At 36.0% G+C, this 133106-nt stretch overlaps 1 protein-coding gene across 1 annotated transcript; it reads left to right on the top strand.

The window, feature by feature from the left end:
- The first annotated feature begins 2962 nt into the window (after positions 1-2962).
- Positions 2963-74718, top strand: LOC105311209 (ankyrin repeat domain-containing protein 26-like). Its single transcript, XM_023526983.1, is given in 28 exon segments — positions 2963-3213; positions 6243-6357; positions 6517-6690; positions 8209-8315; positions 11463-11533; positions 12872-12922; positions 22078-22136; positions 28560-28620; positions 28710-28863; positions 29002-29066; positions 32740-32822; positions 34525-34618; positions 35908-36165; positions 36620-36683; positions 38243-38312; positions 39869-40003; positions 41395-42351; positions 51514-51666; positions 54559-54629; positions 55030-55123; positions 57880-57974; positions 59228-59357; positions 66491-66740; positions 66743-66759; positions 67206-67391; positions 68621-68896; positions 73392-73437; positions 74579-74718. Coding segments are annotated over 28 exon segments (4227 nt in total).
- Positions 74719-133106: the final 58388 nt, after the last annotated feature.

The following is a 133106-nucleotide window of genomic DNA, read 5'->3' on the forward strand; positions in this document are numbered from 1 at the left end:
TATACATACACCATTAAGAAATGCACAAAAAAGCCCCATATTGGGAGACTAAGTAAGCTGACATTTTACAAAATAATGCATATAGAAAGTACAGTGAGAATAATATTCATTTATAGTGTAATATATGAAATACTTGAATTCCATACAATAATGTGTAATGATGAAATAAAAAGGAAAAAAGAACTGAACAATTATACTTTATGCTTGATCATGTACCATAATAAAGATGACAAAACTTCCTAATTTAGTAAAGATATTTTAATGTAAGAATAATGAATTTTTCTCAGGATATTTTATATAACATTTTAAAATGAGATTTCCAAGGCATGGAAACATGACTTTGTGTTTAGTTTATTGATGCTTTTTAATCATGCATTTTTATGAGATTGAATTGGGGCCATCAGAAATTTTATAACTGGTCTTTGATTTGCTAGTGGATAGTCAGGCAAACCTTCAAAAAAAAAGGTAAAGAATACTGGAATACAAATTAGGCCATGAGCAGCCCTGCAAAACATCACGAGACACATAATCTTTAAAAGCATCCTGAAGAGGCATGCTTTTGCTGCAGAGAAAACGTACACCTTTATTTATTGTTGAAGTTGCACTTTGTAACCCTGGGTAGCCTAGATACCATGCCTCAGCTGTTATTTGGTTGACTGGGGGCTTAGAACTGAAAACAAATGCATAAGAAATGTGTGCAGAAAAATAGAAAGAAAATTCTCTACAAATGACAAGATGAATCAGGGATATGGAAACAAAATGGACTTTTTCGAATGCCATGAAAACCATTACTCTTACAGTCACAGGCGCAATAGCAAAAGTTACCCACGAAGAACAAAGTGGAAGAAAATTTAACAGTAAGAAAATGATGAACATATCTGTTAATGCAACAATGATATTTTTGAATAGTGTTTTCTAATAATGCAGTGTAGTGATCAAAATATAGGGATACCTGTTCATATCATCAGGATAATGTCACACTTTGTGGCCAAGTCTTGTAAACGTAAGCACATCATCTTCTTCTGGGTTAAAAATAAGATCCATAGTCTGAATGAAAGGCCAGGAAGAAATGATTTCCTCCTGTGTGATGAAATACTGATGCCATGCATAAAAAGGGGGAAATGTGTAGCGCATGGAAATACTGTTTATAAAAGCATTCTTGTCATGTCCATCTGGTCTCTTACCTGCCACGTATTGCACGTATTCTTAGAACCAAAACTCTGTAAGATGTGTATCTCCATAGTCTGACACGTTTTTCCAGTGTTTGACTAGCATTTTTATCCCAATAGTGAAGAGTTTCAGTAACAATAACCATAGCCCTGGGGACCATAATCTGAAAAATAGTCTTTATCAATGTTAAAATATGGTGTCATGGAGGGATCGTCACTTGCCACATTTCAAAGGTCTAAACCTTCCTACCCTTGGAAACACCCCGATACACTGCTGAGGCCATACGAGATGCTTAGAAGCAGCTGCAAACACTTGGACTCGGTGCTTGTGAGCAAAGGGCCAAAATGGTCTCCTAGGGCATCAGAAACACTCTTTCTTTGCTGTCATACATGTCTGAAAACTCAGAAAACAGGAGCAACAATTGGATTTTTTCCTTCTCAAATGAGAGATTGGAAAGGAAGTGGGTGCTCTTTCCACTAGACGGCAAGCTTCCACTCTTATTAAGGGGACATGATTCCTAGTTAATGACAGTTTGGGTTCAAATGTACATGAATCTTAAACACATAAAATCCTAATGATAATCTTAACATTAAACTTTAACTTCTAATATTTTATATATATCCTTTAATTTGTTTCACTCGACATAAGGATTTTCTTCAGAATGTCTAATGATGTCTATGTTGAATAATTGTATTATGCTTATACGATCTATGCTTCTTGGTCCTGGTAGGTTCATTTTTATATTTTCCACCCTGCTTTATAAGGGCAAAAATGATTCAAGACTCAAATATGCTCAAAATCAGTGTCCAGACAAATGCCGTGACACTGCCCCAAAATGAACTGTTAATAGTGCTGTGATTCATGGACTGATGATCCACTTAATCTGAATTCACACTGGGAAAGATAATTGAAGGATTAAGCGACAAGTTTGAGGTGGGTTGCAATAATAAAATTGTGTGAAATTGAAGGATTCATTGTAATAATACTTTCCAGTTCTCACAAATTGACCAAATTACCGCGTAAAGTAATGGGAGGATAGATCTTGCCTAGCTGGTCTAGATTGAATTAATTGGTGAAATCAAGGGGCAAAAGGAGCAAACTTTGCGTCTTTTTTAACATAGATAATAAGTAGAAAAATAGTTTTCTATGTTCATAGGCCTTATTTAAAAATCAGATAAGTACCAAGTGCATTGTAACATTCTCAAGTTGCTTTGAGTCTATGGAAGTCTTTGTTGTATACGATTGATTTTGAAGTTAAAACTAGAACATTTGAAAGTATGAAGTTATCTTTGTGAACCATGCTTTTAAATGTTTTTATAGTTTATAAATAGAAATGAATAGATTTCACATTTTTAAGATACAGCAATAGTTTTTCCTTTCTCATTTAGGTTTTTGCTTCAGTGTTCTGCCTCTTTCATATCTGCTCATCTATTTCAGGGCTCATGTGAATGAGCCAAACACTGGCCAGTTCCCACGAACATCTGAAGGGAACCAGTGCTGCCTCTGGGACTGGAGACACCTGTGCCTCTCAGGTGCTCTGGGTCCCTTGTCCGTTGGGCCTCCGTTCACACAGGCAGTGACATCACCTACTGCCAGGCGCACTTGTGTAGCTTGGTAGCCGTTATTGTGGCTGAAAGATTCTAAAGTGCCTAACTGCCTAGTTGCCCTGCTGGGCTGTCGTGGTGAGAGGCGGTCGGCTTATCTGGAGGCTAGAAGCCCACCTAGGAGGAGGCGGAAAGCAGAGAGGGTGCTGAGGGGTCTCTGAAGCCCAGGGCTCTGCATAGTATCGGCCATGAGAAAGTTTTTTGGCTTTGGGAGTCAGAAGGGCAAGTCGTCCTTGGGCTCCTCAACCATCCAGCAGGGTAATGGTTTTGACATGGTGTCTGAAAGTGGTAATAGAGTCACCTCAGGGCCTAGGTATCACATCCGAGACAAAGATCTTGGAAAAATCCACAAAGCTGCCAGCACGGGCAATGTCCAGAAAGTGCAGAAGATTCTATTGCTCCAAGAAAATGGCCTGAATGACAAAGACAGGAAGAGCAGGTAATAGGGACTGTGAGACCAGTGGCCATGGGCGGGCCCAGGGTCGGGGGGACCTGGGAGAAGGGCTCACCTGCCAGGGCACAGCCTGGTAGAGCCCAGCCCTCCCGTCACAGTGGGCACTGGGCTGTCTCCTCTCCCGAGGCCCGGCTCTGCAGCACCTCTGTGGTGGGACCTTACCTGGGCACCTTACCTGCCCCTATAGAATACTTTACAATTTAACTAAATATCAGAAAGAGAAACAATTAATTTTGATGTTCACATTTTTACCATAATGTTATATACTATAGAAAAATGAATAATGAGAAAAATAATTCCTACAATAGATCAACTTGCATGCTAAACATTCTTCAGATAACATCTAATATCCATTTTATACCAGTGTACACCTATGGATGTAGGGTCTTTACTGAGAGACCTTAGATGTGCACTTGGAAATGGCAGATGGCTGTGGTCTGGAATAGGAAGACTCATTTTCTCAATATGTGCACTCTTCTTATATATATCAATTTTACATGAACCAACTAAAACTATCATGGTTTAATATTTTTGAGTACAAATGCTGTCTTTTATTGTTGCGATGAAATGAAGGATAGTTTTGTATAGTAGAAAAAGACTGGCCCACATAGAGGTCAACATGGGCTATAAAATTACACAACTTATTTGTTTACTATGTGGAGGAAACACAGATAAGTGATTGGAACAAAACAGAATATGTCCAAATACCCGAATATATGTACGACTTTAGAACTTGTTACTGATGACATTTCCTGTTAATAGAAAAGATGAAATTATTCATAAATGGTAAAGTAATAGCTGTGAAGGATTCGGAGAAAGCAAGCTATATATGTATTTTTTATCACAAGTATAGGTTCCAGATAAAGTATAGGTTAAAAATTTGAAATATGCGAAGTGAGAAAAGTACCAGAATAAAACTCAAGTGCCTATTTTTACATTTTTTTTTTTGTGTGTGAGAAAGACTTCTAAAAAAGAATTCTGGAGGTTGGTTGAGCAATATAAAAAGTCAAAACCCTCTGTGTATCTGAAAATAATATTAATGAAATAAAAGAAAATGGTCTTGCAAAATATTAAAAATGTATGAATATCAGAGAAAAAGTGCATCTTCAATTTTACAGAGGGTCTTTGAAATCAACGAGGGAAAAAACCTCTTATTTGAAATTAGACAAAGTATAAGTAAATTGACAAGCAAAGGTGTGCTCTGGTAGATCAGAAAAGGAGAAACAATCGCTTTTATTACACATACACACAAACAGTTAGCCCAAAATATGTGGAAAATGTAATAAAATTTATTTCTGAGCATTTGTATTATAAGTGAAATTCTCTTTTCCTTTTCTAAAAATTTAATTTCTACAATGAACATGAAAGCCATCCTAGGAAAATTTGACTATTAAAGAAATAATCCTGAGTAAGAGCTGGAACATGAATCTTGCACACACAAAAATAATTTCTGTCTATTTTTTGGAATGTTTTGGAAAATTAGTATCTTCTGACTACTTTTAGAATCTTCAGAAGGGAAACTTTTTATCTGTGCCTGTGGAGTTTATGTATATATTTCATTATTGACTTATGTTTTAATTACACGTACAGCTTTATTACATACGACATGTAAACAATTATGGATTAATCACGTCAGTTGTGTCCTTATGAAATAAAAAAAAGCAAATGTAAATGATTACTACTATTGCAGAAGTGTTGTTTTACTTTATAAAAGTTTCATTTATTGAACTCTGCAACTGTAGTTATCCGTGTTTTCAATTCATTTGTTCGTCAAATCTAACCTGAATACCTATTTCGTAGCAGTCATAGTCTTCTCAGAAGACTTTCAGTGTGTCTCTCAGGCCCTTTTCATCCTTCAAAACTTCATGTTGTCCAGTATGAGCCAAATGAGAAATTCAAAATTGAAGTTTTAGGCCCTAATCTCAATTAGAGCCTTTTCCACCTCCTTTGAAAAGTATTTCTGAAGGTAGGACCTTGTGAAAGAGAACCTATACTAGCCCCTTTGCAAGTGTATCATATTTTAAATTCTAATATTGGTTATTGAAAATATCTGATTTCTATATAATTTGAAAGTCTAAGTATAGAATCAAATGAGCCATTTGTATTCATTTGAATCCTGAGTTCCCTTTCATTTAAAATTTCTGGAAAAGCAAAGTGAGAGTTACTTGAAAACAGTTCTTTTCCTGTTTTGTTTTGTTATTTTAGTCTTCTTTTCTCATAATGCTTTTAAAAACTAAAATTTACTTCAATGCCAACCAGATGTCCAAAACTGCAATAGTTTGTTATATTATCCATTATTTCACTTAATGTAAGGCAGCGTGGGTGATGGTATGATGCCCACTGTTTTATGCACCTACAAGAAACTTAAAAACGCAGACAATTATAGGTGAAAGGCATCCTGAATTATAAACTACATTTTAGTGTCAGAGGTGTTAAAGTGTGAGAACATTGAAATAATATGTTCTTTCTAATCCTTAAGACATATCTGCAAAAAAAGGTGTAATATCATGTTACTATTAGAATGTTGTCTTTGTAAAGTAGTCATAATGGTAATAATTATAATAATTTTAGCTAACAATATTGAGCTGTTTTTTGTGCTAGTCACTGTAGCAAACACTCTGCATAGATTCTCATTTAAGCAAACAACAGTGTCCTGTGAGAAAAAATCACTGTTTTAACCTCCATTTTGTTGATGAGGAGATTGAGGCACAGAAAGGCTGAGTGATGGCGCATAAGTGACAGAGTAAAAATAGAATCACAGCCAAGTTGAGCTGAATCCCCAGGTCATGCTGTCTCTATTCACAGGGGCGGCACTTTCATTAATGAGGTGAGTAACAGGAGCTAATAAATATTGTACTTCCTCCAGATAAAAACTAAATATTTGTTTTGAAGGCAAAGGAATAGCATTTAATGTTTACAATTACATGAATAATAATAATAGCATTTAATGTTTACAATTACATGTTTGGAGATAGCGCCCTCCAATTTCCTAAAACGTCTGCTCACTTTCATAGGACTGCTCTACATTTGGCCTGTGCCAATGGCCATCCGGAAGTGGTAACCCTCCTGGCAGACCGAAAATGCCAGCTTAACCTCTGTGACAATGAAAACAGGACAGCTCTGATTAAGGTACAGAGACCCAACTTTGTCAACATGCAATGGGTTTGATTTAATTATAGAGAACGAATATGAGTTTATCTCATTAACTATAATTAATAGGAGAAACTCATGCAATGTTTCCTTGAATTTCTAACATTTACAGTCTGCTTTTTGTCATAATGTCAATAGGCCGTACAATGCCAGGAAGAGGAATGTGCAACTATTCTGCTCGAACGTGGTGCCGATCCAAATATAATGGACATCGATGGCAACTCGGCTCTGCACTACGCTGTCGCTGCTCAGAATATGGACATGGCAGCGAAGCTGCTTTCATACAAGGCCAATATTGAAGCAAGGAACAAGGCATGGATCAAGTAACTGTATTTACAAAAGATTGGAAATACATTTTTTTGTTTTGTTTTTTGTTTATACTTTTTTACTTACTTGCATTGTATTTCTAATACATATACTCCATATTATACATCAGACCCTTTCACCATGGAAAGAACTCCAAAGCCAAGTAAGGGAGGGCATGAGAAAGGTGATGTCCACGGAAAGGGCCAAGCTCTGTTTCCCAGCTCCTGCCCTTCTTGCCCAGAAGGAAAGACTTACTGTTAGTGCCTAGGAGTGTGTGATAGCCTCAGAGCCAGCAAAGGACTGAGGGCCTCGGGGGAGTGAAGGGATGGCAGAGGCAGGAAGGGGCTTAGGAAGTGGGTTCCTCTGGCGATGGGGAGAGAAGGAATGGAGACCTAGTCCCCAGCAGGGGGAGCTGGATGAGTGCCTATGGGAAAGAGAAGCTATAGAACACTGCAGAACACTAAGGTTCTGAGGATTGGAGCAAGTTGGTCAGGTCATGTCTGGACCGTCAGCAAAAGCATTCATAGTGCTCATAGCCACCTTGCCAGCCATTTAGTGATTTTCAAAAAGGCAGATACGCATTTGGGTCCCAGGATTATCATTATAATTGAGAATAAAATTTCATAGTGTGCTTTCTAACAGCCAAGATAAAAATCTATCATCCTCTAAACGGAGAAAACCCATGAGCCGTTTAATTGAAGCGATCACTAAAAATGTCTTTTTACTTTAGAGTCCATTTCCTTAGTGACCCTTTCAGAGCAGGGGTGCCTGAAGCTGACACCTGATGTCCTGATAGCATTGATAGAAGAGAATCCAGCAAGTTTGTATAAGCTGGAGAAACCTTCACGTCTGTTGGAAAGCTCTCAAAACTATCTCTGAGACTCTATAATTTCTGAAGTGTTAATATATGCAATAAAAATAATATTATCAGATTGGGATTAAGCCATGTTAAACATTTCTTTAGTACTAAGCATACAAAGCATATTCTGTCATCCTTCGCAAACCCAGGCGATCTCTCTGGAGTCTTCCTCCTGGGGCACAGTACTTAACTTCGAGTCAAGTAGATATTCTTTGGAATATGATTTAAGAAACACTGCTCCAGTGATAATCATTTAGCTTATTAATTCAATAAAAATACTTCAAGTGTTTACTGTTACGTTTTAGAGTTTGGAGATACAGAGGTAAACAACCGGCCCCTGCCCTCAAAAATCTCTTTGTTTAAATGGGGAGCCATACGATAACTACCGAATACTGTGATAGATAAAGTGTGAGAGGAGCCAGGATTTTGGAAGCAGTGCTGTCAGTGTTTGAAGAGAGTGTTGGAGAAGGATGTTGCAGTAAATGTGTTGAAGGGTCGAGGAGGGTATTTTAAAGAGAAGGAGCAGCAGGAGACAGCCCAGAGGGCTACTTGTTCTCTACTTGCCAGATTACATGTTTACGTTCTGAGGATCTTTTACAAGCTTTAAAATTCAGTTTCACGATACGTAATCTCATAAGTTATAAATGGTTTTTGCTGTTTTACAGGATGAACTCACACCACTTTTACTTGCTGTGACTGAAAAGAAACAGCAAATGGTGGAATTTTTAGTAAAGAGAAATGCGAATGTACATGCAGTCGATAAGATGAAAAGGTACAGTTGTGCATTCTTTTTTTTTAACCTTAACATTGTTCTAGAGTGGTAACAATCACTCAGGTCAGGAAGATAAAATTAATAAGAAGAGGATTAACTTATTCTTATGTAGTGAAAGATATTAGGACGTCATTCATTAGGTGGCAAAGTCATTCTGACCGCCAACAGGAAGAACAGGATACTGCAGTATTCATATTCATATTTATTTATAATGTTGGCTGATGTCATTTGTAACCTAATATTTTTGGTCTTTTGATTGTATATTAGCTCAAAGGATTTCAAAAGAGTTTTATAAGTTTTATATTGTATGGACTCTTAACTTTTACTGTATACTACAATATGGAACTTAGTCTCTCTTACAGTTTTTTTAACCTCTACTTCAAGCACAGTTTTACTTAAAAGATGCATATGAAACAAATAGGACTTGATTCTGTCTTTTGAAAAATTTTTTGCTTTAAGTTAATAACCAGTGTTATTAAGTTATTCCTAAGTGACTATGAATTACTACTCCCAAATACAATGGGTTCATTAGTTTTTATCCTTATCATTTCTAGTATACTTTGATGTTTTTATTTTTAATTGGCATGGGTAGTCTGAAGAAAGATAATTTTACTGGAATCAACGTTCTCTTTAATAAAGACAAGTCCTAGGTGAGTGCTAAAAAAGATGGGCTTCCAGTTCACAGAAGACTGGGATCGATGCCTAGCCTTCCCACACGCCAGGAGTGGGACCTTGGGAACACTACTCATCATCACCAAATATGTCTCTTGAAATGAAAAGGAGGATAAGAACATATCCACAAGAATGGTCTGTGTTAGATTATTCAGCATTTACTTTAGTGCCTAGCACACGCTTATCAGTATTGTTAACTCTAGGACAATTATAATTATTATTAATATTATTGTCTAGAATCTACAAAACACCTTTCAGTCACCTGACTTCTAGCTGACTTTGAGGTACCATATATGAGACTAAGGACGAACAGAAAATTGCTCATTTAAATTGTTCACCTAATTCAGATAAGATCCCACCATAGTTTCTTTCTGTGTATACCCCAAGTGTAGAACAGGCTTCTTTTTTGTTCCTTCCGTATACTTGGAGGTTATTTACAGAGATGAACACTTTAACATGTAAATGGTCACTTCTACACAGACAAGTGAGATATAAATTTGATAAAGTATATCAAATTAGCTGTTTAAATAAATTATTATTCCAAAAGGTGAATTATCTCTTTGTTATTTTAGAACTTCCCTCATGCTTGCTGTAAATGATTCAACCTCAGACATAGTCAGGCTTCTTCTTCAGCAAGGTGTCGACATCTTTTCTCAAGATAACTGTGGATGGATTGCAGAAGAACATGCTTTTAAGAGAGGCCTTAACTTGTAAGTGTTTACATTAAGTTGTTATTTATCACAAAACAGGTTTAAAATAATTTACAGTTACTTCTTACATAACAGGTGAGATGTCACAGTTTCGTTCAGGCAGTTTGGGAATGGCAGCGGGTTAGGGTCCCTCCTCAGACAGAGACCAGTTAAAGGCTGGACAAGTTAGAAGCAGCAGTGGGTACAGATTCCTTATCTCAGGACTTTGAATCCTTTATCCTTCGGGATCCTAACATGATCTATTCGTTCTAAGTATAAGCCCTGTGCGTGGGATACAGTAATGTCTCTTCTCTCACTTGTTATTTGGGGTCTTGAAATGTGAGTTTAGCAGAAAATTCTGTGTTTTCTGGGGGCGATCTCCTATATTCTCCCCTTTGAATTTTTTAAGCATTTAGGATTCCCTAAATCCAAGGGAGACAATCCTCTGTCACTTGTCAGATGGAGATGTAAAGAAAGACACTTTAATCAGTGTGTTGTGTCTATTGATTGTATTGCTTCACAGTGGCCCTTATAACTGGTTCTGGGGTCATGAGTGACCTTTGCTCCTAGGTTGCCCTTGCTGATCCAGATGCCTTAGTCTGCATGGTGATTCACACACACTTGGAGTTCAATATTACAATATTTTTCAGTTTACACATGTATGCTTTTTGGCTCAGCCACTGTTCCAAAGCACCAGCACCCTGTTCTGGCAGCTGGTCCCCAGCTTGGGCACACAACCCTTCGCCCTACACTCGAAACCTGCGTGGAGCCACATCTGAACGCAGACCTTCAGGATGCGTTACCCTTTGAGTAGACTCTGTGAGTTTTCTGCTAGCAGATGCTAGTTGGCAGCATTCTAAGATGTCTAAGAGGTTCAAATAATGCTGCAGGAAAAGGTCAGCTTTTTCTCTCTTTTGTTACCAGATATGCACAAAAGGCCACTTGAAGTCCTGTAGAGCACCTCTTAGGTTGTAGAAGGTCCCACGTCACCCTCCCAGAGTAGTAGGCACCAACTTGTCCAAGATTCCATAATTAAGTTTGACACCTCAAGTGATCAGTTTTCCAGAATAATGAAAATCTCCCAAGTGACTCGAATCTACCTCAGGGTTCAAAATATTTATACGTATGCCTCCCATGGAAGCCAGTCAACAGAAAGCTCTGAATCTTAAGGAGGTCATTTGGCATGAAGATATCTCAGTCCCATCCATAACTCATCAGTACTCATGTGTATAATTAAGGTCATATCTTCCAGGTCAGTTGGGGACAGACTGGGAGATTAAGCATAGTTCTAATAAAGATCAGCTAGTTCAGCACTGGAGTCGTCAGAGAAGAGACAATAGTAGTTTAAGCCTGGTCTTGACCTTTATTAGGTTTCTGCCCTTGGTGTGAAGATCTACAATAATAAGGGACACTTATATTATATGATTTAATGAGGTAATATATTTATAAATACATTTAGTTACAGATTATATAATAGTGGAGATACTTTGAATTACAACCCCCCAAAAAAGAACAGCCGATGACCAAAATTAATCCCATTTTCTGAAAACTAACCTCTGGGTTCAAGACACTTGCCTTTATGTCAAGCTATGTTGAATTAATTGACTGAACTCTACTGCCCTCAATTCATGACTGGTCGACCTTACTTTTTTTTCCTTCCTTAATCACATGCTTAATAAAAAGTTTGTAGAACTTACAAATGCTCTAATAATTTCATATATTTGGCAAATGATTTTCATTTCAATAGAAAGATAGTAATGTTATTTATCAACTTTTTTGTACACAGCAATTACAAACTAATTCATGATTATAAAGTAGGAGAGATTTGTAAACAGTTGTCTCAGAATAGAAATCAAGGTAAGGCTTCTGATAGTGAATTACTCTTGTTGGCCCTACTATACATAAAATTAAAGAAAGAAAATTTTGCTAATAAAAAAGCAGTGAAAACAATGATGTGTAAATTGTATACATATTTTCTTTGAATTTCTTTCTTAATAGTCTAGTATTGAGAATATTGTATAAATTAATCATAGGTAATTAAAAATGTGAGACAATATTGTCTGAAAAGAACTTCATTTAATTAGACATGACACCTAAAATCCCATACATTTTCGTGCAAAAAGAAAAAACTTTAAATGTGTGTGTTACATGTTTCCTCTGTAATCACCTTGTAACAAATTGAAGTTGTTGTAAAATATCGATTTTTGTTGAGTTTTACAGCAACTGGATTCCATTTAGAAGTGAATAGTTGTATTTACAGACTGATTTGTCTCACTAAAAATGTCACTAAAACTAGAAACTCAACAACAACTTCCTGGTACCACAATCAAATGGCAAACAGTGAGAACTTTGAAACATTGTCAGTAACATGAGCAGCAATCCCGATGAGACTGTTTTTTGAAGACATCCACTGATAGTAGGGAATTCAGAAAAGCAACGCCTTGTTGAAAAGCGTGTTATTGTATTTATTGTTATAACAACGAGGACTCACTATTATCACCTTCATTCCACATAAGTCAGAAGAGAATGAGATGCTGACATCATTCGTAGAACAAGTTGTTTCCTTGTGTCATTTGGATAATAGTTGTGACACTGTAATTTCTTTAGAACAAGAGGCTCTGTCACCATTAGGCAGAAGATAATCATAATAAATATTCACATCGCCTCAGTCGAGTTACAACTTATAATAAAAGTACAAAAAATTTCTAAAATCACAAAAATGCTACCGTACTACCCGGATGTGGCACCAGTGCATTGTGCAATCTGAACCATATGAGGACACTTTAAATTAGAGGATCTGATGAAAGAACTTCTGTAGGTTGGTTTATAAGTTATAGGAATACAAAGTTGAAGTAGAGATTTGGTCTTGAAGGTGCTCAAAATATCGTGTTTGCTGTCTCTGGTTTATTTCTGTGGTTTTTTAAAACAGAATTTCAAAGCCTTTTTATACATTTACATTTTCTGATTAAAGGTTTGCTATTAAGTATCAAGTGTCTGTTACGTACTAAGTGTTATTCTGACACTGCAGAATATAAACATTTTAAAATCTCAGTCTCCACCTTCCAAGAGCTTATTATCATTGTCATTTTTATTATTTACTATAATTTATTCAAGTGCCAAAGTCCACTGGGAGCTTATAATTCTCGTTATTTATTATTTTTTTTATGGACTGTAATGTGTGCCACTCACTTTAAGTCCATGATGAGAACTTAGAGTTTGAAAATGTGGCAAGAGTTTCAGGTAAGCATGCAGCGGGAGCAGAAGTTTGCCAGGTAAAGAGGCAGAAGGACGACATGTGGCAGCAGGAACATCTATCAGGATCACATGTTTGGCAGAAGCAACGACAGTGCCGAGGCTAAGATGCGCAAGTGAACTTTACAGGATTTATGAGCCATTCAGTTTTGATGGTACAGAACATGTGCTGTGGGAGTGGTCGGGAATGAGGTGACGGCCCAGCTAAGGGATGCTTATGGGACTTTTTAGTACCAAAGAAAGGAAGAGGTCTTATTCTGTAGGCTTTGGGGAATGCATCACATAGAATGCTTTTAGCTGCACAAAATAGGTGACCGAGCAAACAGTAGCTAAAACAAGAGGAAGCAGCACTGTTCTGGTGGTTCAGTGATGCCATCAGGATCCCCGTTGTCCCCATTTCACATGTGAGGTTATCAGTGTTTTGTTTATGTCTCCTGTCCTGGTCTGCTCATTAGCAACGACTCCAAGCATCATATTCTTATGTGACAATATCCAAAGGCAGGAAGGACCGCTTTTCTTTAGGTGTTTCATTTTTCTTTCTAAAGTTTTGGAAAGTATATTTGTCATACAGTATTATATTAATTTCAGGTATACAATGTAGAGATTGGACATTTATATGTCTTACGATGTGGTCAACATGAGAAGTCTAGTAACCATCTATCACCGTGCAAAGTTATTACTGTATTATTGACATATTCCCTTTGCTGTACACTACATCCCTGGGGCCTACATATTTTAGTGACATTGGTGTGGCCCCAGTGGCATGGGGGGGTGGATGGTGCTGTGGTGTGTGGTCCCTCAGTTCTTGCCTGCCAATCAGCAAAGAATTATAGGTCGGCGAGGTTTAGAAAAAATAAGATTTATTGAAAACACATTTTAGAAGGGAACAGACCGCGCTAAGGTAGGCTGCAGCCCTGTGTAATTTGGGAGGTGAAGAAATAAGACAGAGTACGCCCCAAGGGAGGAGCAGGTTTTCAGCATAGAGAGCTGTAAAAACACAGAAGTGGAATGGTCTGTCTATATTTGGGCCATAATAGGAGGTCTTAGATGATCCATATGTGACGTCACCTTGACTGACCATGGGCTGCTATGTAACAGTTTGCCTGTCGTGCATGTGTTTACCCAGAATTTAGTCTAGAATTTACAATTTGATTCATAAACTTACAGGCATAAACATAGTATTATAATGAGACTTAAATTGTGGGCAAATTAGGGTAGTACTTTCTGTGCATGCGTTTGTTGCTGGTTTAGCCAGCATCTTTTGTGGCTTTTGTGCTCTAGGATTTGGGGTAATTTATAACCCTAAAAGGAAGGTGTTTCTGGGAGGTCCTTAAGGAAAGTCTTCAAGGGAAGTTTTTATGGTCACAGAGTTGGGCCTTTGCTCCTGTCGCTCATGCCTGACTACCTACCTAACATATCCACGTTGTCACAGGTGGCACAATTTTATCCTTTTTTTATGGCTGAGTAATATTCCATTGTGTAGGTATATCAACTGCATCCTCTTTATCCATTCATCTATCAAAGGACAGCTACTTTGCTTCCATATACTGGCTGTTGTAAATACTGCTGCAGTGATCATAGGGGTGCAGATATCCTTTTGAATTAGTGTTTTTGTTTTCTTGGGATAAATACTCAGTAAATTGCTGGTCTTTGTGGTAGTTCTATTTTTAATTTTTTGAGGAATCTCCCTACTGTTTTCCATTTGACTGTACCAATTTACAACCCCACAAACAGTGCAGGAGAGTGCCCTTTTCTCCACATCGTCACCAATCTTGTTTTTTGTTTTGACATTTTAATGAGAGCCATGCTGAGGCTTGAGGACGTATTTCATTGTGGTTCTGATTTGTGTTTCTCTAATGATTAGTGATATGTTTCGAGCAATGTGTTTCTTTGAATAGGAAGACAACTGAGAGGCGTGCAGTAGCCTTCCTCTAACATTTCATAAGGTAGGTTATAGCACATGTTCACTCCCACACCAGTTAGAGGAAAACCAGTTAATGTAATTAGCTCATATAATCATTTCTGATTGTCAAGCTGGGGGGAAGCCACCTTCTTTGTGGATTGGGACAATAAATATCCAAACACAGTTGTAGTTCTGCAGTGAGAATGAGGACTAAGAGATGTCTAGTGGGTAGGGAGCCAAGCATATTTACTGCAGGAGAGTTTTGAGCTGAAGCGTAGGATGATTAGATTTGATAGGACACTCTGGTAGAGTGTAAAGCAGGGATCAGCAAGCTTTATGTGTAAAGGGCCGGATTTTAGGCCCTCAGGTGTCTGTCATATCTATTCAGACTTCCCATTATAGTGTGAAAGCAGCCGTAGACAATATGTAAGTGAATAGGCAAGCCTGTGCTTTAGTAAGACTGTATTTACAAAACAAGATGGCAGGTTGGATTTGGCCTGTGGGCCGTAGTTTGCTGACCTCTCACAGAGAAGCTAGATTGAGGGAAAAACACATATAGAGGCAGGAAGACTAAGGGGAATTTTGCTTTCATGGACTAGTATCAGTGCATTATCAAGTTGTCACCCACCAATGCTGATATGAAAAAATCGAGAATCTCAGTTTATTTAATTTAAAATGCTGGTCATTTTCTAGACTTAGGTCTTTCTCATTTGTGTTGCTGAATTAATCTTATTCATGTAAGAAATAATAATAGTGGTGCTTTTTTGTTTGTTTTTACCCCCCTGTGAAAGTTGTCTGTTAAGAGCTCATGTTTGACTAGGGCAGTGGCTATGGCCAAATAAAGCAGAGACAGAAAAGAAGGACAGTTAATATGACTTACGGATGATGATGAATATGAAAGGTTAGGGAGGAGAGGAGATGTAAGATAAATCATAGGCGTTCAGGTTGTGCACGAGCCTTTGACCTGGACACGAAGAATGAATGAGACTGTGTCAGATGCACAGAGAAGAGCTGCAGGGCCACAGGGGAGCCCAGTTTTTCCTCCACATGGCGACTTTGAGTGACTACCCGTGGATAACTCATTCTAGATTTTCGATATAATTTTTCGACTGTTTGACTTGTCTGTGAAGCACTATCTTTCAATAGGTGAGGCATGTTTTTAGTTTTATAAGATATTAAAAAATGATAAAGAAAAATCTTAATAATCTGCAGTGAATTATTAAAGTATATGGCAGTTATGTTTTCCTGTGGTGATCAGTGGCTTGATTGATTCATAACTATTTTAAAAAAGTGAAATCCTGTTTAGTTGGAGAAAATTAACAGTGGGATCTCGTCATTTTAATAGGAACTTACAAAACATATTGTCATTAGGATTTTCTACTTGATTCTGATTAACAATATTGTTGCTTATTTCATGTTATTTACTGACATCATTGTTTTATTTATCCCTTCAAAACTTTATTCAAACAGATACAGGTTTGCAAGAATCTCCAAAAGAAGTATCGAGAAAAACAAATTCAACAACAGGTATTCTCTGAAAGAACCTTTTGACTGTCATCTTGTATAACACGTCAGCCCGGATAATAAAACTTTGATGTAATACAGTTTCGTTAGAGGTTCCTAAAACCACACCTAGGTTCTGTTATTTACTAGCAAGTTGACAGCACTCAGCAACATTGTGCTCATGCCTGTGGTTTAGTACAGTGAAAGGATCAAAGCAAAGTCCAGAAAGAGAGAAGGGGCCTGGGATACAGTGTGGAGGAAACCAGGTGCAAGTTTCTAAGAGTGGTCTCCCTCTGGAGTTCCCAGGATGCGCTTGGTTCCTCCTGTGTCCAGTTCTGACACCACATGTGAGACTTTGTCTACCGGGACCAGTCTCACTGGGCTCAGTGCCTGAGGTTTTTCTGGCACGCTAGTCACATAGGTATCCTCCCCCTGACATGGACCAAAGCTCCAGACTCCTAGAAGTGCTCAGCATGAACCACCTTGTTTCTACAGACAGTCGAGGCCCAGTGAGCCCCTCTTGTCAGTTAGGGAATGGTGGGACCCTCCCCCAACCAGGTTCCCAGACACCAACCAAGGGCGAGCCATTTAAGCTGGACTTGCTGAGGATAGTAGGCCTGCTGTGCGAAATCTTTTCTGCACAGTAATTACAGCCCTAACTTAATTTTGGGGGTTGTTTTAACATTTTATTTTAATAGCTGTAGTATGACGATTTCACATGGTACTGGTTTCAGTTGCATCATCCATAATAAATTGCTGTGCTTTTTCCTTTTTTGACTTTTGGTGAATATTGAACAGATATTCTTACAAAAATCACTATGGCAATTACTATGGTAATTAAAATCTCTCCATTTTATCTGATGAATTTTCCCATAAAATTTAAAAATAAAATGGGCGTAATGATTTCTGATTTAAAATTAGAATAAAAATTGTCTTTTAATTTATAGAGATGATTCAGTTTTGATTCATGTTGTACTAAATCCCTGTTGCGATGGTAACGGAAGATGCTCAATCATATTTATCAATTATTTTCTCTCCCATGTATGCAATTAAAGTTGTTTTATTAATCTATTTTCATATGCCTCCTTCAGTTGTGGAGATCATACCCACATTCTGATACTTAGATCTTTTTCTTAAATTTCAAGGTGACTATGTCTTGAAAACAGCACTAATATGTTAAAATATGGTCCAGTGGATTCCTTGAACTTAAAAATAATGATAAGCCTTATTTTTTAGAGTAGTTAGGTCCACAGCTAAACTGAGCAGAAAGGACAGAGAGTGCCCATAAACCATCTCACCACAACCCAGTCTCCCTCATTGTGGACAGCCCGCACCGGTGAGGTACATGCATCACAGTCGATGAACCTGCACTGACTCGTCATCATCACCCAGAGCCCGTAGCTTGCGTTAGAGTTCACTCCTGGTGTCGTAGAGTCTATGGGTTTTGACAAATGTATAATGTCCTGTATCCGCCAATACAGTATCATCTAGAATAGTTTCACTGCCCTAGAAATCTTCTATGCTCTGCTTATTCAGCCCTCCCTTCCCCCCCAACACCTGGAAACCACTGATCTTTTTATTGTCTTCATAGTTTTGCCTTTCCCTTAATGTCATATAGTGGGAACCCTACAGTGCGTATCTTTTGGATTGTTGGAAAATTAAAATCCCAAGATGATTGAATGTAGTTATTCCAGTTGTTCTTTGTCTTTTGTGGGTTTTTGTTCGTTTGCTTGTTGTTCATCAGTCTAAGATCTGATGACATATGCCTTACTAACTGAAAAATCATTATTTTTATAAACATTTGCCACATATTGGGGTAGCTGAGAAAAATGACATCACGCACTACTGCGCAGCACTAGCCGTTTGGACCCTCCTGCTCCGTGAGGTGGGTCCAGACAGACTCTCTAGCAACGTAAAGACAGAGTCCCAAGAGTTTTTACTTTATAGAATTGGAATCACAAATAAGATTTTACTTATTTTACATTGGAAATAGAGCCAGAAAGCGTCTGTTTCCCCACGTTTTGCCATGCTACAAAGGATAATGCCTAGAGACCAAGCTTCCTTAGGATAGGGTGTTTCGTCCTTGACCGAAGAGCTAGAGAAGTTGCATGTGTTACAGTGTACTCTCTAACTGCTCTTAATGGTGGATGTCCTGAAAAGTTATGCTATTTATGTTTGACATAGTTAGCTTATGATACTGATTCTATTAATGATACATTTTCTGTCAGCTTGATAGGGTTTGGTTAGAATTATAAAATCTCTGTAATTAGCAATTCACCTGCAGGTATGAAATTTCGATAAATTCTATTCTTTTTTTCTTGCATTATACACACACATAGGTGGGTAAGTGAAAGTTATTAACGTATTAATTGCCTACCTCTAGTATCCTTAATATTCACTCTAGTATAGTCCTCAGGTCTAGTCCCAAAGGAATACTTTTGAACATAGTGTCAGTCTAATATGTTTAAAGTTCTGTATTTTTCTATTCTTGACTTCAAAATATTTTACTTTTTTCTTTAATAGCGAGTGAGCATTCTGAAGGAGATTCTGTACGCAGGTAGGATTTTATGGATTTTTAAAAATTATGTGTTAACTAAAGGAATACAAAGTAAAGGAACTAACACTTGTTGAGGGTTCTGCTCTGGGCAAGACACTGCATTATGTGCCTAACATTTGTTCTCTCCTAGTGTCATCATAATAGCTTTGTGCCGCGTCCTCTTTCTACCCTACTGCGTGACAAGGTCCGGAGATGGGGACAGAGGCTTCAAGGAATGCATCGTCAAGAACGAGGACGTGGCATGTGTTTAGGGATAATTGGTTTCTTAGAAATGATCCTATTAAGAGGGGGAATTTGGGTAGCACAAATTCTAGTAAGTGTAAACGCTATACAAATGGATTTCCTCAAAATTGGCTCTGAGGAAAACATAGTAAATTCCCCGCGTATGGAATCAGCTCTAGTCACCCTGACGTGTCCAGAATGCGTAAACCCTTTATTTGAACAATTATTAAGGGAAATTCCTTTTGACGCGCCTCTTAAAGATATTATGAATAAATTATAACAAGCTGAATACTAGAACCAGTTTATACTCCTGTTCCCATGCAGTTAGTAGAAAAATTAGTAAGGATAAGAAATTTACTCATAAGCCTGTGCCTACTATAGAAGGGCCTCCTTTTGTGGCCTAGTGGATAAATAGAAAACTCTGGTATCCACCTAGGGGGGCTAATAGTATGAAAAGATTACCTGATCTTCCTTTGCCTTATTCAGAAGCTTATAATAAAGATAGTATACATGTAGTGAATAAAGATAGAATTCATGTGCCTTATAGTAGTTTAAGTTTCATAGAAAGGCTGGCTAGGTCGGGATCTCCTTGGTGCTTAAAAACAAAGGAACAGAAACTTAGCTTATGAAAGCAGCTTTGTAAAACTGATTTTTATAAATATTTTCCTCATTACTGCACCAAGGAAACTTTTGAACAGCTATGAGAAAGGTTCAGCTTGAACTTTAGATATAGCATAAATCAAATAGCATTTAAAAGATTTCTTCAGGCAGAAAGAAGAACAATGTCTGCCCACAAGCCAATACTTGCTGTTATGAATATATCTATCTATCACCTTTACTTAAATCAAACTGTATCTTACGTAATAGATATAATAATTAAAAGTTTAGATTGTTCCATCAGGTAGTTCTGTTCTAATGATTGAGAGAAAAATGTACTAGTTAATCATGAACATTAATAATAATATACTCTATAAGATTTTCTGCTCCGCCTAACCACAGAAATTTAACTCCCTGCTACCTTAACAACAAAGTATAATCAAATGCCAAATAAAAAGTATAAAAGTTGTACTCAAATCACAATAAAACGGAACTGTGTCACACCGCCTCTGAGCTGTGTAGTCGACTGTCTCCCGCGCCGACGCCTTGCCCACCTTCGGGGCCCCCTGGATCCTGTCGTGGCTGGACCGCGGCAGCTTTGCAAAGCAGCTTTGCTATTATAGCCTACTTTTTATTAATTAGGCAACTGTGGTTCAGGGAGGTCAATGAATTGACACACGATTGTATACTTCACAAGTGTCTGACCTATGATTTGACCTTCAGTCAGCTTGACTCCCAAATCCATTGTCTTTTTTCTCAGCCTATACTGATAAGTTCCTGCATATCACTTGCATCATAATATGGTTGCAATCAGATCAACTCAGAGTCCCATTTAGTTATTTGTTACTCCTGATTTAAAGTTTTTCTAAAAAGCCCAGTTATTCCAAGAATTTGTCTTAGTATCCTTGACAATTGCAGCAGTAACTTGCACCTTGTTTTACCACAGAGCCCTGGTCTTCCATGGGCAAGGCCTAATCAGGCCACTGTTTTTAGGTGTAATGATATCTACTCTTCTTGAGATGAATTACTTTTCTGTAAATGAAGAATATCTCAATGTAGACAATGTTATGTTAACTAAATTCAGCATCTATTTAGAGGTTATTTCTAATTGATTTTCTCTACTTACTGACTTCCCAGTCCGGTTTTCCTTCAGGCTAGTAGTACCTTTCCTACTTCTTTGCAAAAGTATGGAGATTTTTTATTTTTTTCCTGGAGAATGTTTTTATTCTTCCATGCATTTTCTTAATTTTTTACTTTCTTCTCTACTTTTCTTGGTGTTTCGATAGACCGAATCAAAAGCACATAGAATTTCAGGGGTTTAAGGAATTTTAGCAATTAATTAGTCAAAGAACCCTCTCGTACTTCAACATGAGTTTAACATACTGTCCAGTGGTTATTCACATGGAGAGTTTGAAACCCAAACACATTAGAATTAGTTTTGCTTATAGAATAAATGATGAAAGTGGGATTTAAATTCAGGTTTCTAAGCCCAGGATTCTTTTTCTTTATTATCCTGCAGGTGAACGTTTTAATTTTAGGAAGGTGGGGACAGTCGGTCTGGTGAACGCAGTGGACCAGGGTAGGAATGGAATTAGCAGGAGAATCCAAGTTTCAAGAAGGAAAGCACGGAGCGACTCATTTAACTTGTTTTCCAGGAGCAAGGAAATGGAGAGCTCCTACTCTTGGTCACTCGAACCCATCCTAGTTTCAGGCGTCTGTGCCTTCAGAGGCGGAAGATTTAAGGGTTGGGACTGCCGTGGAGCTCTGCGGAGAGGGACCTGGGAGTGAGAAGGATCACAGCAGCATGTACATTTGTTCTTTGACCTTTGTACATTCAACTTTCAGACATTTCAGCTATTACATCGAACTCCATGTACTGTTTGAGGGTAAAAAGAAGGAAAGGGGTCACCTTAAGCAGTGGTTTCCATGGGAAAGAACCAAGACTGCCATTTTTGACTAACACAGAATAGTTTGAACCAGGGAGAGGCCATGGAGAAGGGACAGTGTATCTTCCTACCTTGATTTAGGTCGTCAGATTAGTTCAGGTTACAAAAGTTACATCAACCATAATTTAAAATTTCAATTCTGTCTGCAGGACTTTTGGTGAAAACAATGTACTCTCAGGCTCGGATGTCATTTTTTGTTATGGGAATTTTGTGTCTTCATCAAGTATTTTGTAGGTTAGGAGAAGGGAGGCAGAAACTGATAAGTAAAAGCTTTACTTAAAACAGGTTCAATTTAATTATATCAAGAAACTTTATTATACAGCTAGCTGACTATTCACTCCTCCTTTTTTGTTGTTCTTTTAAAGACATGAATTTTCTTATTTTTGTCATATATTTTTACTCTCAAGTTGTTTAATAAAACCTGACGTGGATGATTCATGGCCTGAATCAGACGATGATGACTTCTGTTTTGAGACGAAGGTAAAATGCTCTTGCATAAAATGAATTTTGCTGTTCTGAATTTAGTTTTGTGTAGGACTTACTTGAAAATATAGCCATGGTCTGCTTATCATTGTTTGTGTTTGTAATGGAAAATTGGTCAGAACAAACAGTTTTATAGAAATATGAATATTTGAGTTTTTTTCTTTTTTTTCTTTAGTAATTACTGAAGGTGGAGGCTGAGAAAAAGAATGGGATAGGAAAATTATATTGGAAGAACATTTCTCTCAATGGAGGAGAAATAAAATTTTGTGAAGGATAATGATTCTTAACGTGGCTTAAATTATACCAACATGACTTTTATTCATGCCTAAATGAAATCTTTAATGGATCTAATTACTTACTGTAATAATCATGAAGTTCATTGTGCCTTTCAGTTCCAATATTATACAGCATGTAATATAAAGGTTTTTTTTACGGTTTTTATTTTGGTATGATATAGTTGTTAAGAGGGAGTTTTTTTGTTTGTTTCTATCTTGGGTTTTTGTACTCTAAAATAAAATAAGAAATTGTGGAGATTTAGAAATGTATGTTCTCTTTCTCAAAACCCATATCACAAAGGGATTCCACTATGTTCTAAGTCATTGCATTAAGAATATATTTATAAGTCTTCATGTAATCGAAAAATACATGTTTTGCTTAAAATGATAACCATTTCTGGAAGCAGAGATAATAACCATATGTTAATATTTTACATTTCATTTTTGTTGTTTAAAAAAATATTCAATTTCAATTACATTTGACTTTCAAGATTGTGTTAGTTTAAGTTGTGTAGCCTAGTGTTTAGGCATTTATAGCAGGGATCCCTAACCCCTGGACCGTGAACTGGTACCGGTCCGTGGCCTGTGAGGAACTGGGCTGTCTAGCAGGACGTGAGCGACGGACCAGCAAGTGAAGCTTCATCCGTATTTGTAGCCACTCCTCAGCGCTAGCATCACCGCCTCAGCTCCACCTCAGATCATCGGGCATTAGATTCTCATAGGAGCACTGGTCCGTGGTGCCAAAAAGATTGGGGACCGCTGAACTATAGAACTTACACAGTGATCTCCCTGATAAGCCTAGTTACGCCTGACTCCATACACTGTTAAGGCAATATTACCGACTATATTGCCTATGCTATATTTTACATCTTCATGACTGGTTTGTAACTGCCAATTTGTACTTTCGAACCACTTTAAATTTTTCATACAGTTCCCGACCTCCTCCTACCTGGCACTATCAGTTTGTTCTCTGTACCTATGAGCTTAGTTATCTTTTGTTTGTTGGTTTATGTTGTTTTGTAGATTCTACAAATAAGTGAAATCATATGGTATTTGTCTTTCTCTCTTGGACTTATTTCACTTAGCCTAATAGTCTCTAGGTTCATCCATGCTGTTGCAAAGAATAAGATTTCATTTTTTATGGGCAGGTCATATTTTATTTTATTTGTACCACCTCTTCTTTATCCAGTTATCTATCAATGGACTCTTAGGCTGCTTCTCTATCTTGGCTATTGTAAATAATACTGCAGTGGACATAGGAATGCATATATCTTTTTGAATTAGTGTTTTGGATTAATTGGATAAATACCGAGGAGTGATATTGCAGGGTCATGTAATAGTTCTATTTTTAATTTTTTGAGAAAACTTCATGCTGTTTTCCATCACGGCTGCACCAATTTGCAGTCCTACCAAAAGTGCACAAAGGTTCCCTATTTTTCACAGCCTCACTAACACTTGTGATTTGTTGATTTATTGGTAGCCATTCTGGCATTTGTAAGGTGATGCCTCATTGCGGCTTGAATTTGCATTTCTCTGATGATTAGTGATGATGAGCCTCTTTTCATATGTCTCTTGTCCATCTGTATGACCTCTTTGGAGAAGTGTCTTCTCAGGTTCTCTGCTCTTCGTTTAATTGGATCATTTTTGATGTTAAGTTGTATGGGTTCCTTATATAGTTTGGGTGTTAAGCCCTTATCAGATGTGTCATTGGTGAATATCTTCTCCCATTCCTTAGGGTGTTTTTTTGTTTTGTTGATGGTTTCCTTTGCTGTGCAAAAACACTTTGGTTTGGTGTCACATGTATGGGTTTTGTTCTCTTATCTCTTCAGCCACCCTATGTCTTGGGATTGGAGCATATCATTCGTTTGCATTTAAAGTAATTATTATTAGCTTTGTAGTTATTTCAATTTTATTATTTGTATATTTGATCTTTTTTCCCTCTTCTTCAAGATGTCCCTTTGACAGTTCTTGTAATACTTGTTTGCTAGTGATAAACTCCTTTAGCTTTTTCTTTTCTGGGTACTTCTTTATCTCTCCTTCCATACTAAGTGATAACCTTGCCGGATACAGTACTCTTGGTTGTAGGGTCTTGCCTTTCATCACTTTGACTACTTACTGCCAGTTGCTTCTGGTCTGCAAAGTTTCTGTTGAGAGATCAGCTGACAGTCAAATGGGCACTCCCTTGCACATAACTAAATGCTTTTCTTTTGCTGCTTTTAAGAATCTCTCTCGTCTTTGCCCATTGGCATTTTAGTTTTCATGTGCCTTGGTGTGGACCTCTTTGGTTTGGGACTCTCTTGTGATCCCTGGGCTTGTTTGTCTATTTCCTTCTTCAGGTTAGGGAAGTTTTTTTGTCATTATTTCTTCAAATATATTTTCAATTCCTTGCTCTCTCTCTTCTCCTGGTACCGATTTGATACAATTATTGGTATGCTTGATTTATCCCAGAAATCCCTTAAACTAATCTCTCTCTTTTTTTTCATTTTGCTGTTCTTATTGGGTATTTTCCACTACCTTGTCTTCTAAATTGCTGATGTGATCCTCTGCTTCATCTAATCTGATATTGATTTCCTTGAACAAATTCTTCATTTCGGTTATTGTCTTCTTCATTTCTGACTGGTTCTTTTTTGTGGTATCTATGTCCTTTTTATGTTTCTATCCCTTTGCTGAAGTTCTTACCTAGTTCATCTCTTCTACCCCAAAGTTGATTGAGCATCCTTACAAATAGTATTTTGAACTCTGGTAGATTGTTGACCTCTATTATGTTTAGTTATTTTTCAGAGTTTTTTTTTCCTGTGCTTTCATTAGAAACATGTTTCTTTATCTCCTCATTTTTGCTGTCTCCCTGTGTTTGTTTCTACATATTAGGTAGGTCTGTTAAGTCATCCAGTTTTGGCAGAGTGGCCTTATATAGTTGGTGTCCCATGGGGCTCAGTGGCAACATCTCTTTGTCACCTAAGCCCAGTGCTCTGGAAATGCCTCTTGTGTGGGTTGTCTGTGCCCTTCTGTTGTAGTTGAGCCTTGATTGCTTTTGGTATGTCAGTGTGTGGAATTGACTTTCTGCTACTAAATGTGAGGAATGGCCGTGATTATAGTGGATGAGTTGTTTTGTATGGGATTGGCTAGGACAGGTCTCTGGTGTCTGCTGAGTCCATTCTTTGGGTGTGTCATGTGTGGAGCTAGCTGTATGTTGCTCTGGTGTGGTCTAATGCTGGTGACTAGATGTGTTGGTTCTTGAGCCTCTTGGGATAGGTCCCTGTGCAGGCCCAGGTCAGCTGCTGCTGGTGCCCAACCTAGGGTTACCTTGTAGAAGCTACAAAGTGATCCGTGGTTAGTAGCTGCCTGTGCTGGGCTTGGAAGCTCTCGAGCTGTGCTGCAAACGGAGGCCACTTCCAACACTACTGGGCTGGTGGCTGCTAAGCAAGAGGTACAGAGCACACAGAGGTGTAGACCTTTGAGAGAGGCCAGCTGCCTGTGAGTAACAGCCATTGGCCCCGTTTAAGACCTGCGTGTAAGTTGAGTGGAGCCAGTTCTGAGAGAATCACCAGAGTGGGGCGAGTTTGATGGACACTCAGATTTGGAGCCTGGCCACACCTGCAGGCTGGGTTGGTGAGGGCTCAGCAAAGCAGCAGTGGTGCCAGCCTGCTGGCGGTGTGGGAAGGGGTTTACACAACGAAACAATGTCGCCCACCTATTGGTCTGAGGAGTTAGGACTCAATGAAGGAACAAATAGAGGGAGAGAGCCGCCTTTTCAGCCCTTGCCCTGAAGCTGGGCAATTCAGTTCCCTTCCAAATATACCTGATGTCTTTTGAGCTGCTGCCCAGCATCGGAGCTCAGAGCTTGTGCCTCTGTTAGAGAGTAAGTCTGTGCATGGGCCTTTCATGATAAACTCCTGGCACTCTAGCAGCCACCCTTCTCACCTGGACTGAATCCCTGCTGGGTTTTACAGGCAGATTTTGTGGATACTTCTCTTCCCAGTAATGATGCTCCCACCTGGGAGTCTGGTGTGGGGCTAGGACTCTTCGCTCCTCAGTGTGGACCTCCACAGCTGAGCTATCCCTCTTTGTTTTTAACCACCACACGTGCGTGTGGGTCCAGCCCATTCCAAAGTCTTCAGCCTTTTACCAGTCTTGACCTGGTTTTTCTGTATATCCTTAGATATGGGTTCTGTTCAGCTAGTAATCAGGTGGTTCTCAAGGCTGGTTGTTCCATAATTTCATTGTAATTTTGATGTGGTTGTGGAAAGAATCAATCATAGCATTTACTTATTCCACAAGCATGACAGAAACCAGATATTTTTGTACTGTAGGTGTTAAAAATGATCTACCCAGAGTCCGTATATCACATTCTGAAATTTCAGATGTTTTTTTATAGTTATTTAAATACTCATTTAAAAATCCTTGCATCACTATAAGCTACTAGAGGTTAGGAAACATAATGTGCATATCCTGGAGGACCTAGGATAAGGTCTTGTATGGAAGAAGCATTTGAATAGTTTAAATGTAAAAAAATGAACAAAGGAAATAGTGTTTTGCATAATAAAATGTTACAAGTCATATATAAGGTATAAAATATCAAAATAAAATCTATTTGAATACCTAGAAATAAGGCTTAAACTTATATTCCCTTTTAATGTGTAAGACTTATAAATTCAATTGAGCTATATTTAGGAAATATGGCATAAATAAGAGGAAAATAAATAATAAGTGATAAGGTAAGAAAGTAGGATATATTTTAGTGTCCTTCAAACGTGAATTTAAGATTCTAGATTAAAATTGTCAGCCTTTACTTAACCCCATCTCAAATTGCTTTAAATACATATTTTCAAGCCATACATTTCTTCTTAGAATTTTGATTACCAAGTACTTCCTCAAGTGGAAAGTAGATGCGATAGGAACATTTCTTTTTCTAGTTTTTTATCTCTTTAGTGGTAATTTATAGCTTTCAGATCATCATAGATGACCATGTTCTAATAGTTAAATGATTTATTTTATACTGACACAATAAACTTTTTATTACTGTAGTATTTATAAACAAATAATCATAGAGCAATATAAGTATTATTACAGAATCTCCTATGAACAGAAGCCTTGTTTTACATATTTATATATGTTTATAAATTTTATATATATTTTTACATGTAATATATGTACATATTTTATCAAATTTTCTGTTTATATATAACATATATAGTTTATATATAATTTATATATTTTTATAAAATAGTATATATTTAATATGTAATATAGTAAAAATATATAAAGCAGAGGCTTTTGTTCTTAGTATATTCCCATATATATTGATGTTAATAATATGTATACATATATATACTGAAATTATATATATGTATATATTTCTCCACATACCTTATTGTACTTATGCTTCTGTTTTTTTCCCATGCTTAGTTTTATACTTGATTGACTGGCCATATCTCACTTTTCTCCTTCTTCTTCATTCTCTACCTTTTTTTTCTGATTTATCTCTAGAATAATTTTTTATTTGCAGAAGAAATTTCTTCAGTGTCTGTTTTTCTTTGGTACGTCTCTCTCTGCCTCAATTTTCAACCTATGTGGCCCTGGTTTCCTGTTTAGTATTATTGGCTTACATTCATTAATTATTGCCTCACAGGTTTATTCTTTTTTTTCTCTTTATTAGAAGGAGCTGAATTTGAACAATCTATGGTTTTGACAAACAGAATGTTTGCTAATCCAACCCATCTACATAGGATACTACTAACACCTAAACTCTCGTATTTTCCCCCACAAGAATTAGTTCATGTCAATAAAAATCATGCAAACACATTTCAAAAGATAACAAATAATTAATTTCAATTTCTTAATGTTAGTTTTTGTTTTGTAGTACTCTAAACTGCCTCGGGGTAAGTTTCATAGTTTAATGGATATCATGGTACTTGGATAATAATCATTTAGTGGTCAGGAAAGTAATATATTTGGGTTACTATGTCCTCTGTCATAATCCTCAACCCATGAGAAGATGTAGGTTTCTGTGGGGCAGAACTGGGATACGAATCTACATGAGAACGATTCCAAAGCCTGTGTTCTTTCTGTGAGATCACACAGTAATGGTGACTATTATCATTCTTGTTAGCAAATGTGATACTTAAAGCTATGAATTTTCTTCTAGAATGTCGTGAATCCAAGCGTAGGAAAGATAATGTCTGTTGTTCAGCAAGCACTGAAAAACAGTAAGTTATTTGATGACTGTTTCTTACGTCATTCACTGACTCGAAGTCACAGATATTTTCACATACTCTTTACTTTGTTTTTACTGTAGTAGAAGAAAAATATGGCACTTTGAGGAACGTGAAGGAGACCTCATCTGAGGACGATCAAGCTCATCGCGAAAATGAAGATGGGAGTGCAACCCTTCCCAAACCATCAACTGCAGTACAGGTTTGTTCGCCTCATGATTTTCCATATAATGAAAAGTATCCCAGCAAGAAATGAAAGTGCTCCAAATGATAATAGAAAATAAGCGTAATAACAAGAGAGAGAGAGATATATATACAAGATTGGGACTTATAAAAGTTCTTGAAAGTAAACAATTCTTATTTATGCCGTTACAGAAGGAAAGAATTAGAAAGCACTAGACAGTACATGGGGAGATTGGGACTTATAAAAGTTCTTGAAAGTAAACAATTCTTATTTATGCCATTACAGAAGGAAAGATTTAGAAAGCACTAGAAAGTAGATGAGGAGGGGGGTGAAGGAGAAAAATTCATTTGAGAAAGGCAGAATGAAAATCAAGATTTAATTAGAAAGTCAAGATGAGGAGATTATTATAAAGATGCAACAGAAATAGGGGGTTAAGGGAGAGCCAGAACCTGCCAGATTATAAAATTTGATAACAATTATTTTAAAAGCAAATTAAAAAAATAAAGCTAGGTAATGAAAAAAAAATGCTCAGACTTTTCTCAATGACTTATAGCTGATTTTTATGAGGAACTGAAGGAATATTTCATTCTCATATTTTTTGGTGGCTGAAGTTTTAATTAAAAAAAATTTTTTTTTAATCCTCACTTATAAGCTCAAGTTCATTCCTATTCTTTCTCTTTGACCTTCTTCAAGCCAATTTGAGAGTTCCGTGGTCTGTTAGGTACACACTGAATCTGCTTGTCTGCTCATCCAACATTCAAATGTAACCTTCTTTCCCTTTAACCTAATACCACCGCAGCTTTTCCATCTCTTGAAAAACACTTTTTAAAATTAAATTTATTAGGGTGACCTGGTTAAAACAATTATACAAATTTCCAGGATACAAGTCAATAATACATCATATGTATTCTGCATTGTGTGTTCACTACCCAAAGTTAAATTTACTTCCATCACCTTATATTTGACCCCCTTTACCCTTATCTGCCTCCCCTCTTCCCTCTTCCCCTGTGGTAACTACTGAACTGTTGTCTGTCTATGGGTCCCTGTTCATCTTGTTCATTTGTTGCTGTCAGTTTTATATCCCACATATGAGTGAAATCATATGGTTCTCAAAGTTTTCTGTCTGAGTTATTTTACTTATCAAGATAATCTCAAGATCCATCCGTCTTGTCAAAAATGACATTATTTCATCTCATGGTCTAGTAACATTCCATTGTATATGTGTACCGTACCTTCTTTATCCAATTACGTATCAAGGTGCATTTCGTTTGTTTCCACATTTGGCCATCATGAATAAGGCTGCTGTGAACATCGGGGTGCATCTATCTTTATGGATGTTTGCAAATTTGGGGGGTAGATACTCGGAAGAGGGATTGCTCGGTCATATTCTAGTTCTATTCGTAATTTTTTGAGAAATCTCCATCCTGTTTCCCATAGTGGCTTTACCAACTTACATGCCAGGAGCTGTGTCTTAAGGGTTCCTTTTTCCCCACAACCTCTCCAACATCTGCTATTACTAGTTCTGTGGTTGTTATTCATTGTGGTTTTGATTTCAATCTCTCTAATAGCTAGCGATGTTCAGCATCTTTTCATATGTTTTTTGGCCATTTGTTGGTCTTCTTGGGAGAAGTGTCTGTTCAGGTCCTCTGCCCATTTTTCACTGGATTTTTTTTTATTATTATTGAGTTTTATGAGTTCTCTATACATTTTGAATAGCCTCTTATCAGAGGAGTTTGTTGCAAATAGCTTCATTCATTCAATTGGTTGCCTGTTGTTTTGGTGCTTCTTTTGCTGTGCAAATGCCTTCTAGTTTGATATTTTCCCATTCATTTGTTTTTGCTTTTACTTTTCTTGCCTTTGATATCAAATTCATAAAATCCTCTCTAAATCCAAGGTCCATGAGTTCAGTATGTATGTTTTGTTCTATGCAATTTATTGTTTCAGGTCTTATATTTAGATCTTCGATCTATTTTGGGTTCGTTCTGGTATATTGTTACAGATAGCAGTCTATTTTTGCTTTTTGCATGTGACTTTCCAATTTTCCAAGCACCATTTATTGAAAAGGCTTTTCAAAAGGTGAGAATTTGACTTCTTCATGCCCAATTTGGATGCCTTTTGTTCCTTTCTCTTGCCTGACTTCTCTAGCTAGGGCTCTCAACACCATATTGAATAAAAGTGGTGAAAATGGGAAACCATGTCTTGTTCCTTATCTGGACCGTTAAGTATGTTAGCTGAGGGTTTGTCATATATGGCCTTTATGATGTTGAGGTACTTTCTTTCTACACCCATTTTATTAAATGTTTTATTCAGAAATGGATGCCGTATTATCAAATGCTTTTTCTGCATCTATGGATATGATCATATAATTCTTTTTCTTATTTTGTTTTCTTATATTCATGTTTACATTGCTGCCAGAAGGATTCTTCTAAAATATATTCGAGACAATGTAACTCCTGTGTTATTTAATGGCTTCCCATTACACGAATGTAAAATTCATGAGCCAGCATGACTCTTGCCTTGTTTGGTCTGACTCTGCTTCTTCAGTTTTACCTCTCCATTTCATTCTCAATGTTCCAATTTTACCATATTACTTGGGTACACTGACTTACCTCATGTTTTGCTCATGCTGCCCTTTCTAGAATGCCCTTCCTGACCGCCCTCGTACTTAGGTTATCTTTCAAGGTACAGCCGCTATCTTTGTGCATTTCTTGAGTATGTCAGTTATAGCTAACTGCTGTCTCCCTTACTGTACTTTCCTTACTTCAGTTGTAGACGTAGCAAAGGATATTTTCTGTTCTTACCGTTTTCATGTATCTCTACCCTACTAGAAGATAGGACACAAATTTTATTTCTATTTCTTGTTTTTCCCAGGCTAGTTCCTATAATTTGATAGAGAAAAAGTTTATTGTCTTCCTGAGTGAGTGAGTGAGCGAGCTAGTGAATGAATACGATGTGTTCTGATGTTGGGTTTTGGTTTTGTTTTCTTTTATTTTCATAGGAAGAAGAAACAAAGCCAGCAACTGGAAATGAAGAAAATGGTATTAATATTATCGAAAGTGCTCCACAAAAGCAAACAAATAATGACATTTTGATTTGTGCTGATGGAACACATGAAAATGATACAAATGGTAATTTGGTGATGATCTATCAATTTGTTCTATGCTTAAATGCTGATATAAACAAATCTAAAGTGTGTAAATCCAAATATTGTATCTATTTCTTTAAGCATTTCTTTTTGCTGTTTTTCTTCAAAAGTATCCCAACTACTACAACTTTTTCTTCTTGTAAATGCTTCACCCCTCTGAAATTCTTTTCTGCTCTTTTTTACTTTAATTTTATTGAAATATTTATGATTGGAGATAGTCTTGTATATATATTTAAAATTTATATAGTAATAAATGCTCACATGAATGTATCTATAACTACATTTTATTATTAAATGTCAGCATTAGGTTTGGGAAAAAAGGAAGATGAAGAATCACCTTGGGATTCTGAGATATTGTCTTTTATTATTTTAAATATCAGCATTGAGTGATGTTCGAACACAAAAGTATGCTTTGACTTTACTTTCTCACCTCTGCATTTCCCATACGAATTATTTTCTCATGTTTTTTGACCTATAATTAATAAAATTACCATTGCTAAATAGAATAATACTGCATAGTGCAATTTTGCTAACTTGTAAGATTTGCTTAATGAAATTAGTACAGTGTAGTATAAAATACTGAGGCTTCAAAGTTATAAGAAATTAGTTTGGGTTCTGAAGTTTATCTAAAAAAAGGAGAATTATTCCAGCTCAACCTATGGCCAAATGTATGATTCTATGGTGTACATGGATGTGTGAATCTTCCAACGAGTTTCTGAAAAAGAAAAAACAAAACAAAACAGTTTGGATTGTAGTTTTTTTTAATATCTTGGAATTTGAAAAGGTAATGCTAGGGACTTTGAAGTTTTATTATATTCGGATGGTCATGTTGTTCGCAAAGACCATTTGCAGAGAAGGGAAAGCGTGGTGAATGGTGATAATATGTAGGATTATACTAACAACAATTTGGTTAGTTGAATTTCGATAAGTGACGAGTTTGGGACAGCATGCATTGAGTACCTTTATGGCAATCATACTTGTTCTAAGGTAGGCATAAAGTAATGATGAGCTAATCTAAGGCGACAGTTATAGAAAGAGAAGAAGAACACAAACTCTTAGCTACAGGCATCGGCCGCCTCAAGGGTCAAACACTGTATTTGAAGTCCAAGACATGGTAGTATCCTTGATCACTCACTCACTAGCTGCTAGATTTGGGAAAACTTATTTTTAACCTGTTGGAATGTCAGTGACCTCATTCATAATAAGGATACTAATCTTACCTTTTAGGTGTGTGTAATGAACCAATGTGGTAACCGATGTGAAAACATGTAAACGGTAAAGTGTGCTATGGAAATGTAAGACAATGATCACAGTGTATTTAGTGGCTTACTAACTATTGAGGACTTTTTTGTAAACCTAAAGGACAATAAAATGTCAGTAATGTCAATAAAAGAATGGGAATGTTAGAACAGGCATGTGGATTTTGAATCTGGAGGATGTTAAGTTTCAGTAGACATTTATGGGATATATCCTGTGGGTACATAGTACTTTAGTATTTGAGGCTTTCTTGGTAAGATCATAAATGTGTGATCCGAACTAATTGTCTGTTCTGGAAGACCCACTATGTGCTGGGCAGTGAGACCTTGAATCTCGAAATTGAGGGGTTAGGCAGTAGAAGTAGGAGCAAAATCACAAATAATCCATTTTATGTCACTCTACGTGTTTCATATAAAAAAATGTAGAGAATGTTAGGTTACAGAATATTGGGGAAGTTTATAGTTGGAGTAGGGCTGGGAGTGGAATTGAGGTGGTCAAAAAAGATGTTTCTGAGGGTGACAAAAGCTGCCAAGAGAAGCATGAGAAGGCTCCAGTCACGTGAAGGTCTCAGAGAAGGACATGCTGCAGAGGGAACAATGGATCACATCTGCTCTGCATTTTACTCTGTTATCTTAGAAGGACCAGGAAACGAGAAGTGGGTAACCATTATCATAACATTTTTATTCGTGTTTTTGCATGTAGAAAAGAAATAAAATATGCATAATAAGTGCCTGGCACATTTTGAATTGTTAATAAATAAATGCTGCTATTCTTCCCCTATAAAGCTTACTGTACTTTTTTGAAGAGTTCCGTAATTGTATGTAAACTTTTTGCTGCTATTTAAACATAATTTCAAGAAAAGTTTTACTTACCGCTTTGCCATTTCATTCAATCATTTTTTTCTATCAAAATTTTGTCAAATAATTGTTAGCTTTTTGCAAGCCCTCATTTACCTACGTGAAACAGATTCTACAATGTTCTGTTTATATTCAACATGACATACTCCAAGGTTTCTTATCATGTCAAGTGTCTTAGTTCTTGGTTAAAATGTGCATATAAATCAGTCATTTGTCTAGGAAAGTATTTACTCTAGCCTTCCATGCTCAAATTTTTAGTCAGTAGCCAAATGAAGACTAAGATAGTCTTGATCTAGATAGCATGCTATGAGTTTTTCTATTTAAATGTTTCTGTTTACAGTACAAACTTAACTTATTTTTAAGTCTTATGGCTTTTAAAGTAGGAAATTCAGATATTTTCTTAGAAAGATATACGAAATATTAATGCATCTCATTATTAATATAAATTTTAACAGAGTTTCGCTGCAAGTGTTCCAGGAAATTACATTGTTTATTTACCTGAAGCTGCAGAAGAAAGTGGAAAAAATATACCAAATGGACAAGTAGAAGGTAAGAACTTCATTTTTTTAAAAAAGTCATGTGACAGAATGTTGACTTAAAACACTGATACTCATATAGTCTTATAAGAAGCTCGCCTACTCAATGCTGTTACACTGATAATCTTAAGCCAACTATATGTTCTGATTATCAGACTGTGTGTGTGTATGTGTGTGTGTGTGTGTGTGTGTGTGTGTGTTTACAGTATCTTTGTTTATTAAAAATGAGAGAAGTAGTTAAGCATAATGCATATTTGGTAGACATAATCTTTTAAAACAATAATTTTAAAACTTTTTGGCTTAGGATTCTTTCATACTATTAAATGTTATTGAGAATTCCTATTGATATGTAAAATATTAGGAACTAAAACCAAAGAATGTAATTACAAGCACACACAGTCACACAGTTCATTATTAGAGTTATAATGTTACCACATATCATGTCTGTACAAAACTCCACTGTACAATTATAAGAGAATGAAAGTGAAAATGGCCAATGACATTTAGTATTCCTGTCAAAATAGTTTTGACCTCTTGGGTCCCCTGAGCTAAGGGACTTTGGGACTCCAGTGATTCTCAGATGACACTTGAGAATCACAGGTCATACGTGTGAAATGATAAAGGGAAACATGCTTTAAAGGTTCACTTCTACATTTGTTGCTTTTTTCATTCACTTGTTTTAAAAAGCATAAATCTGAGAATTTTGTTTTAAAAACAGGAAAGTATTTTTGTTGTACATTTATCGCCTGTCTCATGGTACACTGTACTCTTTGGAGCTAGTGTGGACTTAGCCTGATCCTATTTTTACACAGAAATAATGAGGTCACCCAAGGCTGTCATTTCTCATATAAATTTGTTATCTAAGGCATAAAAAAATAAATTCTGAAGATTTTGGTGCATTCAGAAAAGACCATCTTACTGTAATTAAGTAGTCTCTTATTTGAACTAATACCTTTCATTAAAAGTCTTTAAACTGTGAATGTTTGTCATGTATACTTAAACTTAGAATAAATATTTAGACATAAATTTTGATAATAACAAAAAATTCATGCCCCAAAGAATCTTTATTATTAAGCAAAGCTTTTACAGAAAAAACTATGTAATAGAAATTGCTGAGAGACGATAATTAAACCTATGTGAACGGTTAAGTATAGGACACATCAAATAAAACGGACTGTGAAGGAGTGGTGAGTTTGGGGAGACAGAATGACATGGGACCACATCTCAGAAGACAGAATTTTTACCAGTTAGTCAAATTTGTGTTATTATTTACATTGTAATAAATGAAAACTTTATTTTCAGATTCTTCAGACTGGGATTCTACCGGTTTGCCCAGCAATCATGAGACTCGTCAAAGAACTGGGGATTTGAAAGTTGATGATAAATGTCCGTTTGTATCACAGTCGATGACACCAAATCAATCAGCTTCTACAGACTTTGGACACATGACCTTAGAAGATAAAGAAACGACGAATATTGGAGCTGTGTTTCTAATAGGGTCTCCTAGGCTCCACAACCTGCGTGAATCACGGCTACCAGAAAAAGGAGAGAGCAAAGAAGGTAATAAAGACACAAAAAGAGTTTAACCCTAGACCACCTCCGGGTGGCTTCACCACACTTCTGAGTTTTCAAAAATCCTTTTGTGGCAAAATCTACTTTATGTTTCCTCTGTTTATATAATGTACAACCAAACAGAATACCTTTTAAGAAGACATTTGCTTTCGTAATCTAAACAAAGTAACATATATATGAATAAGAAAGAATTAGAAGAAAGATGATTTTCATTTAGATTAGTACTTAGCATTCACTTGGGAGTGGGTAGCAGGATTTTCTTTTAGAACTTTGGAACTCGATGGGAAAACTGGATAGGGATCTAAAGATTGCCTACTGAAACAAAATGTGTTTTTTTTGGCTTTATTTTTATAGCACTAAATCCACAAGCATTAGTTGGAACTATGCTCAGTGTAACCGAAAAAGCACCTTTTTGTATTTTTGATGCCTTTATATATTTTAGAAGTTGCTTTTTCAGCAGGAATGGGAATCATCGAGCATTTGCTACATAGTCCTTCCTCTCAACTGTATCCACATACTTTGTAACCTTTTTTCAAATTTATTTTTCACTATATTTATTGGGGTGACTTTGGTTAATAAAATTGTATAGGCTTAAAGTATACAATTCCATAATACGTCATCTGTATACTGCATCGTGTGTTCATCCAAAGTCAGATCTCCTTCTGTCACTATATGCTTGACCCCCTTTACCTTTTCTACCTCCCTTCATCCCCACTTTTCCTCTGGTAACCAATAAACCCTTTTCTGTGTCTATGAGTTTTTCTTTGTTTGTTTGTGTCTTGTGCATTTATTGCTTTCATTTTTATATCCCACATAGGAATGAAATTATATGTGAAACTTTATTTTTAATGAATAAATAGTTCACAAGGAATACTGGTTTTATGGCGTGCTGTATCATTTAAAAGATATATGACAATCAATTTTAATTCTACTAGGATACTCATTCTATTGACTGACAACATCTAATATGTGTTTCATTTTCTGTGTCATTCATTTAGTGCCCTTTATCAGTTGTATGATAAGGTCTTAAGTAAATAAAACATATAGTACTTGTTTCACCCCTATAGTTTTATTTTCCTTCCATTCCTTACCTGTACAATTAACATTGTGTTTATAAGAGATTTCCAGTTATCTCCTAGAGTAGTGACTTCAAGCTATGAATTCAAAGTTATTTACATATCTATACAACCCTCTTCTTCATGAGCCCAGGAGATGCAAGAAGCAGGACTTTTAAAACACCAACACAGGAATATGTGAAACAGAAAAAACTACAAAAGAAGTTCAAGCAAATGAAAAGAGTTCACGCAGTTCATTCCACTTTGTATTTGATACCTTTTACAAAGCAATGAGTAGTGTCTAGTTCTCCAAGAATCCAGGATTTGTGCAGTTTTCATTGACTAAAGATTTATTCTATACTGGCCCAGTATAAAATAAATATAATGTATAAATATATATATTATGTAAACAGAGGAAACATAAAGTATCTTAAATATTTCTGGAAAAATTTCCTCAGTTCGGTTCTGGACTATCTTTATTTTGCATATTGCCTTTTAATTCCTCTCCCTCCATTCATATACCCTCACATTCATCACTACCACATCATTTAGAGTGATGGATCAAATGAAAATAGGACGAGGAAACACTCATTAAACCATATCGCTCTCCTGCTATCTTAAAGTATACATAAAGCTTTTATAATCTGACTTCTTCCAAACCTTCACCTTGAACTCTTTCTACTATCCACTCTTTCTTCTGGCATTACTGAACTGCAAGTGATGCCCTCCTCACCGTTCCTATGTGTTAGACAAAATGTACCCTATTGTGTGCTTCTCTCCCTGTCTTGATGCAGCCTTGCATGCTCTCCCTCTTTCCCACCCTTTATCCCTTTGATTCTGGCTAACTTCCCTGCGAGTCTCAGCTCAGGCCTTCTCTCCAGAAAAGCCATTCCTGACCCTTCATCTGTGTTATTTAAACCCCAGTGATGAGTCCTGAAAGATTAAAAGAAATTTGTCAGAATAGTAGGGGAAAACATTTCAGATATAAGGATGGGTGTAAACTGATAAAGGCATAAAAAGAAACTAATTTCGGAAACTGTGACTAGTGATGCAATTGAAGCTTACGGTGCTGTTAAAAAGGTATATATGGAGTACAGTATGGTTTTATATGTTGTACTGTATTTCTAAATTTTGTTTTGTTTCTCATAGTTTTTTCATTGATATTGGTGAATGAATTTCTGAATGAATTTTTGAGATGTTTTTATGCCTTAAACTTTGTAACTAACATCTATTATTTGACAAATGGTTTGTTGAAGTTTTAGATAATTAGAAGTATTTCTTAAGGATCTAAATAGTCAGCTAAAGATTAAGCTTAATTTAAACTCTCAATTGATAAAATGTTATTTCCTGTTTTTCATAAAAATAGCTTATATCTAATCGTTCTAAGGAGTTCATTTTACCTAATATACAGATTTCTCAGCAGAACTAGTCTTAGGATTGACATCAGAGGAAAAGCAAGAAAGTCTTCGTGGAAGTGAAAAGAACCACCCATGAGTATGTAAAAATTTAAATTTAAATCTCTGGTATACTATTACTTTTTATGCTTTAGTAAGGAAACATAGTCCATTTGTAATTACCTTTCAAGCTAGCCTTTTAGAGTCTATTGATCATAATTGAATATTATTCTTAAGAAGTTAAAAACTAAAATATTGTTAGAATCTATAGTCACTTATAGCTAAATTTATTCTTGGCCTTGAGGCAAAAAGAAAAAGCCTTTCTGAGTATTGTTTGCTTCTTTCAGTTTTATAACTTCCTTACATGATAAAGTAACATCAAATATTGTATTATATGATTAAACAGTTGAAATTATGAACAATATAAAAGTGATGGTCACTGAGTTGGATTCATGTGAAAGGAGTATTCATTCTCAGTGGTTCAAAATTTGCAGTTTGATATTGCTAGTCAATAATATAAAGGTTACAGATTTATTCTTCCTTGTCATCTCTCTGCAATTGACTTCAGAGTCTACATTCAGGGAGGGAATGGGGTCATAAAATCAACTCCACTGCCTCTTAAGAGAATCACAGCTTCCAGGATGAAATCTTTCATTGTTAGGATCCAAACAATAACTGTCTAATTTATTTCATTTCAGAGTAGGAAATTAGTAAATATTATTAAAATCTGTATCCACTCTGATTAATGGATATTAGAATAAATTAGAATTGGATGTGACAGATAACTATATCTATGCAGGACACTGTCAATGTGTGTAATTTGAATCAAAATTTAGGATTTTGCTTTTCTTTCTGACTGATGTTAATGATTTTGGCTCCTAAAAATTTAAAGCCTACCTCTTGTCCAGTTATCAATTTTTTAAAATTCTTAAATACAGTGTAGGTAGCAGCTCAATACGTAAGATAAGGTGAGGTGAACTATTTTAAGTGAGGAAGCCTTTGTAACATAAAAAATCATCTACCAATTCATTTTTGGTAGATTAACATACAACAAATTATTTAGTTCAAACGGTGAAAAGAGTAGGTTTGCAGGTTCATGTTTTTCTTTTAATTTTAGACTAAGATGTTATAATTAGTTATAATTCAGTGATTTGGGAGTAGATAAACTCCCCAAATCCCTAGATTAAGAAGTTACATTTTAATTATATTCTCATTTTTCTTTGTTTACACTTGATTCTCTAGGTTATAGAAGAGCGAAATGACAGTCAGAGGCAACTTTCTCAAGAACTGAATGCTAGAATGTCACAAGATACAATCCCAACCAATCACCTTTGCAAACAAAAGATAGAAATAAATCTTAAGGAAATGAATTCTGAGGTATTTTGTTTAGTCATTTTCAAATGCATGTTTGCATTTATTTGTGTGTATATATCTTAAAAAATCAACACTACATATGAGAAATATAGAAGATTTTAAAGATATGTGTATGTGTATGTATCTTAGGGGTTGACGTTTGTGGTCCACTAGATAAAATAATATTCTTGATTCAAATCAATTTATCTCCAACAGTCTAGTAGTGACGTTCACAATGGCCTCATCCTAAGGGGAGACTCTTACTATCTTTCATAGGAATTGATGAGATGTCTATAAACTCAAGGTTATTACTATTAACAACAGACACTCCAGGCTTTGGCAGTGCTTACATCCCCGTGCTATTTTAACACAGAGGTTAGTTTTTACTTTTAATGATGGTAAGGAGGATAACTACAGCCAGTTCAGACAGCACATTTTAGATGTCAATCTCCTTTTGATAAAAACAATTTGCTCAAAGTAGCATCCTATTTCAGTACAAGAAGCTTTTAAGATGACGGTATGCCACAACATTACTTAGTAATAATTCATTGATAAGTATTTTATTTCTAGTATAATAGGTCAGTCATTTTCTCCTATTTCATAATTTTTACTACTTTAATCATTTTGAAGAGGAAATAAATTATTACAGTAGCAAATAATCTCATGGTTTTCTAAGAAGAGTGCTCTAAAATTTCTCTTTATTTACCATGTTTTCTTTTTTTAAAATATAAGGCTTCTTTTACATTTAAATCTTTGTATGACAGAAGTAGCTGTGGTTTAGTACACAAACAAAAACTGTAGAGTCAGAAGACCTGGCTAAAATCCTGAATTCTTTATCTTTTTAACCTTTCCGTTCCAGATTGTGGTCACTAAATGACTTCATTCATATGTATAGAGTGCTTATGCAATGCTTAGATTTCTCTATTTAGTTCTTACTAGATGTAATTTTTATAACTGAGTATGTAAATATTAGAAAAGTAGAATGTCTATGGAATATTTTGGGGAACTAAAAATTTTAGGAAATGTAATCTGGCCAGATATATGCAGTTAATACTCTTATGAGGGTAGCTGTATATTCGAACTGTAAACTTCATTTTTAAGTATAATCACATTTATTAATCTTTTATATTATGCCTCCCTGGTTTGTTGCCTTCCTAATTCTGAGACTCTTAAATTCTCTTATGCTTCATCTTTTACTTTCATGAATTGAGCATATTATGTTGCATTTTGAATTCGAGAGAATGTTATGCTTATATAAAGTTGGTGGTTTAGAACCAACTCCATATATTTTCCATTTCAATATGAACTCATTGCAAACACTTCATAATATAAACAAAGAAGTCCTTCATTACTTCAGAATATGTCATGATATCATTTTATTGAATGTTAGCTATAAGTCTCTTTTATTTATTTAGATTTCTGAGAGTCATAAAAAAGAAAAAAGGCTGCTACATAAAAACCACATGTTGCAGGATGAAATTGCCATGCTAAGACTGGAAACAGACACAGTAAAAAATCAGAAGCAGGAAATGGAAAAAAAATATTTGTAGGACATTGCAACTGTACAAGACAAAAATGACTGTCATCAAAAGACAATAAAATTGAACGAGGAAACATTAACAAAAAAAATATTTCAATGTACTGCACAGCTTAACATTCTGACAGCTGAGAATACAATGCTCAAATATCAACTGGAGGATGAAAAAGAAAACAAAGAAAGACTGGAAACAGAAGTTGAATCATACTGTTCTAGACTGGCTACTGCTACACATGATCATGAGCAAGGTCAGACGTCAAAAAAAGACCTAGAACTTTCTTTCCAGAGAGCAAGAGATGAATGGTTTCATTTACGGGACAAAATGAATTTTGATCTGTATAACCTGAAAGGGAACAATGAGATTCTTTCTCAACAACTGTGTAAAGCTGAAAGTAAATTGAACAGCCTAGAAACTGAGCTTCATCAGATAAGAGATGCTCTCAGAGAAAGGACTTTAGTTTTAGAACATGTCCAAACAGACCTAAGCCAGACCCAGTGTCAAAAGAAGGAAATTGAATATAAGTATCAACATGAACAAGATAAAGTGAATAAATGCACTGGAAAGCAAAAATCCTTGGAGGAGAGGTTATCTCAGCTACAAAGTGAAAATGCGTTGCTTCGACAGCAACCGGATCATGCTGACCACAAAGGTGACAGTCAAGAAAGAGCAGTCATTAATATGCAAGAACAATTTCAGGATGTGATAAAAAGACTTAAGGCCGAAAGTGAAAAACAAGGCCATATACTGCAAGAAAAAAATCAGAAGTTAATCAATGAATGTAATCGTTTAAAAGAGAGAGTGTGTCGGTAGGAATTGGATAAAGAAGAAAGAGAAGTAAGTATCCAGAAAGATAAATATTTTTCAAATTTCTGAAAGAAAACTCAAAGTAATATTTGATTATGGCTAAATAGTGAATCTAGTTGCATATTTCAAGTATACAGACTATAAATGCATTTGCTCTATCAGTTTAAAAGGATACAAACAGCAAATAAAAATTAACCTGAGATTGCTTTTCTTTGAGGAAAACGTTGTGTTGTTTATGAAATTTTAGGTTCGAATTGGTAGTAGATATAGATTGATATCAATACTTTAGTCTTATAATGCTAAAATCATAATTGAAATCTTCCTGTCACCATATTGCAATGCCATTATGAAGCAGATAAATAGAAATGCTCATACTGGGAATGGGTATAATGAAACTCAGGTTAACTTTTGAAAGTCAATTCCAGATTTCCCAGAAGAACTGAGCTGTAGATGCTGTATCTCAAAGTACCTTCCTTTCAGTAGCTTCTAATACATTACCGTTGGTATAATTTTATTTTTATTCATGGCAATTTGAATGAAATTTAGAAACATTTCAGTCTTAAATAGTGTATTCTTAGGACCTCTGAACACTCTAAAGGCAGCTACTTCTCATTAATCGTATTTTGGGAAAGATGTGATGTGTTTTAGCAGTACTACACTAGATTTAATCTTCCCACTGCCATTTATCATTTTCATTGACTATTTTTACAAATAATTCACCCATAATTCTCATTTTAGGTGCCATAGCCTGTGATTTGGACATAAGTTTGTCCAATACAACAAGAATTGCAGCCCGTTGTGATTTGCTAATTTTGCATTGGATCTGGACTTTTAGCCTCGGGAGGGGTGGCAGGATTCATGTGCAGCATGGAGGAGGAGGGCAAGGCCCAATGGCCTCGGGTCGCGAATGCCTTTGGAATGGCTTCACTATTATTGTGAGATGTGGGAATCTATTGGATGAGTTTCAGTAGAGGACTGAGTATGTGAGGAACTCTGAAGTTAATTTGAGCCTCTGATAAAAAAAAAAAAAATAGGAATAACAGTCCACAGTGTAGTCTGACTGAAGTGCATTTTTCTCCTTGAGACTTCAGTAGATTGTAAATGTTTGCAGATTCAATTGGGAAAATGAATAATGGGGCAGAATTCATTGTCCAGTAACCTCATACTGGTTAGAAAAGAGGATATCACCTTCCGTGTCTTTAACCAAATTAATAGCAATGTGTCTATCTGAGGAAAAGAAGGTGGATTGATAAATGTGGTGATCTTTTTCAAGTTATATATTGCAGAACTAATAGATAACTCTAACCAAGTGCATATGTTATAGTTATGTATTATTTAATAATAATAATGCGATTTGTAAAGTCAATAACAAGAATATCGTACCAGGTAGTAGTGAGACATCTTCAACAAGAACTGGCTCATTGCTTATGACTTGTAATACGATGTCGGCCAGACATGGGTAGAATAAACATGCCGATCTTATTGCTGATCTTAAGGAAAACGCTTTTAGCTTTTCACCATTTGAGTAAGATGTTAGCTGTGCGTTAGTCGCAACTGGCCTTTATAATATTGAGGTGTTATTTCTCTAGTCCCCCTTTGCTGAGTTTTTATCATAAATGGATCCTGGATTTTGTTAAATGCTTTTTCTGCATCCATTTATATGATCACATGATTTTTATCTTTCAGTTTGTTAATGTGGCTTACCACATTAATTGATTTGTGGATAATGAAGCAACTTTGGATCACAGGAATCACTCCAGTTTGATTATGGGGAATGATTTTTTTAATGTACTGCTGAATTCAGTTCGCTAATATTTTGTTGAGGATTTTTGCATCAATGTTCATCAGAGATATTGGCCTAAGTTTTCTTTTTTTGTGATGTCTTTGTCTGGTTTTGCAATCAGGGTAATGGTGGTCTTATACAAATAATTAGGAAGCCTTCTCTCCTCTTGAATTTCTTGGACTGTTTTGAGAAGAATAGGTGTTAATTCTTTGAATGTTTGGTAAAATTTGCCTTTAAGTCATTTGGTCCAGGGCTTTTGATTTCTGGGAGTTTTTTGATTATTCATTTGATTTGATTGGTGGTAATCGGATGATTCAGAATTTCTGTTTCTTCTTGACTTCGTTTTGGGAGCTTGTCAGTTTCTAGGAATGTACCCATTTTTTCCAGATTGTCTAATTTGTTGACATGGAATTGTTTGTAGTGTTTTCTTAAAATCCTTTGTATTTCTGTGGAGTCCATAGTTACTTCTCTTTCCTATTTTTTTATTTGTGTTCTCTCTTTTTTTCTTGATGAATCTGGTTAAAGGTTTGTCAGTTTTGTTTATCCTTTCAAAGAACCAACTCTTGGTTTCATTGATCTTTGTTAAAATTGCTTTTCTAGACTCTCTTTTGTTTATTTCCCTTCTGATCTTTATTATTTCTTTTTTTCCTACTCACTTGGGGTTCTGCTGGCTATTCTTTTTCTAGTTCTTTTAAGTGTAAGGTTAGATGTTTTATTTGAGATTTTTTTCTTGTTTTTTGAAGTAGTCCTATATTGCTATGAATTTCCCTCTTAGGATTGCTTTTGCTGTGTCCCATAGATTTTGTGTCATTGTATTTTTATTTTCATTTCTCTCCAGGTATCTTTTGATTTTTAACTTGATCTCATCGTTAACCCATTATTTGTCTAGTAGGATATTATTTAGCCTCCATTTGATGTGTATTTTCCAGTTTTTTTCCTTGTAGTTGATTTCTAGTTTTATACCATTGTGGTCAGAAAAGATGCCTGATATGATTTCAGTTTTCTTAAATTTATTGATACTTGTTTTGTGGCCTAACACATAGTCTATCCTGGAAAATGTTCCAAGAGCAATAGAGAAGAATGTATATTCTGCTGCTTTGGGATGAAATGCTCTGAAAATATCAATTCAATCTGTTTGATCTAGTGTGTTTTTTAAGGCAGCAGTTTCCTTGTTGATTTTTTTTCTGAAGATTTGTCCATTGGTGTCTGTGGGGTGTTAAAGTCTCCAACTATGAGTGTATCATTGTCAATCTCTCCCTTTATGTCGGTCAATAATTGTTTTATATATGTAGATGCTCCTATGTTGGGAGCATATATGTTTACTAGGGTTATGTCCTCTTGATGTATTGCTCCCTTTATTATTATGTAATGCCCTTCTTTGTGTCTTATTATAGACTTTGTTTTAAAGTCTCTTTTGTCTGATATAAATTTTGCTCCCCCAGCTTTTATTCTTTTCCATTTGCCTGAAATATATATTTTTCACTTTTACTTTCATAGTGTGTATATCATTTGATCTGAAGTGGGCCTCTTGTAGACAGCATGAGCATTGATCTTGTTTTCTTATCCATTCAGCTACCCTATGTCTTTTGACTGGAGCATTTAATCCATTTACATTTAAAGTGATTATTGATACGTACATAGTTATTGATACGTACATAGCTATTTTATCATTCACATATATGGGTTTCCCCCTTCTTCTTTTTACATATATCCCTTTAACATTACTTGTAATATTGGCTTATCTGTGTTGAATTCTTAAAGCTTTTCCTCTCTGGAAACTCTTTATCTCACCTTCCACTTTACTTAATTGCCTTGCTGAGTAGATTGTTTAAGGTTACAGGTTCTTGTTTTTTATGCCTTTGAATATTTTTTGTCAGTTCCTTCTGGCCTGCAAAGGTTTTGTTGAAAAATCAGGTGACATTGTTATGGAAGTACCCTCATAAGTAACTAGCTGCCTTTCTCTCATTGCTTTTCAGATTCTCTTTGTCTTAAACCTTTGGCATTTGAATCATACACAATGAATTGTGGTGTGGGTCTTTTTGAGCTCCTCTTGTTTGGGACTCTTTGCACTTCCTGGACTTGTATGTCTAATTCCTTTGCCTGGTTAGGGAAATTTTCTGTCATTATTTCTTCACATAGGTTCTCAATCCATTGCTCTCCTACTTATCCTTCTGCTACCCCATGACATGGATATTGGTATACTTAATGTTGTCTCAGAGGTCTCTTAACCTATACTTGTCTTTTTATTATTATTATTTTTTTGCTGTTTTGTTTGGGTGTTTCTGCCATTTTGTCTTCCAACTCACTAATTTGATCTTCTGTTTCTTCCAGTCTACTCCTGTGTATTCTTCTTTTCAGTTATTGTGTTCTTCATTTCTGACTGGTTCTTTTATGTGGTTTCTATGTCCCTTTTTATGTTTACTCTTTGTTTGTTAAACTTCTCGCTGAGATCATCTATTCTCCCCTGAAGTTCACCGAGCATTCTTATAACCATTGTTTTAAACTCTGTCTCTGGTAGGCTGCTTGCTTCTATTTCATTTAGAATTTTTTCTGAAGTTTTCTCCTGTTGTTTCATTCGAGGCATGTTTCTTTGTTTTTCTCATTTTGTTGCTCTCTGTTTTTTTCTAATCTTGGGGAAGATTTGTTATGTCTCCCAGCCTTGTCCAGATGGCCTTATGTATTAGGTGTCCTGTGTGGCCCAGTGGAGCAGTCTCTTTAATCCCCTGCACCAGAGACTCTGGGCGTGTTCTTTGTGTGGGTTGTGTGTATTCTCCTATTGTAGCTAAGCCTTTATTACTGGTTGCACATCATTGAATAGGATTGACTGTTGAGATGACTGACCGTGGGAATTTTCTAGGCCCACAGGGTATGAATTGCTGTGTGGGTTTGACTACTTGGAGGAAAGTTTGCCCCAGCATGCTTCCATTCATGTCGAGACCACTGTATTGTGTAACACTTACAGTGCTAGTTAGGTATTGCTCTATTGTGGTCCAGCACCAGCCTCTGAATATATTGGTTCTGTGGCACCTTGGTCAGGGGTCCCGAGTAGGCCAAGGTCAGCTGCTGCATTTGACTACACGGGCTACCTGGTGGGAGCTACAAAGTGATCCACGAATGGTTGCTTGCTATGCCGGATTTAAAGGCATGTGGGAGACACAACACTGTGAGCCGAGGTTCGGTTACCCCCAATACTGAGCCTGGTGTGGCTTAGCAAAAGGACCAGTGTGGCTCAAGGCCTGAGGCTGCCTGCCAGTTTCTTGTAAGGCTCCACAGAAGGGCCTTTGGGTGGTATGCGATTTGGGTGGTGTGAGGACGCAGGAGTCACCGGCATATACTGAGTAGATTTCCCCTGGTCAATACACTGTCAGTTTTTGTGCGAGTGCTCTCCCTTGTTGTTTCCTGTAAAAGTCCCAGATTGCAGCAAGGCAAGCTGCTGCCTGCCTCAGGCCTGCAGACACCTGAGATTTGTTCAAGAAATATTGTAGCTCAGGGCAGGGTTTTGGGCCCACCACTGAAAGACTTTCTTGGGGTCCATGGGCTGTGTGTGAGTCGAATGAGCTGAGTGCTGTCATTTGCTCTGTTTTGCAGCCCAAGGAAAGTACAGAGTGGGCCTGGCTGCCCAATCGTGCTTACCACAGTTAATTTGTGGGTTGAGTAGAGCGTGGTCTCAGGGACACCCCAGGTGGTGTGGGCTGATCTCACCGGGCCGATGCAGATTCTGAATTGGTTGTGTGGGGGTAGCATTCAACATAGGCGACATGATGCTTGCCTGTAGACTCCCCCGGAGGAGGGTGGCAAGATCAAGGAGCAATGGAGGTTGTCCCTCCGGCCCTATTTCCAGCTCCAGGCAACTCACTCTTTTCCCGCATCTCTTATGCCTCTTGAGCTGCCCGCCCTCCTATGGCACCATGGTGCCTATTGTGAAAAAATGAGTCTGTGAGCAAGCCCATTAAGGGGGGCATTTCATTTCCAGGTTCCCTTTGTCTCACCTAGACAGCCAGAATTTCCACTGATTTTTATAGTCATATTTTGTGGGAACTCCTTTGCGGGGGTCTGGAACTCTGTGCTAGGGAGTCCCTGTCTCTTTCAGGGGGGCTTCCGTAGCCTCACTCTCCCTCCTGGTACTCAAATACTCCCCATGGATGTGGGACCAGCCTCTTTCATATCTCCACCTTTTCTACCAGTCTCAATGTGGCTTTTTCTTTATAGCCTCAGATGTATATGTTACGATCACCTAGAATTCAAGTGGTTGTCCATGTTGCTTATTTTATAATTTGGTTGGAATTTTAATGCAGTCTTGAGAAGAAGCAAACCCCACTTTTAAGTATCCCACCAAGTTGACCTTCCTCTCTCTCTGGTTAAAGCTTTATCAATTTTGTTTATCTTTTCAAAGAAGTGGCTCTTGGTTTCATTGATCTTTTGTGGTTTGTTTTAGACTCTAATGTGTATATTTCCATTCTAATCTTTATTATCTCATTGCTTATACACACTTGGCTTTGGTGGTTGTTTTTTCTAGTTCTTCGAAGTATAAAGTTAGATGGTTTATTTAAGATTTTTTTTTTTTTTTGAGGTAGGCCAATATTGCTATAACATTCCCGGTTAGTTCTGCTTATGCTGTGTCCCATAAATTTTGAGTTGCTGTGATTTCACTTCCCTTTGTCTCCGGGTATCTTTAAATTTCTTTTTTGGTCTCAATGTTAACTCATTCATTATTTAGTAACATATTATTTAGCCTTCGTATCTTTGTGTATTTTTCAGTTTTTTTTCTTGTAATGATTTCTAGTTTCATACCATTGTTGTCAAAAAGGATGCTTGATATAAATTTTATCTTCTTAAGTTTATAGAGACTTGTTTGAGGCCTAACATGTGATATATCTTGGAAAATGTTCCAGGAGCACTTAAAAAGAAGGTATTATCGGCTGCTTTTGGGTGAAATACTCTTAAAAAATCAAGTAACTCCGTCTGGTCTGCTGTATTATTTAAAGCCAGTGTTTCCTTGTAGATTTTCTCATATAGGTCCCATTTTAATTTCAGAGGATATGACAATATGTCATTTCATTGAATTTCACTTAGGTTTCTGAGAGTCATGAAAAAGAAAAAGGTCTGTTGCATGAAAACCACATGTTGCAGGATGAAATTGCCATGCTAAGACTGGAAATAGACACAGTAAAAAATCAGAAGCAGGAAATGGAAAAAAAATATTTGGAGGACATTGCAACTGTAAAAGACAAAAATGATTGTCTTCAAAACACAATAAAAGCAAATGAAGAAATATTAACAAGAAAAATATTTCAATATACTGCACAGCTTAACATTCTGACAGCTGAGAATACAATGCTGCAATCTCAACTGGAGGATGAAAAAGAAAACAAAGAAAGACTGGAAACAGAAATCGAATCCTACCGTTCTAAACTGGCTACTGCTATGCATGATCATGAGCAAGGTCAGACATCAGAAAAAAACCTAAAACTTTCTTTCCAGAGAGCAAGAGATGAAAGGTTTCATTTACGGGACAAAATGAATTTTGATCTGTATAACCCGAAAGGGAACAATGAGATTCTTTCTCAACAACTGTGTAAAGCTGAAAGTAAATTGAACAGCCTAGAAACTGAGCTTCATCAGACGAGAGATGCTCTCAGAGAAAGGACTTTGGTTTTAGAACATGTCCAAACAGACTTAAGCCAGACCCAGTGTCAAAAGAAGGAATTGAATATAAGTATCAACATGAACAAGATAAAGTGAATAAATGCACTGGAAAGCAAAAATCCTTGGAGGAGAGGTTATCTCAGCTACAAAGTGAAAATGCGTTGCTTCGACAGCAACCGGATCATGCTGACCACAAAGGTGACAGTCAAGAAAGAGCAGTCATTAATATGCAAGAACAATTTCAGGATGTGATAAAAAGACTTAAGGCTGAAAGTGAAAAACAAGGCCATATACTGCAAGAAAAAAATCAGAAGTTAATCAATGAATGTAATCGTTTAAAAGAGAGAGTGTGTCGGTAGGAATTGGATAAAGAAGAAAGAGAAGTAAGTATCCAGAAAGATAAATATTTTTCAAATTTCTGAAAGAAAACTCAAAGTAATATTTGATTATGGCTAAATAGTGAATCTAGTTGCATATTTCAAGTATACAGACTATAAATGCATTTGTTCTATCAGTTTAAAAGGATACATACAGCAAATAAAAATTAACCTGAGATTGCTTTTCTTTGAGGAAAACGTTGTGTTGTTTATGAAATTTTAGGTTCGAATTGGTAGTAGATATAGATTGATATCAATACTTTAGTCTTATAATGCTAAAATCATAATTGAAATCTTCCTGTCACCATATTGCAATGCCATTATGAAGCAGATAAATAGAAATGCTCATACTGGGAATGGGTATTATGAAATTCAGGTTCAGGTGAGTAGGCTCCTTTGACAGTTAATTCCAGATTTCCCAGATGAACTGAACTGTAGATGCTGTATCTCAAAGTACCTTCCTTTCAGTAGCTTCTAATACATTACCGTTGGTATAATTTTATTTTTATTCATGGCAATTTGAATGAAATTTAGAAACATTTCAGTCTTAAATAGTGTATTCTTAGGACCTCTGAACACTCTAAAGGCAGCTACTTCTCATTAATCATATTTTGGGAAAGATGTGATGTGTTTTAGCAGTACTACACTAGATTTAATCTTCTCACTGCCATTTATCATTTTCACTGACTATTTTTACAAATAATTCACCCATAATTCTCATTTTAGGTGCCATAGCCTGTGATTTGGACATAAGTTTGTCCAATACAACAAGAATTGCAGCCCGTTGTGATTTGCTAATTTTGCATTGGATCTGGATTTTTAGCCTCGGGAGGGGTGGCAGGATTCATGTGCAGCACGGAGTAGGAGGGCAAGGCCCGATGACCTCGGGCCATGAAGGCCTTTGGAATGGCTTCAGTATTATTCTGCAACGTGGGAATCTATTGGATGAGTTTGAGTAGAGGACTGAATATGTGAGGAACTCTGAAGTTAATTTGAGCCTCTGATAAAAAAAAAAAAAGTGTAATAACAACAGTCCACGGTGTAGTCTCACCCAAGTGCCTATATCTCTTTGAGACTTTAGTAGACTGTAAATGTTTGCAGATTCATCAGGGAAAAATGGATAGTGGGGCTGTATTCTCTGTCCAAGTAACCTCATACTGATTAGAAAAGAGAATACCACCTTTTCTGTCTTTAACTAAATTAAGTAAATAGCACTGTGTCTATCTGAAGAAAAGAAGGTGAATTAACGTATGTGGTGATCTTCTTCAAGTTATAGTTTATGATAAGAATAGATAACTCTTCCAAATACATATATTAGAGTTATCTTCCTTAACATAATTTAAGAATAATGTGTTTTGTAAAATTATAACTGAAATATCCTACCAGGTTGTCGTGAGACAACTCCAACAAGAACTAGCTGACACCCTCAGAAAGCAATCTATGTCAGAGGTGTCGCTGGAGGTTACAGCACATTATCATACGAATTTAGGAGATGAGACACACGATGTGAAGATGAAATTAGATCAAATCAGAAGTTAAGTATGTATGAAATTTAACATGCCAACAGTTAATCCATACTTGGTTACATAATTTAAAGTGTTTAGGATACTAATTTTTATGAGCAGCTTTATTTTGAATGTCCCTTGTAATTAATTTTTATAATTTTATTATCTTTATAATGTGTTGATTTTCAAACTTTTTAATGCTGTCATTTTTCTGACATGTTTGTTATCAATATTTATCCTTGAACAAATTGAGAATTATGGAACATTTTTCATTAGAACTGAGAGACCTTTTTCTATTAAACCATATATTTTTAGTAATATCTCCCTTATTGTGAAGAGAGCATACTTTAAAATCAAAACATATGGTTAATGGAACATTATAGAAAGTTATCTTATTTTTTATCTTGGCAGTGTACATGGATATATAATCTGTATATATAATTTATAGATTTCAGGTAACTTGTACTGAAAGTCATTATACAAATCAGTTGAAGTAGGGATTTCTCTCATTTTCTTTCCATTTTAGATATATTTAAAAGCATGGAAATATTCAGATCATTATGGTATGTACTCCTACAAGAGAGAATTAAGAAATTGTATAGATCCACTATTGGATTTAAAAAACAACTTTATTGATATATAATTCACATATCAGAATTCACCCATTTAGAATGTAGAATTCAGTATAGCTTAATATCTTCATAGAATTGGGAAACTATTACCACCATCAGTCATAGTATGTTTTCATCACCCCAAAAAGCAGCCCCACATCTTTTAGCTGTCACTCTCAGCTTCCCACCTCCCCAGCCCCAATCAACCTCCTCACCGTCTCTATAGATTTGCCTATTCTGGATATTTCATATTAATGGAATCAAACAACACATGGTCCCTTTTTGAGTAGTTTCTCTCATTTAACATCACGTCCGCAAGGTTCAACAGTGTTATAGCACATATTAATATTTTCTTTCTTTTTATTGCTGAACAACACTTCATCGTGTGGCTAAACCACTTACCTGTTCATCAGTTGATGGAATTTCCTGCTGTTTCCACTTTTTTGCTGTTAACAATTCTACTACAAACATTAGTTTACAAATTATTCTGTGAACATATGTTTTCATTTCTCTGCCATTGGTTTTGTCCTCTGAGTGACTTAGGCTAGTTTCAACATCTCTTAGCCTTTACTCATGCCATCCTTTCTGTCTTTCAGTTTCTATTTCTCTTGCCTAATCCTACATCTTCTCAGACCTGGCTCCCAATCTCTCCTTCTCCACGAAGCTTTCTCTGACTGTTCTAACTCTGATTGAGACCATTCTCTTCATCTAGCCTGTGCAGAACAATTTAACTTTTACATTGTTATAATTTTTTTTCATGTAAAGTAATCATGTCTTTCTAAGTTTAAATTTATCTAAGGGGAAACACCATTTGATAAATTTATCTAAGGGGAAACACCATTTGATATGTTGTTACCTGTCCTTGTATCAATTGAAAATATTTTATACCACACAAATACTTTCTACTTGGAGACACTCATATAACGAAGCTTTTATTCTAAATGTATTTTAATTTGAAGTAGAAAATTATTTAATTGAATGCTTGTTTTTTTCCCCTTCGGTGTAAAAAAAAAAAAAAAAAGTCAAAATCAGTCTTCCTTCACTATGCAGCTAGAATTGGGATTTATAGATTTATAGCACTTTCCACACGTAAAACTCTGGTGATGGCTTTTCTGATATGTCATGCCACATTGCCAGAATATGCTCATCAAAAAACTTGCTAACGCACCCCAACGTGAATAGTTTCTGGGAAGGAATTGATTTTGTAATGTTTATTTAGCCATAGAGTCCATTATTTTCACATCAGTGGCTTTATGCCGCCTCTCCTGGTCCTGTAAGTTACATACTCAGTGCAGGAGATGCTCTTTGCCTTGTAGTCCACAATCATTGCTCACTGAGTAGCACAGAGAGGAAGTACGTTATAAATCATTACAAGCAGCAAAAAGTACTGTTGGCTAGTGGAATTGGTGAAAGGTTTTTGAAGGACCGCGGTACATTCTCGGCTTCACGCTCCCCATTTGCTTCTATTTTCAGTGGTATGAAGAATGATTAGAGAGCAACTTGCATAAGAAACCACTTCCATTGGCATGCCATCTGCATAAAACATGTAACTTTATTAGAACATAACTTTATTAGCAACAATAATGATACTAATTGAAGACACTAAGAGCTTGCTATGCTGCACATACTCTTCTGAGCACTTTACGTATATTCCCTAATTTAAACTTCCCAACATCCCAGTGAGGTAGACCCCATTATTATTTCCATTTTACTGATGAAAAGAGACAGAAGAAAGTGCTTTGAAAGTACTTTGCTCAAGGTCACACTGCTAATAACTGGTGGACCTGGGATTCAAACCCAGGCATTCTGGCTCCTATGTAGGTACTGCCTCTCAAACTATTCCATGAAGCATCTGGTTGTCACTGAAAGCCTGCTATTAACTTTCATAATCACTGGAATGACCATGGATATCCACATGTATGACTATTTAAAAATGATAGTTGATATAGTGCTTGGCATACAAAAATGTAAACGTTTATCATAAGGTAACTTGTTATTTTTCTCCAGTTGACCAATATATAAATTTGCATATTTATCTGATAAAATAAAATTTGACAACATGAATAACGTTTTTGTTTTGGTACTAGGGAAAAGGTTAGTAAACTTCTCTGTAAAGGGCCAAGAGAGTAAATATTTTAGGCTCTGTGGGCCATACGGTCTCTGTTGTCACACCTCATCTCTGCTGTTATGACACAAAGTAGCCATAAACGAAATGCAGATGAAAGAGTGTGGCTTTGTTCCAGTAAAATTTTAGTTACAAATACAGGTATATTGTATGAGATTATCAGTAGTTAAAGTTCTTTTTTTAATTTTAGGTGCAAGAAGCAAGGGATGAACATGTAAAGGCCATAAAATGTGCAGAGAAGATGCAAGATCAAATGCGAAAGTATTATTTGTTTGTTTATTTATTTTCTCCTTAGGGATTTAAAAAAAGCTGATTGGGGTGACATTGGTTAAAAATTGAAAGCAGCACAGAAAATAAAGAGTATTTATAAAGCAGATGAGCAGTAAGAGAGTTAGATCAGCTATGATAATAAATATGCCAGTGTGAAGGTAGATAAAAATTTCAGGTTTGAGATATTTTGAAATGCATAATTTATGTACATTATCTCTACAATCTTGCACATTACCTAGAAAACACAACTGTAAAAATTACACAATTGCCAAATCATCTACTTTTGAAATCTTGAGATTTTTGGCAATGGCATCTTCAGATGTCTGTGCAGAAATTATGCGATATGTTTTAAAATTATGTGTGAGAATAATTATTTTAATACACGTTTTAGGCTTGAAACTGAATGTGCTGAGTTAAAAGACACAATCAAAAAGCAAGCCAGCAGAAGTGAACAGCTTCAGAGAAACCTGTTAGGGACAAGTTTGGTAAGTCAATGTCTCAATTTCTGTCATACTGCAAAAGAATTTTTATTTCTCTTGTAGTAGTATAAAGAATATTTGGACAATATGAAAAGTCGTTGACAAAAGTATGTATTGTACTCATTGACAGTACTTGCTAGTAGTCATGTAACTTCTTTTTATAGAGGGAGCTGTGAATTCAAAAGATTAATAATTTTTGTAGTAATATTTTAATAAAAAAGATTATCATAGTCTGAAAGCAATATTTGATATATCCCACATTTTGTATAGCATTTATTTTGGTTTTTCGAGCTTTTGACTGTTTTTCATAATGCCATTATAAATGTGGCCCTACAAATATCTCTGAGTCCAGACGTTTGATCATTGATTTGATCTGGAATTCTGAATTTCTCTTGTAATCTAAACCCTTCAGTGAGATTTTAAGAATTAATTCTTTTTAATGTTCTAATTTGTTCTTTGTTCTTTTCATCATGAATGCATACTAGGTCATTATGCAAGCCTTTCCCTAAAGGAATGCATTTTCTTCTTTGTTAGAGTTTTGAAAAAGAGAGAGATGCCAATGAAAATGTAGAAATGGCTGCTCAATTATGGCCTTACATAGTAACATCGTGCTCCTAGCATTGCAAGTTTGGAAATTATTATTTTTTCCTTAACTTGAGTTCATCAGCCTTTCAAAAGTTTCACAATCCAATCTCAGAAAAGATTGATGGGAGCTCCAGGACTCCAATTTATTGACATAAAGAGAAAGCCACATTAACTACTAAGCAGGACAGAATTCTTCTGTCACTCTTGCCCTCCTCTGTGGGAGAGGTGACCTATGATTTAAGACCAGAAGGGTGCATTTTGCACCCTATATTGGATCAGTGAGGTAGACACACCTATCAACTAGCTTCTTTCTGTCACTGTAGCTGGGTCAATGCAATTTCATTACACAGATATACCTATCAGGGGAAATGCAAGATTGTGTTGCTCGCCCTTCCTGTGGCCAAAGAAATATTGAAAATTATAGTTTTTCTCAACTTCGTATAAATTGGACACATTGTGTTAGCATACTTTTCATACAAGTGACATGACAATATATTGATAAAGAGTCTTCCTTGAATAAGAGTGCCTGGAGTTGTCACTTTAAAGTTTTAGACAGAAATCTATTAAGGTATCAAAACTTGAAAAAATTTGTAAGCAAACCCAGTACTGATTGAGCTTATACAAAAATATCGAGTGATTTTTTTTTTTTTTTGTAGACTTCTGTAGAAATGAGTTATGATATGGAATTATTGATCACTGTATGGTCTACTTACTCTGTGAATAAAAAGTTTAATAACAGACAGATTTCAACAAACTCAGTCAATAGTCTATCATCTCTAGTAGGGTCTAATCTCATGAATCTGCAGGCCAGATCCTACCTGGGTTAAGGTATTTGATCCACAATGTTGAGGCGGGGAATCTGGATTGGGAAGAAGAGAGAGCTCTAGCTGACTCCGCCTTCAAACAACGTAATTGAGTGTGCACCTGAATGGAACTTGGGAGGAAGACTTTGATAGGTCAGGTCAGGTGTTTATGGAATAGAATGTGATTTAATAAAAAAGCCAGTAATGGATAGTCTGATGCTTGTGAAAAGTTTTTGCATTCTAAGAGAAAAACAGGGCGAAGTATGCTGGTCAACGTCCTGAGAGGGAAGGGACCTCCAAGATCAGAAAATAACACTACTCCCAAAGCAACACCGATAAAATGTACAACAAAATATACAATATTCGCTAATCCACACCAAGTAATGGTCTATGAGTGTGTGGTCTATGAGTGTGAGGATATTATCTGTGAGGAATTAGAAGAAAGAAAAGAACAGATGACCTCATTGAGGGGGTCAAGGCTGACATGTAGTTTAAGGAATCTGGTTTGATGCCTTGAGATGTAAAGAATTCTGAGAGAATGTAAAGGAAGAATAGAAAGGGTCCAGGACTGAATATCAGGGCTGCTGTTGCTTAGAAATGACTTGGGTTTAGAGGAGCAGGGCGGGTGGGGGAAGGGCTGTCAGTTGCTCCTCAGAAGTAAAGCAGGATAAGGACTAAAGAAAAAAAGAATCCTCAAAAATATTTTAGTGCAGTTACAGGATTGAGAGTCAGACTCTTATGTAAAAGAGGAGAATAAGTGGTGAAATCTGAATATGTGGATGAGACCATGCATGGCAGAATGTTAGAGTCCAATGGAAGGGGAGAAACAGGATGATAGAAAAAGCTACAAGAGTCAAGGAAAAGTTATGTATTTACACAACATAGAGAAGACGTTAATAGAAAAGGAGAAATTGGAATCTATGGAAGAATGCTTACAGAGGAGGAGAATCTATCTTATCCTAAAGTCAGATTATTCTCATAATGTAATGAGAATTGCATGGGAACTTTTTAAAGATTATCTCAGTAAGATGTGATTTAATCAAACCTGGAATATCTTGAATTATTAATGAAAATATTTGTAGGGCATCATTAGAAACTAAAAGGTAAATATAGGCACTCTTTATAAAAGATTTTAACAGCATTTTCCATGGAAAAACATCGGTTTTTTAACAAATTTTGGCAATTCAAATTCTAGAAAAAAATCGATGATAATGTAAAATCAATGTGAACTGTTTTAAGAAAAGTCATTGTTTTTAAAATCTGTCCTTATTGGCATCACATATTTCATGAAATAATGAGGAATAATATTTTAAAGAGAGAAGGGTAAGTCTCTAGATGTTTAAAATTCATTTTATTTAAAAATGTTTTTCACAGTCTGAGAATGAAAAGGAGCTACTAAAACAATCTCTGGAATATCGTTTGGATGAAGAAAAGAGGAAAAATGATGAATTAGAAAAAGAGATTACCAGGTAAGATTTTATTATTTCAGATCATTTTAACCATTAATTAAGGTTTAGCTATAATTTTAGTTTATGAAAACCTAAATACAATGTTATTTCATATCTCTAATTTGTATAAGTAAACAAAGTATCTTGTTTAAAAAATTTCTTTAGAAACTCACAGCACAAACCTTTTTGAATGCCGAATAGTATACCTACTCTTTAATGATTCCTAAAACAATAAAGACAGTTCCTTTTGCATATACTGTAACTGCATTCTTCTTTGTCTACCTTGAATTTTTATTTCTGTGAGACGTCTTTGCCCTCTCTGGTATCTTTCCTTCTTTTAGTAGCGTTCTTCCTTTCAGCATTCCAACAGTTGAACATCTAAAAACAGATCTGTGTCATGGTTTAACAAGATCAACAATTATCTTGATTTGGCCAGGTTTTCTTTCTACTTTTTTCAGTTGTAAAATATATTCCACATGCCAAAATGTGTGTATGACTAAAAGAAAAATAAGATGAGCGATTCTGTTTTTATGACTTAGAACAAAAAATAATGAAATCATTCCCGATGTCTGAGAACCACCCACATGGCTTCCTGTCTGTTTATCTGCTGAAAAAATAAGTTTGTTCTCTGATTCTCATCAATCTTTTTTTTCTCTCATTTAACTGTCTTTCTCTACGTTGTTTTGTATCCCTTTAATTTCGCTAACATCGTGCTATCGACATCTCTTGTTCTACAGGCTTGAAGAGACTATTACACATTATCTCTCTGATTATTTCTTTCTTCCGAAGAGTTCTTTTTCTATTTCTCTTTCTATTTTGAATAATCTCTTACTGATACTTTCTTTTCTTCTTGTAGACTGTCATGAAGTGGGTACCAAGAGGTATTTTTGTGTTTTTTTCAAAACATTCATGTATAATTATGGTTTTCTTTTTCACCTTGGATATTGATGTCTGGTGTATAGCTGATATTTACAAAGACGTTAAGGTTTTCTATTAACATTGGAAAACATATTAATAATAACTGATTTATAAGAACTCTATATAGTTATAATATTATCTATTTCATATATGTCATAAAATTATTTTTCATATTATTTATCTAAGACTATACTTTAGTTAATATGCTTTCACACAATATTTGACTGGAACGAATGAAAGAGGATCCTAATTTACAGATTTGCATATTTTATATACAAGAACATAATATCAGTTTAAATAAGAATCAAATATTTATTCTTAATGAATTGATTTCCTCATTTTGTACTTTACTGCAGACTTAAGGAGCTCTTAAAAATTACTAGAAGGAAATTAAATGAATATGAAAAGGGAGAGCTTCATTTGCCTGGAGATTTAAAACCCAATCTCACTGAAATGGATGTTCCGATTACTAAGTTAAAACAGAAGGTAATTTTTTATTGAATTTATTGGGGAGACATTGTTTCATAAAATGATATAGGTTTCAAGGATACAGTTCAGTAATACGTCATATGGAAACTGCATTGTGTGTTCACCACCCAAAGTTAAGTTTCCTTCCGTCACCATATATTTGACCCCCTTTAACAAATTTCTACTTCCCCTTCCCCGACTTCCTTCTGGTAACCATTCAGCTGTTGCTCGTGTCCATGAGTCTCTGTTTGTTTTTCCTGTACATTTGTTGCTTTCAGTTTTATATGCCACATATGAGTGAAATCATATGGTTCTCAATGTTTTCTGTCGGACTTATTTCACTTAGCATGATAATCTCAAGATCCATCCATTTGTCACAAATGGCAGTATTTTATCTTTTCTTATGGCTGAGTAATATTCCACTGTGTATATGCACCACATCTTCTTTATCCAGTCATCTATCAAAGGACACTTCAGTTGTTTCCACAGTTTCATGTGAATAATGCTGCTATGAACATCAGGGTCTATATATCTTTATGAATAATGTTTTTCAGATACTGGGGGTAAATACCCAGAGGAAGGATATGGTAATTCTATTCTTAATTTTTTGAGGAACTGCCATATTGTTTTTCCTCCCTATTGATATCGCTGCAGCAGTGTATGAGGGTTCCTTTCTTCCTCCATCCACTCCAACTCTTGTTATTATTGTCCCACTGATGATAGTCATTTTAACAGGTGTGAAGTGATTTTGATTTGCATTTTGGGACCCCAAAATCACTTAATTTGAGGAACTACAAACCACTCAATGATTTGAGCCGTGTAATATAGATTATTCTCCAATTTTATAGACTTGATAACCGTGAGAAAGACAGCCTTTTTTATACCATTTTTGTATAAAGTGGGCATACCTCTATCTTAAACCCTGGCTGATCATCTAAAGCCAAGAAGCACACCATTATATGACCCAAGGAGTAGCACCAAATTGATGTTTTTGCAATAGATTTACTGAGGTATAATGAATAAGCCATGTATTTTGCTCATTTAAATTACACAAATCAGTGGATTTTACTCTATTCAGGGAGTTATATAGTCATCACAATCAATCTTAGAATATTTTCATCACCCTAAAAAGTAACCCCATATCGTTTTGCCTTCCCCATGTATCAGTTTCCCTTCTCCTCTCTTATGAGCCATAGGGAACCACTGCTGTACTCTCAGTGTCTTTAGAGTTGCCTATTCTGATATTTCATATCAATAGAACTGCACAACATGTGACAGCCTTTTGTGATTGTCTTCTTTTATTTAGCATAAAGTTTTTATGGTAAATCTATTTTATAGCATGTACTATCAGTTCTTCATTTCTCTTTATCACTGAATGACATTCCACTGTATGGCCAGACTATAGTTTTAAAAAATTTTTTCATCATTTGATGAACCTCTGGGTTGTTTCCACTTTTTGGCTGTTATTAATAATGCTGCTATGAACATTTGTGTCCATGTTTTTGCGTGGCCATGTGTGTTTTTTCTTATGAATGGAATATACTTATGAATAGAATTGCTGGATTACATCTTTAACCTTTTGAAAAACTACCAGACTGTTTTCAGAAGTGGCTGCACCATTTTTACATTTCTGTCCATAATATATGAGTGTTAACAATTTTCCAATGGCCGTTACTACCACTTGCTATTACCTGACTTTTGATTATAACCTTCCTAGTGATATGTAGTGGCATCTTATTGTGGTTTTGATTTGCATTTTTCTAATGACTAATGATGTTGTACACCTTTTCACATTTGTATGTGTTACCCATTTGTATATCTTCTTTGAAGAACTGTCTATTCAGTTCCTTTGCCCATTCAAAATTGGATCATCCTTTTATATTTGAATTGTCAGTGTTCTTTATATATCATAGATACTACTCCATTATCAGGTAGAGGATTTTCAAATATTTCTCCCATTTATTAGCTTGCCTAGTCTATGTCTTGATGATGTCTTTTAAAGCACAGAACTTTTTAATATCAATCAAGTCCAGTTCATCAATTTTTATCTTTTGATGCCATATCTAAGAAACAATTGCTGAATCCTGTCATAAAGATATACATCTATGTTGTCTTCTAAAAGATTTATAGTTTTAGCTTATGCATTTTGAGTCAATTTTTATATATGGTATGAGGTAGAAGGCTAATTTTATTTTTTTGCATATGGCTATTCAGTTGTCCCATTATCATTGGTTAAAAAAGACTATTCATGTCCTATTGAACCATTTGGCATCCTTGTTGAAAATCACTTGGCCATAAATTTGAGGGTTAATTTTTGGATTTTCAATTCTAATTTATTGCCCTATGTCTGTCCTTATGCTCATACCAAATCAAATTTTATGAGAACACTTTCTCTGTCATCTTGCATATTACCAGTTGTTTTGTGTAATCAAAAAAATTTGGTATAGTGGAATGTCTTTAACTCCACTTCTGTAGAATTGATTTGCTTCTTGAAGGAGTCTGTGACCAGTTGATGCCTTGCTGACTCTGTGACATGATAGAATAAGTAGGCTTACAAAGAAGCTTCCTCCTTCTATTTTCCTTCAGTCAGACCTTTCATTCAGACATTTAGTCTCCTAACTTGCGCCTCCCACTTCACTCTCATTTCCATCCTGTGTTGGCAACAGGATCTGCTGACTTAGTTGGCCATATCTTCATTACTTTTCACTCATAATCCGCAGAGTCCTCCATAGACTTCACTTTCTGGGAAGGAGAAGATTAAATCTGGACTGTCCGCTTTCCTGTTTAGAAATCTCTATAATCCATCATCTTGCAATTCGCAAGTAGATCTGCTTTTGACCTGGGTCTTTAGTGTAACACTGGTGCCAGTCTTGCCCTTGGCATTGATCCTACATTCTCAGAAACCACAGTTCCCTGTATCGACTTAGTTTACTTTAATAGAGATATGCAGCTGTACTTTGTAGCTTAATACATAGTTACAGAATCAATGTTTCATCCCATTTAAAGAAAAAAAAAGTCAAAATTATAGCTGTTAAAAACCAGGTAGTATTCACTCAATTTATCAGACACAAATAATAGATTAGTAATTTGAATTTCAAAATTTCAAAGCCAATTGATGTGATGTGAAGCATTGTGGTATGACATAAAGATGAGATGGTCTTACCTTCTCATATAAGCAAGCTGGAAGTATGGAAAAGGAGAAATTGGATTTAAATAGTGTCTAAAAACCTTACATGACTTTTACTGCTGAGAATGAAAATGATTCTATAATGCTATTTCCTCTCTGAGGAAAAGAAAATGCAGATTGAGTACTACATTGATAAATAAATATTCACAGCTTCCTAACTCTTTAGGCATTTCAGTGACTTGAAATGAGGTAAAAAGTCTCATTTGTGTTGTTAAACTGACTATTTCTAGCTTTTCAACCACTATACTTTAAATCAGGGATCCCCAGCCCCAGCTCACAGACTGGTACCAAACCATGGCCTGTTAGGAATCAGGCTGCACAGCGGGAGGTGAGCGGTGGGCCAGGGAGCAAAGTTTCATCTGTATTTGCAGCCGCTCCCCAGCGCTAGCATCACCATCTCAGCTCTACCTCAGCTCATCAGGCATTCGATTCTCATAGGAGCACTGGTCTCTAGTGCCAAAAAGGTTGGAGATTGCTTCTTTAAATCATATGTCTCCTTGCCACTCTTCCTTATTCCTTAAGTTGAGGAAAAATTCTAAAAATACATACCTGCCTGGATGTAACAGAAGGGGACCCTAGAAAAGCTTTTTATGTCTTTCTTCCAGTTATCTGATTCTTTCTACTAGAATTGTTTGTTATCAATAAATTAACCTCAACATTTATTAGATCCCACTTTAAAGGAGACTTACAAGCAAAGCATACCTCGAAGATATTGCGGGTGTGGATCCAGACTGTCGACATAAAACAAGTTTCACAAGAAAGCGTGTCGCAAGAATTTTTTGTTGCCCAGTGCCTGTATACAAGTTATGTGTATACTATACTGTAGTCTGTTAAGTGTGCAATAGCATTATGTCTAAAAAACACAATGCACATACCTTAATTAAACACACTTTATGGATCAAAAATGCTAACCATCATCTGAGCCTGTTGGAAAAATTGTTCCCCAATAGATTTGCTGAATGCAAAGTTTTCATAAGCTTTCAGTTTGTAAAAACACACAATATGTGTGAAGCACAATAAAGCACAGTGCAATACAACAAGGTATGTCAATAATTTCTGCAGTATGAGTTATGTTTCTTATTATCTCTTTTTTAATCCAGAGGTTTACCTGTTGTTCCCTAAAGAACTCCCCGAAGTTTAGTGGTTTATGTAAATGACATTTGTTCACAAATTGAAAGTTAGGAAAATTTAGGAAAATTTAGGCCAGCTTGTCTCTGTTCTCCTGTTTCACTTGGGGCAGTGTTGCTTTTCCTGAACTAGCCTCGGAATTCACACAGCATCACTTCCATCATCTTCTCTTCATTAGGAGCAAGTCACTAAGGTTAACCCATATTCTCCCTTGTATATGGAAGGAATATTTCAAAACATACAGACACGTTTAACAACCAGCTTCATCTACCCTCTGGCCGTAATTGTTTATATTCCTCCCACATAAAAAAATACACCGATCCCTACCTAATACCCCCAGAAGTCTCAATTACTATGAAGTCAAGATTGAGTCCAAGATTTTACCATTTTAATCAGGTGTAGATGCACATGAGGTGCCTGGAGTGTGATTGCTGGAGTCGAGCCCCTTGAGGACAATTCCTTTCAATACAAAGACTTGAGAAGCAAAGAGACAAGTTTATTGATCACTTACACTTCCAACATTGTGCTAAATGGCTAACGACTTGCATTCAGAAATGGGGACCGGGACGCACACGCGTCCATAGCAGTCCTGAAATGCAGCCTGATGCGCTGCCAGTGCTTTGGTGAGGACCAAGTCCTAACTTTGGGAACGCTTCCCCATGGCCCTTTGCTGTACCCTCTGAGCACTTTGGTCTGCTCTTTTGATAAAAAAATACCCTGCACTTGCAGCTCTATTTTCAGTCAGCTTCTTTTGTGTGGAATGTGTAAGACGTACAGGCCACTTTTTGTACTGTCTTAGTCTCCTTTAGTCCAAGCTCGGAAGCAGGTTTTTTGCTACTGCAATTCTCTTCAAAACATTGTGTTGCCTGTGAATTTTATTGGGGTTCGTGCCAGTAGTAGAGCCACCACCACATTTCATCGTGAGATATTCTTTTCACCTTGGGTTTCCTTGGAGCTATTGTAGGACAATGCCTTAAAAATTCGTATAGTCTTCGGATCCTGAAAGGAATTTGAGGCACCATCTTGTCTCTTTCCAAGGTCTTAACAGAGGGTTTCACAGTCTTGTCTCCATCCTTAGACCATATCTTCCTAGTGGCATTGTGGATTTGCTCTTAGCCCAGAAGCCATTTCTTTACTTTAGCATGATTTGACAATTGGACATATGGAGATGCTATAAACAGGAAACAGATATCAGAACCCAATAAGTCCTGGTTCCTTAATAGTTCATGGTCTTTCTTAAACTTACCTTTCTCCTAAATTTGACTTTTAGTTGCTTCATAGCAAGAGTTCCCTCTCATCCAGGTTCCGGTGTCATTTTCTTCAGTTGCCCAGAAGCCCTTGCGGTCAGCCTCTTCAGGGTCCATTGGGCCTCCTATACCTGTCTTAGATGCCCTTTAGGTTTGCATTCTCACACTTTTCTATGTTTTTCCAGGTTCCACTTACCTCCCAATTCAAAGTCACTCCTACAAATTTAGTTCTCTTTTCTAAGTGGCAAAATTCCATATTTAAAATTAGTATCTATGTCATTTTTTGCTGCTCAGAGGAGAAAAACACACCTCATAACCTAGCGGCTCAAAACAGCATTTATTTTTTTCGCAAACCTGCAGTTAGGCGAGGCTCAGTAAGGCCGGCTCATTTGTTTCTCACTTGGCATCAGCTGGGATGACTTAGAGCTGGGACCTACGATCACCTAAGGTCTTGTCATGCACATGTTTGGCAGCCGAAGCTGGCTTCTGATCAGGACATTTGCTGAGGCCGTCTGAGCTGTAAAGTCTAAATGAGGACGTACTGTGTGTCTTGGGCTGCTTCATTCTTCACAGTATGGTGGCTGGGTTCTCAGGCTGAGCTTCCCTAGTCAGAGAAAGGCAAATGGAAGCTGTATCACATTTTCTGAGCCAGACATTGAAGTCATACAGCAGTTCTGCCATAATTCTAGTTTCTAGAAACCAGTTACTTACTAAAGCCAGCACATATTTGAGGAGAGGGAAAGTCATAGAGAAGAAATAAAGAATTTGTAGACATATTTTTAAAATACCACATTCACTCACCTTGTCTTCTCAAATAATCATTGTATCTAAAGGAAAGTAGTTCTTCTCAACTCATATCATTGAAATCCCTACAAGATTTTTGTTGGTGTTGGTTTTGTTCTTTAGAATGTTCTCTTATTTTGTGGAATGTAATAAAGGATTCTGACTTACCATGATTAAATTTAGTCATTTTTGTGTTCAACAATATGTAGGAATCTTTTTACTAAACTTTTGTAATGGGAGATGTAATTTCTCCTTAACTCTGGGAATGATTTCTTTGTGGGATGCTATTCAAATTACATTAAAACACTTGTAGTTTGGTAAAGGGCTTATGGCAGTAGAAGCCATATTTGTAAGATTCATTAGTAGAACCTCAGTTTCAGAGTCCTATTTGAGAGGCATTTATCAACTGAGGCCTAAATAACTCAACATGAGATCCGTAAAACTTTTTAAAAATGTTATGGAGAGTTAAGATGGGGGAAGAGGTTAGAGACTTTCTACTCGGAGGTAACTTATCATCATTTCATGGAGGAAAGACATAAAATAGTCAAACAAGAAAGTGTATAGAATCCAATGCAGATGTTTGTGGCAAAGACAATGACGGCAGAGAATGTCTTTTTGCGACTCCTGGTGGTTTTAACCGTGTTCTTGATTCTGGGTAATTTGAGCTTCCACATCCTAAGACTCCACCACAGTACAGATAACATTTTATTGCAACTGAATTTATTTTAGAAGTCGATACTGGTTTTGAGTTAGGCTCTTCTCAGTCGACTTCCTTCTTCACCAAACTCTATTCTCTTTTCATGCAGATTACTGATTCTAAGGCAAAACTGGAGACTGTATCTTCCAAATGTCTACGTCTGGAAGAAGAAAATCAGTTTCTTCGACAGCAGCTATTGTCTTTGAAAGGAATACAAGCAAAATGTGATGAACTGAAGAATAAAAATAAAAATTTGGAAGGAAAATTAGTAATTCTCCAAAATCACATAGAAATGAATATGGTAGAATACAATGAAGTCGAGCAGTATAAACATGAGACTGAAGAGAGAGGAAGACAGGAAATAACCTATTTTTACAGGTTAATTTATTGATCTTTAATAATCTTTAATTCATTTCACAGCAAATGACATTCTGGATATGTACATTGTATGTGTTTCGTCTACTTCCCTTACTAGTAATTTGTTTGTAGATTTCAGGAAGGAAAATGGCATCTGCTTGTTCTTTTAAATGTTTCAGTTTTCATCATATTACACCAAATGGTTCCCCGAGAATGATTCTTCCTAGAGAATCATTTTATTTTTAAGACCTAGCTATGTAAATCAAGACTATTAGGAAGAAAGGAACATTTGTGATTTAAAAGTTGTACCATCCTCTCAGATTATTATGTTTTATTGTTCAATTTTTAAAATTTTAAAATTTTATAGTTTCTCATGGTATCATTGACTCATAACTGAAGAAAACAAACATAGTGTAATTATTCAGGCTATAATTATCTCAAAAATGTATCCTTTGTATTTGCTTTAGGCACAAGCAGCATCTCAGGAAAACTTACCGCATTTCTGAGAGAATGATAATGCTTCAATAAGAAGTCACAGAGAACTCAGAATTGAAGATCTGGAATCTGAACTCTCCCAAGTGAAAGCTTCTCAAGTAGATTCTAATAAAACAGACTTGGAAAAATATAAACAACTCTACCTAGAGGAATTACAAGTTAGAACGTCATAAGCTAAACAAGTAAGCCAAAACATGCAATCAGTGAAAATTGATTTAGCTCATGAATTTGCCTCTAAAGACAAATATTAAAATAATTTTGATCAAGCAAGGTTCATGAGATTAGTAGGAAGTGAAAGCTAACGAAACAGTATAATTTTGCCAAATGATGTCAGGAAATGAACTTTCCTTTACAATGTTAGTCCAGAACAGTTTGCATCTCTCCTTCATTTTTGGTTTGGCATGACTGTATTTTTTCTCACTTAATATTTTCATGTAGTTAACTTGACCTACTATTATTTAAGCTAAGTGGTTTTAAAGCTTTATAATCTAGATGGCAATATCAGTATACAATTTTCTGTCAGTATTCTGCTAAACAGAAATATTAACGAGTTAAACTATATTTTTGAAGATAACAACTCAAACTCAAAGGGTTAAAAGTGCTCTGCACTTTCTGACCCTTGACACATGTACTGTTTGGATTGTGATCTTTGTTACTATCACTAGGGGGCGCCTTGAGACAACTGATCCTTTTTACGGGTTTTCCAAAATCACATAGAAATGAATCCTTTTTACAGTTTTTGTAAACTACATAAATGCATTCATGTTAATTTGGGAAAGATTAAGATGGGGGTGAAGAGCCCTATAATCTCCAAAGTGGCAAAAAAATAACAAGGTGATCTGCCTGAGGGGGTGTGTGCAGGCCAGAACAGGCAGATCCCACTTGCAATGCCCTGGTAACAATATTATAAACAAATTGCCTCTGGAGCTGTTTTGGTTCATTTTGATCAACAGCTAGGCTATCTGGTCTCCCCAAGAGGTTGCTGCTCTAAATAATGTCCAGTGCCAAAAGGTTAATTTCTTCATGATAACAAGTGTATGGTACAAGGGTGAGGAAAGCACGTGCTTGGAAATGTCTTTGAGGAATTTTTTTTTTAAACTCTAAACTGGTTTACTAAATATGCCTAATGGCGCCCTCAAGAGTGTTTTAAGTACAGCTGTTCCTGAAGGCACCAAGTATCACCTGATAAGCCGTCCTCATCACTGAGAACTGTTTCTCTCCCCTCCTTACTTTGAATTGATTGTTAGTTAGGAATCCCCTCTAGAAACATTGTACTTCTTTAGAACACTTGTAAACCTACATTGGTATATAGTAGGTCTGCTCCGACATATTTTCACTGATAAAATGCTGTTTAATGGGGGAATTATGGCAAGCTCAAAAATGCAAGTCCCGTAGGGAAAAATGAAACACTGAGCATGTGCTTTTTGACCATCTTCACAGGGCTAATGAAAGGCTAGCAGAGACGAGAACCGAATTTCGTGCGATGGAACAGCAGTACAAATCTTTACTCAGCATTCTTAATACGAGGCCGGTGCGGGAGCCACCTTGTCCTGCAACTCAGAGTTTCATGCTCAATAGAAATCCTGCTCAAAGAGAAAACTCGGAAATTTCAACTTCAATCCCATGGACTTCAAATAACAGCATGGAGACTTACTTGTTCAAGGTTAGTTATTATCTTTTTTCCCTTGGGTTTCGATTTTCTGTTATAATTCTTGTTTCTAATTTGTTGAAATTTTGAGCTGTTTCATTGACTAATGCACACCAAGTAAAAGTCATAATTACATGTGTTCATATAGAAATAAGACAAAATTTTCAATTTTTTTCCTTAAATTGAATAAAATCCCTAAATCTCTCATGTTCAAGAGATGCTACTGCTCATTAACATTATTGAATAACTGTAGCTAAACTGACACCTTTTAAATTTTTTGAAAAGCCACCTTCAATTTTGATATTAGAAATCAAATATTATTGCCTAGTAATCAGTTGTATACTTTGTGATGCTTGGCTTCCTTTCTGTTTGATTTTAGTTTGGGATAGTTTATAACAATTTTAAAGGTTTGCCTAATATCAGTTTTTTCACCCTTAAGCATCAGCGAATGATAGACATTTAAACACTTAACCATATATGAATTTTCGTATTTAAATGAATCTGAGATCAATACTTTTTATGAGCTAGGTCACCTCATAACACTCAAAAGATTAATTTCTCAGACTTTAAGATAAAAAAGGTAAGGACAGACAGGAATGGACACTTCATAATGATAAAGAGGACGATACATCAAGAAGACATCGATACAATGCATATGTTCCCAATCAGGAGCACCAAAATATAGAAAGCAACCACTAAGAGAGCTAAAGGGAGAAACTCACTAGAACCCAGTTATCATTTGGGCAACTTAAATATCTCACTGTCAGCTATGGATTGATCAAACAGAAAATCAGTAAGAAAGCGTCAACCTTAAATGACATACGAGACTATTTAAAGAACACTTCAGTTGTTTCCACGTCTTGGCCACCATGACTAACGCTGCTGTGAACATCGGGGTGCACATGTTGTTACAAATCTTTTCAAATTTTGGGATACATACTCAGAACCTCCAAACTGTTTTCCATAGTGACTGTACCAACTGACATTCCCACCAGCAGTGTGCGAGGTTTACTATTTCTCCACAACCTCTCCAACGCTGTTGTAACTTTTCTTGTTGATAATAGCCATTTTAATAGGAGGTGTGCAGTGGTATGTTATTGTGGTTTGGATCTGTGTTTTCCGAATAGCTAGAGAAGTTGAGCCACAAGGGGCCAATATCCAAAATATACAAAGAAATCATGCAACTCAACAACAACAAAAATCCAATTAAAAAATAGGCAGAGGACCTAGAGAGACACGTCTCCCAAGAAGACATACAAATGGCCAATAGATAAAGAGAAGATGCTTAACTTTCCTAGCTATTAGAGGAATGAACACTTTTCTTACTTAGGTAACTCGATTGGAGTAATTCAGCAGTTTGTGTTTTCTCTCACCTGTGCTCCTTGAACCTCCTGGGTCTAGGTATGGCGCTTAGCTGTGGGATTATGATTCCCGGCCTGTGTGACCAGGGTGAAGGGTGTCGCCACTGTATCCAGGTCCCTGGGGTCTCGGGGCACCAACACCACTACCATCACCACCATGACCACCATGGATATTGGGGTAGGGGATGTAGCCGGGGTAGAGGAGCTGGTAAGTGAGCACCCCGTAGTGCCTCACCCAGAGCTGCTACCTGGTTCTCTAAGGCCACCCGCAGAGCTGTGCTGGGGACTGGAGGCTGGAGACATGTCAGCTGCTGCTACTGGTCTCTTTAGTGGTGAGAGCACTGCTGCAGCTGGGGAGGGATCTGGATTTTTAGGAAAGTGGGTGGATGCTGCAGCTGCCCCTCTCACCCACCACCCCTTCGCCACTTCTGACTTGGTTGGAACCGCAGCCTTGTCTGCCTGGAACTGCAGTTATGGGCCTGTCCCTGTCCTTCCCCCCAGCCCACCTCCCCTACGCATTCCAGGAAGCCCACCTTCCCACGTACTGATGTGGGGATCTTTTAGGCGTCCTAGCGTGCTGAGCAGAGGAACCTTTGCTGGGTTATGGGTGTCTGACTAGTTGTAGATTTAAGGGGAGGTGCAAAGGTGTTGTCGCACTTGCCATGGTGCTCACGTCAGTCCCTAAAATATCCATTTCGATCAATGCACCTTGTTTATGATTTTGATGGTGTTTCTATGGTCATTTTATTGCAGAGATAAATCACATAGGCTTGGGCAAAATGAGGCTTCAACCTTGTTTCTTCAATTGGCTTTATTATAATAAATGATAGGAGAGCAAAGTAAAGATTTTGAGACGGGCTTTCGGTGAATAGGGCCTAAGCGCTTTGAAGTGGTGCAAGTGGACTACTGGGTACCAAAGAAAATGAATGTCAACACTTCTATGAACTGTTAAGCATGATGCACATTTAAAATGTTCTTGTTAGTTCACAGTAGAATATTCAGATAACATATCATTTTGCAAGGTGAAGACGAAAGCGTATGTACATGCAGAAGCCATGCAAGAGAAGATTTTTGTGGAAATTTTTCCTTCGGTTAATTTGTTTGGCAGGAAAGAGGTGTTTATGATTTAGTCTTTCTAGACGAACTGAAAAATAGTTTATTTTAACTTCATGTTGTAGTTCCAAGGGATGCGTAGTTCCCTTGTGGGGCACTGGTTGCCGAGTCGTGCCCGGCTGAATCAGAGAGAGAAAAGAGCAGCACTCTGTCCAGATGCAGAGACAGGTCTCCAGCATCACTACAGAACGCCTGGAAAGTCCCCTTCCACAGTGGTGATGATGTGAGCTTGGACAGAAATATGGTAGATGGTAAAGAGGAATCCGTTTTGTGTTTTAAAGTTTGCTACAGATACCCCACAACATGGATGGCTCATTAGTTGATTGCTTTTGGTAAACCAAGTTTTATTTGGAGAATAGAAGAGTTCTTTTAAGAAAGAATTTCCTCCATTTCAGCCTGTTTGCTTTAATTAAAGATTTTTCTCCTTCAAATTCCCTGTCTTATGGTTTAAAAAAATGCGCGCTTTCTAAATTCAGCACAGTTCCTGCTCCTAATAGATTAATGGTCTTAATTTCTGGTCCTTTATTTTATTCCGACTTTAAAGTTTGTAATTTAGTTAGAAAGTTACTTTTCGTGTCTTATGACTAAACATAATCAGCTATATGTCCAAGTTTTCCATATTCGCTTTCTCTGAGTTCTACTTAAAAATGGATGTATTTTTCCTGAATAGGAAGGAGTAGCTGGCATAGAACCCTAGGCTCAGTAAGAAGACTCAAAGTCCATTCTTGGCCTGCAGCTGATTGTTTTTGTGACCTTATGCAATCCTATAATCTCTCTGAGCCTTTGTTGTAAAATTCAGGGCTGATTAAATCAATGACTTTCATAACAAAGTTTTTTCAAACACTAGAATTGTTCTTTAAGAAAAAGTTGCATGAAACTGTACTATATAAAACAAAGACAAACGGAGCTGCCCAGCTACAGGAGAGATGAAGCCTGAAGCTGTGCAAGCTTCATAAGCCTGTCTCTCATGCCAGTATCAGAAACGTGGTATGGAAAACAGTCTCTGAAATTGTTGGGAAGCATGTTAGTTAACAAATTTCTCTTCACGGTTCACATCGTAAAGGCTTGGATATCATATCATTATCACCACAGTGTTTATTATGTTCAGTATATTATTTTAAACCGTGTTTTGGGCATTTAGTGAGAAAGTCCCTTTTAGAAGAAAGGTTTAAAGAAGACCACTGTAGATGGGGACACTTGTAATACAGTTTGAAACATTCGTGCACATTACATAACTAAGTAGACTATAAGTACAATTAGCTGAATGTTTCAAAAATGGCCCTAATAGCTAGAAAGGAAACCAAGTTACAATGCAAGGATTATTCATGGTGTTCGTTGTTTCTAATTCTTGAAAGTCACGAATCAGAAAGGAAGTTTGAAAACTTGCTCTGGCCCATATTTCTCCTTCATTCAGGCAGATTTTATGGAATCTTTGTGTTGATATGAATAAAGAAATGTTTCATTCATAATATAGGCAGCAAAATATTTTAATTTTTGTTGCCAGTAGCATTTTCACATAACAATGCAGTACCACTTTCATCATTTTAAATTTCTGTGCTGAAAAATTAATAGCCTAGAACATTAAGATTTTAATTTTCTAAACATGTAAGAATGGAAAGCTCGTTTTAAGAAAAAATCTATTAAAGGAAAGAAAAACTGATTAAGCTTTTATAAAGGGCAGTTTTTCTAAAAATTGCAAAATTATGCATTCAGTGTAAAACATGACTTGTTTAAGACTTTGTACCTTTCAGATCAAACATCATCCTTCTGAAATTATGTTTATTCAATATGCAATATCAGATGTACTTTTTATCAGATTAATCTAAATAGTCATATATATTACATATATTCAGTATCTAAAATTATAATTTGTAGAACTTTATTTTATGCATGTGATTATCTTTGTATTTATGCAATCTACAAGTTAGGTCTAGTCTCTAAAAGTATTATTTAAAGGCCACATTTCATAAATTGTATATCATTCCTATAATACTGTCTCTTGTTTAATACTATAAATAATATTTGATATATTTCAGATGCAGCGGGAGTTGGAAAAAAATATTCTTAGAGAACTAAATGAAGGTATGTTTCCAAATTTTATTAGTTCAATTTAGATAACATTGATTTTTGAGATAAGCTGTAAATAGTAAATGACATCCCTTTAACATTTGGATAATAGATACTGCATTGAATATTTTCTTGTACATACCGAATGAAAACTGTGAAAGCATAAGCATTCGTGATAAAGTATATATTTACTCCTCATTTATTCCACAGCTTGTTAAAAATCTCAGAGGTCCACATATCTCTCTTCATTTCTGGCTCCCCCCTTCCTTTCCTCCGCCATCCTTATGGAACTGTCAGCCTGCACACTGAAACTATTGTCAGAAACTGGGCTTCATCGACTCCTCATGTTCTTGCTAGTGATATAACACCCATTAACCAGACCCATTTAGTAATACCTAGCCAAGCCATTACAGTTCCTAAAGCTGTCACCTGCTGGGTGACATTTCCATCTCTAGTCATTGACTTTGTCCTTGGTCTACCTTTTGCCCTGAGGAGGGAAACTCCTAATTCCTTTGCAGGAATAAAAACATCCAGATCAATTTAGTTCTTGCCTAATAATTCGGCCATATCTCTTGCCCCTTACTCTATTCTGCCCCTTTGCTCTAGCGTCTAGCCAAACTAGACTACTTCTAATTCCACAAATGTTTTTCCTCATCTCTTGTCTTTGCATCTTTCCTTCCCTTTATCTGGCATAATTCTTCCTTGTCATTCAGGTATCATCTTCAATATTACCACCACCAAAAAGTGTACAATATCGACACAAAACTCGGATGTCTCATCTGTGTGTTTCAGTACTGTCCTGTTTTATATTTGTCATGGTATATATGACTCTAAATGGAGATTACCTGTTTATCTGTTTTTATTTTTTCATTTATACTATGTAATTATTCAGAAGTGGACTGTGTCATCTTCATTTTGTTACTCTAGTGCTTGCCATACTAACTTAGCACATGGTTGTTGGATAGATGAATGAAGATGGAGAAAACCAAAAACTGACACTGAGCCATGATTGCAATTAATTCAGTGTGCAATCTTGGGAAATTATATTTTAGTAACGCCATATTGTGTATTGTGGTCACATATAAACTTTTTCATTCTTCTTAACACGTATACTTAGTTGTATTTTAGATAAAGAATATAATTTTTTTCTTTCCAGCTGAAGCTGAACTTGAATTTGAATCCTGTAGACTGTCTTCTCTTGTATGATCTATTGATGACTTAAGCCTGTATCAAAATTTAGTTTTGAAAATGTCACAAAAATATGTACAGATTTTGAAGAAAAATTAAATGATCTGAAACATAAACAGTAAAAATTTATTTACTGGGCTGTTTGTATATTGTTTAATTGTTTCCCATTAACCCCATACCATGCAAAAATCTTTATTAAAGAAAACTATTTGTGTATCACATGTGGATAATGCAAATTTATGTGGTACTTTAATTATGTTTTTTAGCATCTAGCTAAGTCCATCCAGCAGATTTTGGGAATGAAAATGAGCACTATTCAGTTTTACATGCTCAAACTACCAAATACCAGCTGTTTAAACAACACCCAGCAACCAAGTTGCCATGAATACTTTAGGGGCGTACATGGACAGCTTTTTTGTATTTTCAAATTTTTATCACCATATGTGAAACTAAAGATTTAGACAGACAACATTTTGATATCTGCAGCGATGGCTACCATCAACGTTTGGATGTATTATAATTGTTATAGTACCATAAAATGTATTATATGTAATTTTAAACACTGATTCATAGGTCCATCCTCATGGAAAATAAGATTTGCCTGAGGCTTCTCACCTTTTCTATATATTGATTAATTTTTGATTTATTTTTTTGAGAACAGTCTTAAGATGAGAGAAAAGTTCAACTTTTAAGACAACTTTTTCTCCCAGAACCACTTGAGAGTAAATAGCTGACACTACGCCATCATCCCTAAATGTTTTATTTCCTATGTGTCAGTACCTTCCCCTTAACTACCATGCCACCTACACAGTCAGAAAATTAACACTAAACCATTTCATCATTTAATCTTCACGTTTTTTCCAAGTCTTTCTCCTTGTCTACAGTATCTTTCACAGCAAAAGACCCTGCTCAAGTCCTTGGATTGTACGTAGTTGTCGTGTCCCTTCGTCTCCTTCAGTCTGGGACAGTTTCTCAGTCTTTCCTGACCTTGAAGAGTAAATTCCAGTCACGTAGAATGTCTTTCAAAGTGGGTTTTTCTGACATTTACTTATAAGATACAGATCATGTTTTTAGCAGCAGTGTCACAGAAGTGGGCCTGTGATGTGACCAACAATTTTGATATGTCCCATTATTGGTAATGTTCTTTTTCTTTTTTTAACATTAAAAAAATTTTTTAAGTACTGGTGGTGTACAACATGATATCAGTTTCAGGTGTACCCAGTAGTGGTGATGTTAACCTTGACCACTGAAGGTAGTTTCTGCTGGTTTTCTCTCTGTAATGTGCCCTTTTCCCTGCTTAATTAATTAGTGTTTTACAGGGAAGTACTTTGAGAACATTTGAATATCTCCGTTCCTCATCAATCTTTTGATTTATTTACTTATTTATAAGTATGGATTCATTGTTTATTTTATCCAATGGATCATAATTTGTTACTATCATTTAAAAAAGTTTATTTTTCTTTTACAAATAGACTGTTTCGGCAATTTCAGACTTCCAGAAAAGTTGCAAGAATGGTACGAGGAATTCCTGGATCTCATTCTCTAAAAGTTAACATTTTACTATATTTTCTTTATGCTTTTGTCCTTCTCTCTTTCTAGATAAATAGAGTGTAGGTATATAATACATACATATTATATATGAACCATTTATAAGTTATAGACGTGATACTTCTTTACTCATAAATGCTTTAGTTTAGTTTTTATTTCCCAAGAAAAAGAAAATCTTACATTACTATAGTATAACTGTCAAAATCAGGAAATGAAAATTGGTTCAGTATTCATATTTCACCCATGAACCTTCTTCAGATTTTTCTAGTTGTCTCAGTAATAGCCTTCATAGGCAAGGATCTTATTATAAATGTTTTTATCTTATTATAAATGTTAATTTAAAATTAATTTCATTTCCTGCTTGTTGCTACCTTATAGAAATAACATCGATATTTTGCATTTTGAGCTTGAATTCGGTATCTTGCCTAATAAACTCTCATATTTTTTCTTACTCTATTGTTTTATCTGCAGATTCTTTTGGAATTTTTACCAGTATATACATATAATTTATACATAGTGATGATTTTGTTTCCCACTTTCCAATTCCTTGAGTTTTCATTTCTTTTTCTTTCTTATTGCAAGAATGTTATTGAATATTAGCAGGGATGGTGGATATCCATGTCTTGTTGAAATTGCAAAGGGGAAGCAGTATATTTTTCTAATTATGTAAATAGTGTGTGTGTTTTTTTAAGCAGATGTCCTTTATTAGTGTATTAGTTTTCTATTGCTGCGTAACAGAATCCCACCAAATTAACATCTTAAAACCACACCCATTATGTTACAATTTGGTCATGGCTTAGCTGGGTCCTTTGCTCAGGATCAGGAATTTGGGCATGGCTTAGCTGGGTCCTTTGCTCAGGGTCTCACAAAGCTGCTGTCAAGGTGTCGGCTGGGCTGCATTGTCGTTTGGAGGCTCGAATGGGGAAGAATCTGCTTCGAAGCTCATTTAGTTTGTTTGCAGAATTTATTTCCTCGTGACGGTATGACCACGTATTTACTTTCCCAGTAATTTGTTGGCTCTCAGTCAGAGGCTGCCCTCAGGTCCTAGAGATGGCCTACATTTCCTATGAGGTTCATCTTAGTCCGATCGAGCTGCTGTAACAAAATTTTATAGACTCATATACAACAGAAATTTAGTTCTCACAGTTCTAGCATCGAGGAAGCCTCAGATCAAGGCAGTGGTAGACTAAGTGTACAGTGACGGCCCACTTCCCAGTTTATGAAGTCCAGTCTTCTTCCTGTGGCACATGGCAGAGAGGCAAGAGATCGCTCTCAATCCTCTTTTATAAGGACACTATTCCCATTTCTGAGGGCTTCATCCTCATGACCTATGATCATCCAAAGGCCCACTTCCAAATACCATCAAACTGGACATCAGCATTTAACATGACTTTGGGTGAGGGAGGAACAAGCACTGAGTCTATGGCAAGGCTGATTACTAGGTAAATGCCTAAAACATGTTTTAGAGCATTTTTTCCCCATGAATGCATTACCTTAGGACGGAATATTAAGATCTGCCTCTGATTCAGAAAACAAAGTATAATCATGGAAACACTTTTCTCAGGAAGTTGAAACCTTCCTGCTGAAACCACGTGTCTAATTGTCAAGGAAGTGCCTGCACATTAACAGTATTGTAAAGAAGGAATAAGGAGGCTTATTTGGTTGTTTCCGATCACTGAGGAAAAGGATTGTTGAAGGCGGGCCCGATTTTCACAATGATTCTTTCATATATACAAAAAGTGAGATAGAATTTTTATTTTTCCTTCTCCATAACCATAAGATAACATCAATTTTCTAGTTAAAAAAGTTTGGCACATGGCTGTTTTGGAGGTTTTACACTTTTTTACGAGATTATAAACGGTTGGATAAAGTTTGATTATAAGCTTCCCTCAAACATGGAGTTACATACACTCTATAGAACTAAGGTCACTGCACTAAGAATCCACAGGTGGAATCATATTTGTGATTTGCATTGGTTGTGCCAAGACTTCCATGTGGGGGGAGTGATTCTACGGAATAAGGTGGATGCTGCAGTAATTTTGCTCACAGACATTCAATTACCGAGTAAGTTTCAAATTCAAAACCAAGCCTTTACTCATACAATCCCATCACTTTCGTAAAAAGGAAAGAGCAAGGTGACTCCAATTATTCCCAAGCCAGGCACTAAAATCAGTAAAGACTAGAATCCCAGCCGCATTCTTCAGATACGGCCATACGTGTTTGTTACCAGATTTCTAATGCATTTATGAGTTCAGCTAGCCAAGACCTATAATCAAAGCAGATTGCATCTAATTGCTCCCCTGCTGGTTATTCTAGTAATCCTATAAATGGAATCTGGATTTCTCAAAATGACTACAAAATGGAATTGGGATACACATTCTAAGCTCACATTTTCTGTGATGAGAATTTTAAAGCAATTTGAATTTGGGAAATTTTTCCATGTCAGTTTTATAGCTCTGAGACTGACTCTTGCCCGGTCAGTTAGGGAGAAGGCCTGGGAATGATGAGATAGCATCAGATTAAGCATTTCTGCTATAATTTTTTTCCTGAATTAGTTTACAAATGTTAGAATATCTGCTCCAAAGAACTTAAAGCAAAGATGAAATTTATTTCTCCTTCAACTGAATAATCCACAGGTCACCTGGCTTCCGGGACAGTTGGATTCTGGCCCTTCATGTTGTTCTTCTCCCAGTGCAATAGGCCTCTACATTGATCATTTCCAGCTTAGATATTTCCTTTCCTCAATGGCCAATCCTTCCACTTGTGTTTTGAATACCATCTTTCTGTTCTTTCTCCCATACTTCACTGTATTAATAATAGACTAGTTTGTAACTTCAGTCTCTTCCTCTCACTGAATCTTCCCTTTAGATTTTAAACATGTTAAAGATTCTCCCATTAAAAATATCTGTACTTGGCTCTCACATACTGCTCCAGCTCTCCTACGATATCTCTCCTTCACCTCCAAACTCTTTCAAGAATTCTTTGGACTCACAGCACCCATGTTTCCAAATATAGTGGAAAATATCAATCAGGTACTAAAGGTCAAAGATAGCCAAAAGGTTTGAAGAAAAAACACATGATACACAACCACATCATAGTGAGATTGCTAAAAACCAATAATAATAATAATAAAAAAATCTCAAGTAGCTAAAGAAAAAAGGGAGATTCCATAGAGAAGGAAAATGTAACATGGAAGTCTGATATCTAATCGAGCATTGCATCAAGAAGGCAATGGAATGACATTTTTAAAGTGTTGAAAGAAAATAACCCTCTCAACCTATCATTTTATGTCCAGTTAAAGTATTCCTTAAAAAAAAGTGAAATGCATTTTTAATGCATGGTCATGAAGAAATCACATGAGAAATGAGAATTTATTTTTAATAAATAATAATGAACACTCATCATATAGAAATTGTTAAATATAGTGAAGACTATTTCAAAGGAAATTTATATCATTATAACTTTCTTTGAAAAGAAGAAAGGTTGAAATCAATGCCTTAAACTACCACATTAAAAACCATGAAAACGAAGAGAAAATTAAAGCAGAAAACTAGAAGAAATAAAGAGTAGAAGTCAATGAAATAGCAGATAGAGAAATGATAGAGAAAATTAATACAGGTGAATTTGGGTCTTGGAAAAATATAGTAAAATCGATCATCCCTTGATCAAGAAATAAAAAAGATGTAATACAAACAACCACTATCAAGAATTGCACAGGGAGCATACTAGAGGCTTGAAAATAATGTTAAAAAATTAATCAGTTGGCCAATTAGATCAATGGGTAAATTCTTTGTAAGACAAAACATACTAAACTGACCCAAGAAGAAACAACACATCTGACTGGACTTCTATTTCTTAAAGAAAGTGAATTTGGAATAAAAAGCCTTCAGAAAAACTTGATGCCCAGATGACTTCACTGGTCAATTCTACCAAATATTTACGAAATAATGGAGAACCGAAATTAACCATATGTCATGTATTTCAGAATACAGAAGAGGAGGATTATTTACCACCTTTCTTGAAGGCAGTACGATTCATATCAAACCCTGAGTACTACCTTTCTTGAAGGCAGTACTACCTTTCTTGAAGGCAGTACGATTCATATCAAACCCTGAGAAAGACATTATGAGAAAAGGGAATTGCAGACCAGTATCCCTCATGATCATAGGAACAAACATCATTGACAAGATGTTAACAAAACAAAGAGCGATATTTGAAAATAAAATTAAGGCATGACCAAAAGAGAGTCATCCTAGAAATGCAAGGTTGGTATCATAATACAAATCATTTCACATAAATTGCCACATTCAGATTAAAATAGGAAAATGACATGATAATCTTAAGAGATAGACAAAAATTCTATGATAAAATTCAGTACCAATTCTTGATACAACATCTCACCTAACTAGGAGTAGAAAGAAGCTTCCTCGATCCGATCGCAATTGTTATGAAATACCTCCAGGTGACTATTATACTTGATGAGAGGTTGAGCATCTTTTTCGTAGACTTAGGAACGAGCTAGTGATGTCTGCTCTCAGTATATTTTCCCACATTTGTGGATGGTTTAAGCCAGTGCAATCAGGAAAGTAAGAAATAAAGACTATGTAGGAAGAAAGAAAATGGCCTTCATGTGTCCTTTACATAGTTGCATAGTTAAGAAACTACAAAAATCTGTAGGAACTAATAAAGGAACGAAACCAGGTTACATGATATAAAGTAAGTATATCAAAATCAACTGTATTTTTGTGCACTTGTACAAAAATGGGGAAAAATTTTTAATATTATTTAAAATGCCATAAACTAAAAAAAAAAAAAAAAAAAAAGAAGAAAGAAATGTTCCTAAATGTATAAGGTATTCTTGAGAGAATTTGAAGAAGACATAAATAAAAGGAGAGATACCATGTTCACAGACTGGAAAATCTCTTATTGCTACAACATCTTTTTTCCCCAAATTGATCCACAGATTCATCATAACCTAATTATGATCCCAGAAGGTTTTTTAAAAATATAAATTGATAAGTGATTCTCAAATAAATATCTAAATGCAAGGAAACTAGAATAGCAAAAAAATTTGGAAAAGAAGAGAAACATGGAAAAACTTGCACAACCTAATTTCAAGAATGAATAGAAATCTCCGGTAATCATGACTGTGTGTGGTATTGGCTTAGCATGGACAAACAGACCAATGAACAGAAATAAAGCCACACATAAATCGTCAATTGATTTTTTGAAGAGTGGCCAAGTTAATCCAAGTTAATTGGTGAAAGGATCATCTTTTCACTAACGATGCTGGGACAATTGGATCATTACAGAAAGAAAATGAACCTGTATGCGTACTTTCTGACAAACACAGGTCTATGGATCAAGTGGAAAGTTAAAACTATGAACTTTGAAAAGAAAACAGAGATAATTATTATGTAATCTTGGAAAAGGCAAAATATCCTCAGAGAGGACACAAAAAACACTACCCCCCCCCAAAAAAAGAAGATAAATTGAATTTCAAAACTCTATAAACTTCAGTCCATATACATACACCATTAAGAAATGCACACAAAAGCCCCATATTGGGAGACTAATTAAGCTGCCATTTTACAAAATAATGCATATAGAAAGTACAATGAGAATAATATTCATTTATAGTGTAATATATGAAATACTTGAATTCCATACAATAATGTGTAATGATGAAATAAAAAGGAAAAAAGAACTGAAAAATTATACTTTATGCTTGATCATGTACCATAATAAAGATGACAAAACTTCCTAATTTAGTAAAGATATTTTAATGTAAGAATAATTAATTTTTCTCAGGATATTTTATATAACATTTTAAAATGAGATTTCCAAGGCATGGAAACATGACTTTGTGTTTAGTTTATTGATGCTTTTTAATCATGCATTTTTATCAGGTTGAATTGGGGCCATCAGAAATTTTATAACTGGTCTTTGATTTGCTAGTGGATAGTCAGGCAAACCTTCAAAAAAAAAAAAAAGTTAAGAATACTGGAATACATATTAGGCCATGAGCAGCCCCGCAAAACATCACGAGACACATAATCTTTAAAAGCATCCTGAAGAGGCATGCTTTTGCTGCAGAGAAAACATACACCTCTATTATTGTTGAAGTTGCACTTTGTAACCCTGGGTAGCCTAGATGCCATGCCTCAGCTGGTATTTGGTTGACTGGGGGCTTAGAACTGAAAACAAATGCATAAGAAATGTGTGCAGAAAAATAGAAAGAAAATTCTCTACAAATGACAAGATGAATCAGGGATATGGAAACAAAATGGACTTTTTCGAATGCCATGAAAACCATTACTCTTACAGTCACAGGCGCAATAGCAAAAGTTACCCACAAAGAACAAAGTGGAAGAAAAATTAACAGTAAGAAAATGATGAACATATCTGTTAATGCAACAATGATATTTTTGAATAGTGTTTTCTAATAATGCAGTGTAGTGATCAAAATATAGGAATACCTGTTCATATCATCAGGATAATGTCACACTTTGTGGCCAAGTCTCGAAAACATAAGCACATCATCTTCTTATGGGTTAAAAATAAGATCCATCGTCTGAATGAAAGGCCAGGAAGAAATGATTTCCTCCTGTGTGATGAAATACTAATGCCATGCATAAAAAGGGGGAAATGTGTAGCGCATGGAAATACTGTTTATAAAAGCATTCTTGTCATGTCCTTCTGGTCTCTTACCTGCCATGTATTGCACGTATTCTTAGAACCAAAACTCTGTAAGATGTGTATCTCCATAGTCTGACACGTTTTTCCAGTGTTTGACTAGCATTTTTATCCCAATAGTGAAGAGTTTCAGTAACGATAACCATAGCCCTGGGGACCATAATCTGAAAAATAGTCTTTATCAATGTTAAAATATGGTGTCATGTTGGGATGGTCACTTGCCACATTTCAAAGGTCTAAACCTTCCTACCCTTGGAAACACCCCGATACACTGCTGAGGCCATACGAGATGCTTAGAAGCAGCTGCAAACACTTGGACTCGGTGCTTGTGAGCAAAGGGCCAAAATGGTCTCCTAGGGCATCAGAAACACTCTTTCTTTGCTGTCATACATGTCTGAAAACTCAGAAAACAGGAGCAACAATTGGATTTTTTCCTTCTCAAATGAGAGATTGGAAAGGCAGTGGGTGCTCTTTCCACTAGACGGCAAGCTTCCACTCTTATTAAGGGGACATGATTCCTAGTTAGTGGCAGTTTGGGTTCAAATGTACATGAATCATAAACGCATAAAATCCTAATGATAATCTTAACATGTTATGGTGTAAGGATTTCATCCCAAGGAAGTTTTCAAAGGTATTACTAATTGATTCTTAATATTTAGTTACCATCTCCCATCATTAACTTCTAATATTTTATATATATCCTTTAATTTGTTTCACTCGACATAAGGATTTTCTTCAGAATGTCTAATGATGTCTATGTTGAATAATTGTATTATGCTTATACGATCTATGCTTCTTGGTGCTGGTAAGTTCATTTTTATATTTTCCACCCTGCTTTATAAGGGCAAAAATGATTCAAGACTCAAATATGCTCAAAATCAGTGTCCAGACAAATGCTGTGACACTGCCCCAAAATGAACTGTTAATAGTGCTGTGATTCATGGACTGATGATCCACTTAATCTGAATTCACACTGGGAAAGACAATTGAAGGATTAAGCGACAAGTTTGAGGTGGGTTGCAATAAAAAAATTGTGTGAAATTGAAGGATTCATTGTAATAATACTTTCCAGTTCTCACAAATTGACCAAATTACCGAGTAAAGTAATGGGAGGATAGATCTTGCCTAGCTGGTCTAGATTGAATTAATTGGTGAAATCAAGGGGCAAAAGGAGCAAACTTTGTGTCTTTTTTAACATATATAATAAGTAGAAAAATAGTTTTCTATGTTCATAGGCCTTATTTAAAAATCAGATAAGTACCAAGTGCATTGTAACATTCTCAAGTTGCTTTGAGTCAATGGAAGTCTTTGTTGTATACGATTGATTTTGAAGTTAAAACTAGAACATTTGAAAGTATGAAGTTATCTTTGTGGAGCATGCTTTTAAATGTTTTTATAGTTTATAAATAGAAATGAATAGATTTCACATTTTTAAGATACAGCAATAGTTTTTCCTTTCTCATTTAGGTTTTTGCTTCAGTGTTCTGCCTCTTTCATATCTGCTCATCTATTTCAGGGCTCATGTGAATGAGCAAAACACTGGCCAGTTCCCAGGAACATCTGAAGGGAACCAGCGCTGCCTGCAAGCAGCCTCTGGGACTGGAGACACCTGTGCCTCGCAGGTGCTCTGTGTCCCCTTGTCCGTTGGGCCTCCGTGCACACGGGCAGTGACATCACCTACTGCCAGGCGAATGCTCACTTGTGTTGCTTGGTAACCATTATTGCGGCTGAAAGATTCTAAAGTGCCTAACTGCCTAGTTGCCTTGCTGGGCTGTCGTAGTGAGAGGCGGTTGGCTTATCTGGAGGCTAGAAGCCCACCCAGGATGAGACGGAAAGCAGAGAGGGTGCTGAGGGGTCTCTGAAGCCCAGGGCTCTGCACGGTATCCGCCATGAGAAAGTTTTTTGGCTTTAGGAGACAGAAGGACAAGTTGTTCTTGGACTCCTCAGCCATCCAGCAGAGGAATGGAGCTGATACAGTCCCTGACTGTAGCAGTAGAATCTCCTCAGGGCCCAAGTATCACATCCGAGACAAAGATCTTGGAAAAATCCACAAAGCTGCCAGCACGGGCAACGTCCAGAAAGTGCAAAAACTTCTATTGCGCAAAAAAAAGTACCTGAATGACAGAGACAAGAAGAACAGGTAATAGGGACTGTGAGGCCAGTGGCCATGGGTGGGCCTGGGGTGGGGGGCACCTGGGAGAAGGGCTCACCTGCCAGGGCACAACCTGGTGGAGCCCAGCCCTCCCGTCACAGTGGGCGCTGGGCTGTCTCCCCTCCTGAGGCCCGGCTCTGCAGCACCTCTGTGGTGGGACCTTACCTGGGCACCTTATCTGCCCCTATAAGACACTTTACAGATGATTTTAAAATCAATTTAATTAAATATCAGTAATAGAATCACAATTAAGTATCTATAGCATTTTATTTTTTGATGTTCACATTTTTATACCATAATGTTATAAACTATAGAAAAGTGAATAATGAGAAAAATAATTCCTACAATAGATCAACTTGTGGTGTGGCAGCCTGACACTGCCTGGCCATTTCCTGCTCAAGGAGTTCGTTCCTGACCGCCCTTCCCCAACCTCGAGAGATCTCTGGCTAACTTCAGTTTTCTCATAGCTTGCAAACCAATTAATGTTCTTCCTTATATGTAGCTGCGTAGGAATGACAAGACTGTATAAAACTGTCCGTTACGTTACAGTCGGGGCTCAGCCTTTGGATAAGAATCCGCTGAGGTGGTGCCAGGATCAATAAATGCTGCTTCCTGCTTATAGCCCCAGTGTCCCATCTCTGCGTTCGAGAATCCCACAGCAGTGGGCTAAAAATTCTTTGGATAAAATCCAATATCTATTTTATAGCAGTGCACACCTGTGGATGTGTGGTCTTCAGTGAGAGACCTTAGATGTGAACTTGGAAGTGGGAAGATGGCTGTGGTCTGGAATAGGAAGACTCATTTTCTCAATATGTGCGCTCTTCCTATATATATATGTCAATTTTACATGAACCAACAAAAATATGGTTTAAAATTTTTTGAGTTACACATGCTGTCTTTTCTTGTTGTGATGAAATGAAGACAAATTTTAGATAATAGACAAAGACTGACCCACCCGAATATATGTACGACTGTAGAGCCTGTTACTGGTGACATTTCATGTTAGTAGAAAAAATAAATTACTCATAAATGGTGGAGGTAGCTGTGAAGGATATGGAGAAAAGAAGCTATATTTTTTTATCCCAAATACAAGTTCCGGATTAAGTATAGACTGAAAAATTTAAATATGCAAAATGAGAAAAATACCAGAATAAATTCAAATGACTATTTTTACATTTTTTATGTGACAAAAACTTGTAAAGCAAGAATTCGAGAGGTTGGTTAAGCAATATAAAAAGTCAAAACCCTCTGTGCATCTGAAAATAATATTAATAAAAGAAAAGAAAATATTCTTGCAAAATATTAAAAATGTATGTTTATCTGTGGAAAAGTATATCTTCATTTGACAGAGGATCTTTGAAATCAACTAGGAAAAACCCTCATTTGAAATTAGACAAAGTACTTTTTGTATATCTACAGTTGACCAATAGACACAGGAAAAATATTGGTGTCCCTGGTAAGCAGAGGAATTGAAGTTAAATGAGGAATGAAATACCTTTTTCCATCCTCAAAGTTTGTGAAGACGAGGAACCATGGTACTTAGACTGCTACTTACAGTTTGAGTTGCTTTTGACTTTCGAATAGGCAATTGGTGATAAGTGTCACATTTGAAAAGTATCCATTTCCTCTACATTTCATCAATTCTATCGTTACTAAAAATCTCTATGAAATATTTAGATAAGTTACATACAACTTGTTTTTCTCAATGCCGCTTAAAATAACAATGTATTAAGGACTCATGGAAATGGGTTTTATAAATGAATTGTAGTATATCCCTAAAATAGAATCACATGACCACTGAAGGTGCTATAGATAATAGAAGTATGTTGATGAGCAAAGGTGTGCTCTGGTAGATCAGAAATGGAGAAAAATTGGTTTCATTGCATATACACACAGACCGACCTGATGTTAGCCAAAAATATGTGGAAAATAACACAATTTGTTTCTGAGCATTTGTATTATTAGTGAAATTCTCTTTTCCTTTTGTAAAAATCTGATTTCTACAATGAACACGAAAGCAATCCTAGGAAAATTTTACTAGAATGAAATAATGTTGGGGAAGAGCTGGAATATGAATTTTGCACAAATAAAAATGATTACTCAGTCTGTTTTTTTAAATGTTTTTGAAAATTGGTATCTTCTGACCACTTTTAGTATCTTCAGAAGAGCAACATTTTATCTGTGCCTGTCGAGTTTATGTATATATTTTATTACTGACCTATGTTTTAATTACATGTACAGCTTTATTACATACGACATGTAAACAATTAGAGATTAATCACGTCAGTTGTGTCCTTATGAAATAAAAAAAAGCAAATGTAGGTGATTATTACTATTGCAGAAGTATTGTTTTACTTTATAAAAGTTTCATTTATTGAACTCTGCAACTATATCTATCCATATTTTTGATCCATTTGTTTGTCAAATCGAACCTGAATAGCTATTTCGTAGCAGTCATAGTCTTCTCAGAAGCCTTTCAGTGTGTCTCTAGGCCCTTTTCATCCTTCAAAACTTCATGTTGTCCAGTATGAGCCAAACGAGAAATTCGAAATTGTAGTTTTAGGACCTAATCACAATTGAAGCTTTTTCTCCCTGTATTACTGAAGGTAGAAAATTATAAAAGATAACCTTTACTGCCCTTTTGAAAGTGAAGAATCGTATTAAATCTAACGTTGGTTATTGAAAATATCTGATTTCCAAACAGTCTCGAAGTCTAACTATTGAATAAAATGAGCCATCCCTATTCATTTGAATCCTGAGTTCCCTTTCACTTAAAATTTCTGGAAAAGCAAAGTGAGACATGCTTGAAAACAATTCTTTTCCTGTTTTGTTTTGTTGTTTTAATCTTCTTTCCTAATAATGTTTTTAAAAACTAAAATTGACTTCAATGCCAACCAAATGTCCAGAACTGCAAGAGTCTGTTGTATTGACCATTATTTCACTTAATGTAAGGCACTGTGGGTGACGGTATGATGCCCACTGTTTTATGCACCTATAAGAAACTGTTGAAAACCGGACAATTATAGCTGAAAGGCATCCTGCATTATAAATTGCATTTTAGTGTCAGAGATGTTAAAGTGGGAGAACATACGCATGTCAGAATCGTCGAAATAGTATGTCGTTTCTAATCCTTAAGACATAGCTACAAAAAAAAGGTGTAATGATATCATGTTACTAAATTGAAATATTGTCTTTGTAAAATAATCATAATAGTAATAATGATAATAATTTTATCTAACAATTATTGAGCTGTGTTCAGTGCTAGGAATTGTAGTAAACAGTTTGCATAGCTTCTCATTTAAGCAATCAACAGTGTCCTGTGAGAAAACCATTATTTTTATCGCCATTTTTGGATGAGGAAATAGTGGTACAGAAAGACTCACTGATAACTAAGAAGTGACAGAGTAAAAATAGGATCACAGCCAAGTTGAGCAGAATCCCCGGGTCATGCTGTCTCTATACACAGGGGCAGCACTTTCATGAATGAGGTGATAGAAGCTAATAAATATTGTACTTTCTTCAGAAGAAAATTAAATATTTGTTTTGAAGGCATAGGAATAGCATTAAATGTTTACAATTCCATGAATAATAGTGTGTTTGGAGATAGTGCCCTCCAATTTCCTAAAACGTACTCTCACTTTTATAGGACTGCTCTACATTTGGCCTGTGCCAACGGCCATACGGAAGTGGTAACTCTCCTAACAGACAGTAAATGTGAGCTTAACTACTGTGACGACGATAACAGGACCGCTTTGATTAAGGTACAGAGACCCAACTCTGTCAAAGTGCGATGGGTTTGATTCAATTATGGAGAATGAATAGGAGTTTATCTCATTTAACTATAATTCCCATGTGAAACTTGTGGAATGTTGACTTTGAATTCCTAGTATTTAAAGTCTATATTTTCTCATAATAATGACAGGCCATACAGTGCCAGCAGGAGGAATGTGCTGCTATTCTGATAAAATGTGGTGCCAATCCAAATGTGATGGACATCGACGGCAACACGGCTCTGCACTTTGCTGTCGCTGGTCAGAATATGGAGCTAGCAGAGGAGCTGCTTTTAAACAAGGCCGATATTGAAGCAAAGAACAAGGTATAGATCAACTACATTTATTTATAAGATATGGGAAATACATGTCTTTTGTTTTTTTCTTTTTTAGCCACAAGCATTATATTTCTAATCTGTACACTGTGTATTATATATCAGGCCATGTACTGTGGAACAAACTCCAAAGCCTAGTCAGGAAGGGCTGGAGAGATGTCATGTCCACAGAAAAGCTAAAGCTTTGTATGCCAGCTCCCCTTTCACCCCAGAGTTAAGAACTTCCTGTTAGTGCCTGCGACTGGCTGATAGGCTCAGAGCCTGCAAGTGACAGAAGGCCTGGAGTAGTGAAGCGATGGTGGGGGTTGTCTGTGATGGAGGCAGGGGCTTAGGAAGTGGGTTCCTCTGGGGATGCAGAGAGAAGCTGCAGGCCACAGGGTGTGAACACTGCAGAACGCCAAGGTTCTGAGGATTGGAGCAAGTTGGTCAGGTCATGTCTGGACTGTCAGCAAAAGCATCCACAGTGCTCATAGCCACCCTGCCAGCCATTTAGGGATTTTCAAAAAGGCAGATGTGCATTTGGGTCTCAGGATTATCTTTATAATTGAGAATAAAATTTCGTATTGTGCTTTCTAACAGCCAAGATAAAAATCTATCATCCTCTAAACGGAGAAAACCCATGAGCCGTTTAATTGAAGCAATCACTAAAAATGTCTTTTTACTTTAGAGTCCATTTCCTTAGTGACCCTTTCAGAGCAGGGGTGCCTGAAGCTGACACCTGATGTCCTGATAGCATTGATAGAAGAGAATCCAGCAAGTTTGTATAAGCTGGAGAAACCTTCACGTCTGTTGGAAAGCTCTCAAAACTGTATCCCTGAGACTCTATAATTTCTGAAGTGTTAATGTTTGGCATAAAAATAATATTATCAAATTGGGATTAAGCCATGTTAAACATTTCTTTAGTACTAAGCATACAAAGCATATTCTGTCATCCTTCTCAAACCCAGGCGATCTCTCTGGAGTCTTCCTCCTGGGGCACAGTACTTAACTTCGAGTCAAGTAGATATTCTTTGGAATATGATTTAAGAAACACTGCTCCAGTGATAATCATTTAGGTTATTAATTTAATAAAAATACTTCAGGTGTTTACTGTTACATTTTAGAGTTTGGAGATACAGAGGTAAAAAACCGGCCTCTGCCCTCCAAAAGCTCTTTGTTTAAATGGGGAGCCATACGATAACTACCGAATACTATGATAGATAAACTGTGAGAGGAGCCAGGATTTTGGAAGCAGTGCTGTCAGTGTTTGAAGAGAGTGTTGGAGAAGGATGTTGCAGTAAATGTGTTGAAGGGTCGAGGAGGGTATTTTAAAGAGAAGGAGCAGCAGGAGACAGCCCAGAGGGCTACTTGTTCTCTACTTGCTATATTATATGTTTACGTTCTGAGGATCTTTTACAAGCTTTAAAATTCAGTTTCGAGATACGTAATCTCATCAGTTCTAAATGGTTTTTGCTGTTTTACAGGATGAACTCACACCACTTTTACTTGCTATCAATGAACACAGACATCAAATGGCAAAATTTTTAATAAAGAAAAATGCAAATATACATGCAGTCGATAGGTTTAAAAGGTACAGTTGTTTGTTCTTTTTCTTAACCTTAATATTGTTCTAGAGTGGTAACAGTCACTCAGGTCAGAAAGATTAAATTAATAAGAGGAGGATTAATTTAGACATATGTAGTGAAAGATATCAAGGCATCATTCGTTAGATGTAAAAGTCATTCTGACCGTCCTATAAGAAGAGGATAATGCAGTATTCATATTCATATTTATTTATAATACTGACTGATGTCATTCGTAATCTAACATTTTTGGTCCTATGATCTTATATTAACTCAAGGGATTTCAAAAGAGCTTATTAGTTTTATATTGTATGAACTCTAACTTTTACTTTACACTACAATATGGAATTGAGTCTCTCATAGTTTTTTTAACCTCGACTTTGTGTACAGCTTTACTTAAAAGATGCATATGAAGCAAATAGGACTTGATTTTGTCTTTTGGATGATTCTTTGCTTTAAATTGCTTTGTTTAAGAAATACTGATGTTGTTAAGTTATTCTTAAGTGACTATGAATTACTGCTCCCAGATACTATGGGTTCGTTCGTTTTTATCATCTTTAATTTCTGGTATATTTTGATGTTTTTATTTTTAATTGGCGTGGGTAGATGAAGAAAGAGAACTTTAACTGAATGAACTTTTCCTTAATAAAGACAAATGAGAGGTGAGTATAAAGAAAAAATGAGATGGGCTTTCAGTTCACACAAGACTCTCACACACCAGGAGTGTGACCTTGGGAACACTACTGATCATCACCAAATATGTGTCCTGACATAAATAGGAGGATAAGAACATATCCCGCAAGAATGGTGTGTGCTCGATTATCCAGCATCTACTTTAGTGCCTAGCACACGCTTATCAGTATCATAAACTCTAGGACAATTCTTCTTATAATTATTATTAATATTGTTGTCTAGAACCTGCAAAACAGCTCTTAGTCAACTGACTTCTAGCTGACTTTGAGATATAATATGTGAGACTAAGGATCAAACAGGTAATTCTTCATCTAAATCTTTACTTAGTTCAGATAAGAGCTCTCAGTATAGTTTCTTCTCTATTAGAGGAGTTTATTGAGCACGTTCTAAAACCCAAGTGGGGCAAGAGGCTTCCTTTTTGTCCCTTCATTTTATACTTGGAGGTATTTTAAAGATGAACACTTAAACATGGAACCGGAGAATTCTACAGACACAGGCAAGACGTAATCTTGGTAAAAGATTTCAAATTAACTGTTTAAATAACTTCAGTAACATTCCGAAGTGTGAAATTAACTCTCTGTTATTTTAGAACGTCTCTTATGCTTGCTGTAAACGATTCATCTACAGACCTAGTCAAGCTTCTTCTTCATGAAGGTGTCAACGTGTTGGCAGAAGATAAAAATGGATCTACTGCAGAAGAACATGCTTTTAAGACGGGTCTTACTTTGTAAGTATTTCTATTAAAATGTTAGTGATCACAAAAATGAGGTTTAAAAGAATTTAGCTCCTCTTACATAACAGGTGAGATGTCACAGTTTGGTTCAGGCAGTTTGGGAATGGCAGTGAGTTAGAGTCCCTCCTCAGACAGAGACCAGTTAAAGGCTGGACAAGTTAGAAGCAGCAGTGGGTATAGATTCCTTATCTCAGGACTTTGAATCCTTTATCCTTCGGGATCCGAACGTGACCTGTTCATTCCAAGTATAAGCCCTGTGCATGGGATACAATAATGTCTCTTCTCTCGCTTGTTCTCTGGCGACTTGAAATGTGAGTTTAGCAGAAAATTCTGTTTTCTGGGGCTATTTCCTATATTCTCCCACTTGAATTTTTTAAACGCCTGAGATTTTCTAAATCCAAAGGTGACAATCCTCTGTCACTTGTCAGATGGAGATGTAAAGAAGGACACTGTACTCGGTGTGTTGTGTCTACTGACAGAATTGCTGCACAGCGGCTCTTTGAAACTGGTCCTGGGGTCATGAGTGACCTCTGCTCCCAGGTTGCCCTTGCTGATCCAAATGCCTCAGTCTTCATGGAGATCCGCACTTGGACTTCAATATTTCATTTTTTTTTAATGTTTATCCACATGTGCTTTTTTGCTCAGCCACTATTCCAAAGCACCAGTTTTGTCAGCCGGGCCTCCAGGCCTTGGGCACACAACCCTTTGGCCCCTACTCAAAACCTGTATGGAGCCACATCTGAGCTCAGACCTTCACGATGCATTACTCTTTGAGCATCTTTATTGCATAATCTGCTAGCAGATGCTATTTGGAACCATTCTAAGCTGAGATGTTTAAATAATGCTGCAGGAAAAGGTCATATTTTTCTCTCTTTTGTTACCACATTTCTACACCAAGGCCACCTGATATCCTGTAGAGCACCTCTCAGGTCATAGAAGGTCCATGTCACCCTCCCGGAGTAGTAGGCACCAACTTGCCTGAGAGTCCATAATGAAGATTGGCCCCTCAAGTGATCTGTTTTCTAGAATCATGAAAATCTCCCAAGTGACTTGAATCTTCCTCAGGGTTCAAAATATTTACAATTATGCCTCCCATGGAGTCAGGCAACAGAAAGCTCTGAATCTAAAGGCAGTCATTTGGCGTTCAGTTAGTTCAGGCCCATCCCTGACTCATGAGTATCCATGTGCAAGTACAGTCATATCTTTGGAATGGGCAGGGAGATTAAGTGTTGTTCTAATAAAGATATTGCTGGTTCAGTGTTTGAGTCATCAGAGAGAGGATAGTAGTAGTTTGAGCCTGGTCTCGATCTCTCTAAGGTTTCTGCCTGCTGTTTACAGAGCTAGGACTTCTGGGTTCATGACACTTGCCTTTCTGTCAAGCTATATCTAATTAATTGTCTGAACTCTACTGCCCTCAATTTATGAGTGATAGACCTTACTTTGTTTTCTTCTTTAATCACATGCTTTATAAAAAATACAGAGAACTTACAAATTTGAAGTGTATGGAATAATTAAAGTTTTATTATTACCTCTGATATCTGAAATGCTATAAGAATATAATATATTTGGTAAATGTTTTTCATTTCAATATAAAGATAGTAACATTATTTATCACCTTTTTTTACACAGCAATTACAGTCTAATTCGTGATTATAAAGTAGAAGAGATTTGTAAACAGTTGTCTCAGAATAGCAATCAAGGTAAGGCTTCTGCTAGTGAATTACTCTTGTTGGCCCTACTATACATAACATTAAAGACAGAAAATTTTGTTAATAAAAAGTAGCATTTTCTCGGAATTTCTTTCTTAATAGTCTAGTATTGAGAATATTGTCTAAATGAATTGTAGGTATGTAAAAATCTGCGGTAGTATTGTCTGAAAAGAAATTCATTTAATTAAGCATGACACCTAAAATCCCATATGATATTTTTGTGCCAAAAGAAAATTTTTTTAAGTGTGCGTGTTACATGTTTCCTCTGTAATCGCCTTATAATCAATTTAGTTTGTTGTAAAATATCGATTTTTGTTGAATTTTACAGCAAATGGATTCCATTTAGAAGTGAATAGTTGTTTTTACAGAGTGATTTGTCTCACTAAAAATGTCACTAAAACTAGAAACTCAACAACAACTTCCTGGTACCACAATCAAATGGCAAACAGTGAGAACTTTGAAACATTGTCAGTAACATGAGCAGCAATCCCGATGAGACTGTTTTTTGAAGACCTCCTCTGATAGTAGGGAATTCAGAAAAGGAACGCCTTGTTGAAAAGCATAGGTTATTGTATTTATTGTTATAACAACGAGGTCTCACTATTATCACCTTCATTCCACATGAGTCGGAAGAGAATGAGATGTTGACATCATTTGTAGAACAAGTTGTTTCCTTGTGTCATTTGGATAATTGTCATGACACTGTAATTTCTTTAGAACAAGAGGCTCAGTCACCATTAGGCAGAAGATAATCATAATAAATATTCAAAGAGCCTACGTCGAGTCACAACTTATAAAAAATGTACAAAAAATTTCTAAAATCAGAAAAATGCTCCCGTACTACCCCGATGTGGCACCAGTGCATTGTGCAATCTGTACCATATGAGGACACTTTAAATTAGAGAATCTGATGAAAGAAATTCTGTAGGTTGATTTAGAAGTTATAGGAAACACAAAGTTGAAGTAGAGATTTGGCCTTGAAGGTGCTCAAAATATCGTGTTTGCTGTCTCTGGTTTATTCTATGGTTTTTAAAACAGAATTTTTATTCATTTATTCATTTTCTGCTTAACAGTTTGCTATTAAATATCACGTGTCTTTTGCCTGCTTCACTTGGTCTGTGAAGCATTGCCGTTTAATAGCTAAGGCATGTTTTTAGTTTTATGAGATATTAAGAAAAAGATTCTAAACAAATAAAGCTCTATCATCGGCAGTACATTATTATACTATATATGATAGCTATGTTTTTCTCTGGTGATCACAGTTGATTGATGCATAACTATTATAAAATTGAAACCCTGCTTAGTCAGATAAAATTGACAGTGAGATCTCGTCGTTTTTTATAGGAACTTATAGAACATGTTGTCATTAGGATTTTCTATTTTTTATTCTGATTGATGTAGAATTGTTGCCTGTTTCACATTATTTTCTGACATCATTGTTATATTTATCCCTTTAAGACATTAGTCAAACAGATACAGATTTGCAAGATTCTACAGAAGAATTATCCAGAAATAAAAATTCAATAGCAGGTATGCTGTGAAATAACCTTTTGACCATCATCACGTACAACACGCTAACCCAAATAATAAACCTTTGATGTAATACAGTTTTGTTAGAGGTTCCTAAAACCACACCTAGGTTTTGTTATTTACTAGCAAGTTGACAGCACTCAGCAACATTGTGCTCATGCCTGTGGTTTAGTACAGTGAAAGGATCAAAGCAAAGTCCAGAAAGAGAGAAGGGGCCTGGGACACAGTGTGGAGGAAACCAGGTGCAAGTTTCTAAGAGTGATCTCCCTCTGGAGTTCCCAGGATGCGCTTAGTTCCTCCCGTGTCCAGTTCTGAGACGTTGTCTACCGGGCCCCGAGTCTCACTGAGCTCAGTGCCCGAGGTTTTTCTGGCACGCTAGTCACATAGGCATCCTCCCCCTGCCATGGACCAAATCTCCAGACTCCCAGAAGGAAAGCAAGTGCTCAGCATCAACCACCTTGTTTCTACAGACAATTGAGGCCCAGTGAGCCCCTCTTGTCAGTTAGGGAATGGTGGAACCCTCTCCCACCAGGTTCCCAGACACCAACCAAGGGTGAGCCACTCAAGCGGAACTTGCTGAGGATTGCAGTCGTAGTCTTGCTGTGCGAAAACTTTTCTGTACAGTAATTACAGCCCTTACTTAATTTGGGGGAGTTTAACATTTTAATAGCTGTAATATGATGATTTCACATGGTACTTGTCTCAATTGCATCATCCATAATAAATTGCTGTGCTGTTTCGTTTTTTGACTTTTGGTGAATATTGAACAAGTATTTGTACATAAACGCCATGGCAATTCGTATGGTAATTAAAATCTCTCCTTATCTGATGAATCTTCCCATCAAATTTTAAAATAAAATCGGCAGAATGATTTCTGATTTAAAATGAGAATAAAAGTTATTTTCTTATTTATAGGGATGATTCAGTTTTGATTCGTGTTGCACTAAATCCCTGTTTATGATGTTAAAGCAGTTAGAACAGGCGTGTGGATTTTGAAATTGGGGGATGTTCAGTTTCAGTAGACACTTCTGAGATATCCTATAGGTATATAGCACTCTGGTACTTGAGGCCTTCCTGATAATATTTTTCAACGTTTGACTTGAAGTACATTTCTGTTATTGAATACCAACAGTGAGACACTGAATCTAAAAGTTGAGGGGTTAGGCAGTAGTGGTAGGAGTCAAAAAACAAGGAAACAGCAATCTATTCTAAGTCATTATACGTCATTTCCAAAGCCAAACGTGAGGTTTCAGCTCCATACTGGCTCTAGTTGAATGTATAGTTGGTTTATATATTTACAAATAATTGAGTATATGTCCCTTTGCTTTTTAGATTCTCTCAACCTATATCCTCGGTTGAAGGTAATAACTTTTATATGTTTTTATCTTGAATTCTTAAGTATGTCATGTATGAAATATACATTATTTTTTATCCATCTTGTTTCAAAACCCATTTAGCATAAGGTTGAAGTGATGGACTTTGTTTCTAACAAAGAAGTAGGAATGGAGGCTACACGAACATCCAGATCAGGTAAACTTTATCAAACAATTTTAACTCTGGAAAAGAGTACAGAACAAAATAGGACATGCTCATGTTCTTTTTATTTTCAATTTCTTTTTTAGGCAAAGTAATAGAAGGAGTTAACATCAATTGTGTAGATGTCATTTTTGCATTTAACTTTAAAAAAAGAGATATTTACAAATAGAAGAAAGAATTTTAAATGTAACTTTTAACTCTGATATTTCTAATTTCATTTCAATATCTTCATATTTCCAGTTTGGAGTCCCTGTACTTAGTAAGGATACCCCGAGTTTAATTATTCGACTCCAAGACTTTTCCAGTGTTTAAAAATGCTTATATGAATTCTGACCTTTACATGGAGTAAAGTCTCAGTTGCTAGCATATTGTTTTTAAACTTTATTTCCTTTTAGTGTTCTTACACTGGTGACCTTAAGCCGACCAGATGTTCTAATTAGCAGACGGTGTGTATTTGTGCATGTGTGTTTACGGTATCTTTGATTATTAAAATGAAGGAAATATTCTGACATCAGAAGCATGGTGGCCTGAGGGGTACACTTGAAATTACAATAAACAGCTACAATCCAAGAGAAAATACCCAGTCTAGCACAAAAACTCACCTAAGAAATCTGCACATCAGAGCATCTGGGCGAATCGGGAAGAGGAAAGAGGAGCCAAGATGATGCTGCAGTCACTGCCCAGAGCTCCTAGCAGGATGCAGGAGGGAGGGGGGCGGGAATTAGGAGGCAGTTTGCACTCTTTGCAGCCCGGAACATTCCTGCCTCAGCGATCAGCGTATTCCACGTGGCGGAGCCTGCAAACCAGGGTAGAAACCAGCGTAGAGAGAGGATACAGAGTGGTGACAGCTGTGTTTTAGCAACCGCTATTGCCAGGCAGAAAGCTGAGTCACGGGACCTGGCCGTCTCCCCAAAGCCGCCTACAGCACGCCTCCTTATACCCTCCCAGAGCTAGCTGTGAGCCCCAGGGGACAATGCAGCATGAAGTGTCAGACTACAGAGCACGGAGCCTGGAGACCCGGGAACTGAGACACACACTGCAGCTGGACCTAGCAACAAAAGTGGAGATATAGAGGAAAGGCAGCTGAAGCACGGAGGCCAGTATTACTGGAAAGAAAACAGCCACAGATAAACAGGCAGCCTTTTTCATCCAAACAGAAAATCAATAAGAAGATACCAACCTTAAATGACACATTAGACCATTTGGGCATAACTGATGTATACAGAGCTTTTCATGCCAAAACATCACATTATCCATTCTTCTCCAATCCATGTGGAACATCCTCAAGGATGGACCATATGTTGGGACACATAACTGGCCTTCGCAAATTTAAGAAGAACGGAAATCATACCAAACATATTTTTCGACCATAATTCTTTGAAATTGGAGACCAACTGCAAAAAGAAAGCAAGAAAAAACACAATATGTGGAGATTAAACAACATGCTGCTATAATATGACTGGGTCATAGAAGAAATAAAAGAGATCCAAAGATACATAGAAACAAACGAGAAGAAAAATACAACATATCGATACTTTTGGAACACAGCAAAAGCAGTAATAAGAGGAAAGTTCATATCATTACAGGACTATCACAAGAATCAAGAAAGATACCAAATAACAATGTAACATTACTTCATTAAAAAAAAAAAAAAGAAAAAGAAGAACAAACATAGCCCAAAGTCGGCAGAAGGAAGGAAATAATAAAAATTAGAGAATAATGAAATGAAACAGAACAAAAAGGCAATAGAAAACATTAATGGAGCAAAGAGCTGGTTCTTTGAAAAGATCATATAATTGATGAAGCCCTGATTGACTCACTAAGGAAAAAAAAGAAAGGGCACAAATAAACAAAATCAGAAATGAAAGTGGAGAAGCTGCAACCGATACCACCGAAATACAAAGAATCGTACAAGAATACGATGAAAAATTATATGCCACTAAACTCAATGTCCTAGAAGAAATGGACAAGTTCTTAGAAATATACAACCTTCCCAGATTGAATCACAAAGAACAAGAAAATCGAAATAGTCTGATCAACAATGAGGAAATTGAAATAATCGTTAAAAACCTCCCCTAAAGTAAAAGCCCAGGACCAGATGGCTTCACAGGGAATTCTACCAAACATGCAAAGATTCTTTAAAACCTGTTCTTCTCTAACTTTTGTAAATTTTTTAAAAAGGCAATACCTCCTAACTCATTTTATGAGTCCAACATTACCCTGACATCAAAACCTGGTAAAGATAACACACACACACACACACACACACACACACACACACACACACACAGACATACACACACACACACGCAACTGTAGACTAAACAAAATACCAGTGAATCAAATAGAACATTAAAGAGATTATATATCACGATCATTAAAGAGATTATATATCACGATCAAGGACATAATGATGGCTTAACATATACAAATAAAGGATTAAAATGATATATCAGTAGATGCAGAAAAAGCATTTGACAAGATATAGCATTTATTTATGATTAAAACAATAAAATGCATATAGAAGAAAAGTATCTCAATATAATAAAGGCCATATATGACAAGAACTCAGCTAACACCATACTAAAGTTTGAAAAACTAAAAATCTTCCCTATAAGTTCAGAAACAAAACAAGGCTGTTTGCTATCACCACTATTATTCAATGTAGTGTTGGAAATTTTAGCTAGAGCAAGCATGACAAGAAAGGAAGAAAAGGCATTCGAAATAGGAATGAAGAAGTCAAATTATCACGTTTTGCATATGACATGATTCTCTAGATAGAAAACCCTGAAGACTTCACTATCATACTATTAGATGCAATAAACCAATACAGACAAGTCTCAGGATACAAAATCAACATACAACAATTTGCAGCTTTCCTATACATTAACAACAAACTATTAGAAAAAGAAATGAAAAAACTATTCCTTTTACAATTGGAACAAAAAGAATAAAATACCTAGGAATAAACCTAATGAAGCATGTGGAGGACCTGAATGCTGAAAATTAGAACGCGTTATTCAAAGAAATTGAAGACACGAAGAAATAAATCTTTTGTGTTCATGGGTTGGCAGAATCCACATAGTTAAAATGACCTTAGGACCCAAAGCAGTATACAGATTTCATGCAGTTCCCATCCAAATCCCGATGGTATTTTTTAAAGAAATAGAACCAAAAAGCATCAGATTTGTATGGAATCACAAAAGACATTGAAGAGCTAACGCGATCCTGAGAAAAAACGGTCAAGACCAGAGGTATCATTCTTCCTGACTTCAAATTATACTACAAAGAGACAATGATCAGAACAGCATGGTATTGGCAGAAAAACAGACACACAGACCAATGAAGTAGAATTGAGAGTCCAGAAATAAACCCTTGTATATGGACAAGTAATTTTGGACAAAAGAGCCATACACATACAGTGAAGAAGAGAAAGCCTCTTCAATAAATGGTGCTGGGAAAAACAGAAAGCCACATGCTAAAGAATGAAAGTAGACTGCTATCTGTCAACATATACTAAAAATAACTCCAAATGGGTCAAAGACCCAAATATGAGACCTGAAACAATAAATTGCATAGAAAAAACATAGGTACTAAACTCATGGACCTTGGATTTAGAGAGGATTTTATGAATTTGACCTCCAAGGAAAGGGAAGTAAAGCCAAAATAAATAAATGGAAGTATATCAAACTAAAAAGCTTCTGCACAGTAAAAGAAACCATCAACAAGCCAACAGAAAACCAAGTGAATGAATAAAGATATTTGCAAAAGGAACCTCTGAGAAGGGTCTATATTCAACATATACAAAGAACTCTCACGACTCAAAACAAACAAACAAACAAACAATCTAATTAAAATATGGGCAGAGGACCTCAACAGAACTTCTCTCAAGAAGACCTACAAATGACCAGTCGATATATACAAAGATGTTCAACTTCACTAGCTATTAGGAATATGCAAAGCAAAACTGCAGTGAGGCACCACCACACACCTATCAGAATGTCTATCGTCAATAAGATAAGGAACAGCAAGTGTTGGAAAGGTTGTGGGGAAAAAGGAACCCTTATACACTGGTGGTGGGAATGCAAATCAGTATAGCCACTATGGAAAACAGTATGGAGGTTCATCAAAAAATAAAGACTAGAATTACTATAGGACCTAGCAATCTCTCTTCTGAGTGTCTACCCCCAAATTTGAAAGCATATATCTGTAAAGATTGATGCACCCTGATGTTTATAGCAACCTTATTCCAAGTGGCCAAGACTTGTAAACAACCGGAGTGCCCTTCTATAGATGATTGGATAAGGAAGACATGGTACGCATATACAACGTAATATTACTCAGCTGTAAGAAAAGATGACATAATCCCATTTGCAAAAGCATGGACGAATCTTGAAATTATCATGTTAAGTGAAATAAGAAGTTGAGAACTATATGATTTCTCTCATATGTGAGATATAAAACTGAAAGCAACAAACGAATGAGACAAACAAAGACTTGTGGACATGGTCAATGGTTTTGTGGTTATCAGAGGGAAGGGGATAAGGGGAGAGGTAGATAAGGGTAAAGGAGTCAAACATGGTGACGGAAGGAAATTTAACTTTAGAACATAGAATGCAATGTACATATGATGTATTATTGATTGTATACTGAGAACTTGTATAATTTTATGAACCAATGTCACCCTGATAAATTTAATAAAAACATATTAAAAATAATAATATTCTTTCTTTTTGAGAGCAGTTTTAGCTTCACAGCAAAATTGAGCAGAAAGAACAGAGAATGCCCATAAACCATCTCACCACACACACAGTCTCCCTCACTGTGGACAGCCCGCACCGGGGAGGTACATGCATCACAATCAGTGAACCTACATTGACTCGTTATCATCACCCAGAGCCCATAGTTTACATTAAAGTTCACTCCTGTGTCATAGAGTCTATGAGTTTTGACAAATGCATAATGTCCTATATCCAGCAAAACAGTATCACCGCCCTAGAAATCCTTTGTGTTTTCCATGTTCGGCCCTCCTTTCTCCCTAACACTGGGAAACCACTGATCTTTTTACTGTCTCCATAGTTAACCTTTTCCTGAATGTCCTATAGTAGGAATTATACAGTGGGTATCTCTTTGAATGTTTAAAAAATCGAAATGCCAAGTTAACTGAATATAGTTGTTTAAGATATTCTTCGTCCTTTGTGGATTTTTTTTTTATGATGTTGTTCATCAGAAATCAAGCTGAAAAAGCATGATTTCTACAGATATTTGCCACATAAGGGGAAGGCTGAGAAAAATGACATCATACAGCACTTTTTGGACCCTCTTGCTCCATGAGGTGGGTCAAGAGAGACATTTTAGCAATGAAAGGAAAGAGTCTCAAGGGTTTTTACTTTGTAAACCTGGAATCACAGTCTTTTATACTTATTTTGCAACCGGAAACAGGGCCAGAAACGTCTGTTTCCTATTTTTTCACCGAGCTGCAGAGTATAGTACTCTAGATAGGGCGTTTCATCCTAAACTCAACGGTGTTGACGGAAGAGGTGGAGAAGGTGTAATGTGTTACTGCACGATGCGTATACTCTCATCTAACTGCTCTTCATGGCCGAAGTCCAGAAAATTCATGCTATTTAAGTTTGGCATTGTTAGTTTATGATACTGATTCTACTAATGATAGCACGTTCTTTCAGTTTGATTCAGTTTGGTTAGGTTTATCATCATTGTAAATAGTAGTTCCCTTGTAAGTATCAAATTTTGATAAATTCTATTGTGTTTTTCTTGCGTCTGATACATGTATATATAAAGGAGAGGAAGTAAAAGTTGTTACCATATTAATTGTCCACCAATAGTATCTTTAATATTTATATTAGTATAGTCCTCAGGTGTGGTACTAAAGGAAAACGTTTTAACGTAGCATCAGTCTGATACTTTTCATAGTCCTGTATTTATCTGTTCTTGATTTCAAATGTATTTTACCTTTTTCTTTAATAGGGCATGAGATTTCTGAAGAAGGCTCTGTAAGCAGGTAGGATTTTATGTTTAATCATGGCCAAGTGGTTGTTTACATGGAGAATTTGAAACTCCAAAAGATTTCAGAGACTTATTTAGATAGAGTAGTGATAAAAATGAGATTTAAACTCAGGTTTCTAAGGCCACTACTCAACCTTATCATCTTGTAGTGAGAGTTTTAAAACAGAAAGGTGGGAATAGCAGGTCTAGTGAAGGCAGAGGAAGAGGACGATAATGAAAATAGCAGGGCAATCCAAAATTTAAGAGGAACGACACTAGGTTGGGATAAGAATAAGGGTTTTAGAACAAAGATAAGAGTCAGGTTATGGAAAAGAGATCAGAATATTGTGGTCTATGATGAGTTAAAATAAATTACAAGAAGGAAGAACACAGGATGTTGGGAGTTGTTTAGAAAGGAAGATTAAAATAAGTGGTCCGAGGGAATCCTAAACACATTGCTGCTGTTTGTTGGTTTATTGAATTGGAGGAACTAGCAAAATTTAAGTTTTCTAGTGAAAAAAAATTACAATAATTTGAGCCACTGGGAAAGATTCTCTTTAGAGCACATAGGCATGTGGTTTCATCTTTCCTGCACCCCAGCTTACAGAGCGGGGCTTGGAGATCCTTGAGACCTAGGGGACTGGAGATTGTTGAACTCCATCAATTTATGGCCCAAGGCAGGAGTCTCCTCACCTTCACCTCTTTTCCCAATTTGCTGCTGTACATGGAGGGTTGAGCAGGGCTGTCAAATCCTAATGGAGTTTGGTAGTTGTTAACATGCCTATGTTGGGAGTGGATGACTCCATTTAGCTAGTTTTCCAGGAGCGGGGGAATAGAGAGCTCCTACTCTGGGTTGTTCGAGCCCATCCCTGTTTCAGGTGTCCGTGCCTTCAGAGGTGGAAGATTTATAGGCTGGAGAGTGCCATGGAGCCAGGCAGAAGAGTCACTTGGAAGTGGGAAGGATCACAGCATATGCATTCGTTCTTTGACTTTTCTACATTTAGCTTTCAACCATTTCAAGGTACTCTCTGTACTGTCTGAGAGTAAAAAGAAGAAATGGGGTCATCTGATGTAGTGGTTTCCATGCTAAAGAACCAAGACTGACATTTTGGACTAGTCTCTGAACACAGATTAGTCTCTGAACCACGGGCAGACAATGCAGAAGGGACAGTATGCCTTTCTAGCCTGATTTAGGTCATCAGATTTTGTCCAGTTCAGGTTACTAAAGTTACATCAGCCACTAATTGGATTTTCATTCCAGCCTTCAGGACTTTTGGTGAAAAGAATGTCATCTCAGCCTTGGCCAATATATTGGCTGTCACTCTTTGTTCCAGGAACTTAGAGGGTGTCTTTATTAAATATTTCGTAGATTAGAAGAGTGGAGGCAGAAATAGATAACTAAAAGCTTTTCTTAAAACAGAGGCCACATTTAATTATGTCAGGAAACTTCATTTAATATGTAGGTATCCACCTTTTACTCAAATTTTTTAGTGTTTTTTTTAAAGAAATAAAGTCTTTTCTGTTGTATATTTTTACTCTATATTTTTATTTTATATTTTTTAGCAACCCTCAACTTGATGATTCATGGTCTTCAGCAGATAGTGAAGAATTTAGTTTTCATACCAAGGTAAAGTGCTCCTGAGTGAAATAATTTGTTCTGCTCTAAATTAAGTTTTGTGTAGTACTTTTAAAATTTAGGAGTGGTCTACCTATTATCGTGTTTGTAATGAAAAATTGGTCTATTAAATTCCATTTTATAGAAACATGACTATTTGACCTTTTTTCTTAATAATTTTATTAAGTACTAAAGGTGAGGTCCATAAGAAAGAATGGGCTAGAAATAAATAGTGATAGGAAAATTATGTTGGGAAAGGTTTTGCACAATAAAGGAGATATAAAATTTGGTGAAGGATAAAGATTCTCAATGTGACTTCAAAAAAAAAAAAGGCAACTCATGCCCAAATGCAATCTTTAATGGATCCAATTACTTGTTGTAATAATCATGAAACCTTCTTGGTGACTTTCATTTCCAAAACTATATAGCATATTCTACATAGTTTTTTTTTCTTAACAGTTTTTATTTTGTATAATGTGGTTGTTAGGAAAAAGTTGTTTTCTCTATTTTTGCTCTGGTTTCCATCTTCAGACTACTATAATAAAAATTGTGGAAATTTAGAAATATAAGTTCTCTTTCTCAAAACCCATATTACAAAGAGGTTCCACTGTACTCTAAATCATTACATTAGAGTATATTTAAAAGTCTTTATCTAATGGAAGAATATATGTTTTACTTAAAATAATAATCAGTGCTAGAAGCAGAGATAGTAGAATGTCACATTTCAGAAATTTTGTTGCGGTCAGTGTTTAAATTTTTTATTTCAATTACAATTGATATAATTCAATATTATGTCAGTTTCAGGTATATATCATAGTGGTTAGACATTTACATAATTTATGAGGTAATCCCACCGATAAGTCTAGTACTCCCTGAGACCATACATAGTTGCTGCAATATTTTTGCCTATATTCCTTATTCTGTACTTTCCATCTTCCTGACTACTTTGTAAGTGCTAATATGTGCTTCTTAATCCCTTTAAATGTTTCAACCAGCTCCCCACACTCCATCAATTCATCCTCTGTAACTACGAATTTCTTTCCCTTTTGTTTGTTGGTTTATTCTGATTTTCAAATTCCACAAATAAGTGAAATCGTATGGTTTTGTCTCTCTCTGTTTGCCTTCTTTCACTTAGCGTAATACCACTTAGGTCTATGGATATTGTCGCAAATGGTAAGGTTTTCTTCCTTATAGACAAGTAATAGTTCATTGTATATATGTACCACCTCTTTTTTATCCAATTGTCTATCGATGGACACTTACGTTGCTTACATATCTTGGCTACTATAACTAATGCTGCAACGAACATAGAGATGCATGTATCTTTTCTATTTAACCTTTTGAATTTCTTTGGATAAGTCCCTGGAAGTATGAGTGTTGGGTCATATGGTAGTTCTATTTTTGAATTTTTGAGAAATCTCCATGGAGGCTGCGCCAATGTGCAATCCCATCAGTAGTATGCCAGGGTTCTCTTTTCTTCCCATCCTCACCAACATTGGTTATTTGTTTATTCATTGATAATAACCCTTTTGACAGGTGTGAGGTGATATCTGAGTATGGTTTAAATTAGTGGTTTAAATTATGGTTTAAATGATGAGAAGTGTTGTTGACCATCTTTCATATGTCTTTTGTCCATCCCTATGTCCTTTTCGGAGAAATGCCTATTCCAGTTCTCTGCCCATTTTTTAATTGTATTGTTTGCCTTTTCAGTGTTAAATTGTATGAGTTCTTTCTACCTTTTGGATATTAACTCTTTATGTATGTATCATTGATGAATATCTTCTCTCATGCTTTAGATTGTCTTTTTGTGTTGTTGATGGTTTTCTTTGTTGTGTAAAATCTTTTTTGGTTTAAAGTCATTTGTGTGTGTCTTATTCTTTTATCCATTCAGCCACTCTATGTCTTTTGAAAGGAGTGCTTAATGCATTTACACTTAAAGTAATTATTGATAGTGATGTGGTAACTGCCAATGTGTGGACTGACCTCACGGAGTTGGATTGGCTGGAGCAGGGCTCTGGGGCCGGCTGAGTCCATTCTTTCATGTCATTTGTAGAACTAATTCGTTGATGCTCTAGTGTGGTCTGAAGCAGATGACTAGGTATGTTGTTTCTTGGGCCTCTCTAGTGCAGGCCCAGGTCAGATGCTACTTGTGCTCAGCCTATTGCCACCAGGTAGGAGCAGAAGTGACCTGTTGTTGGTATCTGCCTGTGCTGGGCTCCAAGGCTATACTGTGAACTGAGGCCGGCTTCCACTATTGCTGGACTGGGGGCCACCTAGCATGATGTGCCAGGCATGCCGAGTCCAACTGCTTCTTGGTTGGGGTTCTGTGGATCTTTGAGAGATAATATAATACGATACATATTCGAAATAAAATATTTATGTATTTTAATACAATTTTATATATTTTAACATATAATAAAAATGCCTTGCCATTTCATAGTCACATAGGCATTTTTCTTCTCCAATGTAAAACTTGTGTTTTAACAGGAGTCTTGTAACATGGTGAATTGATGTTTGACAAAGAAGGTTTTTCATGAAACTTAAAATGCTTATTACTATAATAGCCGAGAAATAAATCTTTGCATATATCTATAAAAGAGTATCTTATATTGTTGAAACAGAATTTGAAATATATAATTGAAAAATTGAATCCCATGTTCAATCCATATTCCCCTGCTATTTTTGTTTTCAAATTTTCACATGTTCTATGTAGATCATCATTATTTAATTAGATCAGTTCAGTATTCTGTTACAAACATCTATTTTCTGAACATCGTACGCTTATCCTGAGTAAGTTACTTTTTTTTTCTTGCCAAAGTTTCAAAACCCTGCAATATTTTCTGCGATTACTTTTATGTTTGCAAAATAGTTAGTCCTACCCAAAATATATTTATCCAGATCTTTCTTCTAAGCCCCCTAGGTGCCTCCAATTTCATATGTCCCAGAGTGAAGACATGATCACTGGCCCTTTCCTTTTCGCTGACTCCTGTAACCTCCTCTGGCATCTGTTTTCCCCGTCCTAGGTCATAGCACCACTGAAACACTGAAGCATGAAAAGTTCTGATGTCACCACATCCAGTCACTCACCAAGTTTAATATTTTCTAAAAGCTTACCATTTTTTATATCTTACTACTGTAAATCGCTTTCTCATCTTTAATTTTTAAATACACTTTTCTCGTTTTGCTGTCCTTGTGTTCATGTTTACTTCACTGCCAGTGTGACTGTTCTGTATTATGTTTGTGACGATACAACTCCTCTTCTTATTGAATGGCTCCCCATTAAGTGAGGGTAAATTTCATATACCAGCATGACACTTGCCTCGTTTGCTGTGGCTCTGATTCTCCAGCTTTGTCTCTCCATCCCATTCCCAGTGTTCCAGCCTTACCACAGTACTAGGTGCCCTCAGTTACTTGCTGTTTCATATCTCATGCTTTTGCTCCCACTGCCCTTTGTAGCATGCCCTTCACACCCTCACTCTGCACTTAGGAAATCTTTCAAGAGACAGCCCTATGTCTGTAGCATTTCCTGAGCCTCCCAGATACAACTGCCTGCTGTCCCTTTGTGTCCTTACTGTACGTTACTCACTTCAGCTGTAGACGTAGCTAATGATACTTTTTGCGTGTTTACTGTTTTTGTGCATCTGTACCCCTACTACAATAGAGGATGAAATCTTTTCTTTGTATTTGCCAGTTTTCCCAGGTTGGTGCCTATGATTTGAGAGATATAGTAAATGTCTGTCATCTTCCTGACTGATTGACTGACTGAAGGAACGAGTCAAAGAATGTGATATTTTCTGAAACTGGGTTTTTGTTTTCCTTTGTTCTCATAGGAAGAAGCAATCACGCCAGCCATTGGAAGCAAAGAACATGGTATGGATATTAATGAATGTGCTCCACGAGAGCAAACAAATAGGAACAGAATGAATTATGTTGATGGAACACATAAAAATAATCCAAGTGGTCATTTAGTGGCGATCTATATTTTTTCTCTGCTTATAAGCTGATATAAACAAATCTTAATTGTGTAGATGCAAATATGAGGTCCATTTCTTTTAAATATATTTTTTTACTTTGTTTCTTCAAAAGTATTCCAACTGCAAACAACTTTTTTTCTTGCCAAAGTTTCATAACCATGCAAATTTTTCTGCTATTATTTTTATGTTATCTAAATATTTATGATTGCAGATATACCTGTATATGTATTTTAAATGTATACTAATAAATATTTTCTTAATGTCTCTGTAACTACATTTTATAGTTAAAATGTCAGCATTAGGAACAGGAGAAGAAAAAGAAGCAAAATCATCTTGGGATTCTGAGGTACTATCTTTCATTATTATTTTTTCATTTTAATATCAGCATTGAGTGATGTTAAAACATAAAAGGCATGATTTGACTTGACTTTCTCAACTCTGCATTTGCCCATAAGAATATTTTCTTATATTTTAACCTACAATTAATACAATAATTTATAAATAAAAAAACACTGCATAGGACCTTTCTCCTAATTTTTAAGATTCCCTTAATGAAGTCGGTGTAATATAGTATAAGAAACTCAACATCAGTTTGAGTTCTGAAGTTCAGTTTATCTAAAAACTGAAGAATTATTCCAGGTCAATCCGTGGCCTAATGTTGGAGTGTATTTCTTTAATACCTTGGAACATGAAAGGATAATGCATGAGATTTTGAGGTTTCATTGTATTGGGATTGTTAAGTAGATTCTGCAAGGAAAAACTGTCTTGGAGAGTTAAAATATCCTGTATTGAGTACCTTTATGACAGCCATTCTTATAGTAATGTAAGGAAGTATAAAGTAATGTCTTAGATTATAGCCATCTGCCACCTCATGGTACAAATACTGAATTTGAAGTCCAAGAACATATTAGCATCCTGGATTGGTCACTCACTAGCTATGGGGCCTTGGGAAAACTTGCTTATAATCTGTCAGTATATCAGTGACCTCATTCATATTAAGGGTACTGATCCCTACCTCTCAGGTACGTGCAAAGAACAAATGTGGTAAGAAATGTGAAAACACTTTGTAAACAATAAAGAGTGCTATGAAAATGTAAGGCACAATGATCACAGTGGTATTTAATGACTTACTAAATATCGAGAACACTTTGTAAACACGAGACACAATGAATTGATAGTAGTGTCAAGAAAAGAATGGGAAAGTTAAACAAGCATGTTCATTTTGAGTATGGGGGAATGACAATTTTAAGGAGCTGGTAACTGGAGATACCCTGTAGATATGTAGTGCTTTAGTATTTGAGACTTTCTTGATGAAATCGTAAATGTTTTGTCCTGAAGTATATTTCTGTTATTGAATACCGACTATGTGCTGGGCAGTTAGACACCGCATCTAGAAGTTGAGGGTTGAGGCTGTAGGGGCAGAAAACAAGTACACAACAATCCATTTAGGTGTTCATATCAAGAAAATAAAAAATGTTAGGTTAGATAATATTGGAGCAGTATCATTGGAATAGGCCTGAGTGTATAATTTCCTACATCAGTAAAGTACTTTCTGAGCATTTCTTGGAATGAACAGGAAGCAGGGAGAGGGCTAACCACCATCATACCGTTTGCATTATTGTTGTAGTGTGTAGATAAGAAATAAAATGTGCTATGTAAACATTTTTGCTATTATTTAAACAGAATTTCAAGAAAAGTGTTTCTTACCATCTTCCCGTTTTATTCAATGACTTTCCTCTCAAAACTTAGCAAATAATAGTTAGCTTTTTCCAAGCTCATCTTTACCTAAGTGAAATAGGTCCCACAATAATCTCCTTATACGTAACATGACATACTCCATGTTTCTATCATGTCAGGTATCTAATTTTAACACTAAAAAGTCTTTTTAGAAATATTTAAAATATTACCAAGTATCTTAATTAAAGAATTCCTTTAAATGCATGTATTTCAAAATGTTCTCGAACTTGCGGAGAATGCAAATTAAAGAAGGTGTTTTGAAGTTAGTTTCGCATTGATGTGTACATGTAAATCAATATTTTGTCTATGAAAGTATTTACACTGGGCTTCCATGCTTAATTTTCAGAGTAGCTAAATGAAGACAAAAGTTCAGGTTGATCTAGAGAACTTAAGTTGAAGTTTTTCTATTGAATATTTTGATTTTCAACACATGCTTCTCTTATTGTTAGGTCTATTTGCTTTTAATGTAGGAAATTCAGATATTTTCTGAGAAGGAGATTAGGAAATCTTTCGATATCTCACTGTTGATATAAATATTAACAGGATTTTTCTACAAGTCTTCCAAAAATTTATGCTGAAGGCTTACCTGGAGCTGCAGATCAAAAAGGAAAAAACCTACAAACTGAGCAAATAGCAGGTAAGAACTGTATTGTGTAAAAAAGGAATTTAAAAGAATGTTGATTTAAAATAGGAATCTTCACATATTTCCTTACTATTGCATGCATAGTAAGGAAAAGAGAAGTAAAAAGATCAGTTTTATCTCTTCTCAGGTATCGGCAACAGATTAAATCGAGAGTGTCTTGAGGACCTATATTATTTGTTTCACTTCGAGATACTCTAAGACCTAAGAAAACTCAGAAATAAGAAAAAAAAGAATAAACGAAGGAATGAAAAATGAGCAAGGCAAAAATTATCGGGAGGAAATTAAGGGGAAGTAAAGCAAACATGTGTAGTGGAAGGTGGTAGACTAATTCTTTAGAAAATGTCAGAGGAGAATATTGGAAATATGGAAAAAATATGAAGTAGCTTCCAGCACCAAAAATTATCAGAGAAGTACAGCAAAATGTTTCCACTTGTACTCTTTTCCTTGTTGTTGGGAAGGCATTACAGACTGAGGTATCTGATAATGTAGAGATCTACTTTTGGTATCCATGTTTAAAATAAAAAATGTTGTTTACAGGAGTAAGAAACAGAAATCTTAAAATCATAACCTTTAACTCTGACATTTTTTCGATACTTAAAATTTCCCATTTTGCAATCCCTGTACTGATTAGGGATTCTTAGGAGGTTATTATGTGACCCTGATGGTTTTCCAACATTGTTAGTCTTCCCACTATGCTCTGAGTAGACAGTGTGTCAACTTCTCTTCAGAGAAATCAAGAAACAAAGCCGTCAGATAGGTGAAGACATGTAAGGGACAACAATAAACATCATTTTCATTTTATTTCTGAGCATGTTTATAGCCAAAGCAAAACAAGGCGATGAAGTAGTAGAAATGATTGATGTAAGTTACTACTGTGAAAGAGAGAGGAAAAGAAAAGCTGGTGCGGAAAATTCACAAAAAGAATGCAAAAAGAAGTTTCCAGACCACAAGTCTACACATCACTTATGAAGAGGAAAGTTTATAGTGAAAGGAAGAAAGGGGGAAAGAGCGGTGTTAGCTAGGTAACTGGAGGAAATCTGAGAGACCTCACTTGAGATGGCTTGAGAGTTTTTGCACTGAAACCGAAGATGAGATCACTGCCGCTCCAGAGCACACTGGGAGCAGAGGGGAGTGTTCGAATTGCAGTAAACTGTAGCCACTCATCTAACCTCCTCAGGATTATCAGGCATCAAAGATATAAGTTACACTGGCATTTGTTACTGAAAGGAGATTCATTTCCATATAGAAGCACTGGTTCTTTTGCTTTAAGATAGGTAAATTTTGAAATAGGTAGTTCTTCAAAGTTCTTCAAAGCCCAACTAATTTTAATAAAGAAAAAATTATAGCATTCATTCCCTAAGTGCTAAAATTAATATTTTCAGAAAGTATTGCACTGATTTAGAAACAAAAGATAATATCTAAAATTTGTGATGCAATTTAATGAAATTTTCCATTACCATTTTTGACTGTCGAAAGCTCGTTATTCATTATTTCTTGGATATGTTTTATGTATGTTTTTTTCATGAGTGGATCAAGAAAGTTTCAGATGGTAAACTAGGAGATACAAGAAACATAGCCCCTATCGGCATGCAAGAAGTCAATGTTTCTTCTAACGAGGACTCTACTAATCTTTATCCAAGCTGATCAATTTATAACCCTATCTCAGCTGATACATGACTTATGTATTCACCTGAACTCTCACTGCAACTGTGTAGATGCTAAATTACTGTACAAATTGAAGATCATGATGAATACTTGTAGCACGATGGAATAAATGATTCTGACATATTGCATTAAGGATAGGCTGTTGCATTCTACCACTAGGTTTCACATGGACCCTGTCAGGGTCGTGATTTGTTCCTCTGATGAAAGATCACTTTTCACCCATCAGTCGGCGTGTGGACATTGGAAGATGCACACTGATCTAGTTGTTAGAGTCACTGGAAAAATAACCTGCTTTTGAAAGCTCATGCTGCATGTTTTGTGAAACCTATACTCCTGGTTTTTCTTCAGCATTTATGGCGGATTTTTGTTTCTGTCTTGTTGAAGGGGAGAAGGGGAGAGGTAGATAAAGGTACAAGAGTCAAACATGGTGACGGAAGGAAATTTAACTTTGGAGAACATAGTATGCAATATACATATGATGTATTATTGATTGTATACTGAAAACTTGTATAATTTTATGAACCAATGTCACCCTGATAAAGGTAATAGAAATATATTAAAAATAATAATATTCTTTCTTTTTGAGAGCAGTTTGAGGTTCACAGCAAAACTGAGCAGAAAGAACAGAGAGTGCCCATAAACCATCTCACCACACACACAGTCTCCCTCATTGTGGACAGCCCGCACCGGGGAGGTCCATGTATCACAGTCGATGAACCTGCACTGACTCGTCTTCATCAGCTGGATCTCATAGTTTACATTAAAGTTCACTCCTGGTGTCGTAGAGTCTATGAGTTTTGACAAATATATAATTTCCTGTATCCACCGAAACAGTATCATGTAGAATAGTTTCACTGCCCTAGAAATTCTTCGCGTTTTCCTTACCCAGCCCTCCTTTCTCCCTAATACCGGGAAACCACTGATCTTTTTACTGTCTCCATAGTTAACCTTTTCCTGAATGTCCTATAGTAAGATTAGGTAGTGGTTATCTCTTTGAATGTTTAAAAAATCGAAATGCCAAGTTAACTGAATATAGTTGTTTAAGATATTTTTCGTCCTTTGTGGGTGGTTTTTTTTTTTTATGATGTTGTTCATCAGCTTAGGATCTGATGATATGGGCCTCACGAGCTGAAAAAGCATGATTTCTACAGATATTTGCCACATAAGGGGGAGGGCGAGAAAAATGACATCATACTGCACTATTTGGACCCTTTTGCTCCGTGAGGTGGGTCAAGAGAGACCTTTTAGCAATGAAAGGAAAGAGTCTCAAGGGTTTTTACTTTGTAAACCTGGAATCACAGTCTTTTATACTTATTTAGCAACCGGAAACAGGGCCAGAAAGCGTCTGTTTCCTATTTTTTACCGAGCTGCAGAGTATAGTATTCTAGATAGGGCATTTCATCCTAAACTCAACGGTGTTGACGGAAGAGGTGGATACTCTCATCTAACTGCTCTTCATGGCAGAAGTCCAGAAAATTCATGCTATTTAAGTTTGACATTGTTAGTTTATGATACTGATTATCTTAATGATGCCACGTTCTTTCAGTTTGATTCAGTTTGGTTAGGTTTATCTTCATTGTAAATAGTAGTTCCTTTGTAAGTATCAAATTTTGATAAATTCTATTGTGTTTTTCTTGCGTCTAATACATGTATATATAAAGGAGAGGAAGTAAAAGTTGTTACCATATTAATTGTCCACCAATAGTATCGTTAATATTGATATTAGTATAGTCCTCAGGTGTGGTACTAAAGGAAAACGTTTTAACGCAGCATCAGTCTGATACTTTCATAGTCCTGTATTTATCTATTCTTGATTTCAAATGTATTTTACTTTTTTCTGTAATAGGGCATGAGATTTCTGAAGAAGACTCTGTAAGCAGGTAGGATTTTATGGATTTTAAAAAATTATAGCCAACTAGGGGAATGAAGAGAAAAGAAACTAACATTAGTTGAGTGTGCTCCCCTGGGCTAGATACTGTGTTCTGTCCTTAACACATGTTATCTTACATAGTCATCACAATACCTTCTCAAAATAGCTGTGCTATTATAACTTCCTTTTTATTAATTAGGCAACCGTAGTTCAGGAGAGTCGATGAATGAACCCGTGATTCCCTAGTGAACAAGTGGCAGACCCCTGACTTGACTTTCAACCTGCTTTGCTCTCAAATCCACTGTCAGTCTCTCTGCCTGTACTGATGAATTCCTGGGCAGCACTGACGTCAAGATACAAATGCAAGTCAGATCAATTCAGATAGTCCAATTTCTTTATCTGTTAACTTAGATTTAGAGATTTCCTAGGAAGCCCAGTTAGTCCAAGCATTGTCTTAAGATACTTGACAGTTGCAGCAGTAACTAGTAACTTGATTCTACCATGAAAAGGTTTAGAGCATTTCTCAGTTATCCATGGCCGCAGAGCTATAGGTCTTACATGAGCAAGGCCTAATCAGAAAAGTGTTTTTACATTTAATTATGTTTACTCTTCTCAATATGAATTATTTTTCTGTAAGTGAAGACCATCTATGTATAGACCGTTATTTTCATTAAATCCAACGTGTTTTAGAGGACATTTCTAATTGATTTCTCTACTTGCTGACTGTCCAGTCTGATTATAACTTCAGGCTAGCACCTTTGTGTCGTATTATAAAGTTTTGTTTCTCTTCTATCCTGGAGTCTTTTTTTCTTATTCCATGGGTTTTCTTAATTTATTACTTCCTTCTCCGCTTTTCCTGGTGTTTCTTTGATTCTGTTACTTTTTCCTCTTATGGCAGCTTTTTCTTGGTTCATTGAATTGGAGGAACTAGCAAAATTTAAGTTTTCTAGTGAAAAAAAATTACAATAATTTGAGGCACTGGGAAAGATTCTCTTTAGAGCACATAGGCATGTGGTTTCATCTTTCCTGCACCCCAGTTTACAGAGCGGGGCTTGGAGATCCTTGAGACCTAGGGGACTGGAGATTGTGAACTCCATCAATTTATGGCCCAAGGCAGGAGTCTCCTCACCTTCACCTCTTTTCCCAATTTGCTGCTGTACATGGAGGGTTGAGCAGGGCTGTCAAATCCTAATGGAGTTTGGTAGCTGTTAACATGCCTGTGTTGGGAGTGGATGACTCCATTTAGCTAGTTTTCCAGGAGCGGGGGAATAGAGAGCTCCTACTCTGGGTTGTTCGAGCCCATCCTTGTTTCAGGTGTCCGTGCCTTCAGAGGTGGAAGATTTATAGGCTGGAGAGTGCCATGGAGCCAGGCAGAAGAGTCACTTGGAAGTGGGAAGGATCACAGCATATGCATTCGTTCTTTGACTTTTCTACATTTAGCTTTCAACCATTTCAAGGTACTCTCTGTACTGTCTGAGAGTAAAAAGAAGAAATGGGGTCATCTGATGTAGTGGTTTCCATGCTAAAGAACCAAGACTGACATTTTGGACTAACACAGATTAGTCTCTGAACCACGGGCAGACAATGCAGAAGGGACAGTATGCCTTTCTAGCCTGATTTAGGTCATCAGATTTTGTCCAGTTCAGGTTACAAAAGTTACTTCAGCCACTAATTGGATTTTCATTTCAGCCTTCAGGACTTTTGGTGAAAATAATGTCATCTCAGCCTTGGCCAATATATTGGCTGTCACTCTTTGTTACAGGAACTTAGAGGGTGTCTTTATTAAATATTTCGTAGATTAGAAGAGTGCAGGCAGACATAGATAACTAACAGCTTTTCTTAAAACACAGGCCACATTTAATTATGTCAGGAAAGTTCATTTAATATATAGGTATCCACCTTTTACTCAAATTTTTTAGTGTTTTTTTTTAAAGAAATAAAGTCTTTTCTTTTGTATATTTTTACTCTATATTTTTATTTTATATTTTTTAGCAACCCTCAACTTGGTGATTCATGGTCTTCAGCAGATAGTGAAGAACTTAGTTTTCATACCAAGGTAAAGTGCTCCTGAGTGAAATAATTTGTTCTGCTCTAAATTAAGTTTTGTGTAGTACTTTTACAATTTAGGTGTGGTCTACCTGTTATTGTGTTTGTAATGAAAAATTGGTCTATTAAATTCCATTTTATAGAAACATGACTATTTGACCTTTTTCTTAATAATTTTATTAAGTACTGAAGGTGGAGTCAATAAGAAAGAATGGGCTAGCAAATAAATAGTGATAGGAAAATTATGTTGGGAAAGGTTTTGCACAATAAAGGAGATAGAAAATTTGAAGGATAAAGATTCTCAATGTGACTTCAAAAAAAAAAGGCAACTCATGCCCAAATGCAATCTTTAATGGATCCAAGTACTTGTTGTAATAATCATGAAATCTTCTTGGTGACTTTCATTTCCAAAACTATATAGCATATTATACATAGTTTTTTTTTCTTAACATTTTTTATTTTGGTATAATGTGGTTGTTAGGAAAAAGTTGTTTTCTCTATTTTTGCTCTGGTTTCCATCTTTAGACTACTATAATAAAAATTGTGGAAATTTAGAAACATAAGTTCTCTTTCTCAAAACCCATATTACAAAGAGGTTCCACTGTACTCTAAATCATTACATTAGAGTATATTTAAAAGTCTTTATCTAATGGAAGAATATATGTTGTACTTAAAATAATAACCAGTGCTAGAAGCAGAGATAGTAGAATGTCACATTTGAGAATTTTTGTTGCGGTCATTGTTTAAATTTTTTATTTCAGTTACGGTCGATATAATTCAATATTGTGTCAGTTTCAGGTATACAGCATAGTGGTTAGATATTTACATAATTTATGAGGTAATCCCACCGATAAGTCTAGTACTCCCTGAGACCATACATAGTTGTTGCAATATTTTTGCCTATATTCCTTATTCTGTACTTTCCATCTTCCTGACTACTTTGTAAGTGCTAATATGTGCTTCTTAATCCCTTTAAATTTTTCAACCAGCTCCCCACACTCCATCAGTTCATCCTCTGTAACTACGAATTTCTTTCCCTTTTGTTTGTTGGTTTATTTTGATTTTCAAATTCCTCAAATAAGTGAAATCGTATGGCTTTGTCTTTCTCTGTTTGCCTTCTTTCACTTAGCGTAATACCACCTAGGTCTATGGATATTGTTGCAAATGGTAAGGTTTTCTTCCTCATAGCCAAGTAATAGTTCATTGTATATATGTACCACCTCTTTTTAATCCAATTGTCTATCGATGGACACTTACGTTGCTTACATATCTTGGCTACTATAACTAATGCTGCAACGAACATAGAGATGCATGTATCTTTTCTATTTAACCTTTTGAATTTCTTTGGATAAGTCCCTGGAAGTATGAGTGCTGGGTCATATGGTAGTTCTATTTTTGAATTTTTGAGAAATCTCCATGGAGGCTGCGCCAATGTGCAATCCCATCAGTAGTATGCCAGGGTTCTCTTTTCTTCCCATCCTCACCAACATTGGTTATTTTTTTATTCATTGATAATAACCCTTTTGACAGATGTGAGGTGATATCCGATTATGGTTTAAATTAGTGGTTTAAATTATGGTTTAAATGATGAGAAGTGTTGTTGACCATCTTTCATATGTCTTTTGTCCATCCCTATGTCCTTTTCGGAGAAATGCCTATTCCAGTTCTCTGCCCATTTTTTAATTGTATTGTTTGCCTTTTCAGTGTTAAGTTGTATGAATTCATTATATTTTTTGGATATTAACTCTTTATGGATGTATCATTGATGAATATCTTCTCTCATGCTTTAGATTGTCTTTTCGTGTTGTTGATGGTTTTCTTTGTTGTGCAAAATCTTTTTAGTTTAAAGTCATTTGTATGTGTCTTATTCTTTTATCCATTCAGCCACTCTATGTCTTTTGAATGGAGCACTTAATTCATTTACACTTAAAGTAATTATTGATAGTGATGTGGTAACTGCCAATGTGTGGACCGAACTCACGGAGTTGGATTGGCTGGAGCAGGGCTCTGGGGCCGGCTGAGTCCATTCTTTCATGTCATTTGTAGAACCAATTGGGTGATGCTCTAGTGTGGTCTGTAGCTGTTGACTAGGTATGTTGGTTCTTGGGCCTCTCGGGAGGGTCTCCAGTGCAGGCCCAGGTCAACTGCTACTTGTGCTCGGCCAAGGGCCACCTAGTAGGAGCTACAAAGTGACCTGTGATTGGTATCTGCCTGTGCTGGGCTTCAAGGCTATACTGAGATGAGGCCGGCTTCCACTATTGCTGGACTGGGGGCCGCCTAGCAAGAGGAACTGGGCATGTCGAGTCCAACTGCTTCTTGTTTGGGGTTTTGCGGACCTTTGAGGGATAATATAATGTGATACATATTCTAAATAAAAGATTTATGTATTTTCATAAAATATTACATATTTTAACATATAATAAGAAATATAAAGTAGTCTTTTGTTCATAGTATATTCCTAACAATACTGACATATTATTGATACATTATAAACATTTATATATAATGAAATTATATATATTTTTCCACAAACATTATATGCTTATGCTTTTCTTTATTTTAAGCTTGTTATTGAGCATCTTAATCTTTTCTTGTCTTAAGCTTGTACTTGAGTGACTGTCTCATTAGTTCTTTTTTTTTTTTACTTTCTTCCTCCTCCTCGAACTTTTTTTTACTGTTTAGTCTAATTTTTTCCTTGTAGGAACATTTCTTCAGTTTTTGTTTTTCAGTCCATCTCTCTCTGTCTCCATTGTCAACCTATGAGGCTGTGGTTTACTATTTTGTATGTCTTGGCTTTCATTTATTAATTGTTGCCCCGTGGGTTCAATCTTTTTTTTTTCTTTTTTTTAGAAGGAGCTGAATTTAAACAATCATTGGTTTTTAGCTTTTGACAAACAAAGCAATTCCAACCCACCTATATAAGATATACTAAAAACTAAACTCTCACATTGTCCCACACAAGAGATAATTTATGTAAATATAAATCAAGCAAGTATATTTCAAAATATAACAATTAGTTTACATTTTTAATGTTAGTTTTTGTTCCATAGTACTCTAAGCTACCTAAGGGTAAAATTCATAATCTAATGAATGTCATAGTATGTAGATAACTATAGGGGTCAGGAGAGTGACATTTGGGGGCTTACTGCGTCCTGTCTGATAATCCTCACCCCTGGAGAAAGATGTAGGTTTCTGTGTGGCAGAACTGGGATACGAATCTACATGCGAATGATTCCAAAACATGTGCTCTTTTTGTGAGATCACTCAGTAATGGTAAATTTTATTATTCTTGTTATCAAATGTGATACTTAAAGCTATGAATTTTTTTCTAGAATGTTGTGAATCCAAGCGTAGCAAAGATAATGACTGTTATTCAGCAATCACTGAAAAACAGTAAGTATTTGATGACTGTCTGTTTCTTATGTCATTCACTGATTTGAATTACAACTATTTTTACATACTCTTTACTTTGTTTTTACTGTAGTAGAAGAAAAATATGGCACTTTGAGTATAGTAGAGGAGGACAATGAAGCTGATAGGGAAAATAAAGTCATGGTTGAAACCCTTCCCAAACCATCAGCTGCAATCCAGAACTGGTCTCATCCTGATTTTCCATCAACTGAACCTCTTCTCAAACCTTCAGTCGTGTCTTTAGCAGTCATCGGTCTTACAAAGGTAAGTTGTTTTGTTTAATTTTAAATGTTTTCCCCCATGCTTTTTCATATACCATCCCTGCTGATCCTCATAGTAATTGAAAAGGATCCTAGAAAGAGGTAGAAGTCTTCCAGATGATAATAGAAAACAAGCGTAATAACAAGACTGACATACGTACAGGATTGGGATTCAGAAAGGTTTGTGGGACTAAAGAATTCTTAGGTATGCCATCACGGGAGGAGAGAATCAGAAACCAGCTAGAAAGAAGAGCTAGATGAATGTGAAGTTGAGAAGGAGGTGAAGAAAAAATTCATTTAAGAAAGGCAAGATAAAAATATTTAATACAGTCAAGATGAGATTATTATGAAGACACTAGAGACATGGGAGGGGGGTTAAGTGAGAGCAGAAATTCACTATATTATAGAATGTGAAGGAATTTATTTTAAATGCCAAATAAGAAAAACCAAAACAGGTAATGAAAAAAAATGCTCAGAGTTTTCTCAATGACTTATTGCTGATTTTAATGAAGAACTGAAGGAAAATTTAATTCTCACTCTTTTTTTGCTTATTGACGTTTTCATTTGAGCTTTTTAATCTTCACTTTTAAGATTAATACAGTGACATCTTACATTTATTCTGGCAAAAGCTTTATTCGTTGCTAATGCAAAGTGAAATCTCTTTGATCAGATTTATTACAAATTATGAATTTTTGTCCCTACTTTTTCCTGTGGTTTCTAACTTATCTTACTCTTTGGTATATACCTAACTTGCTTAATTAACTTATCTTACAAATTGGTGTATTTTTCGTGGGTGTTGTAGATTTTTTTTTTTTGCAAAAAGACAGAAAATAAGGATTTATTTTAGTTTGTTCATTAATTAAAATATCTGATTATTGTTGTGTCCAGAATAACCAGACCCAACTTGAGTGCTCTTAACCAGGAGACAGTTTATTAGCCGGCGGCTGTCCTTGCAAAGGAGCAGCCCCGAAATGCCAAGATACAAGGTTTTTAAGCCCTAAATCCTATTCCTCATTCTGTCTTAAACGCAAAGGTCCATCTTTCTCCTATTCACTACCTGTCAACCCACTGGTCAGGTGTGCAAGCGGGAAGTACAGAAGCAGAAAGCTTGTGTTAGAATGTTATGTTCCTATGGGTGATTGCCTGTGTTCCCATGGACAATAGCCAGTGTTCCCATGGGCGATGGCCAAACAGTAATTTTCAGCTTATATACAATTGATTATTTTTCATGCCACGCAAGCAAGCAGGGTTACACAGGCTAAAATTGGCAGTTAGCGTATGAGCTCATTGTTACAAGTTTCATGATTAACAGAATGTGGTTAGGGGTTCCAGAAACTAGGCCTAAGTTATAGACTTCCTTTGTCCAGTTTCAGGTTTTAATTATTCTTTAACCCTTTCATATTTCAGCGGGCTATTACAATTATGTAATTGAGGGCCTTAATTTCTATTCATTATATGAGAAGATAAAATAAGCTAAAGCACTCTAAAAGAAAAAAGGAAATTTTTTTCTCTGTAGAGTTTTTTTTTGGTATGATTTCTTTGATATGAAACATCAAGACTAAGTTAAATTATAGATCCGAAAGCAGTTAGTAGTTGCCTGGGGCTGATTGAGGGGGAATGGGGTGTGATTATTTAATAGGAATGGGGTTTCTTTTGCGGCGATGAAAATATTTTTGAACTAGAGGTGATGGTTGTCCATTGTGAATGCACTAAAAGCTACTGAATTGTTCACTTTAAAACAAGCAAATGGGCTCATTTACAACATGTCTTCTGTTCTTGCTTTCTTTACTTAACAAGATCTGAGAGATATTGTTCTCTGAGGGGCTGTTTTGTTCTTTCCTATGGCTGCAGACATTTCCATTGTGCAGAAGTCACACGAGTCATTTATTAGGTCCCCTACGAGTGGACAGCCAATTGTTTTGCCATTATAAACTATGATGCAGGGAACATCTCCAAGCTCTAGTCTGCAGCCTCCTGGAGGGCAGGATGAGGCTGGGAGGGTGCACGGACTTCGAAATGCCCCCTCTCTGAGTTCTCTGCGTGCCTGGCACAGTGCTTCACTTTAGGGCTTGTTCAGGAAGAGGGGACAAAGGAAGAAACAGACCAGAAGAATGTGTGAAATTGGAGCTGGGAGAGAGAGGAAGGGCCAAGCAGAATATGGTTCCAGCACGGGCCTGGGATCAGGCAGCTGGCCTTGAGTTCACTCCGTACCATTTCCTAGCTGTTGGACAATGGGCAGCATCCCTAGCCTTTGTGAGCTAGAGATTCTGATTGATCTTTTCCTAATAATATCTGCAGTGAATGGATACATATGGCCATATCAAATGAATGAAATCACAAGTTATGATATTTTTCTAAGATAAAATCCTTGGAAGGAAAGATTACTAATATATATACAAAATTATCTCTGCAAGATGATGTTTTACTTTTTCAAATATATCCAGCAATGGGTACATTTTCTGTAATTCTTAAGGAATTCTATTCATTTTGGTGTTCATTGTTGTTAAACCTACATGAAAATTCTTTCATACCTAAAAGTCAGACATCCTGGTAACTTGATTTTTTAGTCCCTTTCTTCGTGCGCTCCAGCTTGGTAATCGTGGATGCATTTGAAGACTTTTAAATTTTCAACGAAGATCATCATAGTTTAGTAGTTTTTTGAACCGCAGATTTTTTTCTGCAATCTTTATTTACCATGCTAAATAACGTATTTGGGAAATTAGAGCTCTAAGTGTGCTGTTCACAAGGGAATGAAAAAACCATGTGCGCATTTAAATAGGGACTTACGTTTCTTTCGTACATCATAGCAGTGCTTAAAACTGCCTCGCCATTTCATAGTCACATAAGCGTTTTTCTTCTACAATGTAAAACTTGTGTTTTAACAGGAGTCTTGTAACATTGTGAATTGATGTTTGACAATGAAGGTTTTTCATGAAACTTAAAATGCTTATTACTACAATAGCCGAGAAATAACTATTTGCATATATCTGTAAAGGATATTTTATATTTTGAAACAGAATTTCAAATATATAATTGAAAAATTGAATGCCATGTCTAATCCGTATTCCCCTGCCATTTTTACTTTCAAATTTTCACATGTTCTATGTAGATCGTCATTATTTAATTAGATCAGTTCAGTATTCTGTTACAAACGTCTATTTTCTGAACATCGTACACTTATCCTGAGGAAGTTACTTTTTTTCTTGCCAAAGTTTCAAAACCCTGCAATATTTTCTGCGATTACTTTTATGTTTGCAAAATAGTTAGTCCTACCCAAAATATATTTATCCAGATCTTTCTTCGAAGCCCCCTAGGTGCCTCCAATTTCATATGTCCCAGAGTGAAGACATGATCACTGGCCCTTTCCTTTTCGCTGACTCCTGTAACCTCCTCTGGCATCTGTTTTCCCGTCCTAGGTCATAGCACCACTGAAACGCTGAAGCATGAAAAATTCTGAAGTCACCACATCTAGTCACTCACCAAGTTTAATATTTTCTAAAAGCTTACCATTTTTTATATCTTACTACTGTAAATCGCTTTCTCATCTTTAATTTTTAAATACACTTTTCTCGTTTTGCTGTCCTTGTGTTCATGTTTCCATCGCTGCCAGTGTGACTGTTCTGTATTATGTTTGTGACGATACAACTCCTCTTCTTATTGAATGGCTCCCCATTACGTGAGGGTAAATTTCATATGCCAGCATGACACTTGCCTCGTTTGCTGTGGCTCTGATTCTCCAGTTTTGTCTCTCCATCCCATTCCCAGTGTTCCAGCCTTACCACAGTACTAGGTGCCCTCAGTTACTTGCTGTTTCATATCTCATGCTTTTGCTCCCGCTGCCCTTTGTAGCATGCCCTTCACACCCTCACTCTGCACTTAGGAAATCTTTCAAGAGACAGCCCTATCTCTGTAGCATTTCCTGAGCCTCCCAGATACAACTGCCTGCTGTCCCTTTGTGCCCTTAGTGTACATTACTCACTTCAGCTGTAGACGTAGCTAATGATACTTTTGCGTGTTTACTGTTTTGTGCATCTGTACCCCTACTACAATAGAGGATGAAATGTTTTCTTTGTATTTGCCAGTTTTCCCAGGTTGGTGCCTATGATTTGAGAGATATAGTAAATGTCTGTCATCTTCCTGACTGACTGACTGACTGAAGGAACGAGTCAAAGAATGTGATATTTTCTGAAACTGGGTTTTTGTTTTCCTTTGTTCTCATAGGAAGAAGCAATCACGCCAGGCATTGGAAACAAAGAAAATGGCATGGATATTAGCGAACGGGCTCCACGAGAGCAAACAAATAAGGACAATGTGAATTATGTTGATGGAACACAGGAAAAGAATACAAGTGGTAATTTAGTGACGATCTGTATTTTTTTCTCTGCTTACATGCTGATATTAACAAATTGAAATTACGTAGATGCAAATATGACATCCATTTCCTTAAAGTATATCTTTTTGCTGTTTCTTCAAAATATTCCAACTACAACTTTTTTTTCTTGCCAAGTTTCAAAACCCTGCACTTTGTTCTGCTATCTTTTATAGTATCAAAATATTTATGATTAGAGATAGACTTGTTTATGTATTTTAAATATATACTAATAAATATTTTCATTAATGTCTCTGTAACTACATTTTATAGTTAAAATGTCAGCATTAGGAATAGGAGAAGACGAAGAAGCAGAATCACCTTGGGATTCTGAGGTACTGTCTTTTGTTATTATTTTTTATTTTAATATCAGCATTGAGTGATGTTAAAACATAAAAGTTATGATTTGATTGTACTTTGTACCTCTGCATTTGCCCATGAAAATATTTTCTTATATTTTAACCTATAATTGATACAATAATTTATCAATACAATAAAACTGCATAGGACCATTGTCCTAATTTGCAAGATTCCCTTAATGAATTCGGTGTAATATAGTATGAGAAACTCAGATTAAAAGTCATAAAACATCAGTTTGAGTTCTGAAGTTAAGTTTATCTGATAGCTAAAGAATACTTCCAGGTCATCCTGTGGCCCAATGTTGGAGTGTAGCTTCTTCAATACCTTGGAACATAAAAAGATAATGCATGGGATTTTGAGGTTTCATTGTATTTGGATTGTTAAGTAGATTCTGCAAGGAAAAACTGTTTGGAGAGTTAAAATATCATGTATTGAGTACCTTTATGACAACAATTCTAATAGTAATATAAGGAAGTATAAAGTAATATCTTAGATCATAGATATCTACCAGCTCATGGTACAAATGTTGAATTTGAAGTCCAAAAGCATGTTAGCATCCTGGATTGGTCACTTACTAGCTATGGGATCCTGGGAAAACTTGTTTTTAACCTGTTGGTATATCAGTGACCTCATTTATTTTAAAGGTACTGATCCCTATCTTTCACTTACGTGCAAATGTGGCAACAAATGTGGTAACAAATGTGAAAACATGTTGTAAACGGTAAAGGGTGCTGTGAAAATGTAAGGCACAATGATCACAGTGGTATTTGATGACTTACTAAATATCGAGAACTCTTTTTGTAAACTTGAGATGCAATGAATTGATAGTAGTGTCAAGAAAAGAATGGGAAAGTTAAACAAGGATGTTGATTTTGAGTATGGAGAATGACACTTTTCAGGAGACGGTTACTGGAGATACCCTGTAGACATGTCTTGCTTAGTATTTGAGGCCTTCTTGATGAGATCTTAAACGTTTTGATCTGGAGTAAATTTCTGATATCGAATACCGACTATGTGCTGGGCAGTTAGACACCGAATCTAGAAGTTGAGAGCTTAGGCTGTAGTTGTAGGAGCAGAAATCGAGTAAACAACAATCCTTTGTAAGTCACTATAGATGTCCATATAAAGAAAAGAAAAAATGTTAGGTTAGAGAACATTGGGGCAGTATCGTTGGAATGGGCATGAGTGTATAATTTACTGTGTCAGTAAAGATCTTTCTGGGTATGTCTTGGAATGACCAGGATGCAGGAAGTGGGTAACCACGATCATAACATGTGTATTATTGTTGTAGTGTGTAGATAAGAAATAAAATGTGCCTAACTATGTAAACATTTTTGCTATTATTTAAACAGAATTTCAAGAAAAGTGTTTCTTACCACCTTGCCATTTTATTCAAAGACTGTCCTCTCAAAAACTTACCAAATAATAGTTAGCTTTTTCCACGTCCATCTTTACCTAAGTGAAATAGGTCCCACGATGACCTGTTTATACGTAACATGACATACTCCATGTTTCTATCATGTCAGGTATCTAATTTTAACACTAAAAAAATCTTCTTAGAACTATTGTTAAATAGTTCCAAGTAGCTTAATTAAGTAATTTATTGAAATGCATATATTTCAAAATGTTCTTGAACTTTGGAGAATGCAAAGTAGAGTAGGTGTTTCGAAGTTAGTTCCCTGTTGATGTGCACATATAAATCCATATTTTGTCTATGAAAGTATTTACTCCAGCCCTCCGTGCTTAATTTTTAGAGTAGCTCAATGAAGACAAAAGATCAGGTTGATCCAGAGAGCATAAGATGAAGTTTTCTATTGAATATTTTGATTTTCATCACACGCTTCTCTTGTTGTTAGGTCTGCTTGCTTTTAATGTAGGAAATTCAGATATTTTCTGAGAAAGGGATTAGGAAATCTTTCTATATCTCACTATTGATATGAATTTTAACAGGATTCCTCTACAAGTCTTCCAATAAATTATGTCGATGACTTACCTGGAGCTGCAGATCAACGAGGAAAAAACATACAAAATGAGCAAGTAGCAGGTAAGAACTGTATTGTGTAAAAACAGCATTTGATAGAATGTTGATTTAAAATAGGAATCTTCAGATAGTCTGATAGCCAAAGAAAATCACCTATTACATGCATAGTAAGGAAAAGAGAAGCGAAAAGGAGATCTGTTGTATAACTTCTCAGGTATTGGCACCAGATTAAAGTGAGAGTGTCACTACAGGACCTACATTATTTGTTCCACTTCGAGATACTCTAAGACCTAAGAAAACTCAGAAAAAAACAAAAAAAGAATAAACGAAGGAATGAAGAATGAGAAAGGCAAAAATTACCGGGAGGAAATTAAGGGGAAAAAAAGTAGACATATGTAGTGGGAAGAGATAATCGGATTCTTTAGAAAATGTCAGAGGACAATATTGGAAATGTGGAAAAAACATGAAATAGCTTCCAGCACCAAAAATTGTCAGAGAAGTCCAGCAAAATGTTTCCAGTTGTGCTCTTTTCCTCGTTGTTGAGAAGGCATTACAGACCGAGCTGTCTGATAATGTAGAGCTCTACTTTTGATATCCATGTTTGAAAAAAAAAAAGTTATATACAGGAATAAGAAACAGAAATTTTAAAAAGGTCACCTTTCACTCTGGCGTTTTTTGATACCCTAAATTTCTCACTTTTCAATCCCTGTAGTGATTAGGGATTCTTTGAGGTAATTATTTGATCCTAATGGTTACCCAACATTGCTGGTCTTCAAACTATGCTCTGAGTAGACAGTGTGTCACCTTCTCTTCAGAGATATCAAGAAGCAAATCCATCAGATTGGTGAAGACATGTAAGGGTAACAATAAGCATTATTTTGCTTTTATTTCTGAGTATGTTTATAGCCAAAGCAAAACAAGGAGATAAAGTAGTAGAAATGAGAGATGTAAGTTACTACTATGAAAGAGAGAGGAAAAGAATAGTTGGTGCAGAAAATTCACAAAAAGAATGGAAAAAGAAGTTTCCAGACCACGGATCTACACATTATTTTTGAAGAGGAAAGTGTATAGTGAAAAGAAGAAAGGGGGAAAGAGCGGTGTTAGCTAGGTAACTGGAGGAAATCTGAGAGACCTCACTTGAGATGGCTTGAGAGTTTTTGCACTGAAACCGAAGATGAGATCACTGCCGCTCCAGAACACACTGGAAGCAGAGGGGAGTGTTCGAATTGCAATAAATGTAGCCACTCATTTAATCTCCTCAGGATTATCAGGCATCAAACATATATATTACATTGGCATTTGTTATTGCAAGGAGATTTGTTTCAATATAGAAGCATTGGCTGTTTTGTTTTAATATAGGTAAATTTTGAAATAGGTAGTTCTTCAAAGTTCTTCAAAGCCCAACTAATTTTAATAAAGAAAAAATTATAGCATTCATTCCCTAAGTGCTAAAATTAATATTTTCAGAAAGTATTGCACTGATTTAGAAATAAAAGATAATATCTAAAATTTGTGATGCAATTTAATTAAATTTTCTATTTTTCATTACCCTTTTTCACTGTCGAAAGCTCGTTATTCATTATTTCTTGGGTATGTTTTATGTACGTTTTTTTCATGAGTGGATCAAGAAAGTTTCAGATGGCTAAACTAGGAGATACAAGAAACATAGCCCCTATCGGCATGCAAGAAGTAAATGTTTCTTCTAACGAGGACTCTACTAATCTTTATCCAAGCTGATCAATTTATAACCCTATCTCAGCTGATACATGACTTATGTATTCACCTGAACTCTCACTGCAACTGTGTAGATGCTAAATTACTGTACAAATTGAAGATCATGGTGAATACTTGTAGCCTGATGGAATAAATGATTCTGACATATTGCATTAAGGCTAGGCTGTTGCATTCTACCACTAGGTTTCACATGGACCCTGTCAGGGTCGTGATTTGTTCCTCTGATGAAAGATCACTTTTCACCCATGAGTTGGCGTGTGCACATTGGAAGATGCACACTGATCCAGTTCAGTCAGAGTCCTTGGAAAAATAACCTTGCCTTTGAAAGCTCATCTGCATGTTTTGTGAAACCTATACTCCTGGTTTTTCTTCAGTTTTATGGCAGATTCTTGTTTCTATCTTGTTGCTGTCCTACCACTTTCTCTAGCACCCCCCAAAACATAGGAACACCTGAGATAGTCATTTCCAAAGCCAAACATGAAGATTCAGCTCTATTCTCATTGTGTTTGAATGTACAGTTGGCTTTCACATTCACATATAACTGAGTCTATGTCCTTTGGCATTTTAGGTTCTCTTGAAAAGTTTCCTCACTTGAAGGTAATAACTTTTATATTTATTATCTTGAATTATTAAGTACAACTTGCACAAGATGAACATTACTTCTTTAATGACTTTGTTTCGAAACCCATTCAGCCTACCATTGAAGTGAAAGGCTCTGTTCCCAAGAAAGCAGTAGAAATGAAGGGGACACAATCATCCAGATCAGGTAAATTGTGTAAGTCAAATTTCACCCACGAAAGGAGGTCACGGAAATATTTGACATGCTCATTGTCTTTCTAGTTCTCATTTTTCTTTGCAAATTTATTTGAAGGATTTGAGATGAAGTCGATGTCATTTTTGGTATCCATGTTAGAGAAAGTTATTTACAAGAATGAGTAAAAGAATTTTTAAAAGATAACTTTCAATTCTGATGTTCTTTGTTTTGTTCAATACTCTTAATGTCGGGGCTTGGAATTTTTATACTGATTTAGATTTCCACAAGGTTAATATTAATCGCTAATGCTTCTTTTTATTTCTTTCAAAAGTTGATGGAATTAAATTTTACCATTTTACAATAGTTCCAATTACTAGTATTATTTACGTTCTAATTAATGAAAACTTTATTTTCAGATTCTTCACATTTGGATTCGGCTAGTTTGCCCCTCAATCGTGAAACCCGTCAAGGATCTGGGGATTTGAAAGTTGACAATGAATTGCCATTTGTGTCACAATCGCTGACCCCAAAGGAGTCAGCATCCACAGGTATCGGACACATGACCTTAACAGACAAATGCAAGACTAATATTAGAGCTGTGTTTCTACGACGGGATCAGAGTCTCCATGATCTGTGTGAATCACAGCTACCAGAAAACGGAGAGAGCAAAGAAGGTAATAAAAAGAGTTCGACCCTGGACCCCATTGGTTGATTTATCAGGCTTCTGACTTTTGAAAATCATTTTGTGGTGAAATCGACTTTATGTTCACTCTGTCTCTGCAACCTACAGCGTAACAGAACACTTCTTAGCAAACCATACGTATTCTTCCTAGAATGAAGGTAACATGTAACTAAAGATGAAGGAGAATTAGGAGAATGAGTGATTTCGTTCAGATTAGTATTTAGCATACATTTGGCATTGGGCAGCAAGATATTATTTAGAACTGTAAGACTAGCTGGAAAAATCTAAAGATTGTCCCCTGGAAAAAAACATTTATTCTTGGCTTTATTTTTATAGGTCTGAATTCACAAGTATTAGTTATCATTATATTCAGTGTAACTGGAAAAGCAGCTTTTGAACCGAAATGTTAAAATATTTCTTGCATTTTCTATGGTTTTATATATTTTAGAAATGGCTTTTCCAGTAATAATGGGTATCATTGAGAATTTACTGTATAGTACTTTCTTATCAGCTGTGTCCATATAGTATGTCGAGTTTAAAAATTTTTAATGAAGAAATGATTTACAAGAAATATTGTTTTAAAGGAGTGCTGTATCACTTAAAGAAAAAATACGGAAAACCAGTTTTAATCCTACTAGGATACTCATTCTTTTAACTGACTAAATTAACATGTTTTTCACTTTTCTTATTATTAATTTAGTGCCTTGTATCAGTCCTACGATCAGGTCTATAGTACTGGAACATACAGTGTTCCTTCATCCCTATAGATTTATCTTCTTTCCTTAACTCTAGAATTAACAGTGTATTTACAAAAGATTTTCACTTACCTCCTAGAGTAATGTCTGCAAGCTATAAATTTGACATTGTTTACGTATGTATGCAAGTGTCTTATTTCTTCAAATGCCTGGTAAACATCTGCCCAAGCTTCCTCAACAAAGAAATATGTGAAATGGAAAAAGTATTAAATGAATTCAAGCAACTTAAAAGGGTTCACATAGTACATGTCACTTGTTAGTTGATACCTTTTTAAAAGTAATGAGTAGAGTCTAGCTCTCTGGGGACCCAGGATTTGTGAACATGTTCATTGAATAAAGATTTATTCTATAGTGGGCCTTGATTATTTTACATCTTGAAGACTTCTGGAAACATTTTCTCAGTTTTGGCTGCATCATCTATATTTTACATATTGCCTGCTAAATTGTCTCCTTCCATTGATTCGTATGCCCCTCAGATTCGTCAGTACCACAGCATTTACAGTGATCTGTCTCCAGTGCATATATGATCATGAGCCACTGGTTAAACCATACTACCGTCTAGATATCTTAAAATCACATATATGGCGTTGATCATCTGATCTCTGCCTAACTCTCCATGTCTAGACCTTTCTACTGTCCACCTTTTCTCTGGAATTACTGCACTGCTGGTGATGCTCAACTCGCCGTCTCTGTGTTAGACAAGCTTTATGCTATTGCATGCTTCTCTCCCTATCTCAATACAGCCTTGCATGCTCTCTGCCTTTTCTGCCTTCTGCCCCTTTGATTCTGGCTAACTTCCCAGTTTCAGTCTCAGCTCAGGCATTATCTCTAGAAAAGCCATTCCTGACCCCTGTCTTCTGTGTTCTTTAAACCCCAGTGCCGAGTCCTAAAAGATGAAAAGAAATTTGTCAGAATGGCAGGAGAAACATTTCAGATATAAGGAAGGGTTTACAGTGATAAAGGCATAAACAGTAACAATAATTTTGGAAATCATGAATAATGATCCAGTTGAAGCGTAGAGCGTTGCTAAATGTATTACCACAAGGTGGCAACTGGAGTGTAGTGTGACTTTCTATGTTGTACTCTATTTCTCAGTGTTGTTTTGTTACCGATTTTTTTTTCCTTGATGTTGCATGAATTACTTTGTGAATGAAGTTTTGAGGTGTTCGTATGCCTGGAATTTGTGATGTCTATTTTTTCGCAAATGGTTTGTTGACATTTTGTATAAATAGAAGTATTTCTTCAAAAAGTAAATATTCAGCTAAAGAGTAAGCTTAAAGTCTCAATAGTTAAAATGTTATTTCTGTTTTTTTTTAAGATAATGGCTTTTATCTAATTATTCTAAGTAGTTTATTTTAATTAATGTCTAGATCTGTCAGCAGAACTAGTCTTAGGAAGGACGACAGAGAAAGAGTATAAAAGACTTGATGGAAGTAAGACTAATCACTCACAGGTATATAAAATTTATTTTTTTGTTATGTTTAAATTAATTTTATTAGAGTAACATTGCATAATAAAGTCATTCAGGTTTCAAGTGTACAAATCAATAACATATTATGTGTATATTGCATTGTGTGTTCACCACTTCGATCCAGATATTCTTCTGTCATCATGTATTAGACCCACTTTACCTTTATGTCCATCACCGCCCACCCCCACCCCCTGCCTCTTTTCCTCTGCTAACCAATAGACTGTTGTCTGTGTCTACGAGTTTTTGTTTATTTGTTTGTCTTCTTCATTTCTTTCTTTCTGTTTTGTATCCTACGTATGATTGAAATCATATGGTCTCAACTTTTTCTGTCTAACTTATTTTGCTTAGCATAATAAGCTCAACATCCATCCATGTTATCGCAAAAGGCAATATTTTATGTTTTCTCATGGCTGAGTGATATTTTATTGTATATGGGTAACACATCTTCTTTATCCAGGTATCTATCGAAGGACACTGGTTGTTTCCATGTTTTGGCAACCATGAATAATGCTACAATGATCCGCTGGAAGACATTATATTTGTGAATAAATGCTTTCAATTTGAGAGGGTAGAGACCCAGAAGAGGGATTGCTGAGTCAAATAATAATTCTATTATTAATCTTTTGGGGAACCTCCATACTGTTTTCCATAATGACTGTACCAATTTACAGTCCTCCCGTAGTGTTTGAGCAGTTCTTTTTCCCTACGAGCTCCCTAACACTTGTTACTACTTGTCCTGTTGATGATAGCCATTGTAAAAAGGTGTGTGGTGGTATCTCTTTGTGCTTTTGATTTGCATTTTTTGAATAGCTCGTGAAGTTGAGCATCTTTTCATATGTCTGTTGACTGTTTGTATGTCTTCTTGGGAGAAATGTCCATTCAGAACATCTGCCCATGTT

Source organism: Pteropus vampyrus, unplaced genomic scaffold, assembly GCF_000151845.1.
Source record: "Pteropus vampyrus isolate Shadow unplaced genomic scaffold, Pvam_2.0 Scaffold1000001933, whole genome shotgun sequence".
NCBI lineage: Eukaryota > Metazoa > Chordata > Mammalia > Chiroptera > Pteropodidae > Pteropus > Pteropus vampyrus.